Here is a 144,179-nt window from a genome sequence, read left to right as displayed (position 1 = left end):
ATGCATTGGTTTCTTTTAACATAGCTGCCCTGGGGAGAATTATCCTTAATTATCTGACTTTCGATTTTTTTTAAGAAATTCATATGCTGGATTGCAAATATGAAATACATATTCACTGAAATTATGATGTCATCACTCAAGAAGAACATAAAAGTTTCCTTCTTTTTTGTTTCCAAACACAAATGTTCAGAAATTCAAATAAAAGGGTAGGCTTCTTTATTACAGTTGTAAAAGTGCACCAGTCCAGCTTGGTCTGGGGGTTTAAAAGGTTCATGTACTTTTAAGTGTGTCCTCAAGTCACTTCCAGAAACAATGTGACTGTGTTGTGTGTTTGCAGAGCAAAAGCATCCCGGCTTTTCCTTCTCCACACCTCCAGGGCTCGGGAAGCGGGCCGAGTCCTACAGCACAAGCTTCCCTTTCAAGCTAGCTTCGTCCGTTCACTTGTCCGTTCCACTGCCGTCGCAGGTAGCTGACCTGATTACCTGGATTCCCTGACTTTGGCTGCAATGGTTGGGTCATTTATGTTTTGATCCACACTGGACCAGCCTCCATGTTCCAGTCTGTCCTCTGACACAAACACGTTATTTACGTAGCCCTCTAATGACTCCAGTGCTTCACAGTGAAATAATTAGAGCTGTTCTCCGCATTTCTTTATTCCTCTCATCCTAAAATACCCACCCTACGCAGTCCTAGTAGCCTGGGAAAATGGAATAGCTGCATTACCAAGTCTCAGAGGACTGACATGACTTGCAAATTGGTAAAAGAAACGAAACAACAAAAATTTAACTTAGTGTACGCCTTCAGTATCTGCGCTACAACACTTAACTTGTTAGTGTCCTTGGTGTTTGCAGGAAGGTGCTTATATTAATTTGTATTCCCCCAGGATCAGACCCTATGAGGAGGGTTTATTTGGGAGCTGATCTCAGGAAGTATTAATCAGGAAAGACAGATGCCAGACAAAGCAGGGCAGAAGCCAACAAAGGGTGCGTGGTTGAGTAAGTGCCTGCTTTAGGCAACTGTCCCGCTAGGGAAGGCTGGGAAACAAGACCTAGCCTAGCTAGGGAGCAAAGGTGTGTTATTAACCTCCAACTTCAAGGCAGTAACCTCTGGGCTTGTCTGACCTGCACTGCCTGGGGTCTGAAAGACCCCAGACCTGCAGCAATGGCACGTGCCAGTATGGTTAATGCTGAGCTGGTTGTGAGCAGAAATAAAATAAAGAGTGGATACCACTTTTCTTTACATAACAGGTGTGATGCTGAAACATTTTGTCATACTTTTAGCAAGACTGCTAGTTACACGGTAGTCATTTTTCAATTGCCTGCTATGGGTCAGGAAGCACTGTGCTAGGCAAGAATCCCAAGGTAAAGGTTTTTGTGATTCAAATGCCCATCCTTGTTTAGTTCTGTTGTTCTTGCTACACATGCATTCTCGTATTTTCGTTGTGCGTACAGCATCCCTTACCATTTCCTTCCAAGAAATAAAAGGGTTCTCAGGGGTGGCTATGACATCTTTTGCACCAAATACTCTTGCTCCCCTACCCTCCCATTCACGTCTATCAGTTCTCACAATCTCAGCAGCACAACTATGCTAGAAACTCAGCAGGATTTTAAAATTTTTTTTTATTTCCAAGGCCTGAATAAATGTGAAAGAAAATCTGGGTCAACTGTCTAGCATTTCTTCTCATGCTATGAAGAATTATGCAAATACGTAAAGGACCAGGGAATGAAAAACACTTGCATTTTATTAATTGGTAAAACATATAAAATGTACTTGTAAATTTGATATAACAGGTGGAAATGCTTCAAAACATATCCTACGATATCAAGCCAAGTGGAACAGTTTCTCTACCTCCTTGGAAACAAAAGTCATTTCCTTTTCAAAAGATCTCTCAGCATAAACCTGTTGCCTTAGAAGTAAACAGAGAGGCTGTGAAGTCAAATCTGCAGAGAGGAGTTAATTCTGCTCAGCTTACTGGAAAAGGGATGATGTTCGGCACTGAACGACAAGGGGAGAGAAAAGACATTTTGGATTTCATAGTAATTATAAAGTATTATGTCATTCTAAGCTTTCAAAGTACACATATCTCATTTTATCCTCATCAAACATTTCTCAACTAGGTAAGGTGCTACTTCCCTCTGTTTTCCAGATAGAAAATTTGATGAGTAGCGAAGATCTCCCTGACAGCCCTGAGAACAGGAACCGGAAGGTAGGGGATGATGAAGTTGGTGGTAGCTGCTATCACTTCTTGCACCTTCGTCAAACAAAACAACAAGCAAACAAACACAAACATTATGCCACAGTCCACTGAGTAATACACTCTGGAAAAAACCCTATCTGAGACTGAAAAAGTACAGAGTTCCCTTTTGACATATAAACAGAACGTAACAAGCCTATATGAAATAAATTCTCTCTTCCTTTTATATCTAGATTGGCAACTATCCTAGGAGCCTCTTCAGAGTAGGTGGATGTATACTTGGTCACTACAATATTAAACAGAGGTTTTAAATATGGGTTGGCATGGAGCAAAACACATGGTTGATTATTCTCTGCCTTATATTTTATTCTGTGGAACCAGCTCTTTGGTTTTAAACAGTTTAATATTTCAATTAAGTTTCAAGAATCAGTGGATGTATATATCACTATCGTCACTCTAACAGCTTTTACTAAATATGCATGATTTATTCAAATAATGTTTAGGAGATATAATTTATAAAGTATTCCTGTTCTGGAGATATTTGGCAATCTAATGGACTTGCTGAACTGAATCATGAAACAGGTCTCTAATCACAAATGGACAGTCAATATGTAACAACCTATTGACAGAAATTTGAGAATTTTTTTAGGATATAAGATTATACATCCATATAATTTACGGAAAATATCTCTTGCGACCTTTATTTGTGAGATATGGGAGGTCCAGAATCTAGAAGGGCTTTAAAATACTAAACGGAAGCATTATTTTAGTCAGTATAAATGCACCAAAACATTTCAGCAACCCACGTTAACAGCGTTATCACACTCAGAGAAAAACCTGTTCATGTAAAAATGTGCCCTATTTGCATGCAAGCCAAGATAAAACATGGATTCTTAATGAACATGACAATTTAAAATGACACATAAATCACTATTACTAGTTTTGAATATTTGGCATTTAAAAACAACAAAGTAAGTCTATAGTTTAAATCGGTAAAACCACAAATGACACATCAAGTCTTGGCACAAATATCTTTATTAGAGGAGCTGGTGAACACATACCAGAGGAACACCTGCTCAAGAGCACACTGGCACACGTCAGTTAGCTTCTAATGTTCACACAACTGAAGTAAAATGGTACGCGCTAGGCGCAGTGACAGGCTGAGTCTGGTGCTGGTAGCCGCATTAAATTATTACAGGGCAAAAAAAATGAGCAATTTTCTCTCCTCTCCTGAGGGACTCTTAGATTCTTCAGCATCTAGGCCAATTTTCCCAAAACTTCTTTTTAAAAATTTTTATATTTCCATATTTTAAATCTGGAAATCAATGCCAAGCAGGATTTATACATGTATGAATAGGGAGTATTTTAAAATGTTCACTGCCAAACTCAGTTCAAAAGCACATCAGGCTAATATTGTTGACAACAGTTGTTTTGTGAAGGATTAAGACCCTCTAATCACCCAGCCAGCGATGCTTATAACAGGATACGATCTTGGTCAGGATTTTAACCTAATGACAAATCCATGTTACTCCTAGTGGGTGCAGCATGAGAAGAGATACTCTTAATATACCTCAGGACTTTAGAACCCCAATTAAAAATATAAGAGCAGTTTTCATTGATCAAAGGGAAATGATGGTAAAGAAAATCTAAGGAACGGCAAGTGACCTGGACTTACACAAGTCTGAAAAGGAAGGATACTTTCTGTGAGGTGGACTAAATTGCTGTGCATCCATCAGATGCATAACTATCATCTGATAATTATCAATAAATCAATTCTCTTCTCAATAATTGATTGACAGAAAGGGGATCAGAGACCACTTTTCATAGAGAGTCCCAAATCAAGAAATTCCCTGTAACAGCATCTAAAAACTGGGCTAAACAGAGAACTGTTTTCTCTCCTGGCCTCACCAGGTCAAAAAAACAAATTAAATGCTTTCCATTAGAGAGGAATTTTGAGCTCTTCCTTTAGGGTCATCAAAGGACCAGAGTGCCTACCGCCCCCTCCATTGAGAGATCCAGCCTAGATTTAGATCCTAAAAACACTCGTAATCTTTCTACATTACAGGCATCTATTTTTGTTTAAAAGTTGTTATATTCAATCATTTAACATATTGATCACAGTCAACAATAGTCTGCCAATTTTTTAGGTAAGGTTATTTAAATCACAGTGAGTCATTTACTAAAAGATGGTTTGGGGATGGGGATATGGACTTCAAAATATTCCCTATAGTTTCTCTATAAAAAGTAGAGAACAAGCAGGCAAAATACATAGCAAGTTATCCTGAGAGGAGAATTAGTTTAGTAAGATCCCCACAGAAAGTGGCAAAAAGTAATGAATGGTACACCGGCTTTTCCATAAGTGAAGAGGAAAATCAGGACTTAATAAAGCCAAGATACTGTAGCATTTAGCAAGTTAATTACTCTGCTAGATCATTATATTGGGATATTGCTTGACTTAATTCACTACACTTTGAGGGACTGAAGGAGAAAGAAAAAAAAAAAACCAAACCTTAGACTAATAGAATAAAACTAGAACTGTCGTAATAGTTTAATAGTACATTTTTATGTCTGTCCTTTGTAGTATTTTTAAACATATATATTTGTGTGAACGAAACTTATGTTTTATCGCAAGTAATTTTTCCAGCTTTACTGAGGTTTGACATATAATATTGTATAAATTTGAGGTGTACAATGTGATGATTTGATACATCTACATACTGCAAAATGATAACAACAGTAGGGTTAGTTAACATCTCTGTCACCTTACATAATTCCCTTTATTGATGTGTAGTGAGAATATTTAAGATCTACTCTTTAAGCAATGGTCAAGTATATAATACAGTATTATTAACTATGGTCACCATGCTGTACATTACATCCCCAGAACGTATTCATCTAATAAATGGAAGTTTGCACCCTCTGACCTACAGCTCAACATTTCCCCGATCCCCTGCAGGCCCTAACAACCAGCATTCTACCTTGTTTTTGAGTTCAGCCTTTTTAGATTCCACATATAAGATCACACAGTACTTGTCTTTCTCTGTCTGACTTATTTCACTTAGCATAATGCCTTCAAGATCCATCTATGTTGTTACAAATGGTAGAATTTCCTTCTTTTTAAGGCTGAATAACATTCCATTGTATATTTTGGACACTGAGGTTGTTTCCATGTCTTGGCTATTGTCAATAATGCTGCAAAGAACATGGGGGTGCAGGTATCTCTTCAACAGCCTGTTTTCATTTCCTTTGGAGATATACCCAGAATTGGGATTGCTGGATCATATGGTAGTTTTGTTTTCAATTTGATCAAAATTTAAATTGAATTGAATTGAAGAATCTCCACACTGTTTTCCATAGTGGCTGCACCAATTTACATTCCCACCAACAGTGCATGAGGGTTCCTTTCTCTCCACATGCTCACCAATACTTGTTACCTCATGTTTTTAATAGCTATTAACAAGTGGGGAAAAATATCTCATTGTAGTCTTTATATACATTTACATTTATCACAAACAATTTTTAAATTAATACTGGCATTATATTTCTCTTATATATCTGTAATCCTTAAATTAGCCATGCTGAAACTGTTGCACTATCTTGAAAAAAAGTCATCACTACCCACATAGAATTAGTGAGTACTAATAATTTTTTCCAATCCTTTGTCCTTCAAACTTTCCACATCCTCATGTTTTAGATACTCATTTGAAAACAGTATATAGTTAAATGTTTAAATATAGTCCAACAATCTTTGAGATCATTTAATCAATTTACATTTTATGTCATTACAAAATATTGCTTATGACTTCACCATCTTATATTTTCTATTTGTCCTGGTTGCATTATTACAATTTCTCTCATCTTTTTGGTCTCTTTTAGACTGAATGTTCTTTCAATTAGAATTTCACTTTTCCCTCTATTACGATAAATTTTTCTATTCTCCTCAATTTACTCTAGAATTTATAGCACACATTCTCAATTTATCAATTGAGTCCCTCCTCCTCAGACAATTCCAGGACCAAAAGAACCAATCTAACTTCATTTAAGTTCCCCGTGATGCATGTGATTATCTTGTTGTTGTGTTATCTTAATTCTCCCCATTTGTTTAGTTTCATACTTATAAAGACAAATTCCACTTAGATTTACCAACACCTTCATCATCCTCTTTGATCTCTACTGTTTCCCTCACTTGTGCGTCACTTTCCTTATACACAGAGTAACTATCAATGCAGCTTTGCTGGTGATAAACCCAGTTTTTGTTTGGCTTTTTTTTTTTAATCTCAAAATTTAGTTTTATTCCATTTTTTGTTTAAGAATATTTCCACTAAGCACAAATTTATAGGTAAGCAGTTATTTTTATTCAATACATTGGATATAACATCTTACTGTCTTCCGGCTTCCATTGGTGTTCTGGATGTGGTTCTAAACCAACTGTTGAAAGGTATCTTTTTCCTCTATTATTATTTTTGCAATTTCATAATGTAGTGTCTAAGTATGGTCTACTTTTTTTTTTTTTTTAACTTACTTGGAACTCCTTAAACCTTTAGATCAAATTTTTCATCAGTTCTGGAAAACTTTCAGGCATCACCTTGTCAAATGTTGCTCCTGTCTCCTCCTTTCCTTCCTTCTAGAACTCCAAATAGATGCACATAAGGTCCACCCACTGTCCTTCTCCTGCCTCCTTTTGTATCTTCATCTTACTATCATCATTGTCTCTTCTACTCCATCTTCCACCTCGCTAAGTGCCTCTTCTTTTATGTCTAATTTACTGTCAGACTAATCCCAGTAAATTCTTAGTTTCAATTATTGTTGTTATTTTCAATTCGTAGTTTCAGGATGATTCTGTTTCAAAGCTGCTGTGTCACCTTTGCATAAATTTTCAAGTTTGCCTTTTTTCTATCAATGAAAATAATAAATACATATTGACTTTTAGTTAGTAAGGTATTATAGGTTGTGCCTGGTTAACTTAAATAACTTAGGTCCTGGTGGGCCTAATTTTTCTTTTTAACTATTCATTTGGGAATAATTTCAAAATTACAGGAAATTCCTGAGTAAAAGCAGTACATAGAACACTCATATAACCTTTTCTTGATTGGAATATTGTTAACATTTTGCCCCTCTGCTTTACCATTCTATAAATCACTAAATAAATGAATAAACAATTCTCTATATTTACTACGTATATAATTCTTTCTATATAAATATAATTCTTCTCTGAACCTTTTGAGATTAAATTGCAAATGTGACTATTCACTCATAAAATCTTTTGTGTTTAGTTTTTAAGATAAGGCTATTATTACTTTATACAACTATAAAAAAATTACCAATTTCAGTTAATATAACGTTGTTACAACACTGCGATGCACTGAATGTTTATGTCCCCCTCAAATTCACATGCTGAAAGCTAACGCCCAGTGTGATGGTACTTGGAGGTGGGGCCTCTGAGAGGTGACCAGGTCATGAGAGTAGAGCCCTCGTGAATGGGATTAGTGCCCTGATAAGAAGAGGCCGGAGAACTTGCTGGCTCTTTCCACCAAGCGTGGATACAGGAAGTTAGTGTCTGCAATCTGGAAGAGGCCTCTCACCAGAAGCTGGCCAGGCTGGCACTCTGATCCCAGACCCTCAGCCTCCAGAACTGTGAGAAGTGCATTTCTGTTGTTTAGAAGCCACCCGGTCTGTGGTACTTAGTTGTTAGCGGCTCAAACTGGCTAAGACAAACATTTTTATCTAGTTCTCCAACCAATGTCTTATTTTGTGAATTGATACAATGATGTCACTTTTTAGCACATTTTCCCCTCCAGTACAGAATTCAATATAGGATAATGTATAAGATTAGTTGTCATGTCTCTTTGGTCTCCTTTAATTTGGAACATTTCTACATCCTTTGTGTGTGTCTTTTATGACACTGACATATTTAAACAACACAGTCTTGCTCTCCTTCTTTTAAATAGAATGACCTCATTAAGGTTAATCTGTTGTTTCCCAATGACTAGATCCAAGTTATATATTCTCAACCACAACACTACATAAATGATACTGTCTCCTTCTAAGGACATCATATATGGAGGCACAGGATGACCATCTGGCCTGCACTGACAGAGTTAATTTGGATTACAATGTGTTTCTGGTTTAAACGTATACCGGCTATTATATATGAAAAATTATTTGCTAAAGCATTTCAAACCTAGAATGATGACATTTCCTCCAGAGAGGCTTTTCATTGTCTTCTGCCAGGCACTTGAGATACTAGCTAGTCTGACCCACTTTAATCTTATGTCAAGGCTTGTGGTTTTCCAGGCCACCCATGTAACATGGAGGTGGGTTCCAAGTTGTGCAAAGACAGGTTTGCTTCCAATAAACTTACTCCTAAGGTGCAGCTCTTTACAAGTCCAGCCCCAAATGGAGGATGGTTAGCTAGTAAATCCCCCTACAGAATTCCTGGATTACACTCAGACCTGCAAGACCACCAAAAGTGCAAGTCACCCCTTAGACATCCCTTCCTTCCTGAGGATAAAAACATTTTTGAGTGCTGAACTCACTTCTAGGGGTTCTTCCCTCTCCCAGATTTCAGCACTGTAATTCTGCATGACATTGTTGCTTTTAAGAAGGTTTTATTTTTCTTTTAAGTTCCATCCAACTTTTCTTGCTGCTCTTGGTGGAAAGGGTAGGTCAAATTAATGTGTGTATCGTGGTTGGAAGCAACGTGTAACAGAAAATGATCCAACCACTGTTACCTAATGGCCACTGGGCAATTTTCACATTCACCCAAATGACAATGAGGTTTGTTCTGTTACCTCAGACTCTAAAAATCTCTTCTCACATAAATTAACCCAAAAATAGAGTGGCAGCTTCCAAGAAATCCAGAAAATCTGAAATGTATTTGAAGTAAGTCAACTGGAGTAGATGTGACTACTTTTTGTCTCCCCATCAACCTTCCTCAGGGTCACAATCAGCCCTTATAAGGAGTTCCAGAAAAGCCATGTGTAGACATGTGGGTCAGCACTCACTTCTCCCAGTCACATTTATTAGATCACTTGACCTAACAGTGACTTTTCCCAGAGTTACCAAGAAAGAAACTCACTCCTTCCTTTCTGGCATCTTTAATTTAGAGACTGCTAGTTTGGGAGTGAAGGGATACAGAGGGAGGGTGAGGTTGGAAAAAGAGAAAGAAGTCACTGGAGAATGAATTCAAGCAGAAGGTAGCCAGAATACAAAGATGCTGGGTTAGAGAATCTCCCCCTACTATTCATTGAAACCTTTGATCTTCATCGATCCGAATTTACTCCTTGGATCGTTCAGTTACGCAAAGCCAATAAATTATCCTTAGCTGTTTTGAACTGGGTTTCTGTCTTTCAACAGATTAAAAAGTTTTAAAAGGTCTGTACACAATAAAATTACGTGTATAACTATTTGAGTATCTCTCCTCTCATCCAGGTCAGTGAGCAATAACCACATGTGAAGGAAAAGGCATGTAAGATGATAAATAGCACAGTAGGAATTAAATCTAAAGAGGAGAGAAGATGGAAATGCTAATTAGCACATTTAATTTTCATGTAGTCAAATTTTTTGGTGTTTTTATTATTGACAAGCTGCCTTAGGAAAAATACGACGCACGTACATGATGAGTGTAGAACAGCGCTCCCAAACGCGTCCACACAACTTGGTGTCCGCCGTTAAGCTTATGTATTGGGTAGCATCCAAAGTGAGACATTAGCAGACAAGATAAATCATTTTTGGAAGTGCCTGAACACAGCTGAGGAGTTTCTATTCCATGCCTCCAGGGCCACCATTACTTCTCAGTTGTGACTCTGAAAGAGCCTTCTAACTCATTTCCTAGCAGGCTCTTTTTTCCCTGTTGTCAGTTCCACACATAGCAGCCAGAAACACATCACCCCACCTTCCCAGTCAAAACCCTGCAAGCCTTAACACTTCCAACACACTCTGTAATCCTTCCTGCACGCCTACAAAAGGCTCATCCGCAGGTCCTGGCTACCTCTCCAACCTCATCTCCTCCCCTGTTCCTCACTCATTCCTTGCAGCAGCACTGGGCTGCGTGAGGTTTCTCTCACACACCAGGTCCACTCCTGCAGCGCCTCTGCCCGGGGGGGTTCTTCCCAAGACAGTCAAATGGTGTGGTCCTTCCTTTAACTCAGGTCTCTGTTCAAATATCACAACTTCTGAGACAGCTTTCTTAAACTGCCCTACCTAAAACACACCGCCCACTCCTCCATCAGTTTTTATGCCCTCCTCCACCTTGTTTTCATCCACAGCACTCACAGGGCCTGACATGCTATGTTATGTTACATTGTTTATCTATTATTTTTGTCTCTTCTCCCTCCTTGACTCTCAAACCTTCCCCTCTCCTATTGCCTGTTAACTCTTTCTCTCTCTTTTATAAATTATTTTTATTATTTCACCCTTCATTGTCAACTGAGCTCCTGGAAATACAATGTGCTTTGATAGACATAAGAGAATATGAATGCTAAGTACTTTCCAAACCAGTAGATGGCTGAGATTAGAAAACAGACCACAATTTTTATGGGGTAGGTCAGTGTAGTTATGGAGTTCCCCTAGAACTTCTAATCACATGTACCACATACACTGACTCTGCCACACACACACAAAAGTGGTTCGCAAATGCTAATACCAAAGAAGTGGATATATAATTTTAAGGTGCATAAACTCTAAGTTTCCAACTCTCCTATGTTCATGTATAATCTATTTCTTCACTCTCAGAAATTCTGAAATCTTGCTATTTATTTGGGATTTTACAGCACATTAGAACAGGATGTATGAAAAGTAACCAAAAAGAATGCAAAGCAAATGTGAGAAAAAGAAAAACTGAGTAACAGGGATTAATGCCAGATCTAACCTTTCTGCTCTGGAGCAACTAGCTTTAAATACAGACCAAGGTACATTTAATAGTCTTCTTCAATCATAAGCTAAGAGAAGTCAGCTTCTTGAAATAAACCATTAATATATTTAACGGAAAAAAATTCATGATTGTGATTCATGGCCTCTTCAATGTTAAGCCAGGTCCTGCTGAGTAAATTACTCTTGCAACTGGTAAAGTTGTAAACCTAAATATGACAATGAATATGACTTTAAAATAGTGAGGAAACAAGGCTTCAAGTATAAGTCCTCAGTCCAAACAGGAGTTCCTGTATACTGAAATCACTGCTTTAGATATTTGGGGTTATTTTTCAGGATTTTATATAGATGGAAAAAGATCAGCCATCATAAATACTTGTGATGCCTCTGATGACATAATATAGTTCTCACATCCTACCTGAGTTACAGGGGAAATTAAGTACAGGATGCTGTTCTCCCATCACCAGCTAAAAAAGGGAAATAAACTATGAACTTAAAATGGGCCTTTAAAAAATCTAAAAGTAGAAATGTACTCAGCTCTGCACCCCCATCCCCACCCTGCAGAAAAAGCTTTGATTAGAAGCCAAATATCTTGGTTTCATTTTTAAACTGATTACATGGAGGCAATCTTATTGGAGAGTTTTCCAAGTTTGATTTGAGAGTATCACTTCCTGCATTTCCCAATTTTAAATTGAAATGTGAAATAATAAAAGAGCATAGTAAATATATGACAGAGGATATGAATAATATAGACAGAAATTATAGCCACTGTCTGAGGAAGATGGCGTTGCTTTTCCAGTTATTAGACAACCCTGGGCCTGCTCCTTTCTAGTAATAAACATATAGATAAACATATACATATGCCTATACATGTGCATGTATAGATGGATGTATATTTGAAATTTTACCTCCTTTACTGAGTCTGTTCAGCAGAGGGGGGGAAGTTGAAAATTCATTCTACACCAAAAGCCAATGAACAAAAATAGTTCACTTTTTGTTTGAGGCTTTGGTGTTAGATTTTTGGCTCCATCAGAAGCTCATTTTTGAGTCTTGGGAATGTTGGCTAACCAACTATCTTGTCCTTAGTTTCACCATCCATAAAGTGAACGTATGAGTGACAACTACCTCCTAAGGTTTTGCTAAGTATTAAATTATATAATTCCTGTAAAAAAAATCAATTCTATATCTAACATGTAGTAATACTTCTAAATATATATTGTTTTATTATTATTTTAAAAGCTTAATGAGATAGGAACGATTGCTCTATTTGCTAAAAGGATATGTTAACTTCATTTTAAGATTTCATGATGTCATCCCTACTCCTAGTCATGGGATGAACATTTAACTATAAATGCAATTTTAAATGAGTTATGTTTGTAGAGCTTGAGAAGCTGCTGCTGGTCTTTTTACTGAAGACACCCACAAGGTTTTGAACTATCAACCGGTGGGGCGGGGGGGGGGGGGGACTCTGGAAGAGCTAAGAGTGAAATCTCTGAGTGTGACTAGTAGGAAAAGACAGAGAAGGGGTGGTCTTGGCAGTGATCTCCCTGCAGGGCACAGGGAGGGAGACAGAGGAGTTTCAGCACTACACAGGCAAAGCAGATGGATTCTTTAAGATTTGACCTCAGACAATAGTCCTGGCAGACCACTGGGGGCATGTCCAAAGCAAGCCCTTTAGACAGCTTTCCCACTGCCCTCCAGAGGTTTCAAGATGATCCCTTCTACTCACCGGTGCACTGTCTCAGAAATGAACATCTTTATTATGAAGACATTCAAAATCAGTTCACTTGACAGGAAAGATAAGTAGACAGAACGGTAAAATATAGTGCTTCAAACAAGAGATGACACTCGTCTCATTCCAGTCTCTTTGAAATTAACTGTGAGCTTAATACTTTGAAGATAATGTGATAATCAACTGGGCAAAGATAACAAGATAGGCTATGATATAAAATGCATTTCAATAAAGGGAGATAATGTCACTGCATTCATTTCCCAAGGAGTTAGTGGGGGAAAATGCATACTTCACTTCATTCCTTCCTGCCTCACTTCAAGTTAACAAGTTAACTCATACGTAAAAAGAGTATTTTTCTCATTATAGTTATTTTGCTTCTTCATAAAGATATGCATGTCTTCATAAAGATCACAGGAAACCTTAACAAGTGGCCATCTATTTCACGGGGTAAGTATGTTTATAGTATGATTTATGTGCTATATTATTAACTCACTCTTGAGTATATTTTAATGAAATATGTAGAATTTAATAAAAACTTAGTAGACAGTCTGATTTCGCTTAGAGTGTTTGAGAGAGAGAAAAATCTCAGCATGACAAGAGCTTAGTGAGCACAGGACAGGATGTTAGGAGGTTAAGTCTAAGAAGTAGCAAAGAGGCAAATTCAGGACTGCTCCAAATATTTGAATTTGTTCTTCCAAAAAGAAAAAAAAATCTATCACAGGAATGAGGGTGAAAGGAAACTGAGTGATTAAGATGTCTTTTGATATATGGAAGGGAGTGAGAGAGGACTTTTGAAGACAACACGCGTTGCACTGCAAACTCTAGGATGCACTCATCTGTATTAAAAAGATGAAAAATCTCACATCACTGAATAATAGCAAAGATGTTAGAACTATCAAAATTTCTAACTTATATTCAGTACAAAATATTAAAAAACAAAAGGGAAAATCTAGTGGTGTTTTCTTCATTTTTAAAATTTAAAATGTAAAACACTGTAGAAAACAGGAGATAAAAAAACACAGAAGGAAACACCTATCTTCCCATTATTCTATAACACATTTATAATTTTAGTTTACAGGTGTAGATTTTATCTATTTATAGTAGAACCTGCAAAAATTCTGTTCTCTGTTTTCCCCAAGAAACATTACAGCATATGCATTTTTGTTTTGTTATAATCCTCATATTTACTCCCAATGGCTGCATATTCTCCTCAAATGTGTGTGCCCAAGTGTATTACTGGATACTTGAGTTTCTTCTGATTTTTTCAGTTCACATAATATATCCATCAACATCTTCAAACATATGACCTTTTCCATATTCCATACTATTTCCTTAGGATAGATTCCCAGAAGTAATATTAATGGATCAGGCAGTATGAATATTTTTATAGTATCCCCCCTCTGCATATGCCAGATTGCTTTCCAAAAGGACTGTGCCAATTTTAATTGCAACAACCAGTTTCTGAAAGCACCAGATTCACTGCATCCTTGCCAACATGGGACATGATTATTTTTAATATTATCATTTAGTAAATGAATAATGAGTCCTCATATTGCTCATATAATTGATTTAGTCCAAGAGACCAAAGGATGGGAAAGGAGAATATCTGAAATCAAGGAACAATTTAACAAAAATCTCTTTATTCTAGTGCCTATCATTGTGGTCAAGATGACTAAGCAGATGCTGGAAGATCATCAAGTAAGATTAGTTCACAATAAATTGCATACACATGAGGCACACTGATAGGTAAGTGTAAAGCCGGTCAGGTGTCTCTAGGGAAATGTCATGAATCCGTCTCTGGTCCAGTTCAATTCAGCACTACTGATCATGCAACTGAAGACAAGGAAAGCAAGGTAATCATGTACGAATAAACAAATACACTTACATTTTCGAAGTAAACAGCATACACATTTTAATCTAGCGACTCCCCTTCCACGTCTTAAAGATTCTTGTACACACGAAATAATGTGCACAAGATTATTCACGACAGTACTGGTTGTGTTAGCCAAAAGATCTGAAAAATACAGTCGTTCATCAGGAGGGGACTGTGTAATAGTAACTAAATTACAGTACTTTCAACAAAATACCATGAAGTTTAAAAATGAATGAGGAAGGTATGTATCAACTTTGACAGTCTTTCCAAGATTGCCCAGTCTAAAAAGCAGAAAGCAAAACACACACACAGTCACACACACACACACACACACACACACACACACAATGTTAGCATTTGTATAAAAACTGGGGGAAGAAAAGCAACAAGTTAAAAGTTCATTGTTTGTATGTACTAGGCAACCTTTGAAAAGATACCAAGAAAGTATTAAGAGTGATCACCTATTTGGGGAAGATGAGTCCTGGGTATAGGAGGGAGGAGTATGGAAGGGAGAATTTTTACCATGTGTTTTTTGAACCATGTGTATATTATCCGTTCAAAAAGTATATACATCCCTACAAAAGAAAATAACAAAATGATCCTCTCCTATGCCCTGGAATGGTACTAGCCATTAGACTGCACATCTTCACCAACTACAAGGCAGCAATGGTTATTAGAGAGAATCAATGATCAACCAATTTTCTTTTTCTCTTCTGTGCCAGTCACTGCATTATTTGTTCAAGTACAATTCATGTGGTCATCAAAATCATCCCATACAGAGCTCAGCCAACATGCCAGAGTGAACTGCTACTTAAAAATGTATTACAATAGCAATGTCTTAATGCTTTTCAGAAAATCCCACCCATTTTTATATCCAGACCCTGGTTCTTCTTTAAAAATTATAATTTCTGAGCTGTAGGTATAAGTAAGAGGAAAATATTCAAAATAATCAGCTATATTTGCCTTCTGATTTATAAAAGGAGGCATGGTTTTCTGCTTTATTATACTTAAATTTTACAGTGTCTTTTATTTTATTTAATGAATAACTGCACCAGACTATAGTTTCCTTCCTAAGATATAAAGCACGTATTGTCTTGATTTAAGCACGAGCCAACGGGAATTAGCAGAGTAAATGGTGAAATACACACACGTCAATACTTGTAATTATTTTTATTCTTTGTTTAACTTTCTACGCTAGTAAGAATTCTTCATTTGCACCATAAAATGCAAATACTTTAAATCTTACTACACCAAGATACAGATTAAAAAGCAAACTCCAAGATGGCTCCTGAAGTTTTCCAAGTTGGAAACTAGCCAATTTCAATTGAGATATAGAAGCTAACTTAATGTGGAAAAAGGAATATTGTACAAATAGCTCCTTTCCTTCCAAAATTAAGTATATAAGTAGTCCAATGTTTTGCTTCCAAAATAATTACCTAGAAGCTCAAAGCCACTATCACATCTCCAATTATTCTTGTTTTTTAATATAGATTTTTGTATGATTATTAAAGTAGTGCCTGTTCCTGCCAAAAAATATTTTTATATGCTTAAACACAAAATCCCCATAATCCTACTACCGCAGAAACAAATGTTAATGTTTCACTTAAGCCTTTTGTATATGTGAATGTAAGCTCCTCCTTTACATTAAATTTTGTATTCTTTTTTCACTATTATTTCATCAGCATTTTCCAATGTTATTACCAAGCTTTCAAAATCATGATTTAATGGTATACACCTAATTTTATTATTCCTATATTACTGGCCAAATAAATTATTTTTACTCTCAAACTACAAAAAAATGGCATTTTAATAAAACTCAATGTTATTTCTGATTAATTACATGGAATTAATTTCTAGAATTGGTATTACTGAAACAAAGGCAACATTTTTAAGGCTTTTGATTCACACAGCAGATGCCTGTTGTTTCTACATGTCCAGCATGCGTCTGCCCTCCTCAGTTAACATTCCCATGATACTCCTTTGATTGTGGTCTTGATAGGATTGGCAATCAAGGTGCCCAGGGATCCACTGACGTAGGTGTGAATGGAGCTAGGTCATACTTTTCACTCTAGGAATTTGGGCCTGGAGCAAATTGACACATGGACAGAAAAGGATTGATGCTGACTCATCCCAGTGATGGTACCTGGCAAAGATTTCATCACTTTCTCCAATGATCTCTTGTAGCTATTGTTTTCTCTTTTTTTTTTTTTTTTTTGATTCTGTAAACTACAAAATGCCTTCCTTTTGTTGTGGATCTTATTCTTTAAGTTAGTCATGTTTAATTTCTGTAGCATGCAACAGCAGAATTCTGTGAACACCAACGAACAGCCTTACCAGAATTTTAGAGGTAATTGTGGCTCACCTCATCTTCACCTTCTCCATCAACTTTTATAAATGAATCAACCTTCACTTATAATCTCTGCTACTTTGATAAGCTAAAAAGTGCTTCCCCTACATTTTTTTAATTAGGTTAAAATTCTAGATGATTAATTGGCCTTATATATTTCTGGCTATAGTAGATTATCAATTTATTCCTTTGTCCATTTTTCTACTGGTATACTTGGAAATTTTTTAGTAGCCAATAGCAATGCCTATTGTCCCCAGTTATGTTCAAGACACTAGGGATAAAATGATGAATAAAATTATCAGCTTCTCTCTTTAAAAGGTTTTCAGTCCAGTGAAGTGAATGGATATCAACTGTGAATTGTAATATTCTGAGATAAGTCCTCTAGTGGGAGAAACCACTGAAAGGTTTTTGTAAAGAGTAGTATTAAACTGTTATCAGTAATTTGCATTGAAAATATTTCCTTGATTTACTCATAGCATTTTTGACTTAAAGTTGTTCAATTTTATAATGTCAAATCTTTATATTTTCCCAATGTTTGTGTTTAAAGTCTCCTTTTTCTTCTAAAGTGACTTAGAGTTTTTTTTTTTAATATTAAATTCATCTGACATTTGTTTTGAAATGCAGTATGAGACAGGGAGTGTACATTTTTCACAAAAAAATTACTCAATTTCCCCAGTACTATATATTGATTATTTTTTGTTTTCCCACAGATTTGTGATTACTGCATATTATGCCTTATTTATTTATCTTAGAGTTTGTGTCTGAGGTTATTTTAATTTCTTCTTCACGTCTGTTTGTAATTAATACAGTATATTAACAGGCAATCATTTTACTATCTTCAAATAGTTGGTAGTGCAACCCTGTCTCAATGTGTTTTTATTTAAACATTTTTTTGCTACTATAACTTATTTGCTATTCCATATGAACCTTAGAATCTCTAAGTTTTACAAAAATTTCTTTGGATTTTAATTTGAATTGTCTGTCATATGAATGTATATACACATAATACACATTCAGCATTCCTATTTTGGAAATGTCTCTACTTTTCTGCATTTACTGTAAGTAACCACTAGCAAAGGTCTGAGTTTTAATATCCTCTGAATCTTGGCTAACAAAAAGTAAGGAGAAAATTTCAAGCAGCTCCGAAATAACTCCTTACAATGTTTAACATATAAAATTATCTATCTGTCTATTTACAGAGAAGCAGACTGACAGAGGGAGAAAGACAGAAAGAAGGAATCAATAAAGATGCGGGGATGGGGAATGACTACTTTAGCTGCCTTGAAGAAATTTCAGGATTGACCTATTTTTTATTTTAGTCAGGAAGGTTAGAAACTAAAGATTATCTTTTACTTCACTGAATAAAGGGAATTAGATCAAAATAATCACTAAAATAACTTTACTGGTATAATTCATTATTTTTAGTTGTTACTTATTATAAAATATAGTACCTCTCCTGTCTGTAATTAGATGGCTGTGTTCACTCAGAGAAATCAATATGTGTTACACATATTCAGTTCATCTAACTCCTCAAAAACTGGAATTCAAGGAATTAGTAAGGCTATGGTTATTTTATAGGCATAGAGACTAAAGTTGTGATGGACTAGGGGGAGAAGTCACCAGCAAGGAAGGAGTCTAACTGTTAGTTCCTGCACCCTGTTCATGCAGCCACAGTGCATTTGTGTACATTTAGTGCAATTTTTCTTGTCTAGTAGCATTTGAATTTGCAACCAATTGTATACAAGTGAACTATACCTCTGGCAATTGCCTTTGATTGAGTGTCAAGGCCCTGGGGAAGTCATCCACAAATTTTGTTGTTCAGTGAGGCATTGATTCAGCCCTGATGTCATCTATATATGCCATGAAAACATTTCATAGTCAAAGACCAAACAAAATGCTAACTGTAATAACTCAGAACCAAGCGCAGAATATCAGTTATAAACCATCTCTTCAGTTACAAATTTGCATTCTAGGACAATGAAGTGTCTCTTCAAGCCACTGTGGGGGTTGTTTTCCGATAGAACCTAGCAATAGATTTTTTTTTCTCTATCTTTTGCCTTTCCTTGAGTAATGAGATACTAGTTCTTAAAAATCCTGTCCTTATCCATGAAGATTCCCTCTCTCTGCTGGGCTTTGTTTTGTTTTTGTCTTATGTTAACTTAGAGCAGTAGCTCTTAAGCTTTTCTTAACCACTTTTCCTTACTATGGAACATTCGAGAATGGAAAAAGCTTGCAAACAATTTTGGTATTTCCTGGAGTCCCTGAAGTTCACCTACTGATCACTTTGAAGCCCACAGACCTCTAGAATTAAGAAATCCTGTTTTAGAGATACTAGCAAATACTTTAAAGGAATTCTATAGACAAAATGACTGCATTAAATAGAAATATTTTACATACAAACATACCTCTAGCCCTATGAATCTTAGATGACATCTCTAAATGCCTCCCAACTTATTTTCTTGATCCCAACATAACATTAATGCAATGTACTGTCATTTCAGATAGTAAAATACTTAGAGGCACAAATTGGTAGTCATTTCTTCCTGTATCATTACAATGATTAACTTTCTGTAGTCAAGTTCTTCCTTACACACAGGGGAGTTAGGGCTAAGGACCTGGGTTCTTCGCATGTCTAAATACCCGCTTCCTGTTTAGCTGTCATCTAACTGTTTCATACTCAGCCAGGGCCAACTCTGTGTGTGAGGTATGGTAACTGTTGGCTGGTTTAGTTGCTTTTATAAAACACTGTTTCCCTGAAGTTTTGCTATTCGAGGCAGAAAGGAGAAAAGCTAGGGCAAAAAAAGTTATGGCTTAGGAAGGTGGTATATGCATTCTCGAATCTGGAAACATACTGAAACAGCATTACCAGAAGACCTTTCCCCATCTCCTAAAACCGGATTGTTAGAGCAGCAATCTTGAAAACATTTCTTGGAGGATGGAAATCGATTTAGAAATGACTATTAGCATTGGGTGCCCTGCACTAGTATCTGATCATAATAGAACTTGTGAATGAGTTGGCATTAGTTCGTTATGTGACATGGCTTCTTGGGAGCACAAGTTCAGTTTCCTCTAATATGAAAATACTGTTCACAAACCAATTTCTGAAAGGCAAGCTAAGGTCCATCCTTTAGATGAAGGTAAAACAAACAAAAACAATTATTTTGAGATACAAGCTAAAGACCCGGAAGAAATTAATGAAATGGAAAGCACAGAAAATGACCTGGAATCATAATTGCACACTGTTTTATGCCCAAGAGACTAGAACTTGGGAAAATATTGCAAGGTTTTAAGTGTAGTTGAACTGACTGGATAACCAAATCAATTCTGCATTAAAGATAAACTTATATTGAAATTTTTGAAGTGTTTTCGTTTGCATTTCTTATTAGATGATTGGATCGTGATGAGCCTTTTTTTTTTTTTTTGGATGCATAAACATTAGGAAAACTTTGACCTCAAACTCTAGGGTTTTAATCAACTTTCACAGAGGTACATGAATATGTCTATGTCTCTCATTGTGAAAGAAGTAGAATATTCTCATTACAATTATGCTTTTGGATCCTTTATTACTACTTCCAATTCATTCATCCCCTAAAAAACTGAGGTTCTGAGATTTGACTGTGGATAGTCATAAATGCCTTTTAAAATGTTAATTTGAATGAAATATGTTAAAGGATAACCTTCCCCACTCTAGTTCCTCTGAAAAACATTATTTGATTTTAAAGATTGTTTTAAAGGACAGATACCTCATCATTTTATTGCTTAATCATCTTTGAATCTCTCTTAACCTTTAACCCTCATCATATTCAGTGTTGTTTTCAGACATATAGCTTCAGAAGTACCATGCATCAGATTATCACCATGATTCCAGTGCAGTTCTTAGATTCATTTGACTACACTTGTGCGGGCGTGTGGGTAGGTCTGTATTAATCAGTGAGAAAATGAGATGGAAAGAGACTGAAACATGGAATAGAGGGTTTAGAAAAAATACGTTGGTAGGAGATAAACCTTCTATAAGTTACTCACTTACGTTTTTGTTTATGATCTGTTTTACCCAATAAAATAAGATTTATGAGGGCAAGGGTCTTTGTCCGATTTATTCTCTGATATAGTCAAAGCTACTAGCACAGTGTTTTGCACAAAGAACACAGTACAATTTGTTAAATTTCACTTGAATAAGCCACTATCATAATTAATTAGTAATAGATGACCTAAGAGGATGAGAATTTTGCCTTATGAAGTACATCCATCATTTAGGACAGGTTGGTGAATTTGTTTCAAATGCAGGAGTGGTAATATTCTTCCTGAAAGCCTTTCCAGTATATGTGTGTGTATGTGTATGTATGTGTATGTGTCTGTGTGTGAGGAAGACAGAGAAAGACAGGGATAGACAGAGAGAGACTGCAAATGAATTTCTGATTTACTGAACTGATTAAGGTTTTTAATTCCCTGAAACATGTTAGTTTTCAAAAAACAAAATTATTTCATTATTAATTAAATGAAAATAAATTACTATAAAATAAAATAAACATTACTATCTTAACAATGCAGAAAATAGTCATGACTATTTAATAAATTAAATATGTTTTATTTAATAAGATCATGGTATTTATTGCATCGCTATTCACAGTCAATGTGATCTTTTTAGAAAAGTTATGCAGTATTGAAATTAAAATCTGGTATAGGTCAAAAAGTAAATTTAGTGGCCTAGAGTCTTGACAAGTTGACATTTACTTGTGTTACTAAAAATCCATGTAGAAAATATGGCAGTCTGAGCTCACGGGCTACCCTGCAGCAAAACAAGTCAAAACTGAAGTGAATTTGCAGAACTGGCAGAACTTGAATTGCTTGTATAAACTAAGTGGCTTGCACTATTCCCTCCCCTAAGCCTGAGCGCCCCCTCCCACACACCCTGCATCATTTTTGCTCTCAGTCACGCATAGACAATGCTGCGTTATCCTAGTATTTCTTCTCATTGACACATTTCTCTGCACTGTATTACATCTCAGCTGGTGGCTTTGAATATATATTTAATTATCTGAAAAAAGTTCCTAAAATAAAAGCCCCTCCCAATAAAAACACCTTAAAATGAGTAAAAAGGCTCCGTTTCTGTTTAAAAACGTGTGGATTTACAGGATGTTACTTATTAGCAATGTGAAAAACCACATTTTTAGGCAAGTAGTTAAAATTTCCCTTAAAAGTTCCACTTTTATTATCAAATATTATTGGTAATTAGGTTTTAACTTAAGCTTATTTTTAAATTATTAATTAATAAATGCATAATACATTGTAAACCTATTCCCCCATATCCACTAATAGGGGAAAACAGTTTTTATCAGCTCAAAGCACTACATAAATGAAACACAAAACTAAAATCAACTACCTAATATGTTTAATAATCTTAATGAAGTCGTGGAAGTTACAACTAAATATTGCAATATTAAAATAATCATCTTGCAACAGGTAAATTTTGCATTGAAATGTAATAACCACAAGCTATAGTCTATTTAATTATATCAGAAAAATAGACTTTTAAACCAGATATGAGAACTATTAAGGGGAAAATAGTTACTACCAATTTTCTACTAACCCAAATGCAACATGTAAGTGTTCAACTAAAACAGTACTAAAAATTCCATTTACAGTTCAAGAATAAGTGATGAAAAAATGTGCAACCATTCTCCAACATAAAACGAACATCACTCCTAGTTTACCAGAAAGTTATTCACCTGCCTTGTAAGTATTTTGTATTACTAAACTGGGGGAAAATGCAACCTGTACAATTAAAAAAAAAAAAACTTGAAAAAAAAATGCTGACATTTTGGACAGCTCCATCCTAATTTTCCTACAGTATTTCTATTAGATGTCTTACTTTCATTTCTTCTGCTTTACCAAGTCAGAAATGAGCCCAACCAAAGTGATTTCTGTCGCTTGGGTTGGGTTTTATTTTTGTTGTGCTATACTGCGTTGTGTTTTGGGGTAAAAGATTCCTCCAGTGACAGAGATTAAGGAGCTAGATAACCGGGAAAGTGCCGTTCTAAGTTCAAGATCAGGCTCCCTATATTGAACCAAGTTTTATTTTGCCAAAGATGCTAGCTGGTAAGAAGACGGCTGCCCACTCCCATTCCCCGCTGCAATCCCACCGCCTCGGTAAAGGACCACCGCCTCTCCATCTGTGCCAGAGTAAGGACAGTTTGTTAATGCCTAAGTATTTCAAGAACTTTCCAAGCCGACTCCTAGGAGACAACGGGCCACATACAAAACAATCGCCAAGAGTAAGTTTGTGAGTCCTGAAGAGGGATGGAGAAACCACTGCACTGGGCTACGGAGATTCGTACTTAGCCCAGCAGCACCATCCATTTGCAGCAGCGCATAAAATCCTCCTTCTGCGGAAAGGTTTGCAGCGCGGGTAGAACTCCCAGGGGCTTTACAAAATAAAATAATTTAAATATAAAACTAAAACAGCGTAGGCATTGGAGGATGCTTGGTTACCCACGGTGGTTAACGTACTCTGGGTCTGGTTGCCCAGACCCCAACGGGCCGGAACTTTCTCGGAGGGCGGAGCCACCCGGCAGTCCGCAGCTGCCCTGGGCGCGCCAGGCCGGGTCCCGACCCGGGAAGGTACTGGGCCGAGGTAGCCGGGTGAGGCAGGGGCTCCACGTGAACGCGTACTCGAGCCCCTCAACCCGTTTCAGCCGCTGAGTTCGGTCTCTGGCACCCGTGTCCCACGCTGGCGCGGGCCAGGAGCAGCCTCCATCAGCCCCTCAAAGCGGGACCCTATCCATTCCCAAATCTGCGCTCCCAGAAAGTGTAGTGAGCTTCCTACGTGAGGCGTCAGGCACAAAACACAGTCGCCACTCTCCGAGCCTAGTCCTATTTCCCAAGCCTAATTCTACTCCCCTTTCTCTGTCCTCCTCTTATCCAGAGAGGCGGACCAACCGTTACTTTCCCCTCCCATCCGAAGTCCCCGGAGCAAAGTGGGACTTTGGGCAGCCTCGGTGAATGCGCCGGTCCCCTGGAGCGCTGGATCCACAGCTCCCTCTTTCCATTAAGGCAATAAAGTTCAATTTGCCCCGCTCTTAATGAGCCACGATAGAGTTCCCCGTGCGTTCCATGCGCTCTCCCTCCCGCTGAGCAAAGAGCTTCCTATTCACTCCATCCCGGTTTGGATCCCTGAAGGACGTCGGTTCACGCGACAGGGGACTCGCCGCGCTCCCAGCAAAGTGCCCCAAACCGCGCGCCCACACACGCATACACACGCACAATACCATTCCCGCGTTATCAAAGTCTTTCAACGCGTATGGGAGAAAACACAAGCAGGAGTGGCACCGGAGCGAACATCAGCCTACCCGTGCGTCCGGACTCGCTGTCCGGGTCCCAAACACCCTTGTCCGAATGACCCAAGCACAACAAGCCTCGTAAACCTCGCAGATAACCCCAGTGGTCCCGGAGGCGACGCGCGAACCGCCGGGCCGGACCTTACCAGTGGGGCGCGTGGTCTCCCGCCGCTCGGCTGGCCCGCTGGCCACAGGGACGCTGCAGCCGGGGTCCCGAAGATGCTGCTGCTCCGCTGCCGCTGCCCGGCTCCCCGGCGCCAGCATCACTTCTCCGCCGCCTCCACCTCCTCGCGCTCCTTTCTCTCAGCCGCCCCTCCCCGGTGGCCTCCTGCAAGACCGGCAGCGCCGGCGGCGCGGTGGGGTGGGCGGCCGCGGAGGCGGCGGCGGCCGCGCGAGCTCGCCCAGCTGCACGGGTTTGAGGAGCCGCGGCGGCAGCCGTAGCACACGAGCCCGGCTGCGCTTCCTCGGCGAAGGCTCTGGCCTCGTCGACTGACAACGCTCGGCAGCCAATCACTGCCTCTCCCCGTGCGGCGGGGGGAGACCAATCACAGCGGAAGGCCCAAGGTTTTCCTCCGCCTTTGCTCAGCAGGCTTGTTTCCGGGAGAGGTGGCGAGGCTGCCGGCGTTGGGATGGGGGAGGCGCGGGAGGTGCACGGCGTGGGGGCTCCTGGCTCGGGAGCTGTAGATGCGGCGAGACGGCAGAGCCCGCCAAGGTGGGCCTGGGGCGTTTTCTGACTGCCAGGAGCCCACGGCTCGGCAGAAAAGGGCGCCCCGGGGTGACTCTGTCCCCAGAGCCTCGGCCCAGAGGTTCAGCGTCTTGGCATCCCTGTGCAACGGTCGCGGGACCCGAATACGAACGGCATTGTAGAAGAACGAGTCCCTGGAGGTGGTCGCCGCCTTGAAGGAATCACGCGAACAGTCACCAGACAGCGCCCCCGTCCTTTCCCCTTTGGCAGCTTTGGCATCTGAAAAGAGTGGTACTTCTGAGCTTCCGAACCTCTCCTCGTAGTAACCAGCCCAGAAGTGTGCCCGAGCTATTAGAGGCACCTGGAGAAATGTTCGCAAAGTTGTAGGTAGAGTGGACTTTCCCTACCTTCCTTCCAAATAAACTTCTCCAGCTTCACCTCGTCTCAAAACACCTGAGGTAGCAATGAGATAGTTTAAATAGGCTACCCAGTTGGCTTGCCTTTCCCCCCACTTTGAAGAATCACTTCTGAATGTTAAAATAGGTGTTTGTGTGTGAGTGTTGTGTGCGCGCGTGCTTGACAAATACCAGGGAAGTGATGTTATTTAACAAGGAAAGGGAAAAAAGTGGCAAACTCTTTTCCCGCACCATTCTCTCCTCAAAATTGTAATGATCTTTCCTTGTGCAGCTTTTTAAGTCCCTTCAGTGCAAATACGTCTGAATAGTCCGGAGTTCTAATAAGTCTATAATCCGTGTTGCAGCTTTAAAAAAAAAAAAAGTAAGCTAAGTACTACGTGAAGACTAACAGGTGTGGGTCTTTCCTCAAACGGCCTTCTCTAATTTACAAGGTTGTTGTGAAGGTCAAAAATCAAGTGTATAAATCAGCTACATCCTTGTCTGACAAATAGTTGGAATTCAGTGTATGTTAGTTTTGCTGCTGCTATTTCTAATTATATTTAAGTGATATTTTTCTTTTTGCAATAATCACCTCTTTCTTCATTTACCTTTCTTCTAAAGTAAATAATATATAATTCCATATAACCTGTGATACCCAAAATAAACCCTGCCTAAATTTTATGAGCACTATAAGGAAAATGTGATTGCAGAGTAGACTTGAATGTTACCATCTGCTAGTACTATAGAATACGTATGCAAATCAGTACCATTCCTCCCAATTTTCTTATACCCTTTGGCCCCCTCTTCAGTGATTTGACCAGTCTAGCTTGGTAACTAGACCATCTCTGATTAAGGAACCATCTTGCAAATACAACAGGTGATACTTATTTTTAATGCTAAAAACAGGTATGTCCCACATCACTTTGAATTTTTAATCTAGAGAAAGTTTTTTTTGTTATTGTTTAGTTTTAGAATGATTTATTCATTATTTTTTGTAATTATTGTGTAACTTAAAGTCAACACCCTCATTAACTACATGAGGTGATCAGTAGAGGAATAGAGTTTAAGCCTGGAAGAGAAAGAAAAAAAAGTAAGTGTTATATTCAGACTTCAGGGAGGAGAAGGGAGTTGTTTTTTGCAGTAAGCAGAAATATTAAAAAGGATATCTTAAAACTGGAAAATGTAAATGCAATGGCAAGTTAGAAATATCTCTGAGAAAAGATAAGTTGAGAATGGTCATCAATCAAGACTAATCCTGACTAAAGCAAGCATGTAAAATATGAAAATGTTACCAAACTTTAGGATATTGTAAGCTACTTTAAAACTTTCAGAGATGTGCATACACAAATATCTACATAATTTTCCTAATGATTCCTTCATGCCCTGCCAAGTATACTATTGTCCAGTATCTTATAATTTTTTTCATATCTGGTATTTTGCAACATTTAATCCTGAAAATATATGGCTCCTATGTACCCTATTCCTTAGTGATTAAGATAATCAAATGGCTATCTTACAGAAGCAAAAAAGTTAAAGAAAATCAACAGCATCAATACAGATACAACAGTAATATCTCACGTCACTAGTGCACTTCAGCAGCTCTAAGCAAAACAAACCTGCACAATCAACAACCTACTAAGAGTGAAGACCATGAAATACTTATAATCAATGAAGATGGAAAATTAAGAAAAAAATTTTTAAGTAGCTGAAAAGGTTGCATGCTGATGCGAGGTTTTATGCATTTATGAATTTCACAGGATGTATTGGACAGAAAGTCCAGTGTTATTTAATTACAGGACTTTAATGAGCTAATTATATTTAATTAATAACTTCTTGATGTTTCCTATTTTTTTGCCTTATGTATGTCGGTTTTTCTCTCCATACAATGAGAGAACTCACCTTGTTAGTGGAGGAATAAATTTGCTTAGACACCACTTAAATCTATAACCACTTGCGTAATCTTGAACATATGTGAAATAATATCATATTAATTAATGCAAAAAGTCTATATCAAGAATAGAAACTGAATACTACATTGGAGTCAGTTCTGACAAAAGGTACAAGAGGCAGAGAACTGTATAAAAAGGAATAAAATCAGTCTAGTCTCAGCTCTGGTTATGACTGAGTAATCGTAGGTCACTCAAACTTCCATAGCATCCCTTATCTGTAAAACAGAGATTAAAAACAAGGTAAACCTGTAGCTGTTTTTCTCAGATGTGAGGATTAATTTATAATTGGAACTGCAAGCCACAATGCGCTTTTTGCAGAAAAGAGTTTCCAAAAAGGTAGAGCACTGGAATTTAATAATATTACCCTCTTCCAAATGTGACTTAGTTTAACTTTCACAATAGCCCTGTTCAGTTTGGATACATAATATCTATTTCTGAAGATAAACCTATTAAGTTCCAAAAAGGCTCTTTTACCGATCTTTCGATAAATTGACCATCAAACAAAAACACTTTTTTTGTTGATGCTGTCCCAAGAGAGTGTTTTTCCCGTGGTTCCTTCACTATGCATTTCCAGTATGGTTGAAATATACAAGTTTAAAGGCTGGCACCTTAATTTAAATGAAGGTCAACCCATTTCATTTATTTATTTATTTAATTTATTATTTTTCATTTTTTTTTAACATTTGTCACCCACACAGTTATTTTCTTTAATGTTGAGAACACTTAAGGTATAACCTTTCAGCATATTTCAAGTATACAATACTATCTATCATTACATAGCTGTATATTAGATCCCAAGAACTTAATCATTTTTCATAAGTGAAGTTTTTTTTAACATTTTTTATTGATTTATAATCATTTTACAATGTTGTGTCAAATTCCAGTGTTCAGCACAATTTTTCAGTCATTCATGGACATATACACACTCACTGTCACATTTTTTTCTCTCTATGAGTTATCATAACATTTTGTGTATATTTCCCTGTGCTATACAGTGTAATCTTGTTTATCTATTCTACAGTTTTGAAATCCCAGTCTATCCCTTCCCACCTTCCACCCCCCTGGCAACCACAAGTCTGTATTCTCTGTCTGTGAGTCTATTTCTGTCCTGTATTTATGCTTTGTTTTTGTTTGTTTGTTTGTTTTTGTTTTTGTTTTTTAGATTCCACATATGAGCGATCTCATATGGTATTTTTCTTTCTCTTTCTGGCTTACTTCACTTAGAATGACATTTTCCAGGAGCATCCATGTTGCTGCAAATGGCATTATTTTGTCGGTTTTTATGGCTGAGTAGTATTCCATTGTATAAATATACCACATCTTCTTTATTCAGTCACCTGTTGATGGACATTTAGGCTGTTTCCATGTTTTGGCTATTGTAAATAGTGCTGCTATGAACATTGGGGTGCAGGTGTCATCCTGAAGTAAATCCATTTCATTTAATATTGGATATCAGTGGCACCTAGAATAAAGCTATTTCCCCAAATAATGTAATTAGTTAACTTCAAAGGCATAAAACTTCTGTTTTCATAGTTCAAACGCTGAAACATCTGTAACAATAGGTATTACTTATGCTTATGTTAAAAGATTACCATATAAGTTTCTTGTGTTAAAAGATTAAAGAAAAATCAAGACAAGAAAACAAAACCACCAGAATGGAACTGGATTCTCTTTAGTTCATCAAAACCAGTATTTTTTTAGTACATACACTTTATACCAGAACCAGTGTTCTTTCTCTCTCCTTCTCTTTTGTGAGCACGCGCACACACAGGTGAATACAATAAAGTCCCTCATCAAAATTTTGTAGGGAACAAGACTCCAAACCAAGCAAATGTTCCCACTCCTAGCCCTGTACTATTCCTCCCTCACCATACTTTTCGAGATTTGGGAGTTGTCCATAGAGAGGGAATCGCTGAAACTAAGAGAAAGTAAAAGATATCCAAGGCCGAAGTGTAGGCAGAGCAACAAGCTAGGAGACCACTGAGACTTAAGAGGAAGTAAGGATGGTGGGGGGCTGGGCAGGGGGGGGACAAATGTAATCTGAAATCTAGGAAGACAATAAAAAGTAATTTGGTATCGTGGAATTCAAGGAAGGATAAGGATGTTAAAGGACAGGAAGGTGAATTATATCAACTCTTGACTATAAGTATTAATGAGACATCATGGATTAAGTGAGGACTTTGGTTTCTTTGAAAGAATAGTTATGGTAGTGATGGGGGTGAAAATACTTTGATACACAGAATGGGAAAATGATAGTTCAAGTGGGTATGTTTCTATTATATTAGAAAAGAGTTATATTATTCTAGGTTCAATGAAATGTCCTGAAATAAAGGTGGAGTCATGATTTATGCAGGAGGCTGTATGAATAACTGATCGACATAGTCTCACAAATTGTTAAATTAGTGACAGTCTTTATTGTTATTATTAAACAAAATGATGTGCAAAAATAGGCAATCCTTCAATGAGTGCGTATATTACAAAAACCAAAATCGAAGAAAAGATATTTGACTACTTTATAGATTACCTTCAACTTTTATAATTTAGAATTAGGTCATTTGCTTGAATAAGAGATCTCTTTTAATGTTTCTCTTTTTTTCCTGTAGCCTTAATCCCTAAAGAAAAGCTGCATATGGCAGTGGTCCAGCATGAAATAGAAAAGTGGAAAGGAGATGTGTGCATGTGTGTGTGTACTTGTGGGGTGGGGGGAAGGGTAGGCAGGTGAGGGAGGAGCAGTGGGGATGGGAAAAGAGGAGGAGTGGAGTGGAATTTTTTAGTTATTTGTGTAGCCATTTTCCATGGCTTCATTAATCGATACTTCTTTCAGAAGCCACTTAAAGCAGAGGACACTAAAAAATTAATTTTAAAAAATTAATGACTTCTGTTACCCCAACAGAATGCTATTTAAGTGCCTAGCAGAGTTCTAGGGGCCCAATAAATGTTTGATCAAGAAAAAATGAATTTATAAATATTGCATGGGTTTTTTTTTTTTTTTGGTGGGGGAAGGGCCAGGGCTGCTGCTAAAAACTGAAACCAGTGAATGACATTTAACGTACGTCTTGCAATTATGACTATTTTAAGTTTAGGTCAATAAAATCTTGACATGTAATTTTATTTTCCAGGGTTTCCCAGGATTGTTGGTTGGATCACACAATGGGATGCACTTTCCTCTGAGATGGAATCCTTATTTTCCTTTGGCTTCCCAACCCCCTACCCAGTCAGGCTTTTAACTCATTCTCCAGGTGTTTTAAGGTGATTAGGAAGTGTGCCTGGAGAATGATCCTACCTGCTTGGAGAACCATGCTAATAAAAGGTCAAAGCTGAGTTCCTAGGGACGGGAGCTGCTGAAGCTAATAGTGTGAATCATCATTAGCTTTTACTGATGCCAAGTCATGCAAGTCTGCGGAGTTCATACAGCAAGAGAAATTTGGATCAATAGGACTTTATGCTACCATGCAGCTTGATAATTACTTTCTAGAAATTAAGTTTGTAGAGCTTTTTTCTTCCTTAAAAAATTGTTCTCTGTTCTGAAAGCCTGCCTTAGTCTCTACCTGTAGTGCAAGATAAACCTGTAGTGTTTTCCTTTAGCAAACCCTTTTTTCTTGTTTGATGTTGCATTACTATGGAGGCTGGCTACATGCTTCCTTTATATTCAGTAACCTTTGGTGTCTATTTAACAGTGACCTGATATTTCATAACAGGATTGATTTTTTTTTTAATCCATTTCTCTGAGGTCTACAACACCAAGTCACAAGCATGTGCAGTACTTGGTTTGTAATCTGCTGGCATTCTGGCTGTTGACTTGGCAATGCTATGGGGTAGGTGGGCTGTGTTGTTTAGGTGCTAAGTGAAGCGTGCAAGCCATTGCTGCTGCTGTTTTATTGCGTGTTGACTGTACAGAGACCCAGTGAGCACTGTGGAACACTTTTACATTCACAGGGAAAAATATAATAGACTTGCACATCTCAGTGTTGAAGGCCTTAAATAAAAATAGCCAACAAAATATTTTATGCCCTTGCTATGTCAAGAATTTTTGAGGCTTTAAAATAAACCAGGGAGTTGAGAGCACGTGTTTATGAGCTTAAATAGCAGACAACGTTAGTTGCTTTGTTCGCAGTCTTGCCCATTTGCCTGTAGCTGCTAGTAGAAACTTTTAGATGTGGTTAGAGAAAGTGGAAGTAAATTTTTTAAAGTGGTAGAAAAACCTAGCTTTCTTATTAGCGTTAGTTTAATCTGGTTTCACGTTTCAGAATTTTCTTAAAATCTAACTTATATAAACTAGAATGTTAGAAATCTTACAGTCTACATCTTTACATCCCTGGCTTACAATCCTTTCTAAATTCTTACAACTCTATTCCCCTGTAGGTGATTTTTTCTCTCACAAAAGATGGGAATTCTTAACAGATTATGTGAATGTCTCCCCCAAAAAACCCTCATTATTTCACTTCATTTAATTTAAAAAACTTGCAATCATAATGTCTTCTATTTTTTGTATCCTTCAGTGTTTTGATTGAGATATTACGTGTATACACAGTGTTCAGTTTTTTCCTCAATTATACTCACCTGTTAGACCTATATAATACTTGACTTGAGTACTTCATTCTTTTGAGAAGCAATTCTGATTATTATCAAGCACTTTTCAATTGAGACATTAATTATAAATATTTATAACAACGGCATTGCAAAACATTAACTGCACAGGGTAAGATAAGTCAGATTCCCCACATGATACGTTCATAACATATGTACCAAGCTTTAGGTACTCTATACATACATTATATTCGAATTAATATGTGTCAGAAAGATAGGTGACAAGGTATTTTACTATGCTTGTATTTAAGCATCTCCCCCACCGCCTCCTGGATGGCCGACTCTCACAAAGCCACTGCCCTGTGGATTTTAAGTCTTTGGTGTAAATCTTCCTAAATTAACCCAGTGCTCAGCCACATGAAATCTCAGATACTTCCAACAGCACCCCAGGGTTACATCCCCTGGTCCAGTATACCAAAAATGTTCTAACTGTGCAATGCATTAGATGTTATGTAACATCTCAAGCAGTTGTAGCAACTTGGAAATCCCTTAACAGAACATTTAAATCAGGTACTTTAATGTAGCTAATTAGTGTCTTTTTAGTCTTTGAAAAAATTGTTGTTTTCTGGGAACTGAACAAGAGACCCTAGAATCCAAAAGCAACACATCGAATTTGAGCTGGAAGATAATTTCCAACAGCTGGTATTGGCACCAGACCATAGATCCTTTTTGCTGGGCTCTAGCCTCTGGGGGCAAGAACATCGTAATTTTCTAAAGAGTAATAGGATAATTGTGTGAAGCAAATTTCAAATCAGCCACAAGAAGAGAATAAAAGAAAGACCAAAAAATGTGCAAGTATTCTTTTTTGCTTGACTTTTAATGAGCAACTAATGAAAACTAACCACTAAGTCATTAATATGTAATATATGTTCATTGGAATGGCTACTATACAGCGACATAAACACAAGTGAGGTATATATTTTATGGGATTTTCTGGACACTAACTGAGAGATAATGGTACAAGATGAGTTTTGGTTTTGGTGACCAACTGAAAATATGTTTAAGAGAGGCATGGTTTGAGTTATTTTTGGAAAACTCAACCACAAAACCTCAATCATCCCATGCACATTTTTATTTACATCAAATGGGTAAAGCAGGAAAGTTTTAAAATGCTTTGCTTTCTAATCAACAGAATGGAGTAATTAAGATAGGGATTCTGAGCACAGACCAATCTGAGTTAAAATTCTAGATCTACCTCTTATGAGGTATGTGACCAAGCAAGTTACTTATAACTCAGTGCTTTAGTTTCCTCACATGTATAAAATTGGAATAATAATAATAATATCTAGTTCTCAGAAGGACTTTTAAATGAGATAATATGTTCTAAGTGCTTAGTTTAGTATCTGGAAGATAACTGCTCAATATATATTAGCTATGTAGATCATTTTCATTGCTTTTTCGTCAATATATTAGAGCAGGGGTAATCATAAACTTGAGGTGGTTGACTTGTCTCAACTTTAAAATATTCTTTTAAAGATCAGTCTAGTTTTCTGGGTTTTACTTATGCTTTTCCCACTAAAGCAGATGTCCTTCATCACTGATAGTAAATTTCAGGGGCCATGTGCACTTCCGCTTTTTTCTGGGAAATCTTTCCTAAAGTAGTTGTTGGGATAGCTACCCTACGATGGATAAGCCCCAATATAGCAACAGCTTAACACTGTAGAATTTATTGAATTTATTTCTCACTCATCCTTGTTTTATTGGTGTAGTAGAGAAACTACATGGCTGCTCATGGGTTTTCAGGCTATTTCATTGTAAGCACATGGCTTTCAAAATGATTCTGGGAACCAACATCCAGATAAAGATGGAATATGAGACAAGAGGGATTATTCAGGTGTGATATGTGTCATTTCCACTGACATTTCATTGGTAAAAACTCAATGACATGGCCATATCAACTGCAAGGGAGTCAGGGAATGCCAGTCTAACTGTGCATCAGGAGGAAAGATAAATGCTCCTAGTGAGCAGCTCGTCTGTTTCTACCACAGGCTACCCTTGGGAGTTTCATTTAACCCCCACTGTGGTCAGAAAAATAAACCGATTCCCAACTAGACACTGCCTCTGGCTCAAAACCGGGGTATTTGTGTGCTGCGCCTTTTTCTCCAGCAGAATCTGGTGTGCTTCCTCATAAACCATAAACAAAAAAACTGCTTTTCTACCCACTCCCATACCCAATAAACAATGGTAAACATGGTAGCAATAAAAATTGATCTTCTGAGGAATGAGAGTAATGGGAGGTGCCAGGGAGACACTGGCCCCTAGCAGTCAAGACAACTTTGTTGTGGGCTTTGTGAAAGCCCCAGTCTGGCTGAGGGAAAGTTCCTTAGTGAGGCCCTGATTCTAATTCTGGGAGGAACTTTCCTGTGCACATTTCTCTCTGGCTCTCTCCTACCTGCAGGAAGGATGCTCTCTTGTAAGTTTTTCCCCTTGATCCTATATGAAGCTATGATAAGGACTATGCTCTCCTTTTGCAGCCTGCTTGTTGCTGGTGCAGGTTTGGAAACTTGGTTTTTTACACTCTGAAGAGTTCGAGTTTGGTTGTTTTTAAAGCCTGGACTTCTGATGTCTTTGACGATATAATTCATTAAAAATTTAATAGGCCCCTATCCCATTCATTTCCGGATAGTACTGTATACTCATTTTCACATATCACATGTTCTTTCTTAGACACAGTTCTCAAGCCTAATTTATCTGTTTTTATCCTTGCCCTTCAATTCAATGGAAGCATCTTTGAGATCAACAGAAATGGGTGGGGTAGATACATTCTTAAATCAGCTCCTTGAGCCAAGCTGCTCAATGTATTTTTAAATTATCTTTCCTAATATGTGAAGACCAGAATTAATCAAATTTGTCAAAATTTTAAGTCAACATTATTTTGGTCTTTCACAATTCCTTTCCATTTCTGCTTGTAAAATTAATCAATTCTTGACTGGCCTTATCTCTATTTTTAGTACTTTGCTAAATTTAGCTATTAGCAAATCATGTACATTGTTACAACTGCATATTCCAACTTCTTCTTCTAGTTCTACAGAAAGGCTCAGTGGATATCTGGTATTACTCACTTTATTGCCAACAACATTTTTGCCAAACATTTTGCCTGCACATGGCATCATTCTACATCTTTCAAAGTCATAATATTAATTTTCTTACAGCCTACTGCCCAACTACTAAGCCAGTGTCTCAAATTTTAAGTTTTTGTTTTGTAGCATCACACTTCTGATACCAATTTATGTGTTAGTCAAGGTAACACCAGCTGCTATCACAGCTAAATCTAGAAATACTATTTTCTTAAATTAGTGGATGTTTATTTCTTGCTCACATAAAGTCCAATTAGGGGTAGGTAACACTGAATCCATTCAAGGATTCAGGCTGATAGACGGCCAGGGAAAGAAAGGAAGGAAGATTTATAGGTGATGTTTATGGGCCAGGCCTGGAAGTCATATGCAGTCATGCCCAGACTAACTGTAAAGTAGGCTGAGAAATGTAGTCTGTGTGTCCAGAAGGAAAGGGAAATGGGTTTGTTGAATCGGTTACTAGTTCCTCACCTGTTTTCTTCAGTTCTTACTGATCTTTCATTACACGAAGCGCAGCACCATAGGAGATTATTTTACGTCACACCGGGAGCTGTATTTGTGTCAGTTCTACCTCATCTCCCTTCCAAATGAGAAGTGTTTATAAAAAAATATAAAGCATGTACTTGGTTCTTATTTCTGTGTTGGTAGTTGAGAAAGCTTAGGCTTTTGAATCAGTTTTGAGTTCAAAAACCAGTTCCACCACAAATTAGCTGCGTGCCATCGGGTTACTGCACTTCCCAGATTATCCGTTTTCTTATTTACAAAGTGAAATAGTAAATAAATAAATAAGTAAATAAAATGAAATAGTAATAGCTACTTTGTAGAAAAATTGGGGGGACATTGAAGGATATAATTGCATAAGGTATCTTTTTTTCCTAGGTACATATTAAATACTAATTTGCTTGATTAACATTATGAGAATGGAAAGGCAGTTTCTGTGTATAATCTATAATGGAATAATAAATGCAAGCCTTTAATTCACAGTCTCTCCTTGTCCTGATTATTATCAATTGGGGTGAACCAAGGGACTCAAAAACCTATAATCTTGATCTTGCTTGTAAATTTTATCTTTTAAAGATAAAAGTGATTCAGTGATTCTGTGATTCAAATTCACGTCCAGGTTTTTTTCTCTGTGAAGTCCCATTCTTAGATTTTAAAGCCTTTTATATCACAAAGAACTAGGTTATACTTTTAGTGGCATAGCCAATGACATGTTGACATTCTGATTATCTTTATGCATCCACCTTGACAGTGCAACAGTGGTAGTAGCAGAACAGAAATTAAATTAAGAAGAGATAATCAGAAAAATACAGAGAATATATTGGAAGTTTTGTTTCAGATAACACCATCATTGATTCATAAAATCAAGATCATCTTTTTTGCACTAATTTTCTGCTTAATGAACTTAGAAAACATTTCTTTCTCACTTGTTTCTTTTCTCTGTCTGAAAGGGGTTTTTTTCTGCTTTTTGAAACAATAAGTGTATAATTACTAGGAAGGAATATGTTCAAAACAATTGTTAATGGAAACAGCAGGTCAAAAACAACAAGCTTGGTCCATGAAAGAGAAAAATTGATCTTGGACTTCATTAAGCTTAAAAATTACTCTGGGAAAGACCTAGTAAAGAGAATGGGAAAGAGAGGCCATACACTGGGAGAAAATATTTGTCAAACACATATCAGATAAAGAATGTGCATGCAAAATACATGATGAACTCTTAAAGCTCAACAATAAATTAACAATCCAATCTTAAAATGGACAAAAGTTCTGAACAGACATCTCACCAAAGAAGATATACAAATAGTAAATAAGCATACAGAAATATGCTCAAATCATATGTCACTAAGGAATTGTCAGTTAAAACAATAATGAGATGTCAATACACACATATTACAAATGGCTAAAATCCAAAAACCAACTGCTGGTGAAGAAGTGGAGCAACAGGAACTCTCTTTCATTGCTAGTGTGGATGTAAAATAGTGCAACCACTTTGGAAGACAGCTTGTTAGTTTCTAACAAAGCTACACATCACTATGCTTTCTTATAGGTGGTATAGTAAACACACACAAAATGTTTATGCCCACATAAAAATGTTGATAGCAACTTAATTCATTGTGACAAAAACTGAACGCAACCAAGATGTCTTTCAATAGGTAAATGGATAAACAAACTCTAGTAATCCATACAATGGAATATTATTCAGAGGGGAAAAGAAAAAGTAATGAACTATCAAGATACATAAAGACATGAATGAATCTTAAATGCATAATGCTAAGTGGAAAAAGCCAGTCAGCAACAGTTAATACTGTGTTATTCCATTTGTGTGAGATTCTAGAGAAGGCAAAACTATCGCGACATTAGACAGATTAGTGGTTGCCACGGGTTCAAGGTTGCAGCTGCTGAATAGGTGAGGCACAGGGGACTTTTTAGGGTGGTGAAACTATGCTGTGTGACATGACAATGGTGGATACATGACATGCATTTCTCAAAAATTGTAGAACTTTGTAGCAGAAAGAGTGAAATATATGAAACTAAAAAGAAATCATTTATGGGATTGGAGGATCCTAGGATGAACAGTATATAAATATATACCTAGAAATAGCAATAATTATGTCTTTTTTTAAAGTTTTTTTTAAATAGGGGGAGGTAATTAGGTTTGTTTATTTATTCATTAATTTTAATGGACGCACTGGGAATTGAACCAGGGCCTCATGCATGCTAGGCATGTGCTCCACCACTGAGCTATACCCTCCCCCCAGCAATGATTTTCTTATGATTATGAAATTACATTGACTTTTTAAAGAAAGTTATTTTAATTCTATTAAAATGGGAGGAATGGGCACCATTATAAAATTTCCAAATCTTGCTTAAGGCATTTCTTGGCTTACACAACTTCTACCACTCAAAATTCAGGCTTGTGGAGACTTCTGTAGCCCCATCGTCACTCCAGTATGACATGTTTTACACTTTCCTCACCAAGAACCACACACTCAAAGTCAGTTTCCACAATCAAGGCCACTGCACACCTCACTCATTTCTGTCCACACTGAATTTCAAAAATTGCAAAATGGGAAATGGTCTTCCTCCTATATGCTGCTGACTCTTACCACCTGGGGCCATTGCCACAGGTCTACCAAGTAAGTTCTTTCTAGGCTGCCAGCTTGCTTCTGCTGCCCAGCACAACAGCTGGTGCCAAGGTCACCCCTGCTTTCCCTGGTGCCTGAGCTGCTGGACATCTCCCTGCCCTGACCTGTCCTGACTGTCCAGCAGCTTCTGCCAGGGAGGTCCTCACTTCATCCCACATGTCCTCTTAGCTCATAGTGTATAGGATACCCTTGGTTTTTATTCTGTTTTACTCTTATTCCTTAAAAATGGTGGAGATTTTTGGATTGGAATGTTAGAATAAACGTCCACTATTACTGAGGGAGCTGTTACTCCAGAATCACTCCGCACAACTTTAAGACTAAAAGCTTTCTGGTGATTCTATCATTTTTGTATGTGTGTGAGTGTATTTTTAGAAGACTATCAAGAAAAAAATAATGTGCCTCATTGCTGCAACTACGTCCTCTTTCTTTTATTTGTTTGTTTTGTTGTGAAATAATTACTAATGTTTCCATCAACTTTCCCATCAATAAAATTTTAAAAAGGTGGTATGAAGGTGCAGGTGTCATTTTCTGGAATGTGAAAAGGGCAATCTACATAATGTTCTATTCTGTACCAAACATTTCTGGATAGATAAGTCTAGTCCAGTCGATGTCCTTAGGCTAGAAATCAAACTGGCAACCCACTGTGGACTGTTCTAGTCTTTAGACGTTTTCTCTGGCCACACAGCTTCTTAAAACAATTTGAAATGCTAGCCCTTAAAATTTGGGAGGTTCAATATAAAAATTCACATTTCTGGCTTATCCCTTTTTTTAAAGGTGATTATCCATCAGCACAGTGTCCACATTCTCCAAAGTAGCAATAGACTGGTACTGAGAAGAAACTGCCTCTTCTGATGAGTGAAGGTGAGTTTTTAGCCCATGGCCTACAAACCTTTCTCCCACTAAGAGCAGCGTGATGATAGCTAGCAAGTGTCACAAACATAGCCTTACCACCACAATTAACTTCATTAAAGAATAATGTGTAGTGTATCATCACTCTCACAATCCAGCATTACCCTTGTCCTAGCAGGAATCAATACAGCTCTTACTACCTTGGCCTCTCTCTGTATATTAATCATAACATAATGAGGTGAGAATGCGTATCATGTCAATAGCATGAAACCATCATTCACAGGAGGAAACGCCCTCATAACCCTCCACCTCCACCTCTTCTACTTCTATCGCTTAACCCCCAAGCTGTTTGGGGGACTATAAACTGTAAATACAGTTTAATAAAAACATTAGATTGTGAATTATTTAATGATAGAAACTCAAAACTTCTTATTTACCAAAGAAATATGCAAGAACTACTAATTCATGCCTCCACATATAACAACAAGGCTTTTTCAGCATTTTAAAGGGTAGAAGTCATCCATTGGTCTTAGGAACCAGAAGACTGGTGCAACTCCAAATGAAAGTAATAATTTTATTTACTTGTTTACACTAGTTACACTAATCACACTAATTTTACCAGTTATAATAACCACCTTTGACATCTACAAAAGCGACCTAGACCCATTTTGTGTAAAAAACATGATTTCATATGCCTTTATCACAAGCTTAATACCCACACTAATATTCATCGACTCAGGCCAAGAAATAATGATTTCAAACTGACCCAAGTTTGCCACAGGCCCCACTGCTCCCCTTTGTCCCTGTCATGGGAGGTGGGTGACAGTGACTATTTACGATTGTGCTTGTTTTCTGTACCCAGTCTGCCTGTCATATTTGAGTCCTGCTTGGCTTTATGGACATTTGTGCTCGCTACCCCTGACTGTGCATTTTTAGATCTGGAAGAGAGAGATGGCGGTGAACTATATGTCCAGTTTTTGTCCTCTGCCTCCTGGACTGCTCTGGCCTCAGTCTTAAACCCCAAATTTGAAAGGGATAGAAATGTGTTCAAGTTTCTGACTTTCATTCAAAATGAGCAATGTATTTAGGAAAGAGATCATGATGGGTCACCATCTAAATCACCTTTTTGTTTTTTTCTGCTATGAAATGTCTAGTGAGTCCAGGAATTTTTCCTATGTTTTACTCAACAGGAAAAGCTATAGAGCAGTGGAAAGAATACTAAATTTTTAGTTAGGAAACATGATATTGTTTTTTAAACCTGGTATTCACTAGCCATGTGCCTTCGGGCAAGTCACTCAACTCTCATGAACACATGCATAACTCATCTATAAAATGGATATAGTATCTCCCCTATCTCTTTCACAGGGTTGTTTTAACGTTTAAGTATGATTATGAGTGTGAAAATGCCTTAAAAAGCATGATGCTGTTAATGTAAGGGCTTGTTTTTAAATGCAAAATAACCTCTCTCAAATGTTAATAAGAGAATGAAATTCAGACATTGGTCTGTTTTATATTCTTTTGACTTTCCATGTTAGACAGAATAATGTTCCTCCAAAAGATATACGTATCTTCATCCTCAGACCCTGTGAATGTATTTACATGGTTAAAGGGACTTTTCAGATGAGATGAAGTTTAAGATACTGAGATGGTGTGATCGTCCTGGATTGCTACTATGCAGGCATGAGTCAAGGATTGTAGGAGGGCTCCCGAAAGATGGAAAAGGCAAGGAAACTGATTCTCTCCTAGAGCCACTGGAAGGAACACAATTCTGTTGATATCTTGATTTGGGGACTTCTGATCTTCAGAAATAAAAGATTATGCATCTGTATTGTTCTAAGTCACTAAGTTTGTGGTTGTTTGTTACAGTGTCAATAGGAAGCTAACACATACTCCTCATAGCATGCAGCCTTAACTTTACAGATGAAAGGGAATCACGCCACAAACAAGATCTCCTTTCTTGTGGTATTTGGAAATTTATTTCTACTGTCTTAATCCCAGGCCCACATGCCTTAGGTGCACTTATTTCAGAACTGATTTATTAATTCTTTATTGGATTATCCTACTCCAATTCTTAGAATCAACATCCTATTTCTGGCATTATTTCCCCTCTCCAATATCTTATCCAACTCTCTCCTCTTCTTGGTGTATCCAAATATTTCCTCAGATCTTACTTCTTATTTTGTCAGGGTAAACCCAGGATAGTAATCTTTAAAAGGCTTTGGGTTGCTCTTATTATTTGTGACTTATGTTACCCATTGAGCATGTATTTTCATGCTTCTGTTTTATTTGGTTGTGGTTATTTATCAGTTTGTCAGTATCAAATGTTATTTGTCTTAAATCCTGAGCTCATAGGTACTACACATAAAGTTCAATCATTTATTTCACACACTAAACATGCTGCCATGCTCATGCACAATTCTAATGTTTTCAATTCATCAGTCCTGATAGAGTCTAGGCAATTTCATTCATACCTGTATCCATTGTGTATGGATGAATCCCAATTTGATGCCTCTAGTTTTCTAGCTTTGATTTACCTTATACTTATCACTGAGATTACAGACAGGATAGACATTTTTCCAACCTCAAGATGTTTGACAATTTGTTATAATTTCATGCTCAAAGACAACAGGAAGTGGAGAGGACAGGCACCTACAGTCAGTGTAGGGTGGTAAGAATGTTTTCAAAATGAAGTGATGCTTGAATTGATCTTGAGAAACATATATGAGACATGAGTTAACCTAGTCAAAGCCAGAGAAAGGGCTTCCAGGGATGAAGGACAGCATGAGGGAGAGACAGACAGACAGAGAGACAAGACAGACGGACAAAGAGGCAGGAAAAGAAATTAAGGATAATCAACAGCTTGCTTAATTGGGTGCTGTCTGTGGCCATCCCATTCAATTAACACACCATAAAACACACACAAACATATAGACAAAAGGGCAGTGTTTATGGAGAACACACCAACTTGCTGTGTTGAAGGTCCTGGTGAAAGAACAAACAATGAGAAACAAAGAGCCAGGTCCCAGGAGGAAGGTCCAATCTCAAGAGGTAGAGACATAGCAGTAGGATTTACTCATACAAGGCAAATATAGATGCGGATAAAATGGCGTAGGAAGAATGTGTAACGACTGAAGGTGAGAAGGCTGAAAAGAAAAGTCCGGAGAATACACATTCAAGTGAGAGATAGAGGAGAAGCTGTTCATGAAGAAAACCTGAGAATGAACGCCTAGAGACTTCGAACAGAACCAGGAAAGATGTGTACCAGGGAAGCTAAGGTAGTTGGTGGCCTCACGAATGTTGGGGTCCACAGTGTCAGACACTGCAGAAAACAAGCGAATTGAACCTGCCCTGCTATTTCTGTGGCTACTTCCTTCCAAGTAACCAGCTTTGGGAAGAGTTTCCACAGTTTAAGGGACCAAGTCAGAGATCCCTGAAGGAAGGAAAGATCTTCAACACAAAAGAGGAGGTTTAAGCCAAAGACTACAAAAAAACACAAGGCTTCCAAATGTTAAGAGAAGAATGAAAAACACCAGGTCCAGGGAGGTCAATAGAGTAAATGAAAATACAATTACAGAGCCAGGAGGACAAGGAAGAGCACTTGTAGGACCTGGAAACAGAGCAGTGTTGAGGCTTAAAGGGCTAGAGCCAAAAGATTGAATGTAGTTCTTTTCTTTTTGGGGGTGGGGGTGGGGTGACGGCAGGTAATTAGGTTTATCTATCTATTTTTTTTAACAGAGGTACTGGGGATTGAACCCAGGACCTCGTGCAAGCTAAGCACACACTCTACCACTGAGCTATACCCTCCCCCTTAATATGGTTCTTAAGTTTCATAACAAGGGTGTCACTAGTAAGGGTTGGGTGATTCCAGTTTGTACTTGGTTGAGCTCTGTATGGAAAATGAGGAAGAATCAACTGCAACTAAAAATATGTGTTTTCAAGCAGCTTCATTGTGCAGGCGAGGAGATAAGTGTTGCTAAGGGAGGATGCACAGCCTAGAAAGTATTGTTTTCCTTTGTGGTAGAAGTGATCAGAACGTGGACAAAGGCCAGGTAGACGTTCTGGGAGATTGGAAGTATAACTGATAGAACAAGATCTCTGCAGAGGCAGGAGGATGAAATCCAGAAAAGAGGAGGGAAGTTTAACCATAAATCAGCTTCTGAAATTTTTGATATGGGGAAAAAGAGAGAAAAAGAGAAACTTTCATGTCCTTCATTATGCCCACGACAATGATAAAATTAATTAAATGTAAATGCCTAGTGTGAGAGCCTTGTCACATCACTTAGAGAAGTTAATGCACAATATATTTACACCTGTAGATACCATGAAGCATAGTTTTCAAAAATCGAAGCTCATTTAGTATGACAGATCAACAGTTTATTTTTAAAATCAGCATAGAAAAAGTCAACTCTATAATAAGTCTACTCTATAATAACTCTATAATATTCTATTTAGTGCATCCTAAATCACTTCTTTTATGGGGAAAATAACTCCTCTTCTGCAGGCGTAATTTATTCCTTTGTTTTCCCTAAATTCTTTCAACCTATTATTTGTAGTAGGTGCTAGTAATTTTATACCCGATAGAACTGAATTAACTTGTTAGTTAATATGTTTGAAGTGTATTTCAACAATTAGAATTCAAATAAGCTTAAGCTTTAGAAAACACCTGTGACTGATTAGGAATGGAAGCCAGGACTCTATAAATATAACTGCATTTTAATACTTGAAAAAAATTAATTTATACACACACACACATTATCTTTACTCTGCTCCATGCACTCCGGCTCTAAAAGACCACATTCTTATTCTCTTAACAAGAGCAGAGTGTGAATCTTCATTTGACATACATGAAGACCTAGCTGAAAGTAAAGAGACCTTACTTGCCAAAGTTTTCCCAGAGTTTTGCATCCATGAAGCTTAAATAGGCACCCAGTTTGAATAACTGCAAGAAAAAATGAAAGAATACACAAAACACAAAGAGAGAACTAGAGGACTAAATTAAATTGTCTTTGATCGTCAAATGCCAAGAGGGGTACCAGAAGGAGTCGGGCAGAACCACAGAGGTTGGTAACTTGTTCTGTGATCTGTGGGTTTGTCATCTGTCATGGCCTGCCTTCCAAAAGTGTGGGATTTCCCATAATCTGCTCCAGCAAAAAGGCAGAGGTCACAGATAACGCAAAGCAGTAAATAATGCCAAAGCCAAACCCAATCATTTTTGGATTTGGAATGCTTTCGCCCCTGCACATCTATCTAAAAACACTAATGATTGACTTTGGAAATTCTCCCCTTTTCCCTCAGAAATGGCTGTATCTTTGCCAACCCATTTGTAATGTTTATTCTCATTATTTTTCTGCCTTTTACCTTCTTGTAGTTTTAGCAGCAATACTCCAGTCTCTGGCAGGGTGTCTTGAAAAACTCCTGCAAGCGAGGCTGAGAATAATCACCAAGTCAGTCATACCCCAGGGCTCACACCTGGGTTCTCAGCTTGTTCCAAGCGAGCGATCCTCTGCTTTGGATCTTGGCCCTCAGAGCTGTCATTTTTGTTGACTCTCTCCTGACACTTCTCTCCCATTTGGGCAGCCTCCTAACCCTTCTGTGCTTGGGGGTCTGCTTTGAACTCTCGGGTCTTCCGAAGGCCCAAGTTTGATTGCAGTCCCCCAGCCTGCGTTCTTTCCTTCCTTAAGTTCTGAGATGTAACGTGCTTGCCTGCTGTTAATTCCCAAATCTCTGTGCTGCTGGCCTTTTGACAAATCCCTCAGCCCAGTGCTCAGCCTCCCAAAGGTTGCCTACATGTCTGCTTTGACTTACAGTCATTCATTCGTACATATCAAAAATATCTATGAGGCTTTCTACACCAAAGGCTATAAACCACACAAGCATGACTTTTAAAGAATACTACTTAGTATGAAGGTACTGAAAAATAGATGTGATTGGGTGTCAGAGTCTGTACTTCCTTTTGTCTCGTTATGGCAGAGGTTCGGGTACATGCAAGTTTTCATCTCCCTCCTGGGCCTCAAGTTGAATACATTTTCTTCCCAGGCTCCCTTGCAGGTAGGTGTGGCTATGTCGTTGAGTTCTGGACAATGAAATGCAGGGAAAGTTACGTGTCCCACTTCCAGGCCTGGCCCATAGAAACCTCCCACGTGAGCCTTATTCCCTCTTACCTTTCTGTCTGCCAGTTGAGGGGACTCCATGGCCTCAGAGGAGAGCAGAGACACAACACGGAAAGACGGAGTTCCTGAAGGACTTGATGGAGCAGAGTCTCTTCCTTACCAACTCACAGTGGATTGTAACAGAAGCAAGGATTGAAGTCTTCTTATCTTGTACCTCTGAGATTTCAGGGTTTAGCTGTTACACCTGGAATGCTACTGATGCTAATCAATGCATTCCTCTAGCTGCCTTCTTGGCTTTTGGGGTTTCAATCCTAGAATCTGAACCTATCTGTTTTCACCAGTCCTCACTCATGGAACCCCAGTTATAGTGCTGCACCCTTTACTGTTCCTTCATCTGTTTATTATCACCCTCGTTTAAATGAAACGCAAAAATGAAAACAAAAAGCAAAACATACTGTTAAGCTGTTTCCCTGGATAATATTCTCTTTTACCATTTCCCACATTTCTCTACTACCCAGATCTCCCCAATTAGTTTCAGGCATACTAATTTTTGGCCAGGGTTCCCATGTTCTCTCATAATTTACTGTGATCTGCCACTTTCTAGATGGGTGACCTTGGGAAAGTAGTTTCAACCTCTTCAAGACTTTGGTTCTTTACACAGAGATAATACTACTTTATCTCAGAAGTATGTTGTTAAGACTAAATGAACTTCAATCAGTTACCTCAGTTATAAAAGCGTAATACTAAAATATATGCCATATATTTTGCCTTAAGTAAGTATCAAATGGATATTGATCGATTTTTATTTTGAAAAACCTGAACTTTGGCAAAATGGAGGCATTCCACGTTAGTTTCTTCCCTCCTTTCGTCCTTTCTGATCTCTTTACTCTCTATAATTAGTTATATTTGGGGATGAAGACCTGAAGGCGCTTCTGCAACATGCTACCATTTGCTGCCCACAGGAACCTATGATATTCATTCATTCATTCATTCATTCATTCATTCATTCATCAGTCAAGTATTCACTGAGTACTCATAGTATGTTAGTATTAAGGGACACAGAGGCAGGACACCATAGCTAATGAAGAGAAAGCTAGAAAGTGGTGTGGGAGTAAGTGACTGCAAACCCTGAGGGCAGGACAAAGATGAAAAGGAAGACCATGGGGAAAGTCTTTAGCTAGATCTTGTAGAAGATTGGCATTGAAAGCAGAAGCAGCAGAAATCCATAATGTCATTATGCTCACAATTCCCTTCCTTCAGCCTTGGAATAAAAATATCAGAGGAAATTATTCTGTAAATGTGGCCATTATGTTTTACTTCTACTGATATTGAAGTTCATTCTTATCCCCTGAGGACACCAGTGGAGGTGGAAGGGAGGCAGTGGTCTGGGTAGGTTGGAGACGCCAGCCTGGAATTTAACATTTTCTGTAGGCAATCTCTTCATGAGTAATTGAAAGTGGGCTCTTTGAAATGCTAGTGATTTAATAACTTTCTTATGAATTAAAAATAGGCACATGCTCTTCCTTTTTTTTTTTTTTTTATAAAGTAGCCATTTAAACATCTGCCAGTGTTGGAAGTATTTCTATCTTAAATATTGCAGAACTTCGAAAATTAAAAGGTTTAGTATTTAGGGCAAATAGTTCCTGTCCTGTTTCACATAATCGAGGCTGAACTTTTAACGTCCTGACATTTCCTGGTACAGGGACAAATGCTGCCATGTTTTACAGCCACACGGAGAGTGAGGTAATCACTAGCAGCAGAGGCATTGATGTCTTTCTCTAAGTTATTCACAGTCTTCAGGTCCCACATGTGCTGATTCCTACCTGACATCTCCTCGCTGCCACATTCAATTGCTTTTGCTAATTTAATCGATTTAAAAAGAGCAGTTCTACTTTCTGCTTGCCTTTAAGGTAGGCGGGAGGATTGATGTATTTCCTTCACTTCCATTCCCTGAGGTTGATGATATTTTCAATAAGTAATCTGATTTTTTGTTCTCTGCTTTGCATTACAAATGTGTCTTTGGGATGTACAGGCATAGGGACCTGGCTGTACTCATGTAATGATACACATGTGTGTACAAACACAAATGCACATAGATACACACACAACATGCAAAGTGCATGTACATTATACATGTGTATCTTTGTTATATAGTTATAGGCACGTTACTGAGGCACACTTATATTTATGTGTATATGTGTGAACATTTAATGTATATACTTACACACAGTGAAGTGTTGATGGATGTGGAAAAGCTATAGTTAACAATAGGGGACTTTTTTAGTCAGCTAGGACTAGCTTCAGTCTGTGCCTCGGCATTCATAAGCATGACAACTCAGTTAACTCAGTCAAAAAACTTAACCTCCCTTATTCACAGATTATTCACCAGGAATAATAAAACTTTATCTCATGTCATACCCATGGAATACTTGTGAAGTTTAAATGAGATCAGGGACCACAGTGTTTGTCCTTGCTGTGAGCTTGGAACACAGCAAAAGATGAATGCTACCAGGTACTAATTTATATTATTTTTGTCTGGACATGTAGAGCCATTTTCCCTAATTAATAGCTATTGGTTCCCTGCCTATCTGTAATTTCTGGTTATATGATGATTAATTCAGATATTTTTTTTTTCAATTCTTGTTAAAAATCTTCCAAAACCAATGGACTCTGCAGGTTATCGAACTTCACGAAAATGATCAATGCACCAGATTTCTAAATATATTGCAATCATGAGATGAGTGTTCACGTAAAAACTAATAAATTATTTTTTCAGCCAAATCATGAGTAGGACCTTGATTGAACAATTGATGTTTCATTTGGTTCTAGAGCATTAGAACATTAGTGTGTGAGCATATACATACGTGCACACATAGATGTACATGCATGCATAGGTGATATATATATGTATAAACATATACAGCACAATTATATAAGATGGAAAATGCAAGAGAAAAAATAAAGCCAGAGAATAAAAATTAAATGCTTGATGGCAAAATCACAACAACACTTTCACAGAGACTGTCTGGATGGAGGAAAGGGTATGAGACTGTAAACAATTACTCCTTTTCACGCCCACGTGTCACAGTACTTATATGTGTGATTTGGGGCAACTCAGTGTCTTTAAATCTTGTTTTTCTCAAATGTAAACTGGAAATACTAAAATCTCTTTCATTTCTAACTTCCTGGGTTAGCTTGGGATAAATACTTAGTCTCTCTGAGCCCCAGTTTTCTTACATGTCAAGTGAGGTAAATGTTTATGTACAATAAAGGGTTTTTGTGAAGATGGAGTGAGATACATCATATTGACATGCTTTATAAATTACAAAGAGCTATATAAACTTCTATAGCTAGTAAAAAATAATAGAGGTATTATCACATGAATTCTTATACTTTAAATAATTGAAAGCATTGTTTCTTTAAAATTTCATCTTTAACACAATTTTATTTATATGTGGGTATATTTTTTGAAATGCGATCTCTAAATCAAAGACTTACCATCATTCCAACCTTGAAAGATCCAACTGAAATGTTCTATACAAGTTACTGTACAGAAAAAGTTAATTTCTAACATATGGGAAAATATACACTTTAAGGCTACTGTAATAAATATTAATACAGATTTCACATATATGTATGTGTGTAGTTATATGAATGAATTTGTCTGTCCTTAGGTACTGGATTAATTTTGTCAATCTTTAAGAAAATAAACTCTTTTCCTATAAAAATCTACCCAGCTCTATTTGTAATAATGAAACCTACCCATTTGGCCATTATTCTAGAAAAATACCCAATGGTGCCATTGACACTTAGCTATGCAATCTGAGAGGATAAGTGCAGTTCCCTTGGAAGTATTGCTTTTACATATTGTCAACATGGTCTGTGGCTGATACTTGCATATTATCCAAAAATCACTTCAGAAGTTATCCATATCTATTCCCATATGTTATTTTAAGACAGTGTGTATGGTAGCTCAAGTTTTAGATTTATATAGTGATTGGCTCTTTCAATTTTTTCAAAATTTATTAAATGCCCACCATATGCCAGACTTTTTGCTGGGACTTGAGGAAATGTGGAGAGTAAAATCCGACCCAGTCCTGTCTTTGTAAAGCTTCCAGTCAGCATGGGAGAGATGGAGTGGATGGCACTAACTGAATAATTTACAAAAACATGTAAAACTATAAACTAGTGCTAGGTTTGTGCTAGGAAGAAAAGATGAGAGAGTTATTTGAGTAGTAAAAATCAATTGGATTTGGTAAAAGATTTTAATTGTGAATGGATGGATGAAAGAAATAAAGAGTATAAAATTTGAGTCCTAGTATTTTGTTTAGTAACTTGATGGTTAGTACGGTCTGAGTTAGGAAATCGTGGAAGAGACCCAAGTTTGAGGCTGGAGGTGGAGAGTGTGTGATGCTCTGATTCGAACATGTGGGATTTAAGGTGCCACTGAAGTATCCAAGAGAAACTGTCAAACAGGCACTTATATATATATATGGTTCTAGCATTCAAAGGAGAGCTCAGGGAAGGTGATATAAATTTGTGAGTCATTGATATTGAGATAATTGAAGCCTTGGGAATGGGTAAAACTGCTAGGAATCATATAGATAAGGAAATAAAAGAGATTAGTAAAACATCTTGAGTAGCTGTGATATGGTTATAAGAATTATGTTAATGGATGTGCATTTGCTTACAAGTATTATAACTACATCAACCACAATAAATCAATCCAGGTATTAATGAAAAAGAGAAGAGTAAAATGCATATCTGAATATTGTAATTGGTAACAAATGTTATTCATTACGTAATAAATATTTATCCAAATAATCCCGTTATTAACTTGTAACAAACACATATTCAGAGTTGGTGATTTTGACAACGTCAAGACTGAATGTGTTGGCTTGCTAAAAGGAGGCGGAACAGGACTGAAAACTGCTGATATTGATAGTTTTGTAATTTGGACATTAACTATTAAACACACGCTCACATTCACATTCACACATACATACATGCACACTTACAGTATGAAACTGAGGGATTAAGTTTTTTAAAAGATTTTTAAAAGAACTAGGGTTTGGCATTTAATAAATTTTTTTCATTATTTGTTCTTAGACATTGCCAGCTTAATCATGTTTTATATATCTTCTCAGCTACAAAATCCTTGAAACTTTTATTGAACAATAAATATTTTAGGTTAGACAGAGTTTGGGAAATAATGAATTATTTTGGAATTGGGTTTTCAACTAATTTTTTTTAGGAAATTTCTATATGGGCAAATAAAGATGGTACAGAAACGTGTGTTCACCAGAAACAACATTTAACCAGCCTATCCCGCTCCTAAAGGAAAGTTAATGGGGATGAAAGGAACACCATGAAAATTAATAAATAAACATCTGCCACCATCTTACAAAAAACATGCAATAAATTAGAGGGTGGGTTTAGTAGTTGTCATTACCAATTATTGTCTCTGTGAAGCTTTTAAGTCTTCATTCATCAAAGATGATGCTAAGTTAAAATGGTAATGTGTAGGATAGGTCCAAGTGCAGCCAGATACCTCTTCTTTGTTCCCCAAAGAACCTTGTACTCCTAAGGGACCTGCTGGCAAGGTCACAAATCACAGTGCACACAATGCTTAGAGCACAGCCAGTACCTACATGCCTGTTCCCTCTGTATCAGGCACATGCGAACTTCCGCTGGAACTGCTTAGCTATGGTGTGTCAACGGCTCTTGGGAACACCCCCTGTTTCTGAGCTTCAGATTCCATGGGGCTAGGGTCAAGGTCCATCTATGGTGGCATGAAGTGAGTTGACACCGCCCACGTGGGCTATGGAGTGGATCCACCAGCCATGGGGGACCAATTCATTGTAAGGGACTGGGTCTTGCACCTCTCCTCTTGCTGTAAGTAAACACTATGCAACTAGAGCCTTGCAGTGTTCTCACTCTGACTTTTAGAATATAGATTTGCTTCGGCCATTAGAATGAGGCAGAAGTAAATGGTGTGCCAGTGTCTCCCCTTCATGTCTTTTACTTCTGCCATCGCCATTAGAAGGGTGTGCTCAGAATCATACACGCAGGAGAAGGATGAATCACCTAATGCAGAGCTGTCCAAGCTAAGCACAACCTAGAACACTGTTTCCAGCATGCTTGCTGATGCTTGAGAGAGGCCAGCCAAGATCAGCAGAAGTTGAGTTTGTGGAGAAACATCTGCATCAACTTTGAGGAAGAGTGTAAGTGTTAACCTTTAATAGGGAGGAATGGGCCACTTCTGTAGGCTCAGGCAATTCTGGGGAGTCTGAGGTTTCAACATTTTTGGTTGCACCAGGCAACTTATCTCCATCCCTGCTCTGGATTCCATTCTTTTCCAAACAAGTCCCCGACTTTGGCAAAACCTTTAAACCTTCCAGGGGCCTCAGCTACTCTTACAATTAAGCCACATTTAGCCTTTAATTGTTTATTGATGTTTTCAGCTTTTTGTTAATTTTCCCCCCAGGATTTAACAAGGGCCACTCAATTCCATTTTCATTGTAGGAATTGGTATTTGTCCACACTTCTCAAATATCTGATATATGGTACCAGCTATGCATTTGCTTCAATCAGTACAGCCACTCGAGTGCAACAATGCTGGGATTTTTAACAATTGCACTGCCATCTTGTGCCCACTGTCAGTCAGGCGGCAGATATTTCAGCTCCAAAATACCATCCCAGTGTCTGCTTTCTTGGGCCATGCAGCACCAGCTGGTCCAGGCTGGGTTCTCAAAGAAGTCAATTCTGAGACAGAGATTAATGTGGGAGTGGTTTATCAGAGCGCGCTCTTGGTACCAAGGGAAGGGAAGGGATGGAGAAGGAGGATTGAATGGAAAAAAAAGCTGATGTGATGCAGGCTTAGTGGAGGCCTTAGCCAGCCCTGAGGGAGGGCTGACACTGGAATGACCCTTCAGAGTTATGCCAAGTTGTCCTTTAATTGATCACTTATTGAATACACTCCATGTTGAGGATGGTGGTTTTCTTTAGCTAAAGCAATCCTGGCAGGGGCTGAAAGTTCAGGGCTTTCTATGGGCAGCACTTCCAGCGTCTGGGGAAGTAAATCGTCCATTCCCGATGTGGGGACCTTGGCTGTGTGTAACAGAGTCCACAACCACATACTTACACTGAAGTAAATTAGGAGTATGATGAAATGAAGACAGTGTAGCTTTCAAACCCCCAGATTTCCCACCTGTTTATTTACCATTATTTTGAAGTCTCCCAAATTAAGAGAACTCTTTGTGGTTATACATTTTCCTGGATCGGTTCCCTCTACATCCATAAGCATCAGCTGTAATTAGTTTTTCTTTTTTTTTGAATGGCTTTTTTTTTTTTCTGGTCTGAGAGCTTATATGGAAGATAGCCTGATTAATTATTATTTTTTTTTAAAATTACTCTACCAACACATACTAAGGATTCCATAATATTTGTGGAATGGCTGTTGACTGGGTGACACCACAGTGTGTATTTTTCAGGCTTTCTATCCATCAGTTTACTTTCTAGAAAAAGGTACTATATTAAAAGATAACGACCACACTGCAGACATTCTAAGTCTATTACTTTCCCTCTATCACTTCATTTGCATACAAACACCTAAAGTTTTTAAATGTCTCATAATATTTTAGAGGGAAAACATCCATGCTAAATGAGCCTTGTCAGGTAGCTTAAATTAGCCTTTCCAAAGGACTCCATCAAAGCTGAGACTGAATTACTTTTAAATTATATTTATCCAAAAATATTTCTTGTCTTCTGTTAGAGATCATTTCCAGGGACTGGGGACTTGGAACTTCTTCAGCACCTCTCATACACTCTCTTGGCTCTTATTTTGAAACTGAGTGTTATCTCCATGGCCTATTTCTTTGTTTCTTTTTTTTTCTCCTTCATGGCCTATTTCTGATCTCCATGTAAATTTGATTTTTCTAAAATAAGTTTTCATATTACTGTTAATACTTGCAGCTTTTAAGAATTCTGCATTAGATTTGGAAATCACCCTCCATGCTCAATAGCATTTCCAAAGAGAAAAAACATGCTGCGCTTGTCCTTCACTTCACCACCTGCGATTGTCTTTCTGTAAGTTCATCTTCTCAGCAAAGGGAAAACTTTTCTACTCCTCAACTGGATAGTAACTATTAAAACATGGCAGAGAAAGCATTCTTTTTCTATCTTCCAGTTCCTTGAAAATATTAATATACCATTAGAAATTACTCCAGAGATGTTTATAGAAAATTGTCTGTTTGGGGGGAAATGTGGCAGACTCACATGCTGGTTGCACATTAGGGACTAGGGGGTAGGTGTGCATTCTGCAGTTTCATTGCACTGTGGAAAAACCCCTGTCCCAATCCAAAGAATGTGCTGCTCAGAGTCCCAGATCTGTCACAAGGATTGATTGTGTGGCAGCTGCAAAAGTTAATTCAGCACCATTTTCTGAGTAACAGAACATTTTTGTAAGATTCATTGGAAGGCCCAGTCCTGAAAAAATAAGGCAAAACCTCTTGGAAGCTAAGCTCAGCCTCCTCTGGTAAAGCTTTTGGTCTCTCATGAGCCCATCCTGATTCCTTTGAAAGAGAATTATGTTCCTGGAAATATTGATTTCTATAGCATAAACCTATATATGACATAGTTCTGTAATATAAATCCCAAGTAAAAAATGATTGGAAAGTTGTTTCAGAATATTAATGTACATGTACTAAAAAAACCTGAAGGTGATATGTGATTACTATTGTTATGGACTGAATTGTGTCCCCTTTAAAAATTAATACATTGAAGTCCTAACCCCTGGTATCTCAGAATGTGAGTATATTTTGGGGTAGGGTCTTTAAAAGTGGTTATTACTGTACAATGAGGCACTAAGGTGAGCCCTAATCCAATAGGACTGGTGTCATTGTAAGAGGGAGAAATCTGGACACAGACCCATATAAAAGAAAGACCACGTACAGAGAGAGGATGACCGTCTATAAGCCAATTAGAGAAGCCTTAGAAGAAACCAACTTGCCAACTTGATCTTGGACTCCAGCCTCCAGAATTGTGAGAAAATAAATTTCTGTTGTTTAAGCCATTCAGTCTGTGGTACTTTGTTATGATAGTCCTAGAAAGCTAATAGCCTGCGTGCAACAATAAGAAAATGTACTGCATTTTGGAATTGTTTGTTTATCTACACTTAAGTTCTTAAAGCTTGCTATTTATTTAGCTGAAAGATTTTGTCATAGTTAAACTCATTATTGTGAACTTATATATATATATATATGTATATATAGTGGACTCATTACTAAATTAAACAACATTTGGGTTTCTTAAGCATATCCGAATTTTTTAAAACTCCTACATGCCATCCAAAGAAGGTGATGTTGTCAACAATTTTGAAATACACTATTTCTGATTAAGAAGATTTTAAAACAATACTTTATTGATTGAATGATCGGTAAACAGAAGAATAATTCTTATTTTTCTATTGTTTTCCCTTATGTGTATAATAACTTACTCCAATCCCAAATTTTAACATAATTGAACAGTGGGCTGGGCTACCAAGATTAAGCAGGCAGAATCCCAAGGGAGAATTTTTGTAAAGCAAGGCACTTTAGTAAAAGCACAACTGACATTAAAAACTATACATTAAGACATTATGTCCTAACCATTCATAAGTTATTTTTTTCTCTATGGGAACTTTTGTGTAATCTTAGCATAAGGGATTGTAGAAATGACGCTGTGTCATTGAGAATATACGAAGAGTAGTGTAGAAAGTGCAACAATTCAGTTTGAACAAAAATTTTGCTATTGTAGCCCCACAGCTTGCTATTTTCTTGGCAGACTTTCAGTGTTCAATTAAGTTGGGTAAAAATGCCCCCACAAATGTGTATGTTGAAGCTCTATCCCCCGGTGTGACTGTTTTTGGGGACAGGACCTTTAGAGATGTAATTGAGGTTACATGAGGTCATCAGGTGGGGCCCTGATCCAGGAGGACTAGTGTCTGCAGAGGAAGAGGAAGAGACATCAGGCATGTGCCGCACAGGGGAGAGGGCATGTGAGGACCCAGTGAGAGGACAGCTGTCTGCTGGGCAAGGAGCGAGGCCTCAAGAGAAATCACCCCTGCTGGCATCTAGATCGTGGAAACCAAGACTCCAGAAGTGTGAGAAAGTCGATTTCTATTGTTTAACCCACTCAGTCTGTGGGACCCTGTACGGCCATGTTGGCAAACTGATAATGCAGGTCTTAGATATCTGTTGAGAATGTACTAACAAGAGAGAATTGTATAAACTTTCTAAAAAGAACTCGTTTTCAACATTGCATTTCGGTTTCAAACTTGACAGAAAGGCAACGGGTTTGTGCTTATGGAAGAAAATATGGGATAAGGCCTGTTTCATATATGTACACTTTAAATCAATGCAAAGCAGCTCATTTATATTCATGTTATTTTTTTCCTCACAATCATCAAATGTACTTGAGGAAAGGCAAATTCGCAGGAAATCTGGAAGACAAATTTTCCAAAGACAATGTTTTCCTAACAGAAAAAATTAATATCCATTAAATATATAAGAAAAACTTGACAAACAAAATATAGTGATATAGTTTGTATGCCTATAAATTGCATACAGCAAGCAATTAAAAATTCAGTTTGCATAATTTATTTAAGTAACTTCTAAAACATTTCTGGTTCAGTTGATATCTGAGTATGGACTCCACATTGTTTTGGAAGAAAATTGATATTTTTAATTAAATGTTTATAGACATGTTCCATGCCATTTTATTGGTAGTTTATTGAAGAGCCAAAATAATCCTCACATCTTTAAAAAAGAGAACATAAAAGAGAAAGAATATTTTATATTTTCTAAGAATACTGTGGCTTTGGCTTCATATTGAATTTTTCCAGGAGAGAGAGAGAGAGTATGTGTGTGTGTATTAAATACTTGCCCCAAGACAGATACTTCCTAAATCATGGAAAACACATATACTTAGAATAACAATATATATGGAAAAAAGTAACACAAGTGCTTTAGTTTGCACCCCAGGTGGTTTAATTTTATTTCAGCATAAATTTTAGAGAAAATGTAAGAATTGTGATAAATATCAGCAATATAGAATGTCACCGATGTTGTTATTCGGCATGTTGAAAAACAGAGCAATATACTTAAGTGCCACTTGACAGGAAAACATAGTCATATTTTTCATCTCTTCATTCCAGTCAGAATAAAAGTAGATTCAAACCAATTATGAAAATCATCATAGTGCAATACAAGGAATATGCCATTATGACAGACACGAGATTTCTGATCATTACGTTTACATGTTCAACAAAAGGTTATCAAAATCCCCGAAGTCCTATTTCAGGACATTGGTATTTCTCAGTGCCTGAGTGAGGACTACAGGTGGCCAGAGATGTTTTACTCAGTGTCACTGTAGCACCTATTCCTTTTAATTTGCTCTTCCACAGTGAGTTGTTCAGACTGAATCTCCGCTCCGGGAAATGAAGGCTTAGTTGTAAATTCACTGCTGGGAGCATCAAAACTTTTTTCGTTAATGTGTGCCGCTCCTACTGTTTCACCATGCCAATGTCTGATGTCCTTCCCCAGTTCTCTTAAATACAAACATGGCATATTGTTAACTTGATCTACAGAATCTACTAAGTTTCGCTCAAAAACGTTCTCATTCTTCTTGGAAAAAGCAGTGATTTTCACAGTGTTAGAAAAGAAGAAGTGTAGATTTTTGTTATTCGAATGATATCTTTTGATGTTTAAGATACTTGGGTCAGAAGAGGGCGTTGAACTTTCCCCCTTTACTATGATCCCACCATTCAGGCCCGCCTTGGGGACAGACTGCACAGGACTGCCAGCAGTAGCTCTGTCAGTCTGTTTATCCAGAGCCATAGCTAGTACATTCCTTGAGTAAGTCTTTTCAGATTCAAATATACCAAGTAACTCTGAGATTCTAGAAGCATTTTCTAACTTTTCAACTTGATACTCATTTGCAGGGTAGTGTGCTTCACTTGACAGTGGCAATAGATTAGGGAATTCTAAAATAGATGTCTTCTGCCTGCAATTACTCAGGTATGAGACTGCTACATAATTGTTATTATTATTCTTATTCAAATTCTCTTTATGATTTTCCGGCACTGCCTCATCATCAGCGTTAGCAACCTGTAAAACTTCTGCACCATCAGGTTCATTAGTTTTTTCATTTTTCTTCTTCTCAGCACTCTGCACAACCACATTAATGTTGTCATTAAGATCCATTTCACTTTTCCTCTTTGTATCTTCAGCCTCATTCAGCTTATCTTGCACATTCTTATTTCCTTCCTTCTTCTCATCTCTTTTTGCTTCGTGCATTTCCATTACTTTGATTCCTGTAACATCCTCTTTCTGAGACATATGGATGGACTGCAGGTATGGCTGCAGGAAAGACATGTTATTCTGTTCTTGTAGTTTATTTTCCAGAGTTTTCATGTGTTCTATCAACGAGTCACTTTTAAATGCAGCAGATGTAGGGGTTGTCATTTCTGGCGGCCATTTAGGTTTACTCACTTTGAGCTCTCCCTCAAGGGGGAGTGTTTTCTTAGGCATCTCCCTGGAAGGGGGCCAAATGATTTTTAATTTTCCCCTCTCACCACATTTTCTCAAATCATCCCTTTGCCCTTCACTGTTATCAGCATCTAAATGCTTATTAAGCTCTCCAAGCATGGGGGTGTTTTCCGCACTGTTTTTACACATATTTGGTTCTTCATTAGGAGTAAAGTCAACTGAGCTGCTTTGAGTTTTGCAATTCCATCTATCTTTATGCTGTTTGTGTCCAAAACCCTCATCATAATTTCCTTTAGATTTGAAAAGTTGTTTAAAGTGAGGTTTACAATATATTTGTCCATGAAGTGATGCATAATTTCCCAAACTGCCAAAAACAAAAAAAAATTCTTTTAACATTCTATATATACACTGCAAATTCATAGGGAATTAGAGAATTAATTATTTCAAGAATGAGTCAGAGATTCAGTACGATTAACTTACTGGCAATAGGAATGTGCTTATTAATTGAACGTTTCTGTTAGATAATAGTTACCACTAATACCCTACATGATACTTGTCTTGCAGTATTTAGAATTTCATGCTGTACATCAGGTATTGGTTTAATAGGTATTAGAGTGTAATGCATATGTAGTTATAGATGGTGTAAAATGATAGGGCTAAATCTGTGCTAACTCAGTGATTTATGTGAGGGGTTGCAGTTTTCAATAAATCCTGATTAGCATACATGCAAAAATCACCTATTTGAACTTCTGTGTTAACTGAATTTTGAATGAATTGGAAAGCTTGCCTATGCAATTTTTTATCTGGTCTCATTGGAGAGATCAACAAATAGGGTGCCTGTTAAAATTAAAATCAAATTTAGTCAAAGGCAGCAGCAGCATTTTTAAATATCTCTGAATCTCCACCTAAAAGCAGATCAAAACTTAAAACCCATGGATAAAATTACAACAAAACTAAGTGACAAGGTATCCCCATCAACCTCAAAATATAAGGAGGTAAGGACAAACCAGCAACAGCCACAAGACTAGCATGATAGTTGCATCTATATGGGTGAGAGCAGAGGGAGCAAGGAAGGTGTCTGATGGACCTGAAAATATGAGACCACAAAATAGCCAACCAACACTTCCTGGAAAATGTCACATGCTAACCAGAGAACAGCAGCTGAAATTGGGAGAGGTTTTGCCCTTTCCAACAACCAGTGAGTGCAAAGGTCCTGTGGTAGGAAAGACTGAAGAGGCTAGAGAAGTCAAACTCAAAACTGACCCACTGAGATTCCCCTCTTAGAAAAAGACCTCCACACTGAGAAAAACAAATATGGGAGTAGAATCAGAATTCAGTTGGGTAGTGATGACAGAAATGGAAAAGAAGGCCCCAGTCAACACGAGGAAGAGGAACCAAGGCAGGAAATCCCCCAAATCAAGACATCATAGCTTTTGGAACAGTATACGAAAACTAGAAGAGGTAGTTCTGTGAAGTTGGGAAAACTATCTTGAATTTTGCTTCTTTCTAAGATTTGGGAAAACTAATTCTATATACAAGTGAGTAACAGAAAAGTATGAAAGCCAGATATCATGCAAAGTTATTAGAAGAATAAGGGTAAGGAGCATTATAACATCACTGGAGACAATGAAAACATGTTAGAAAAACATGTTTTCAAAATATCAAAATTTTAACCTACTATTTCAAAATGAGCTAAAAGACCTTAAGAAAATGATAAAAGACCTGAAACAACAGCATGAATTTTAATTAGGAAAAGTAATAAACAAAGTGTCAGATAGCAGGAAAAAAATAAAAGGAAAAATGCAGACATGTAAGCAATAAAAACTAAACTAAAAGAAATACAATAGCAAATTAACAGAAAGAATCTTAAGAGAAATAGGAAAATAAAAAGATGAAAATGTATAATCATAAATGGTAAAAGAGATAAGGATTTGAGAGATAATAAGAGTTCCCAAAGAAGAAATGAAGTAATGAAACAAATTAACTACTAAAAAAGATGTAATTTAAGGAAAGTTTTCTGACATAAAAAAGTATGAAATTACATATTGAAAGAACACAGTGGAAAACTGACACTATTGATCCAGAATGACCAACACCAAGGAGCAGTCTAATAAGATTACTAGACTTTTAATAAAAAGAAAAAAAATCTTTGTGTATCTAAAAAGGAAAAAAAAAGTGTATGATGCAAGGGAAAGAAAATTAGATTATCAGACATTTCAGACACTTCATACCAGAAGAAAACGAAATAATGGATTTAAGATACTCAATGAAAGAAAATGTAAGCCAAGGATTTTACTTTCAGCAAGATCGATCTTCCATTGTAAAGATCACAAATTGTTATTAGCATGAAAGGACTCTAGGAATATAGTTTCCATGAGCTTTCTGAGAAATCTACTTGAAAATAAGCTTGAACAACCAGAATTACCATAGAAACATCAACATAAAGATTGATGGTAAACATTAAATAATTACCTATAAACTAAGATGAAATGAAGGCAAAGAGGTGATAATATGGCATGCAATGGCTACGTAATATGACAGAAGACAAAGTACAACCGTTTTTACAAATGAGGTGTCGGTGATCAGGGGAGCAAATGCAATTTTTAATACTTTAATAATCAAATTAGCAGTGGCAATAGTTTTATCATTTCAAAACCGTTGTCCAAATGAATATGGGATATTCTAAATTTTTAAAATTTCCTTTGTCCTTGAAAACCAGAAATCCTGAAGTGGGAGAAAGGAGATATGGATGTAATAGAGAAGAAACTAGGCAAAAGCAATGCAATTTTGAATTCAATTTGGAAACATCATTGTGAATTCATGATACATTTTGTCTTTATATGTAAACATTTACAAGTTCTTAATACTAAAAAAAGCTTAGAAACAGTGACCAACCCAGTAGTAAGAGCATCAAGATTGTAGTCTTGAAATGTCATTTCTCACTAAAGAAAACTAAGGCTTAGAGAAATGACTGATTCCAGATCTGGGCCAGTAAATGTCCAAGATGAGCATGGAATATCTAGTCCTATCAGATAATGAAGAAGCTATCCAAGATTACTAAGGCCTTGCCAAAAAGACTCAGGAGACAACCTGAAGTGGCTTCTGCTGGCCAGGGATAGAATAATTTGAGTTTCTGTAATGATGATAATTGCATCTGATTAAAGACAATCAAATGTGTAAATCTATGAGTTTATAACGAATTTAAATATTTTAAAAGTGGTAACCTCTAGGCAATAAAAAATCATTACATTAAATTGTTAAATAAATAATTGATACATTGACAAAACTGGTAAATAAAGGGAAAGAATAACGTATTATTCTTCCTTTCCTCTACCAATTGTACTACTGTGTAACCAATAGTAGATGAGGGGAAGCATCTCCTGTAAAAATACTCTAACTAATAATGAAAAAGAAATAATGAACTAAAGAATATCAACATTTTGCAAACCTCAATTTAATGGATATACATATTAAGCTTCAATATCTATGATCATAAAACAAGAGAAGAGCAGACATAACGTGCTTAGTATATTCTTATCAACCCTCCCTATGTTCTTGCAAAAGGAATCAAATCTTAGTTTAAACTAGAATGTAGATTAAGCTGACACTTTGGCAAAAATACAGAGGGTAAAGGAGCACCTGATCTGCAATTCCAGACTGTGGGAAACTCTACAGTTCAATATCCTGAGTCCTTCAAAAAATAAACTGTAAAGAATGAAAGGAATAGATAGAAAGCCTATAGATTAAAAAGACTTAAAAGATACATCAAAGTTTTTTTTTTTAAAGAACAAAACTAAAGTACAGTATTTAAGAAAGCACATTTGGATAAATGAAACTATAAAAATGCAAGGGAGCAATTATTACAAAGGATACTATTTACTCACAGGGAAGAGACGGGTTGTGTTTGGGTAGGGCCGAGCAAAGAAGGAGTTTCTGGAATGGCTAGCAATGTTGTATTTCTTGACCTTGATAGTAGTTACAAAGTGTTCACTGTATAACAATTTATTGAGCCACACATTTGCTTTGCTTGGCTTTCTGTATTTGTGGGGTTTTCTACAGTGATTTTTTAAAATGTCAGTCATGAAATACAGATTTTTGAGTCCTTATTATACATCAGCCTTTACTTGGTGTTCGCAAGACAAACATTAACACATTTCCTACAGCCAGCGATAATTACTTTAGATGTGTTATGAATGAGGAAAGCACACAGGATGCTGTGATCCATATATGGAGGTTAAAGCAGGTCTCCTCAGAAGAATGAGTGGATATTAGCAGGACTGAGAGCTGAGGGAGAGGCAAGGGAAAAATCCAAGGAGCAGCAATAATATTTTGGGCCAGCCAGATGTGACATAGAAAAGTAATGATTCTGAGGAACTGAAAGAAATTGTCTTCATGAAAAATAATGTGCAAGGGTGGAAGGGGTGTTAGGAGAAGAGAAGGGACAGAACTTCCTTTTAAGTCATATGAAGATGCTAATTTTTTGGGGGGGAGGGTATAGCTCAGTGGTAGAGTATGTACTTAGCATGCACAAGGTCCTTGGGTTCAATCCCAGTATCAACATTAAAAAATAAACAAATAAACCGAATTACCTCCCCTCCCCTCAAAAGAAAGTAAAAACAAACAAACAAACAAAAACAAAGAAAAATAGATGCAAATGTTTTGGATCAAGGAAGCCATTATATGTTTTAAACAGGGTAGTGAGCTCAGATTTGCATTTCAGAAAGATGATCCTCCCCACATTACGAAGCATGGCATTGGGGCAGGTTGGTGGTTGTGGTGATGGTGGTGAGAAGAACTCTTGATTTTTCTTATTTATGTGGTCTCCATGTTTGGACAAAGGGATCCTTCTGGATTTAAGAAAGCAAAATATCAAAAGGAAAATGGTCACAGCCCTCCTGAGCAACACAGAACAGAACATGACCTCATCCCCTCTTGCTGTTGCCTTAACTGATGGCAGCAAGAGCTGGAGAATGCCATTTTTTGAGACATGCAATGTTATAAGTACTCTGTAGGCTCTGTGAATCTTTGTGCCCCAGAACACAAAAACATTTTACCTCAGCTTACTGTTGCAGTGGTGGCATCGGAAGCAGGACTTATGAAAACTCTGCTTGTCTGCTACTAGGCACTCCATTGGATAAACGGTCTTTTGACAAAGTATACATGTCTCTTTGTCTTGGAGTTGCAGCTTCTAAAATTAAAAATTTATAAAAGCTCATGCAATTCTGTCTTCAGTCACATTGTTTTACAAAACAAAGGATAACAAAACAAACGACAACAGCATGTTACCTGGCCATGCAGTTAAGTAGAAAGCTCTAAGACTAATGTTCTGAATGCTGCTCCTCTGAATGCAGGGCATCCTAACATCAAGGTTTGAGGCTCTGCTACCATCAACCTTACTCTGGTGTCTCTACTATTTCTACATTGTGAAAGTTGACTTTTATTATTTATTATTAGACATACATGATGTGTTCATGAATCTTACTACATTAAAAAGAATATACAGGAAACTCAGCCGTGAGGAGCCCTGAGAGCATGTATCATTCTATATAACTGAACTTTCCATATACGTGAAGGTTTACACCTAACTTGATCTAAAGTTTTTGTTTTGAAAGCATTCTGGAGAGATTTTTCTAAAATATGTACATATCTTTTTCAGATGATATTATATTTGTTTAAATATTTTCTTGATGACTTAGTGTCGACTCTATGACACCAATTCTCAACTTTAAGACAATGAGACTCCTAAATACATTGAAACGTTCAAGGCCATTTGTCCCCAATCTAAACAGCTTTAGATTTTAAGGCTTTGGAGATTCTTACATCAGTCTCTCAGAACCTTCCTACTCTTCCCTTGCTCTACCTACAGTCACTTGCTGCTGGGAATGCCACTAACCAGTGTTCGCGTAGTAGTTCAAACCCGGCCTGGAACTTTCACTGTAGCATTGTTTTGATCCTAACAATGACCCTGTGAGAATAACTAAGCTTTCATAGTAGTTATATACAAAAGCATACAGGCTTAATGTTCTTTATACAAATAAATACATACATGTTAATGCTTTCATGCTCAATTTGGGCTACTGAGAAATCTGGGAGACACATTTCTATATTTAATACAAGTTTCCTTGTGTTTTTTACATTTTTAGTTATCTTAACAGAAACTGAGCTTTTGAAATTAATTAGACAGCTTTGCTTAATTATGTAAGAAGCAAGTACATTAAGAAATCATATTAACCTGATAAACTAGACACATATGTTGCAAATATGATAGAGGCATAATTATTTTTTTCAGCAGTTTTAATTTTTAAGCTTGCTATTTCTTTCAGTCTGTCTAAAAGAATGCACTACCCTAATTATGTTAATTTTTTATTGTGAAGCCTCATCAATTATAAAAAGTAGAAAAATACAAAGAAATGAGCTGCTCTCTGGATTTTAAGAAATATGTACTAAGTTCATATGTTTTAAATATCCCTCTTTCCAAATACAGTCACATTTTCAAGTGTATTGTCCATGTTCATCTGTGAATAAGGCCAATTGAGCTATCATTTGGGGTTTTGAAAAGGTAAAAAAAAAATCACTTACAGGGAAAAAAATGAGGGACATTAGAGAAAGCTAATTCCATCCAACTCAGTAACAATAATTAATATAGAAAAGGTCTAATTCCATACCTACACTTTTGTGAGAGATTCCAATCAATAAAAATCCTTAAAGTACATGTGAAGACTGTAAATTGTTTCTTGGATTATTACCAGGCTGTACTGAATTCAAATGCAAACACCATTTAAGTCCGGCAGTTAAAAATATGTCAATAGTAGATCAAGGGATATTATCTAATATTGTCTTAAACATGTAGATAAAATACTTTAAATAAGAAATATTCATAATGTGCAAATAGCATACAATTACTAATAAGTATAGTGTTACATATAATAATTAATAATATCATAATAACAATTATTATTATACCTGCTGCTTTATCCAAAGCCTCATATACTTTGACAAATACAGGTCTCAGTAATCGATAGAGTAGTATTTGTTATTCTCACACAGTGTGGGTGAATCATATTGAATGTTTTTGTAAAGAGAACGTAATAAAAGCAAGCATTGTAAAAGAAAGGATATCAACAAGCAGGGAAAGCTGTTAGTTTTAGGTTACGCTGTTTATTTCTTTCCATGTACTCTTTCAACTGCAAGTGGTCTTAGTAATGGAACACGTGCCTTTAAATGGGTTAATGTTACTTCACATTTGGCAAGCTCATTTACCGTGTATAAATGCAGCTTCCTCTTGGAAGGTGGTTTTCATCTCAGTTGCCAAAGCATCTGAGGCTGCATATCCCAGGTTTTTAAAAACTCTCTCACTCTCCTGCCATGTCTCTTGAAAATTCCTCCTGAGTTCTTTAGGTGAGTCAGAAACATCTAAAATATGGCCAGCGATGACATCCTCATAGGTTGGTGGGGCATGCTTGAAGTCAAAGCCAGACCTTCCAGCTTCTGAGCTGTGTGACGAAGAGACTGTCATCTTCGACCCAACAACTTGACTCTCGAATGCATCCACACCTGAGAAATGTTCACCTAGAGACCTTGTTTCAGAGCTGCTGGGATGCTTCACAGGAATCGTTTCTTGCAGCTCTCTTGGATGGTTGCGAGAAAAGCTCGTAAAGCTACTATTTTCTAAAGACGTTAATCCAAATTCCTCCTTACAAAATGAGTGACTTTCTTGTTTTATATTATGGTTTGCCTCTCCATTTGCATAAACTCTTCTATTTGACTTTGCTTCAAAAACTGGACCCTCCTCAAATCCCCTGAACCATTTGTTTATTTCATTTTCATGGTCATTCATGAAATTCTCAGCCATCTGAACAGTCCGGTTGGCGGCTTCGTATCTCTGCGCGTGCTCTGACAGGCGGGGTCCATCGACTTTGCGGATGATTTCAACTGCATCAAAACTCTCGGTATCTGGCACTAAGCCCTTAGTGGAATTTACTCCGTCTTTGTGAACGTAAGTCGCCCTTTTCTCTACTTTCCTAACTTCCTCTTGAGCTTCCATTGAGTCTCTGAAGGAACCACTATCAACATGATTGACACTTATAGGTATTGTGATTGTAGGTGGAGAATCCCTACCTCGAGCCTCTATCTTAATTTGACGGCGAAGTGTGGCAGGAGATGTGATGATCTCAGACCTCTTCTCTACTATGGGGACCGGGGTTACTGACGAACATGGGACGGTCCCTCTGGATAACTTTGCAGTGGTGTCTTTGAGTTTGACAAGTTGCTCAGAGCCACTCCGGGGTGGAGACGGGGAGGCATTTGCTCCGTGAATTCTAGGTGGCTGTGGCACAGGCCTTGGTGACGGCTCAGCAAAGCTGTCCTTTTTAGGGGACTGAGAAAGCTCACCCTTAGTAGAGGTTTCTGTTCGCCGGGCGGTAGACTCGATTGTTATGAAAGTCGGTGATGGTGGGCGTGTTTTTAACGAGGCAAGAGAAACCTTGGTATCATCTAGTTTAATTTGCTGATGGGTTTTCACATGATGATGAGCAGTTTCTTCCTGATGAGTTGCTACTTGGTGATGCTCTGTTTTTTCTACAATTGTGCTTTCTTTTTGCTCAGTGTTTTTATTATAGTTGACATTAGCATCAGACACTTTGGATACTGTTTCATTAAGACTAGTAGCTTTATTTCTCTGCTTTCCTGCTTTGGAGGATATCATGGCTGTTTGAATTACATTTTCACAGGACACAAGCATATCCTCTGCCTGACTTTTAATGTGTGTTATTTCTTCTTTGATTTTTTCTACGTTATTCTCCATAGCAATGCGAACTCCATATTCTCTTTTTTCCTCACTTAATAGCCATGCTGGACTAACATTTAACAGCATCTGAAATGTTTTAAGGCCATTTTTGTCTGGATCCGCTTCAAACTGTTTTACCCTAGACAAAATCTGTTGTAGTTCTTCACGTTTTCTCAAGAATTCCAATATATTTACAGCACATTTTCCATCATCCTGCTGGGATTCTTTCACAGAGGAAACTGAAGATTTGTTCTGTGTAATCTCTTGCTTTGAATCTTTAGTACTAGAAAAGACTTGTTTCTGCTGTATGCCCTTGACGCCAAGACATTTTTCTTCCTGCAGATTATTATATGACTGGGGCAATTTTTTACGTTCAAATTGACTTTCAGAAGTCCCTATTTGTGTTTGCTGAAAATTCTGAGTCTGTGAATCAAGGTGTGTACCAGTAACCTTTTGTTCGACTATCTTCTGGGCTGATTTATTCAAATGTTCTTGTTTTGTTTCAACTGTTAGTCTCTCTCTCTTTGGACTGGTCATTGGTGGTCCTTGAATTGTTTCCTCACTTCCTGAAAGTTTCTCACTCTCAGATTCTCTAAATTCTCTTTTCTTCTCTTGAACTATATTGAGCTTACTTTCATGGCTTTCCCCTGTGGATTCCATAGGCAATTTTATTGTTACTCTTTTCTCTTTCTTAGGTAACTGGTGATACTTTTCAGTCACAGATTGTTTATGGCTGTATTCAGTGCTTGCTTCAGTTTTCTCAGTTTCCTGGTACTGTTGTTTGGTAGTGGTTTGAACATCAGCTTCAGATTGCTTTTTATGGCTTGCATAGCTGTGGTTTGTTTCATTTAACTTATGATCTAGTGTTGGAAGTGTGATGGTTTTAACTTTGAAAGTTGGGGAAACTGGTTTGCTTTGGGGCAGGTGCAATTGTTCCAGATACTTCTTCTGCTGTGTTTGCTGTGTACTACATTCTTGGTGACTCTGTTTTGTTTCACAAGCTGATTTAGACTGGATCATGTCCCTTGTGCTCTGTAAAACTTCCTTTTTCATGCTATCTTTGTCCTCTGAGGCTGCTGGAACATGTTGGAGCCTCTTGGCTGTGACTGTCACTGCTGATGTGGAAAGCTGGTTATCAGCACACACTCCTGGTACTTGAGAAAGACTTTGAGATACCAGGTTGGTTTGGGCTACAGTGACCTGTGAATCCATTCCATGTAGGGCACCCTCTTCCTTTGTTTTTTGTAACAGGACTTCCTTTCCAAACTCTGATACTTTTTTATTTTGGCTTTCTGTTTTGACTATGTTGTAGCAAGAACTCTCCTGTTTCTGTTTTTCAAGCTGTTCTCTTTGTTGTCTGTATTTTTCTTCAGCAATCATTAAAGGCGTCTTAAATTTTCTCATGTAAGGTTTTGGACTTTGCTGTCCCACATCTGCTGGAAATGAATGAGACTTGACGAGAGGCGCTACCAGTTTTGCCTTAGGCAGTGAAATTTCTGGAGCCATCTGGGACAGTGACCTTGTAGAGTCCATAGATAATTGTTTTCCTTTATCAAGACTTTTTCTCGATGTGTTCTGCTTTGTCTCTATGTGTTCACTGCTAGTTGCCATTATTACTCTTTTCTGATCCTTTGAGGGAGTAATTTTATATTCCAAATCTGGCAGGGAACTTTCCAATTCTTCTTTTGAGGAACTGTGATTCTTTTTATTATCTATCTGCTTGGAAAATTTGGGTTTGGGGAGTGTGGGAGGTGGCAAACGTCCTCTTGATTTTCCTGTTATGATTTTAGCTTGAGAGCTTGAGGCTTCTTCTTGGGAATGTTGTATGAATGCTCCACTGTGCTTTTCTTGAACAGAGGAGGAAAGGAGATGTGCTGGCTTTAGAGATGGAGTTAGAGGAGGAGGGGGTGGTGGAAACATGGATAGACATTCTCTTTCAGATTTCTCATCTTCTGGTGGTGGAGGAAGAGGGAGGCATGGAAAATTTTCAAATTCAGCCTTTATCTTCTCTGTGGACAGTGAGGGAGGAAATGCATTTTGTTCGGGCAACATCATCAAAGGAGGTGGAGGAGGAAGAGGAAATTCAATTTCTGACGATGCATTGGATGGTGGAGGAGGTGGTGGAGATGGAGGTGGAAGAGGGAACTCACTTTCTTTAGCATTATTTTCAGGGTTAAAGTTCATTGGATTAAAGGACATTTCCATTGCCATTTTTAAATCTGTGGAAGTATTTGTCTTCATTAGAAAGTCCTGGCTCCTCAGATGAATATCAGTCTGCTTTTTGTCAGTTGCCTTAAATTTATTGTGGCTTTTTTGGGAGACTTTCACTTCTGTTACATTTGACATATCTTGATTCACAGGCAAAGTCTGCTGCACTGGCTGAGGGTTCATGTTCTTTTTCTTTATATCTTTATTAGAACATTGCGTTTCTTGCTTTAACAAAGTCTGTTTCTTAAAGTCCCCTGAAACATCATATGCTTTTCCAGTCATCTTGTTGACTGGACCCTGGGTTAAACTGGGCTTAGAGCTTTGTGAATCTGTTGGTATGTTAGTGATGTTGGTATTTTTAGGACTCTTGACAGGGAAAGCCTCAATCTTCTTGTGGTCATTCCTTAGGTCGCAAGTTTGAGTCTGTTGCTTTCCAGTTGTTTTCTCAATAGATTGAAAAGAGTTAAAGACAGCATCCTTCTTTTGTTCTCTCACTGCCTCTGATTCCTTGGTTTTGGAATTTTCCCTAACTGACATTGTTGAAGCCAGTTGTCTGCTCACATGTTCATCCCTAAGATGTTGCTCTGTTGTGTTATCAGTCCAGATACCCATTCTGTCTCCTGATTCCAATACATTTTTAATAGCTTTGTGGGGTGAATTAGATAGCCTTCTAAGGTTTTTCTCAACAGCATTATTGTTTTGTTCACGATCTGCGACAATCTTTACAGTGCCTTTGGGGGCTTTTGAAAGATTAACCTCAGTTCTTTCTTCTGTGAAATTCCCATGACACGATTTGCCTGCAGTTTGATTGAGAATGTCTGTTCCCCCTTGCCACCTGGTCGCTGGCTCAAATGGTCCTGGTCTTGGCTGAAGAACACTTTTTTTGTCCCTCTCGACAGCTACCTGATGAATCTCTGTTTTCTCCTCTTTTTCAGATCCTCCCATCACAGACTTCACATCTTCTTTGATTATACTTTTTTTATCTACCTCTTTGAAAGCTCTTTGTGCTTCTTTCAGACTCCTTAATGATGCTTCAAGGTCATCTAGGATAAGCTCCTTTTTCAGGATTTCCGTCCTTGTGTTTGCTGTCTTTTCAAGGCATTCAATAGCTTTCTCAATATCCCCAGGGATGGCATCAGGCTGTTTAGATTCTTTCCATTTTTGGCTTGATTCTTTAAGTGACTTGAGTGTGGCCAGCATGTCACCTTTTAAAATTTCTTCCGTTTTAGCCACTGTTTTCTGACTTACGGCCTGGCTGAGGGAATTTAGGGTTGACTTCAAATCACCTCTTATAATTTCTTCTTTGGGTATCATGCAAGATGTACTCTGGGGTGCCGTCATAAAAACCTTAACTGTATTGTGCACATCTCCTGGGATGATGTCAGTTTCACTAACAGTACGTTCAACTTGAGATCGTCTTTTCTTTAATAACAATTTGGTGCCTTCTACATCACCACCAATTATTTCTTCCTCCTTTTCTTGTTTCATAGCTGTCAGTGTTTCATTTGACCCTGTCTGGAGTTGTTTGAGATAATCCAAAGCTCCAGTTTCTATGCATGTTGTGAAAAACTGAACATTTCCCCTCTCAGAGGCATCAATTTTAGCCCTTTCAGTTATTTTATTGTTTGATATGGAAGACAGCAAATTATGAATGGTACGTTTTACATCGCCCCCTATTACTTCTTCACGCTCAATTGTGTCACTAGTATTTTCATGGAGAAGACAATAGATAGTCATGTTAATATCTCCCCTTTCATCTTCCTGAATTAAAATGCCTTTCTTTACAGAGTTTTGCTCAGAGAACAAGTTTTTTATTGCTTGTTGTACATCACCACTCACTATCTCTTCTTTTTCAGCATGAAATTCTGTTGATCTGTTTAATAATTGAGTTTTGGTCAAATTAACATTTCCCTTCTCTTCTTCACTAACCAAAATCTCTCTTTTTGTACAGTCTTTTTTGGAAAGTAGGTTCACCATTATATTTCTGAGATCAACCCTGATAATCTCTTCTTTCTGTATCTCAGGAGATGCTTGATTCATTAGCTTGTATTTTGCCATCCGAACATCTCCAACTTCATCAGCTTCAATAATGATTCCAGGAGCCTCAATAACTTTTTGAGAGTAGAGTTCTTCTAAGGTTTCTTTAATGCTCTTGCCAATAATTTCCACCTTTTCTACCCTGTTTTCAGTAAATTTATGAAGGGGTGTAGTTTCAAAGAGCCATGTTGTTGTCTTGACATCAGAAGGAGGGATTTCTTCCTTGGTGATTTTTGTGATGCTTTCGTCTGCTTCGTTAATAGAATCCAAAGTTTGATTTTCAAAAAGCCATACTGCCTGCTTAACGTCCCCTTTCTGCATCTCTTCCTGGGTGACTGTTTTGATATTTTCATATTCTGACCTGTCTCCTCTCAGCTCATCTAGAGTATGAGTCTCAAATAGCCAAGTAGATGTTTTAACATTGCCCTTTTGTATTTCATTGACACTCACAGTTCTTACATAAGTATTCTTATCCAAATTTTCAGACTCAAAGAATTTTTTACTTGTCTTTACATCCCCACCTTGAATGTAGTCTACAGTGGGCACAATATCATGTGGTTCTTTTGAAATCTGATCCAGTGGCTGGGTTTCAAATCTGTATCTGACAGAACTAACATCTCCCTTCTGAATGGCTTCTTGTGTGACAGATTTAATAACATACACAGTCTCCGATTCATTAATTGAGTCTAATGGTTTTGTTTCAAAAAGCCACCTTGTCCCTCGTACATCTCCGTGAATTACTTCTTCCTTTTTAACTGTTGTCACTTCATGATAAAACCCTTCTCGATCTTGAATTGCATAGAGTGGCTGGGTTTCAAAGAGCATTCTGTAGCTTTTTACATCACCCTTTATTACTTCGTCAGTAATTGTTTTCTTGGTGCTGATAAAGTCAGATTCCTCTTTAATCTCATCTAAAGAAAAAGTCTCAAAAATAAAGCACCCCTTTCTTACATCTCCACCTTGTATATCTGTCACTGTCTTAACTAATTCACTGTCTTGGCTTTCTTTTATCATATCAATGGGTTGATTTTCAAAAAGCCACCTACAATTTAAAACATTGCCTTTCTGAATATCTTCAGCCTTTAGGGTTTTGATCTTTTTCAAAACTTCCTCTGAACTGGAACTAATAGAATCTAAGGACTGATTTTCAAATTTATGCCGCATGCCAGAGACATCCCCAGCTTGGATGCCCATTTCTACGGCCTTGATTTCCTTTCCTTCTTCTCCCTGTATGCTGTCCAAATTTTCTGTCTCAAAAAGAAAACATGCTGTTCGAACATCCCCACCATGGATTTCCTCTCGTTTTACAGTTTGCAGCTTGACTGTTGTTTCAGAGCCATCTCTTATGGCATCAAGTGGCTGAGTTTCAAAGAGCCAAGTACAGGCTTTGACGTCTCCCTTTTGAATTTCTTCACTGCCGGTCATTAATGAAACTTTTTCATACAGAGACTCCATTGGCTGGGTTTCAAAAAGCCATCTACAGGTTTTGACATCCCCTTTGACAATATCTGTACCTTGTTCAGTTTTACTTTCTATGTCTTCCAGGTTGCTAAAATATTTAATTGAATCAAGAGGTTGGGTTTCAAACAGCCATTTAGCAGATTTCACATTTCCAGTCTGTATTTCTTGAGCAGATATTCCTCTGATTATCTGAAACTTATGAATGCTTTCATCAAACTGGTCAATGGGCCTAGTTTCAAAAAGCCACCGACAGCTTCTTACATCCCCTCTCAGGATTTCTTCTTGCTGGACTGTCTTTACTTGATGGTATTTTCCAAGGGGATCTTGAATGGCATATAGTGGTGTTGTTTCAAAGAGGGATTTATTTAACTCAACAGCGCCCCTTGTGACCCCTTCCACTTCTATTTTGTGTGATGCATCAAATGTAATTAAATTGTTAGATTCAAAGATATGAGTGTAATTCCTTACATCTCCTCTGTCCACTTCTTCAAGTTTCACTGTTCGTATATACTCTTTCTTATCTTCTCTAATCTCTTCCAGAGGTTGGGTTTCGAAAATCCACTTTTGGTGTCTAACATCCCCCTTTTCTTCTTCAGAAGCAGTAATTTTTTGAAGTTTTCCTACATCTGGGCTATCTTTTAAAGCCTCTATTGGAAGGGTTTCAAAGACATGCTTCATAGTTTGTACATCACCCCCTATTATCTCTTCAGATCTTAGAGGGTCTGCAGCAGGAACTTCTTTTAGAATGTCTAATGGCTGTGTTTCAAACATCCAACACTTTCTAGAGACATCTGTACCTATGATTGTTTCCTTTTCAATGGTGACTTCTGACTCTTCATTGATTTTCTCCAAAGGTTGAGTTTCAAATAACCACTTTGCCCTACTCACTCCGCCTTTGACATTTTCTTCCATGGATATTCCTCGGACAACTTTAATTTCTGTGATCTCCTTGTTAATTGTGTCCAAGGGCTGTGTTTCAAACATCCAACGTGCTGTTCTCACATCTCCCTTTTCAACATCTTCTCTGTGAACAGTTTTAATTTCTAGCATTTGACCTAAACCATCTCTGATAACGTACAATGGTTGAGTTTCAAAACATTTTATGCTTCTCTTAACATTTCCCTTAATTTCTTTGAGCTCAGATCTGAGCTGCAGCAGGTGCACCTCATCTACTGAGTGAAGCTGTCCAAGTTGATCCAGATGTTGAGTTTCAAACATGTATCTCACAGTCTTGACATCCCCCCCAGTTATGTCCTTTATGGCAGTTACTGTTGATTCTTCTTGACTTTGATGCATTTTATTCAGTGAGTCTAATGGCTTTGTTTCAAACATCCAGCGGGCTGTGCGGACATCTCCTCTGGCTAGCTCAGGAATTTTCTCTGCATTTCCTTCAGTGCCAGAAGAATGATCCCCCAGTGTATCTATGGGTTGGGTTTCAAACATCCATGTGGTATATTTCACATCACCACCAGCAATGATTTCTTGATCAGCAATGCCCTTGGAGATGCTATCTTCATCTGGAGAGCCATTATTGATGGAATCTAATGGCTGATTCTCAAAGATCCATCTCATGGACTGCACCTCTCCCTTCAGAATTTCATCCCACTCCAAATGTTCTCTTTCTGAGTTCAGACCTTTTTGAGAAGCGTCATTCGTATGTTCAAAAACATACCGGGCTTGCTGCACATCTGCTGAAACTGAGCTCCCTGGGTTCACTTGACTAGAGACGATCTCAGAAACCTCACTGATATAATCTTTTTCTAAGTTTTTTCTTAACTCTGGATGGATGTGTTTATATAAACGGTTTAATTCATACAAATTTCTTTGCTTGGAATATAATTCTTTGGGGACTGGTGGTATTCTAGGAGGGCTGGGGAGTTCAGGGGACTGGGAAAATGCTGTCACATCTAGTGGAGCTTGAAGTATGTTGGGTGGGGGAGGAGGAAATTCTTCTGTCCTTCCCAAAGGAGCAGCATTAACTTGTATCAGAGCTGAGGAAGTGGAACTGTGGTCACTGTATCTCGTGGCTGATGTTTCCTTCCTCTGGCTGTGTGAAGTATAAGAAGTGGAAGAGGTACCCACAACTGATGATGGCTTTAAAGTCTCTTCATATTCACTTCCAATCTTTAAGGGAGAGAAAATCGAATCTTATAAAGTTGAGTTAGTGGCGGAGCCTTCCTAGGCATGGCCCTTCACCTGCCCACCTGCTGGGACATCTCCATTGGGAACCACAGGTGATATGCTCCATTTAGAGACCTACTTAGAAGCAATATTCAGTGTTTGTCACTATCTTTCCTATAATCCAGTTGCACTTTTAGAGTTAGATTCCCTATACATCAATGACTCAGGATTTTAAAATTTACACATAATCTTGATTATTTTTCTTCCTTTACTTAATGTGCTATGCAGAGTAATCTAGAGGGAAACAACAAAAGTCTTAAAGTACTTTTGAGGGTTGTTTAGTTTTCTTTGAAATTTTAAACAGAACAGAGTAAGTATATGACATTTTTAAAATTGGCTTTATTATTTTATCTAATGTTAGTTATTAAAGTTTAGTGCATACATAATTTTTCTCTTTCCTAATTTTCTCTAGTGAGAAAAGTTTTCATTCTTTTTACTGCTCTTCTCATATAGAACAATATTCTTATGGAACAGGTTAAGTACCGGTTCAGGATATATTGTTGTTTGAAAAACCACCTCAACATTCAGTTTGAAAATGCTATGTATTTACATCTGGCTTTATACCTAATATGTCTCTGTGTAGAGAAACCATCTTACCTTAATCTGCTTGGCTGGGGTTGTCTCTTTGTCAGAATAAAGGACCTTTTCCTGGGCAGATTTTTCAAATTGCTCTTTTAAAAACTTAGTTGAAACCTTTGGAATCTCTTCCTCCTCAGGTGTATCTATGACTACAATCAGAAAAGAACACCAGGGATGTTATGTAGCTAATAAACATGACGTTTGAGAAGGCATTATAATGCTATGGGGAAACTTCTCATAATGTATGTTAAGTACAAATATTCAGGATACAGATGTATACATATGGCAAAATTTCATTATGTAAGTTAGTCTGTCAAGAAATACAGGAAGAAAAATGGTGGCATATATGATGAAACTTGTTTATTTTAATTGTATATATTTTCCAAATTTTCTACAAGCATGTTTTACTCTTATGCTCAGGAAAAAAATAATAAAAGTTAGAAAACAATAAAAAGAACAGCAGAAGAACAGAAAAGGAAGATCGACTTTCTTAAACAAAACTCAAGTAAAACCAAATTCAGATACTGTCAAGTAATGTTTGGGTCACCGTTGGCTTAAATGTTCCCTTTTAGCTCTTCAGGACAGCAAAACTTCTCATTCATCTTTTATAGGCAAAACACCTTGTACTCAATAACAGAAACTTGCATAGAGTTGTCTGTAGTCTAATCTCATATCTGCAGGTTGGGGAATTTGACTTAAAAGTGCTTAAATCTGTTAGTAAAAGTAACACACTCTAAATAGCTTTTATGTTCTCAGGGAGCCTGATCAACATCAAGTTTGATTCTAGATCCCTGAGGCAAAAAGCATTTCGGAGGTGGCTGGCTTACCACTTTTTAGGCTTTGAGGATGAATACATCATAGGGCTGAAGGGCAGTGAACTCTTTTAGAAGCTTATTGCATCTCATACCACAGGCAAACCTAAGTATAATTGTAAATAGAAGTACTACTACCCATTCCCTTTTGGGATCGTGAGTCATAGTTACTAACTTAGTGGGAAGGACTGTGCTTCGGAAATCCTCCCTTCAAACACAGAAACATCAATAGGAAAAAGGTATGCTGGGGTCAACTCTACCCCATGTTCTTACCTGTTTCTTGAACGTATTGATGGAGCTGAGAAGCTTGATTTATTTCCTTGGTGTGCTTTCCAAGATGAGAGACCTGTGTTTAAAGATAATTTAAAATAAGTAATTCTTTTTAAGAATTTAGTTATTTCAGGATTGCACACATATTCTTCCTTTCACAGTGATTTTTCATCTGACTTCAGTGCACATTGAGAAATGCTAATTAAACCTCAATCATTTATTTTAATGCATGAGCTCATGCTATAGCAGAACACATATGAATTGATACTGTGAATGAAAAATACTGCAAACCATATCAGTAAACAAAGAATGCTGAAGTCATCAAGTCATCAGCCACTGCTGCCACCCACCACAGTGAAGACAAGCCTGCAGCCCAGCCTCTGCAGCCACTCACAATGGTGCACTCTGAGGGGACTCAGAATAATAAAGGACAAGATACTGGCCCTAGAGAGCTAGATGCTTGTCAAAGGAATGAATTCAATGGGCCCAAATGTTTGCTTCCTCCCATACATAGAAAAGCACTAAATTCTCTAAGTTGAGATGTCTGTTTTTCTTTGGATAACTAGTAATCTTTTATTGTTCCAACTACCTGGTCTTTGTTGTAAAGCTCCTATATATTCTAGCTCCTCTCCTACCTCTTTGGAGCAGTCCCTCAGAGTGATCTGAGAGGCTATCATTCTGGCTCAAGTCCTCCTACCAAGTAAAACATAACTCTCAAGTTTTAGGCTGCACATTTGTTTCAGTCGACAATACCTAAAGTGCACTTGTATTTTTAGGGTGCTCATTTTATTTTTCAAAGAACATCAACTCCACAGTGGGAAAAGAGACATTGATGTGTACGGATATTAAATACATAAAGGACAATAAAAGCAATTGCTTATAACAAGGTCAGAATTATCTTTATCTTTATCTGTTATCTTTCTAAGTAGTTACCATTTCTGTTCCAACAACATCAATTTTTTGTGCTTTGGAAGTTTCTTGTTCATTTCTTTCCATTTCCTGGCTGCTTCTTGAAATGTCGACCTGGCTGCTACAGATTACCTCCTGAAAATGAATGAATGAATGAGCGAATGAATGAATAGACAATGCCTTAAGAAAGGTCTGGAATTTTTAACTTTTTTTTAATTAATGGAATTTCAATGATAGAGTCTTCTGAAAAATAAATTAAATTTCCTCAGTGTATTAGTTTGGTTGTTGTAACAGATTACCACAAATTTAGCATCTTACAGTACTGTAGGTCAGAAGCCTGGAATGGGCCTCACCCTGAATGGGTGTTGGCAGATGTCAGAAGGTATATGTTCCTTTGCCAGCTCTAGGGGAGACTCCATTCCCTTGCTGCTTGAAGTTCTAGAGGCTGGTCATTTTCATTGGCTCATGGCCTCCCTCCTCTATCAAGCTGAGCTTTCTCTCACTCTGACATTTTCTGGTTCTCTGTTCTGATCACCTCTTTCACTTTTAAGGACACTTCTGATTACATTGGACTAATCCAGAGAATCCAGGATTATCTCCCTGTCTAAAGGTCAGTGAATTAGCAGCAGTAATTTCATCTGCAACTTGAATTCTTTGCCACGTAACAACGTATTCCTAAATCCTGAGGTTTAGAACATGGACACCTCCAGGAGCCGTTATTCTGCCTACTGCCCTTAGTAAGCAGCAAACGTTAATTAGGCATCTTGTACTCAGTATGACAGAGATGAATCTCAGATAGCAAGTGAAAATCCTTGCTGAAATGTATTTTGTTGTTTGTGAGTCAGATTTTTGTTTTACAGAAAGATATTTCCCTCTTCAAGTTGGGCATCTAGTTTGATGACACATCCAGAGTTCAATGGAAGAATATAATCATTAAATATAACCAATATAAACAAGCCACATTATGCTAGTGTGTATTTCTCCATCTTCACATAGGGAGTTACTTTTTATTTTGGTTAAGTTAGCACAGGAGATTCTGGCTGAATTAGAAGGTTGAAGCTCCTGTTAATTTCAGTGATCCAGCCCTGCTGTTACTATGGCTGTGCTCTGACACAAGTATATGGTTGATTGATTAACTGATCTGATGCAGTAGCTGGCATACTGCCAAAAATCTTAACATCAGAAAATAAGGATACAGACAGATGATTCTCCAAGAACACAGGTATTTAAACTCCTCTGAAGTTGGGAGTCCACTTTGCTCTTGATGTCTACATGACTAACAAATACTGTTTTTGAGATGGGATTTTTTAAAAAGTTGTCCTATTAGGGAATAGTCAAGTGAGTAAAGGTGCATTATTATTATTATTGATCAAATAGGAGCATTAAAGTTTTTTTTTTTTTAACGTGGAGTTAAATAGTGCTAAGCTATCAAACTCTACTCCTCTAAACCAAGAATAAATTCAAAATTAACTCATGAGATCTTGACTTCTGATTCTTATGTTTTTGCTAGTGGACTTGTAGTGTCTAGCATTTTCCCCCTAAGGGTATTTGGTATACAGAGTTAAAGTTCTGATTAACCACGTGGCAGTTAGACATTTGCTTAGAGATAATATAGTATGATCTGATCTTATCACACTTTTCTAGGAAGGAGAATTAAGTAAAAGTTGATACCCTCCCCAAAGTCCTACAGAGAATTGAAACCAAAATATAAGTTTGCCATTTAAAATGTAAATTATATTTCATTGACTGTGTTAATTAACTAGATGGAAGGAATCCTTTCACAATGTATATGCATATGAAATATCACAATGTACACTTTAAATAGTCCATAATTTTTTTAATTGAACCTCAATAAAGTTGAAAAAAATGTAGATTATATTTCATTAAATTGAAGACAAGGTAATTTTTTCCTAAGCAGAATGGGTTTCTAGCCCTAGTCAGTTATCCATATATATCAAATCATATTTATTAACATGCTTGACATGCAGTTTGTGCTAAGGAAAGTTTACTTAATGAATGAATGATTAAAATAGCAAACTTCCATTAATAAATTAACTTCATTCAACCCTCTATTTGCCTGAGAATGTCCTAAAAGTGAGGACAGAACAATAAGCAAAATGTGCCCCTTACTTTCTTAAGAGGGAGTATAGAAAATAAATAATCCATATGCTTTCCTTTGAATGCAAAGAATCCTAATTCCATATAATAAGAAACTTTGCATAATTCAGTTTTACTTCAGGATATCAATAACATTAGGCTGAGGGGAACAGTAACAGTCACTGAAAACCACAGATAGAAAAAATACACAGGTACAGAAAACAACTCTTTCCATTACAACTGTATGACTGTGGCAAGTCTATAGGAATATAATGAGAATATTCTATGGCTTTCTAATGACACATTGAGAAGTAAGAAGTATTGCTTAGACTGACAGTGAAAGAGTAGGGGACAGTGGGAAACTGACCAGTACCCAGATCCTTATTGAAGGGCACTCTCATCATTACTGTAGAATCACGTCTACCTGGAGGCCCAAATGACAAGCTATGGCCCAGAGACCAGCTTCTTTGACCCACTCAATGTTTTTTTAAAGTTTTAAAAATGTTAACATCTACAAAAGTCAAGATTTCTGCCTACTTTTGAAAATTTTGAAGATCTGTCAACACTGGGTTCACATTCCAACAACCAGTGGCTTGCTGGAACAAAGTCATGGCCAATCATTCCAGTTGGGACATATACTTTTCAGTTGGTCACTGTTTCCATTACTTACTAATATTTAACATCAAGTTGACCCTCTTTAAAAAACCTGCCTGGAACCATAGAAATTTGTTTCTGATACTTGCTGCTAATTGTCAGGCTGAAAGAACAGAGTTAGTAACGTGGATTTGTATGTTGAGAAAGACAAATGCAAAATATTGGGATGAGAAAAACAGTAAATAAACTTATTTTGACACATATTTTAAAATAATCATTTTTGGGGGCAAACATTTTATACTTAATGTGTATCTACTTGGGTAAAAATAATCCACGTCTATCATCTCTAAGTATATTTTCTTGTGGGAGATGGCACAACATAAACAGTACAAGGGTACATAAATTTAGTTTAGACTTGTAAAGTTCGTACTTCAGCACTTACGTACTAGTACTAAATAGAACCGTAATTGCTACACTAGTTTGGTATATCAGTGTCAACGCATAATTTTACTGCCCCCTGTTTTCTGCAATTCTCATAAAGTCTGTCTTAAAATATTCCAAGATCTTGTTTCCATTATTTATTGTGTTTCACATTTTGCAACTGGTTTAGTTGGATTTTAAATCTGACTTTCATTCTTCCCAATTGCTGGTGTCTATAGGGTGTAGGGTTAGATAAAACTCTGGATCATCATAATGCTCAGGAAAGAAAAATCAAATCACACAAATAAAATGTAATGAAGAATTCTGGCCAGAACACCACACATAAATTCACAAGAAACAATTCATGACATTGGTACTTAGAAATTAAATTCAAATATGGATCAGGCTGCAAGAAGAAAAATGCAGTTTCATTCATAAGTAGATTAACCAAAGTCAGGAATGGGAGATTTGTACTCACTCTCTCCTTTATACTAGGTGTGCCATAACCTTTGTTAAGTTACTAAATCACACTTAAACTTAAAAAAAAAATCTTATTCATCTATTAAAAGAAAGAAACACAGAGGATACACGTGCTCTAATTTTGGACTCTAAGGGAGAAAATGTGACACAGTCACAAAACAATGTTATAACGTTTGTGTAGCTCACACCAATCTGATGCCAGCTCATAGGTTAGCCAAGTATATCACAAAAGTCTATCACTGATGTGCACGTCTCCTAAGGAGATTCCTCCAGCACAGGAAAGAGTTCACATTCTGCCTACCCAACCTGCCATTGTTACTATCACTACAGGAAGAAAACAGTGTACATTTCTACGAATAAAAATGCAAACTCATTCTAGCAGAATGAGTAAGGAAAGAAAAGGACAGGCTTTTTTTTTTATAGTGATCCACTATTATTGTGACTCTGAGAATTGTACCCAATAGAAAAAACATGGTAAAAGACTGGCAGGATAGCAGATGATAGCTGCCTCACTAGAGTGGAAAAAACAGTTCATGCTCAATGCCAGCAATTTAGCAATTTTACCCATCACTAACCTCATTTTTAATGAAACTAGAAAGGGTTATGATATATTAATATTATTTGCATTTTTGTCAAACAGACAAAAACAATGCCAAAATGTGCTATTTATGTTGGCAAAAATGTAGACTGAGCCAAGGTTTGAAAGAATAATCAGTTCTTTCTTTTAAGTGATAACTATACAGATTTATGATTGATATATTGTGTTTGTCTAGATTTGGAAATGTTCAAATGTAGACATGTTTTCTTTCACCCTGAGTTCTCTCTCTTTATTTTAAAAAAAATTTACTTTAAATTTTTACAGTATAAAAATTGACATTCCCAGGTTATGAGTTTCACAGTAGGCTTTTCCAAATTCACTATACACTTTAGTCTTGGCTCAAAAATTATTTTCTCTTTGAAGCCTTTCCTGACCTTTCCACGCACAGCTAACTATTCCTGCTACTTTTATTGTATTCCTCTATTGTCATACATATCTCTATTACCTGCTGATCACATTTCACAGTCATATTTGATAATATGACCCTCTCCTTTAACTGAACACATGCATCCTCAAATCTCAACATTTAGCTTGTTGGTAGAGAGTAGATGCCCCCCAAAACATCAAGGAGTGAATGCATAGGCAAATAGTCACTCTTTTTTCTAGGAGTGTGAAAATTTTTTGATTTTATACAAATCTAGTTTAAAAATTAAGATTCTATTTTTTCCCTCATGATCCAATGATTTTGTTGTTTGGTATTCTGGCTGACCATCTTTGATACAGAGCATTTCCTAATTGGTAGGTGGCATTACTGAAGCTGATGTGTATAACAACAACATGTCAATTGCTGACAACGTGTGCTCAGAAGAGGCCTCATGATAACACTGCAAGTGATCAGAACATCTAGGAAGAACGTGGGTAGTGCTGTGGTGTTGTAAAGAGTAGTTGGCATCATGAGAGGGAGGACAAGCCTATATCAAGAAACCAAAAAGTACACAAAGGCAACAAACACATACAAAAAGGTAAAGAACCTTTCAAGATCGAAACATTTATTTTCAAGTGGTCTTTTCATAAAAGGATCTTCACAGTGCTAAACAAACTAGTTTGTATATTCTTTTTTTAGTGAATTGTTTTTATTGACTGAGTGGATGAATCTGATGTGCTGCCAAGTGTCATGTACAGATAGCAGTAGAATGCGTTGGGTAGAATTACTGTGACATTCAAAAATTAAGTTGAGATATTTATGATAATAATGAAAGACAATCATTTACTCTTATTTTGACTATCCAAGGGAAAGAAGGATCAAGGCAAATGTAAGTTGTGATTCTTCGTATAATTCAATATATTTAGAAGTGAAGCTTCCAGTTTTACTTGGTTCAGTAGCAGTCCTGCCTAAGGCTGTGAGTGTGACCTAGTTGGACTGTTGGATCCTAAGACTGATGATGCAAAATATCCAGAAAAAAATTAGGGTAATGACTTTTCCCTTCAAATCACTGCATCCCTAAATGTGAGTGATCTTATATAGCTTCACCTATACATATATTTATTATTCAGTCAACAGCTACTGAGCACCAACTCTCTCTATAGCATTTTGCTAGGCATTGTCAGTATTGTTTTAGTGAAAGTTTTATCTACCTATCTACCTCCCTACCTATCAAGCATCTGTCTATTCATCTATCTCTATATCTGTACAATATATAAAATATATACATATATGTTTCATGAAATAAAAATGGCTCTTGAAATTCTCTTGAGAGAAATTTGTAATGTATACACATGCATGAATTATGCAGGTTTGTTGTATAAATCTCTGAGAGAAGTGCAATCATTCAATTAATTTCAACTCTTTCTTGACTCAAAGCAATTATGCTTTGGTCATATTTAGCTATAAAGAGCAAAACTTATCATTTTTAATACAAAATACTCAATTGAAAAGCAGGAATATTTGGCTTCAAAAAGAGGTTTCTGAATAAGTAATGCCATCTTTAACAGCTAAAACTCTGTCCTCTTCTTTCCTCAAAGTGTTATATATAGAGCCATACCCCAGCATCCAAAAATGCTGAAGATTCATAAGAACATATAAAAGATGCACTCTCAGTTGGGTTAAAAAACAAGATAGGTAAAAACACTCAATTTTCAGTAAAAGTTGCTTTCTAGAACTTTTATGTAGATATATGTTACATATGTATATATACACACATATATGCATGTATACAATATTTCAACCTAACATAGATGTAAGGCATCTTAAAACCAAAGAGGTACTAGGATACAAATAATCATAAAAATATAATAAAAGGGGCTAAAACTCAAGAAGCAGTGAAACTGAAAATAAAAAGCTTGCAAAAAGAATGAAAATATTTTTAAAGAAAAAGAAAACTGGGGTAACATGTATTTTATGTTATATATTTAGTGTTAATTAATGCAAACCAAAATGAGAAACAGAAGAATTCCACCTCTTCATTACTACCCCTTCCCACCAATGCCAATTGATTTGTAAGCCCTGCCAATTCTATCTTTATTGAGTCAATGCCCTTTTTACCCTAAAACTTCTGACCCATTTAAGTCTTTTAATTAACCTGCTATTCCAGTAGTCTCCCAATTTGCCTTCTTCCATCTAGCCTTGACCCCCTTTATATCAACCCTATACAGCCAGAAAAATCTTTCTTAAATGCACATCTATTCGTCTTACACCCCTGTTTGTTTCTTCAATGGTTTTTAGTTAGAATAAAGTAAAAATTCTTGATTATGGCATATAATTTTTTCTGTTATCTGGCCTTTGCTTACATCTGTAGCATCATGCCTCAATTATGCCCCACTATGTTCACAAACACATCATGCTATTTTACCTTTTGTATAAGTTGTTCCTTTTTACCTCAAATGTAATTCTATATTTATGAAAAATTATTTCCAGTCTCAGCTGAAGCATTCTTCACTCTTAGGTCCCTCCTGGACCATCCTTCATCCAGAGTCAAGTTCATCACAACCTTCTTGTGTCTCAACAAACCTCATTTATATTTTCTATCATAGAATCTATCATATTTCACTTGAAATTATTTGTTACAGTCTTTCTCTCTCATAGAGTGAGCTTCTTGAAGGTAAAACAATATCATACTCATCACTGAATCTTTTGTGCTTGACCTGTGATGAGGGCTTAATGGTTATCAGCTGAATAAAAAAATATAAGAAACAGACTCTGGAGTCAGCCTTCCTGGATTAAGATCACATTTGCTTCCTTTCTTTGGGCAAGTTACTTAGTTCTTCCATAAGTCCATTTCTTGTCAAGAAAAAAAAAGGGGGGGAGGCGGAGAGGAAATAATAATAGTGCCTGTCTCAGGAGGTTATTGTGAGGAAGTCAGTTAACATATGTGAAAGCCTGGCTCATAAGTGGAACATTAGTATTTGCTATTTTTACTTAACAAATATTCATTGCATATTTTCCCTATGTCACTGTGTCAGCTATTTTCTTAGTAACTCAGGATGCACAGCAAACAGGTAAAAAAAAAAGATTGAATGAAAGTAGATTGTGGATATGTCAATGAATTTTGCCATATATTTTTTCATTATGGAAGTAAGCCCAGAAACTAAAGAAAAAGCAAGTTTAATATGTAAATTTTTTTCCACCAGAGCAGTAATGGATTTGGGGGTTTATTCAAAGGGAAAGAAGCAAGATAGTGCTTATGCATATTACGACCCTTCTAAATCCTTCTGGTCCCTAAGACATGGACATTTCTATAAAGACATGGCCAGAGAGTGGCTTTCTGATTACCTATCCAGATTTTCTCTGGTTCCTCTTTCATGAACTGACACCCAGTGAAGAGTCAGTGAACAGTGATTTAATCTTCTGCTACACAATTCTTCTCACACACTTAACTCTTTCCTAAAAGGCTCTTGTGTGACTCTCACCTAGACTATAATTAAGAACATTAAGATTGGTAATGTACATATCCTTTTATCAGTCACAGCTCCTAATTTCAAGCATCAGACTCTAACCGATTTAAACAGGAAAGGTAATTTGTTAAAGAGACATAGCAGAAATGCATTTTGTGGACTCACCAGGATTCCAGAGAATAAGACTTGGAGGTTTTGTGGCCAGTAATACTTTTGAATCATGCTGCAGAACCTCCCTTGCTGCTGACACTGGACCCACCCACTGCTGAAGCCATCAATATTATAATGATATTGCTTCTAGAATGGCTACTTCTTGAAATTTGATGTCACTAATCTCCTGCCACCAGCCATCACCAAAATGGATTCTGCATTGTCCCTGCTTCTCATGCCATTTTATTACTTCTTTATGCAAAGCCTGAGCTGGAGGTGTCTGATTGGTGCAGTCTAGTTCACAAGCCTGGGTCCTAGGTCCAGGAGAGTAAGTGCTTGGTATTTGCAGCTTCTCCTAGTGGAAGCTGGCTCTGCCTCCTCAGGTGGTGGCATCCTCAAGTACAGAAGGAGGTTCAGATGTCCAGAAGAATGAAAAATGTACATTACCTCTCCTAAGAAAGTATTATTTATAAACACTGAGGTCTTATTAACCAAACAGAAATCAGTTAAAAACACAAGGAAAGGGATGCTGCTCGTTTTTGACAACAGATAACATAGTAGAAATCACCATTCGTGTCTTATGATGAAATTAATCTGGGCTTATTTCTTGGCAATATGTATATTCCACGCGGCATTACAAGTTCCTGTAGGAAGACTTGAAGACAGTACAATTTGCCTGCTAAAAGGGTCATGAAGAGGTCCCATCATACAACCTGCCTCCTTCTTTCACTGTCCCTCTGAGTCTTTTTGGACAACAGTCTTGTTCACTGGGAGGAATACATTTGAAATCCTTATATAAAATCCAAACAGAAGAAAGAAGCACAATAAAACAGATTTGGACCTGATGTAAGCATTTCAAGTTTATCTGTGCAAGCAAGGCATTTCAGGTAATGGTTAATTATGGCTACAGTTAATTATTCTGATTGCTTGGGCTTTCTTCAAAATGAGGAGAACACAAGAAAAATAAAAGTGTAATTTCTTGTAATTTCCCTGGTCCACTGGTCAATATATCTAATAGTAACATGGGGAATGGAAAGAGACTGAAGTGGAGACAGGAATGTTGGGTTATGGGCTGGAGTTTCTCATTAATTTAAGGAGAAGTCAGGTAAGTAAATCACAACTGAAACTTAGAATCCTCATTTGTAATCTGCTGGGATAGAGACTAGGGAAGCACTGAAGGAGACAGAAAAGAGTTACTACTGATTGAGTGGTGTACGTGTCAGGAAATGTACAAGGCCCTTTATACTTTATAACATCTAATTTCTTTAGAATTCTACCATTTTTAAATTCTACATGTTGATTGCACATGGACTTAATCAGTAAAAGGAGTTGAAGGGAAAATGCTGTGCAAGATGTGAAAATTCCAAACATATACCATGAATACAGTGATGAACAAGAATTCCATCAGCCAGCTGTTTTGAATCAATGTTGTTAACACCTAAAAGCAGTAAGTGATGTGCTCAACGTGCACTTAACGGTGTACCAAAGTGCATTTAAAGTAGGGACAAGAAAGATAGTCATTATTTTCAAGTAGCTGAATATGTTGAAGAACTGCACTGAAATGCCTTCAAAGAATCCAAAAATCAATAATCACATGCAGTAATTTTTATTGCATATTAACTTTTAAAGAATCATTTCACCAGAATACCCTTTTCACTAATGTATCAGGTAACTACATAATTTTCTTTATTTATTTTAGGGTTGGTGATTCAGTGAAACATTTCTATCAATAAAATATTGGTCACCAAGTGCAAAGTTTCAAGAAATATAAAAATCAATGTCAGAATTAGAGGGGTCTCAAAATTGAAAAGAGGTTCTTACAAAAAAGGACAAAGAAATATTTGCTTTAAGTAGATGCTTAAATAGTATCATTTTATCTAAAAATATACATCAATAACTAATAAAACTTGAGTGATTTAATGCCTATAGATTTAGAGAAACAAATCAGATGAAATGACACTAAATGACATACTCTTTGATCTGTACTAGATTTCCTCCCAATTGTGCTTATCAATTCCAGTGCACTGGAAAGGACAGAACTGTAGATTCACGACTGAAGATCAAGTTAGTTCCATAAGGATGAGTCAGAGCAGATGAGATTCAAACAGGCTTTGATAAGGAGTGATAGTCTTTAAAACTTACTTCAAGTATAGTGGTCTATGTATGACATAGTAAAAGAGAAATATTTGATCACATATCTCAAAATTATAAGAGAGATTATACTGAGCTTGGGTGCCAAACACAGAACCTACAGTCGTTATACTTAAGTAATTTAACCTGCATTTTGTGTAAAATGATATTGCCTGTCTCATCAGTTTTTTTTATAGGAGGAAATCAACATATTTGCATTTGATTCTGATATAGAAAAAGTAGTTCTGAATGTGTCTATAATTCTTTATATTTTTTTCACACTCCTGCTTCCCCACAAATTATTGCTTTTCTTCTTTCTCTATTTTCTGTACCCAGACTTGATGGTACACTTTCTCATTATCATAATCCCCTCTCTAGTAATGAAATGCCTGGAAAAAAATAAATATGGGAAGGAAAAGGAATTGAGAGGAAAAAAAGAAAAGTTTTTTGATCCTCCAAAAGAAAAGAAACAAAATATGATCTGGGGGGACTTTGTTGATGTTTTTAGAATAATGATATGAAATGTTTATGATAAAAGGCTCACAAACAGAACCGCAGCCTCAAGTACTAACTTCACTGAAGCTCGCTAAATCCTCCTCAAACATTTCCATACACCATCCAGTGTGATGAAGTGCAGCATCGAAGGAAGGAATTTCAAATGCCCTGGCGGGATGTCTCCAGAAAGCCCTGATATTTACCCAAGAATAAGGAAGATGGACTGTGCACTTGGCTCCCCCTGTTGGTGTCCATCAAGTGGCTGGTACATGATGTGCCCTGTCCTGATGAAGCTGGAAACGAAGGAGCCTCTCAAAGATTTGTTTCTTACCATAATGGGTAGATCAGTCAGGATAGAGAGGGATAAAGAAAAGGCATAAGAACAGGCTGTTAGAAGGAGATGTAATCTTACTCAGGGTTCCAAGATGTTGAGATTTGCAAAGAAGCTGGAAAAAATGAAGAATTTCCTAAACATATTTCTGCAATAAAATGGTACTAAGGACAGAATGCCTCTTTCTTTGCTCAGGACTTGTGTTCTTCCAGTTTCTTTTTTTTAGCATGATAATTCATTTGCAGTTATGCAAACTAATAAATAAACGAACATCCAAAAGAACAGACAAGCTTGACTCAATCCAATCATTTTCGGAGACCCATGAGGATGGGTTTATTTTGAGAAATATCAGACCCAGAAGCAGCAGAAAAAGCTAATAATATCCTCTGATGTCAAGTGCTTACAGAAAACACCCATTTTCATAAGGGTAACTATGTGGAAAAAACATTTTGCAGATTTTACTAAGTTCTGCAAACATCATGATTTGGTAATACTAATGGTGTCTTTTGTTGTTGTAATTTTCCTTGCTCCTCACAAACTAGCAAACTCTCAGAACCTAAAATTCTGTATCTTGCCATTCTGTTTTAAAATTTAACAAGAAAATAAATTTAGTTAGTATATTATAATATTTTGTCTATGTATCTGAGAATTTGACAAAGAGCACATTTATATTTCAAAACTAACAGGAGACTTCAGATTGATGAAGGGGCTATACAAATGTACTTTTTCTACTCCAACTTCTCTAAATAGCTACTCCCTCCCATAAGAGAAGAGATAAAATTTGATTATGTCGAAATATCTGTGTTTTACATCTTTATCAACATCAAAAACTTTCTGAGATCACCCACTGAAGCCCTGAGAACATGAAACACTGTGCTGTGACTTTGTGTCTTTGGGGAAAGGGTCCAGGTGACACTCTCAACCACACCAGGTCCGGTGATAAGAACAATACCATTCCTTTTTTCCTAAAGCAATCCCAATTCCTTTTATTTTAAAGGAGTGAGGGGTACATTTGTAAGTGCACTTGTGTTCTGTAAAGGAAACTGAACCTGGGTTCTATAAGAACAAATAGGTTTATGGAGATAGAAAACTTACAGTACCATTAAGAAGAGGCACTATGGTAGTAATACTCCAATAACTGGGGAAATGTTGCTCCTACAAATTTTATTTTGGAGCACAAATAAGATGAATTGCAGAAAGAAAGGCAACCCATTCAAGATTTTTTTGGAAGCACTGAATCTGAGTTTGCAACTCAGTCTTCCTTACGACTGTCTGTACTATCCACTGAGGCCCTGACTGCCTGAGAAACAATGCCAGGGCTGCCTTCATATGGTAATGTCTCTAAACCCTCCAAGCCACAGGCAGATTAGTTTGTTTGCTTATTTTTAGCACAGTAAAGGAATCCAGGCAGAATGTATGTACTGGATGGATGACACTGTTTCATCAAGAAGACAGTTTCCACAAAAGACCCAGGAAAATGCTTTGCTAATATCTGCACACTGTGGGGTTGCAATGCGTTTCCCTTTATAAGGATGCACTGGGATGGCCTACAGTGCTGCCCCAGGGGAGAGAGGAGTGAATCTCTCTACATCAGCATATACCAGCAGACGCTGCAAAAGAAGCTGAAATTGGAAGTTGCAAAGGGACCATGACTGAGACTTCATGGTCACGCCTCAGCAGACAGTTAGCAATTACCATCAAATTCATCTGGGGACAGCAGAAGTTGAGAGTTACAGTGCGGGGCTCTAAAGTAATGTGATTAATGCCAGTAGATCACAGAGGACGGTCTCACTGTGCTTTATGTGCACACCTGGTATCCCAGGGGGAGTCTACATATTAGTTGCCTAAGGAGCCAAACGTCTATGAGCATGTGACTACATGATTTCATAAGGTTTATCACTTTATAATCAAGTCTGATGTCTTTCAGAAATTATTTGTACAGAAATGTCAAAGGTACAAACCCAAGAAACATTAAGTATACAGATTGTATAATCCTATGAAATTAAAGTTTTCAATGAAAGATGGCAATATTAATAAGTTAAACAGTTAAATCTGTTTTAATTCATTATTAGCATATCTGTGTAGCCTAAGGTAATAAATCATTTTTAGTTTATTTTTATTTTAATTGGTTTATTTTAAACGTTTTGATATATCTTTCTTGAGTTCATTTCTATCATTCCATTACTTAGTTTTTTTTAATATTCAAATATCTTTGTAAATCTGCAAAAAAACCCCACTACTTTAATACTGCCTGCCATTAACAAAGTAGTTAGTTGGGCTTGGGAGAACCAGTAAATTGATTGTTTGGCTGATTGACATTTATTATATTCACCATGATTTCATTAAGCCCTTGCTTTCTCGGTTCTCTGCAGTCCTTGTTCTATTCTTTGACTGCAGTAGGCATCTCAGGAGAAATGTCGATAGAAACAGAAGGGCCTGGCTTCAGTGTGAGGAATGAGGCAGAGGAGAAGCCTCAGATGAGAAACTAAATGGGGAGTGGTCATCTCTGGGATAACAAATCCTGGCTCAGGTTTGCCCTGCCATGTTCATTCCTGCACGTTAGAATCCTCTGTGGAGCTATAAAATCCCCTGATCCCTGACCACAAGCCAGAATAATGCAATCAGAATTACTTGGGCTGTCCACGGAGTTCCAGTGTACCACCAGAGTCGAGGGCTACCTTCCTGAGGGCCTGGGTGACTTAGGTGACAAGAGCTCCCACTGAGATTTCATGTCCCTGCCTAACAGGGGGAGCATTTCAATTCCAAATCCTAATCCAGACAGAGAAAAGGTAGGAGGAGACATGTCGGGGGCTCTGAAAAGGTCTTGCTTCAGGTCTTGAGTGATGTGGAAACTGGCAGACAGAGGCTGAAACCCACTACCACTACATTCCTGTATCCCAACCCAGGGAAACCTGAGGTAGAGTCATGTAGTAGGGGCTTCATAAGGACTATGGGGTGCATTTCCAGACAAACTAGGCCCATGCAGGCCTTATGCAAGCAAGGGAAGAATCAGTGGTTTGTTGGGGCAGGTAGAAGAGGGCTTTCTTTCCTTTCATCATGAGAAATACATTTTCACAATTTAGTTTGTGTTTTCGCTTTTGTTTTCCTCATAGTTGGGAAAAGCAGTACTAAACACAGTTAACTGACTTCACATCTTGAGCAAGGATTTTTTTTTTTAACCAAATATAATTATTTTCCATTCAGTTTCTGTAGAAAAAAGTATGGGGTTCTGCCAAGACCTACAGAACTATAGGAAGGTGGATACGGGGAAGAAGACAGGAGACACAGACTGAGTAGCAGGAGGTCTCCAGTTGCAAAGTATGTACAGGGCTGTTAATTTGAAACCAATCTTTAACTACCTAATGAGCTCCTGGGAAATGATTCTGTCTCTTGGGGCAAAGATCCAAAAAGAAAGGCAAGGTGTGAGGCACAGAACAGTGCCATCCTTCTTTGTCACTTTACATATGCATAAAATGTTTATGAATTGCATTCTACTTTGGGAATAATTACCACTGTATTATGCTTTAGTGGCAGTACTACTAATGACAATAGCAGGTGCTTAGTGAACAGCTAATGTCCACCAGGCGTTCTAGTAAGAGTTTTACATGAACCATCTCATTTTATTCTTAACACATGCCTGTTACTTCATCCTTGCTTTACAGAAGAGGTTAGGTGGTTAACTCAGGGGACTATAAACCTGGCTGTCTTGACTGTGGAGCCAGCAAGCCTAACCATTACTTGAAACTGCCTCATTTGGGGTGGGGTTACTTTGTGCTATAGTAATCATTTTAAAACCATGTATACAACTAAAAGACAACACAAGACACTTTTGGCTGCACCCTTGTGTGCTGATAGAGATCTAGATTAGGCTGGGGTTGTTAATTAGAACCTACGCCCTTGAAAAATTATGTATGTGGCAGAAAGCTAAAGGCAGATTTAAAACATTTATATGAGAAATGCTTTGCCATGTGGACATTTAGCTGCTAAAATATGTTTAGTTTGCTAGAAAATAATTACAGGTCACCTTTAAAGAGTCTAAAACACACAGATGTCAGATCATGTCTGTCACAAACTGTCAAAAACGTTTTGTATCAACCTAAAATTGTCCAGAGATTGTTCCAAATCCACACAGTCTTCTAAAGTGCTCATGTTTACATGAGGATTTCTGCAACAGCAGATGTATGTGGAAAGATACATGCTGTCTTGCAGCTCCCTACTGGTCCACATCACACTTGGTGGCAGGGAGCAAAGGTCAGGAATACTTTAGTTTCTTGACGTAGAGTCAGTGCCCCATTTTCACGTGAAAGCAATTACCTATTTACCAGACTTTTAGAGCTCCACCTGCTCCTCCCTACTTAAGTGACTTAAAAAGAAAAAAAATAAGCAACTCCAGAAAAAAGGAAGCTTCCGGGATGCCACAATTAATACACAAAGAGCTACTCAGTACTGCGTAGATACTAGATAAAGAAAACGAAGAAGAAATAAGCATGAGAGGATGAAAATCAAACCCTGAATGTAAGAATATGGTACAAAGAAGGAACGTCTTAAGGCTGCTAATGGGTCCGAGGTTTGTTTGTTGGAGGAATGGAAATGTTCTAAAATTAGATTGTGGTGATTGCACAATTTTGGGAAATATATCAAATAGCCATTGAATTGTACACTTAAAATGGGTGAATTTTATGGTATGCAAATTATCTCAATAAAGCTGTAAAAAAAAGAAGAAAAAGAGGAAGAAATCCTTAAACAACAACAACAAAAAACAATCCAGAAACCATAGAATGGGCAAGTGAAAATGAACTCTGAAAGGAGATAATGGCAGTTTCATACCCAAAACACAGTTATCCTAATACCTCCTCCGGCATACATCAAGAAACCCTTTCAAGGATGGGGCATGAGTTACTGAAAATGTCTTTCCCAAATGGGGCCTGTTATAGTGAGTGGATTAAAAATATCCCTTGTTAAGTGGTCCTTTCCATTCTAGCATTAAGAACCTACTGATTTTCACTGGAATAGAACACAGAACTCAATCTTAAGACAAAAATCAGAAACAGTGCTTATGTGATATTTCTAACCTAAATATCATTAGAACATAGGCTGAATGGCTTCTCATCCTTTCAAGAGGGTTGGATTTCATTCATATCTCCAGGAATCAGCAATGGGTGTTTTGAAAAGCAGAATCTAAATGGGTGATATTAAAAAAGGTTACTGTTAGCTACTAGAGTCACCTAATAAAGTTTTCCCCACCACATGCTTCTAAGAAGCTGCACCCTCTCCCCACACCTCCTTCCTCCAGGGGCCCTGGTTTTTCAGAGCGGCTTCTTTTTCTGATTTACATAAGGAGACTCCACAGGCTAGCAGTGAGCTGCTGACTGGTAGACAGGCAGAAACATAAAGATGGCAAGTCTAGGACACATAAACAGGACATAATTCCATGTTTAAATGTCTAGCATAAATGAATGTTCCTATATCTTGTACCTCCTTTTTTCCCTCTAGGTATAAAATAATCAATCAGCAGACAGAGTAACCTTTAACCTCGGAGACAGCTTAATTTTCAAAATCTGTTTAGTTCCATTGTTGATCTCCCAGACAAACTGTTTCCAAATAGCTAATTGCCCTGAAACATCTGACTTCAATACATTAGGAAGGAAAAAGACAGATTGGACTTAATTATTGTACCTTATGAAATTATTACTAATGGTGACATTAAATATCATCAGAAATCTAGACAAATGTTCTTTCTTATAACTCTAATTAAACTTGATTTCCAAGTTAATACTAGTTTTTATATGTCAGGAAAAGAAATATTTTTCTGGCCAGGGGCAGACTTAGCAGAGAGATAAATCTCAAGTATTTTCAACTAGCAAAGAAACCAAAAACACTGCTAGAGCCGACAACAGTTTAGGTGAGACAGAATTAACTGTCTGTGTACCATTAAATGTTTTATCCTCAATCTCTGCTGATAAAAGACGTGATTCTAAGAATGCATTTAGATAGCTTTAAAAGTTTAAGTGAATATCTAAGGCACGATTTTTCTACGTCTTCCTCTCAGTAACCAAACTTGACATGTATTTCAAAGTTCTGTTTAGGATTATAAGTTTATCATTTGATTTTCTAAGATACAGATGGCTTTTTTCTTTCCTTTTCTCACAGACTTCTGCATACAGTTCAATAATGGTATTTACTAGTTTATTCCTGCACATATTTCCTTTATATTTTATTTATACTGCACTGCATTATGACTTAGATTTAGTCATTCCTCATGGAATTTCGGGGTATTATTAGTACGTCTAAAGGTAGATAATGAAAATGAAGTTCAGAGAGGTCACTGCAGGCCCAGAGTCATGCAGACTTTTAGTGCATAGGTTTTCGTTTTTTTTTTTTTTTAACTACTCTCACACACTTTAGTATTTCCTGTTCATAGAGCAGGAACTACAGCTTATAATAATAAACTAGATTTGCAAGGAGCTTCTAGTGAATATGTATTTGTTGATTTGGTTATCTTTGTTTTTACCCAACATCCATTCATCCTTTGTTTATAAGGGTATGCTGAGAACTTCCACTTAGGTAAACAGGGATAGAGGCCTCAGCCAATCAGCATCCTCTGGCTACAGCAATTTAGTTTTAAGAGGAGAATGTATATTCCATTCAGAGCCAATTAAATGCGGTAAGGCTTTTTCCTGGGACTTCTGGGAAAAAAAGATTCTTACTCTTTCTCTGCATCTTTTTTACTCCTTTCTGGGGAAAACCTGGGTGAGAATGGGACCAGCTCAGAGGAAGTGAGGCTGAGAGGCAAAAAAAAAGAAAAAATATGATCAAGGAGAAACTCAGTTTTTTAAGCAAAGACTTGTGAAGTGCTTACAATGGGCCAGGCACAGTCTTAAGCACTGTACAGAAACAGCCCATTTAATCCTTTTAACAAGCCTATGAAGTGGGTGTTATTGTAATCTTGACTTTATAATTGAGGCCGCTGATGCACAGGGAAGTTAAGAAACTTGCTTAATGTCACACAGCTAATAAGTGAAGGAGCAGGGATTTGGACCCAAGTGATCTTGCTCCATCCCAGTGCTCTTAGCCATTGTGCTAGAGATATACTTTGAGCCCTTAATTACAATGATGGTAAGGCAATACATGCTTAACAATGGGTTCTCAAAAACAAAACAAAACAACAAAAAAAAAAACACAGGAAAGAGGGAAGGAAGAGAAAAAAAGAAGGAAGGAAGAAAGGAAGGAAATACATTTCTGATTTGCTGCATTTAGCATATCCCCTTGTCATAATTATCCTTAATGTGGCTGATTTCAATCTTTTAACATGACATTATCCAGTTCCAAATTCTTACAAATTTAAGAATCGAAGAGTTGGTACAAGCCAGTAGCTCTAGTACACCCTGGAGCTTACATTCAAACCTTCCTTCCACAAGGCTGCATTTTTATGAATCTGTAATGTTCCCTCTGGTTTAAGACACTTGTGGTTGTGTTTTCGGTCTTTTGCCATATTAAAGAGTCCTAATTTATACCAAGTTTCACAGATGATGAAATCCTTTCACCGAAATTGCTGTTTGTCATATTTGACCACCACAATCACTTCCTGAGGCTGACAAGTCATTCATCAGTTTCCCTAACTTAACTCAACAGAAACTGAGACTTGAGGAGGTTATAAATTTGGACTATATAGTACCGGCTACATAATTTGCCAGACCCAGTGTTAAACGAAAATGTAGGGTCCCTTGTTCTAAAATTTTTAGGAATTTCAAGATGATAGCAGAGAATGAAACTAAGTGCAGGGCCCTTCTAAGCATGGGGCCCTGTGCAACTGCCCGGCCACATACCCAGGAAAGTAGCCTTGAGTCTATGTCACCCAGCTGGTAAGTGACAGAGGTGGTGTGTGAACTCAGACCTACAAGTCCTATAGGGTTTACACCCTATCACATTTCTTCTCTGCAAAATAAAGGATCTGTAAATACTTTACCTATACTTCTGTGTAAGAGTTATTTAAATTATTAATGATAACTCTATATTGTATTGTTGATCAATTTCAAGCAAACACACACATTGATTCACTTAGACTCCTTTGTTGCAAAAGCTATATATTAGATCACAAGTATATCCAATCCTAATTTATTTACATGACATTTAGGCAAAATTAAAAGAAATCTTACTGTTAAATTACTGAGCTATCTATATTGCACATTTTGTACTTTTCAGACAAAGCCGGAAAAAGAAAACAAATACTATTTCACATGTCACATTTTTAATCACTGTCTGATATGCCTCCCCCTACCATACACAATCACTTGCCTTAATTTTTAAAACTTAGGCAACTCTAGATATTCTAGGGATTTTTCTGAAAAACAAAAAAACAAAAAAACCCACTTTTCTCTTCTGCTACAAAATTTCAGAAATACCCTGATTACTTTCTTCCTCATTGAAAACATGGTCCTAAGTACAGCTGTTTACAGTGCAATTACTATTTTTCAAAGTGCCAGGCTCAGTCTAATGAGTTTTATTACTTAGATTTTCACATTCAAAAATCATTACTACCCATGACAATATTTGGTGATATATGATAATGGTGTAATGAAATGGGAAAAAAACTTATATAAGATAGCATTTAGGAGTTGCATTATGAAGTTTTATATAACATCTGCGTTCTACTGCTCAATTTTTGATGATTTTAAAGAAAACAGAAAACTCACCACAATAAGCAGCTGAATAATGCTTCCAATTTAATTTATACAAACAACCTGAATAGTTTATCATGAAAGATAACCGAAAGGTAGAGGCTCAATATTTACATTGTTCTCAACATTTCTATTTACCTGTCGACTAACTGAGGCTATTTAATTTTAATTCATGTATGAGACATTTGAAGCTGAGAGGGAAAATATTCCAGTATGATTCCTTTAAAAACATGGCAAAATGCTCCAAATAAGTAAATCAATACACTGATATACTTTAAAGATGATTTTCTAAAACATTTTAAAATTACCATTCTTGTTAATGAGTAGTGAAAGTAAATAAACCGCTAAGAGGGCAGGGGTGTGTGTTTTATGTTAGCACCGAAATGAGAGCATTGCAACCAGATGTGATTTATCCTTTACCGACAGTAGTGTTACCTGCTCAGATCTGTTCTGGTGCTGGTATTGGTGCTGGGAAAAAGTATCATAGGAAGAAGCAATTTTGTCCTTCTCAAATTGTTTCTTCACTCTGGCCAGACCACCAGGCACTGTGCACATTTCTGACTCCTCCATCATCTAAGACAAATCAAGGAAAAGGAAAATTCAGCTTTACATCTACTCACAATGGGATTCTCAAGCTATTTGTTTAAAAATAGTTGACAATTATTAATGGGTGGCATGAAAAAGATATTAACACACATGATTATTTCGGTAGGTCCTTATTACTGAAAACCTTAATAAAAATAATCTCTCCATGTTGTTTTCTCATGTATCAGTCTTTTGATATAAAGTCAGGAGGATCTTCAAAATACTGAGCTAATTTTCCTTATCCAATAGATTTTGATGTCTGGAGATTAGACCTATTAGAATGTATTTATCTCATAATACACAGACTAGCAGAAATTAGAATAATGGTTTCAATTTAATCCACAATAAAGTTGTCAATAATATTCCAAATGTCTATATAGGTACCACACATTATTAAGAATATTAAAAACATTTGACTCATTCCAAAATGTATTTAAGTTGTTAAGGATTAACAAAATAGCTTTGGAGCTATTTTTTGGGAGTACTATTTTTAACAATATGCAAAAATAGTAATATTAGTAAAAATAACAATGATTTAATAAACAGTGCTTAGTGATTTTCTATGTGTTTACATATATTTTGTCACTTGATGTTTCTCCATATTTTGTGAGATATGGACAATCATCATCCTCATTTTAAAATGCGGAATCGAGGTTTGGGGAATTAAGTCAGCTTGTTAAGTTCTCACAGCTAGGCTGTGAGTGTAGGAACTGGAATTTAAACCCATATCTGTCTGACTTTTTTTTTTTTAATTAAAAAAAACTTACTGAAGTATAGTCAGTTTACAATGTTGTGTCAGTTTCTGGTGTACACCATAATGTTTCTGTCATACATATATATACAAATATTCCTTTTCATATTCTTTTTCCTTACAGGTTACTATAAGATATTGAATATAGTTCCCTGTGCTATACAGTAGAGACTTGTTGTGTATCTATTTTATGTATAGTAGTTAGTATCTGCAAATCTCGAACTCCCAACTTACTCCTTCCCAACCCTTTCTCCCTCTGGTAACCATAAGTTTGTTTTCTATGTCAGGGAGTCTGCTTCTGTTTTGTAAATAAGTTCATTTGCGTCTTTTTTTTTTTTTTTTAGATTCCACATATGCATGATATCATATGGTATTTTTCTTATCTGTCTGTCTTAATCACAGCTGTCTGTCTTATCACTAGCTCTAAAAAATAGGCAGAAAAACAGCTACTCCAGGATTGGCATACCCTAGGACTCAGCTCTCAACATAAGTATGAGAGAATCAGGAGGGTCTAAATTTAGAAGGGTTCTGGACCAACATTGGTGTTTTGCAAATGAGAAAACCTAATCAGTAGGTATCATTTTGAACAACCTGAACAACTTGGAGGAGTCTCGTCAGACGTTATGCTCCTGTGGGAAGTGCAGTAACTCGAAGGCTTTGATTTTGATGATTTAGCACACTCCCTAGCCCAGCAGGCACTCAAGCCCAGATGGGATGACGACTGTCAAGCAAACAGGCCCCAGGCCAACCTACTTTCCTCCAGGAAGCTTCCAGGTCCACATGAAACTGGGAGGAGACTCAGTGACACCTCATACACAGGAGGTCTCCTGAGGTCTGACCCAGTCCTGACATTACCCTGGAAGCCTTGAGACCTGAAGGTAACTGCATGCCCGTGAGCTGAGGTTCTTATACCCTGAACTGTGGACTCATGGGATCCTCAAACCTTTACCCAAGTATATAGTTTCTCAAACGAATACTAAAAATGCAACTACCATATTGGGGTTTTCCATACTTAAAAATATTGGAGATGGAATTAATATTCAGGATTATCTGAATTACTAGCAAATACTCAAGTGATTGCTTTTTCAAGTTCATAACCTTTCCCCAATTACAGGGACTGTCAAATATTTAAGTATATGCACGTTGGCTCTGTGGGAAGAGAGGATATATTCTATCAGATTCTGCAACGACTTCAGATATATGTCCTGGTCAATTATTGTTGTTTGATACATGTGAAAGTCATAAGAAAGTATGGCATCTGTCTTGAAATTTAAGATGAAGAAAGGGAAGGGTGAATTAAGGCTACAATATTTCTTTTACCTCTTCTGCCATTTAATTTACATAAATGGCCTTTTTAATTAATCACATATAGATAAAATATAAATATTAAATTTAGAAATTAAGGCAAATTTTGTTAAGAACCCTATTCTTTCCAACAACTATAAACAATGTCCAAATCATGTGCAAAATAATCTGGTAAGCGTCATTAATTATGCTAATGAATACTTTCCCAGTATGTGCATTTGCACAAAAATACCAGTTCCTGTACTGAACAAGTTGCCTCATCTCCTAAATAAATTTGAAAAACAGCTATATCCATTCCTTTCCTTTAGCACTGTGCTTTGGAATCAAATCATATTACACATGCAAAAACACACACAGTGGATTATTTTTACTACTAGTGTGACCAATACCCCAGTACTCCTGGTATTATTATTATACTGTTGACTCTGCTCACCTACCTAAGGGAGAAAGTCTTTTGAGCTGTCGTTTAGTGGTGGTGAGAAGGTTTCCTTAATCAGCTCAGCTTGTAAATGAAGTTTCGCACATGTAAGATGGGAGGACTTACTTAAGGAGCAGCTGGTGGCAATATACCTTAAATTGCTTTGTGTTGAACATTTTAAAATGTTTATCCTTATTCTATTTTCTTATTCTTGGACTCAGAAATAAGATTTGGAATCTAATGGGTGTACAAATAATGATTATTTTATTAACAATTTAATTTAAATACCTTACACAGAAACTACCTAATGTTATTTTAATAATACATGCAGTTAAATACCTAACACTTAAACCTAGATAAATATATTACGTACAAAATCATCCACTTCCTTTGCAAAGAACTGTTCTTGTGTTCTAGGGCATAACAGAAACAAGATAACTTGGGGAGTTGAACAGATAGTGATTCTAATCCCACCTCTCACACTTAAAATCTTAGGCTAAAGTTCCTGAACCTCAGTTTTCTTTCTTCTAAATTGAGACTAGCAATATATTTCTCACAGATTTCTTGCAAGTGTTAAAAAGATAAAGGAAATAAAATTGCACAGCGTAGAATCTGTTCTTAGTTGGTTGCTTAACAAATGTTACATCCCCCTTATCCTCTAGGGGGCTCTGCAGGTCACTGCCTTTTCATAGGCAAGTCTGTTTTTGTTTGTTTGTTTGTTTGTTTTTTTAGATTCAACAAAATGCCATATGGCTGAGTCTAGGACAAAGAAAAACTGATCACAGTTAGCTATCTCAATGTGATAGAAATAGAAAATATTATAATCAGTTTGGGGCCGAATCAGTGACTATCAAATTTTGCACAGAAAATAATTGGTTTAATTGTGTTGACAGAAATTTGGTTATAAGTGGTTTCCATGATTTTTTGATAGAACAAACATTTGATGCAACTCCAAATAAGGCAGTTATTTTGCTTTACTCTCTATATTTACCAGGATTTCTCTGAGATGATATAAGTGCTCGTTTTTCTCACACTATTAGCTTAGGACCAAACCAAATAGTAGAGCTTTTTTTTTTTTTTTTTTTGCTGAAGATGTTTTCTTGTATCAGAGGAGGCAGGTGAATATAGTTAAAAGAGTACTGGATTCAAGAGCTTAGGATTTAGTCTGGCTTTGTCACTGTCTAATTGCATGATCTCTCATAAATCACTTCCTCTCAGTTTGTTTTGTCTGTAAATGGGCAGGAAAGAGAAGAATTATTAAATTACCTATGTGTAGAATTTCTTCAGAATAGAATTAACATGAAAAATTTTTGTATTAAATAGTGGAATAATTTAGTTTCCTTATGTGCCCAATGTAAACATTCTCCATTTAGCACATTATAAATACAAATCATGTTTTATACAAATTTGTTTTATGGTATATTATTCTAATGCCTGGGAAGATAAAAGCCTTCCTAAATAAAAGATTGTTTACCAAATAACCAGTCTTTGACTAGGTATTTTCAAAATCAGCTCATTTCCCCAAGAATCATTTCTCCAATTCTGAACACTAATTTGTAGTAAAGTTCCTCAGTGGTCCAGCAGGGGGTGCTATGTAAGAAGACTGGCAGGAGGCGCTGGAGGGAGACTGTTGTGGATGTGCTCTAGCTACTTAAGTCATTCCTGTACCTTCATTCAAAATCTCTGCTGCATCTAAAATATATTTTAATGACTGTGAAAACTTAAATGTCATCTAGAATTGCAATATTGTTAATGAGTTTGGCACAGTCTTGTCTCTGAATAATTTGTAAAGGAAAATGTTCAGTTATTTTAGAATGCTACCCTTCTTGGCTCTTCCCTCTCCCTCTCTCTTTCTCTTTTGTTTAAAAGAACAACTTTGCTAATTTGGAGATTATAATTATAAAAGAATATCCCTACATTCCATTAAGCTACAAAGCTGCTACTAATAAAATGACTTATCATATCCTGTGGCTTGAAGGCCACAGAATATGGAACCCAACAAATTCTTTTCAATGTGACTTTATTATGCGTTGGCTCTAAAAATCGGTGGTCTTACTGAATCTCGCTGTTTCCTATAATCATAATTGGTTTAGCAGAGTGCCTACATTGCTAATCTCCCTCATTTCTATGTTGATTAAGCTACTCCTAATGGATTTAGTGCATACAGAGAAACGAGAAAAGCAAAAGAAATTATACTGCCAGTGAATTCAAATGAACGATACACAAGACCAAGGAGGGCGGCATGCAGACCCACATGATTAAAATTTAAAATTAATTCCCAACCTTTCCGAGGAGGAGAGCTATATGTTAAATGATAATGATGGCAATAATAACACATTTATTCAGTGCCTTATAGCTTACACATAAATTATCTCTTTGACTCTTCACGGAGACCCTCTGCAGTAGATGGTTATTCCCATTTTTCAGTTAAGGAGACTGAAGTTCAGAGAGGGGTTAAGGCAGTAGCCCAAGTTCACACAACTATAAGTAACAGAGCTGAAGCTTAAGTTCAGATCTTCTGAATCTGATATACACTGTTTGTGTGTGTGTGTTTTCTACTTTATCCCACTGTCCAGTAGTGTTCTTAATAGCAATGTAAGAAAGGCGTAGAAAGGCAGACAAACAGAACCACCAGGAGCAGCTTACGTTGGCAGAGAAGCTGCGGCAGTCACCCCTGGAAACAGCTGCCTGGTACCTCGCCATCCTCTCCTTCAAGGACACCACCTCTTGGAGGTCCGAGACACCCTTGCTCCGTGAGGCACTGTCTTCCGCAAATCCACTCGCAGGCTTACTAGGGCCAGCAGTCACTGAAAACAAATATAGCATGCTCAGATATGTTTCAGGCTTTGAAAAGAAAATAGCATACCCTTAGAAACAGTGAAGGCATTTAAAAAATGTGGTCTCAGAAAACAGACTGCAACATTTCACGGTATTTTCCGTGTGTCATGGTCACCCTCTTCTCTTTAAGCTTTCAAGCCAAGCTACATAGTGCCTATGTAGGGGCATATGTTTATGCAAACCTCAAAAGAAAATACTGTCCCCACGCCTACTCCTGTAATTATTCTGATAAACAATAGGTACTTCTTAAGAGATACATAATGTTCATAATGAACATTCCTGAAGCACTATGTGTTGGATTTGTGCTAAATGCTATAAAAACATTATCTCATTTACCTCTCTAACAACCTCATGAAGCAGGTGCTATTATTTTCTAAAATTTATAGATAAGAAAACAGAGAGTCCTAGAAGTTAAAAAACTTTCCCATGATCACACAATTAGCAGGTGGCAGATTTGGTGGTTTGACTAAATCTTAAGCAAGTCTAAAAATTGCTCTTTGCCTCTCTCTCTCCCCTTCGACCCTCAAAGAGATAGATCTAGCTAAAATATGTGAATGCTATGAGAATTAGACTAGGCTTTTTGTCTTTTATTTATAAAGGTATGTGTTACATAAGAAAGAAATAATAGTACCATTAAAAGAAAGCTTTGTCGGTCATTCCAGATAGTCTGATATTTTCCCATGTAAGCCATCTGCCTGACAAAAATACAGGGTACTAGAAATTATATATTCATAAGCAAAGCGAAAGACTGCATGATCACAGAACAGTTGTTAGAAACAGAAAAGTCTTAGAGATCCTATAGTCTCACCTGGTCTAACCAGCTCCTTTTAGGCATAAGGAAATACATCGAAATGTTTCTTTATGTGAAAGGAACATAAGCAGCCTCCCTGGTTCAAATGATTCTCTCATTATTTAGTATACGTGCCGGAGCTGGTCTCAAAACTAGTTTTTCTTCTTTACTCTAGTATTCCTTGCTGTTATTCCTCTGCTTGTTGGTTTACTACCCACTCGTAAAGAATTTTTAATTCCAAAACCATTTCAAGGGCTCTTTCTGGGACCAATCAATGTAAGGTAGGGGTGTGTGTGTGTGTGTGTGTGTGTGTGTGTGTGTGTGTGTGTAACACAGTCATACATCCCCTGTCTTTCACCTTAGGGCTGATAGGTTTGGAGACTCACAGGGTAGCCATCTTTGGTGTATTTTGTTACTTGAATTGGTTTGATTTAATTATTATGAACCAAGGCCCAAATGATCCCAGGTAACAGTCCACCACTCTGTTCCCTCCCTGCCCTGTTTTTTGTACCTCTTCACTCCGCCCCAACATTGAACCAGCACATTAAATTGTTTGCTTTTTTCTATTGGTTTCTTCAAGGTTTATGTACACAACAGCAGTTGAGAATAACTTCCGTGACCCAGGAAAAATTAAAAATCATTTGTATTTTGACTCCTTGAGTACTTAGTTTTCCATAGAGACTTCTTATTCAATTAAAATTTTCATTTGTTTTAATTAAAATTGTAAATATATATTTCAAAAGTTAATATTTATTTTTATATTTTGTTTCACATGGTATCAAAAAGAAACAAGATAAAAAGGAAGACATTGCAACATATGAATGCTGTGATTGTACAACCTGATACATTCACAATAAATGTCAGTTATTTTTAAAAATTCAGCTGTCTTCCAAAACCTCGTATCCACACAAAAGTAATTCCTCCAGTTCGTTCTGATAAAAAGAGATTCCCCGAAATTACTGAAACTATTACATGCTGACGAATATATATCTTTCTTTTTCTCTGTGGATTATCTGCACAGATAAATTCTGTATATGTTCAGCTGTAGTCTTCTTACTTTGTTGTAAATGGTCACTATATAAATGTTATTGAACATGAACACTAAAGTTTTTCCACATTAAGATATAAATTTCATTTTGCCCATTATTCATAAAAGGTGTCCTTCTATTAATCTTAACAAAAAGTTAGCAGTTTATTTTGCAAAACTTTACAGACAGTATTTACTTTCCAAATATTTCAAGTTTTATGATTTTTCATCCTACTGGGAAATGCCTTAGATTAATAGTCAGGAAATCAGTTGCCTGAGTATTAAGAGATTTGGATTCTATTGCCTTGGGGCTTTTTATTCTGATTAGAAAAGACATTACATCTTTAATCTTTCTCTCTTTCTCTCTCTTTTTCTATTATCTCTCTCCCTCTCTTTTTCCCATCAGTAAGTTTGCCTACAAAGGTAGGGTTGTGGAGTGGAAAACTTACCTTGAATTAACAAACTGTGTCCATATTGTTTCCTAACTTCCTAAGTCAGTGTCTTTCAATTTCTTCATCTGAAAAACAGGGTGATACTTCCTGCCCAGTGTACTAGAAGGCAGCACACCTGTCTGCTCCTATCTTGATGCTGATAACACCTGATGTAAATTTGTAAGGTTGATAAGACAGCCCATTTCTTAGCAATGCTAAGAAAGATAGGGATGTGGGTCACCTGACCTTGTCACCTATTTCAGAAGACTTGGATGCAACTGAGATTGGAGAACAGTGTGAAATGAGTTTAGGGTAACTTTAAAGAAAACGGTAACACAGAAGAACAAATTGGGTGTAAGACTCAAGGGTGTATTGTTCAACGTGGGGAATATATTCATATTTTTAAATAACTATAAGTGGAAAGGAACCTTTAAAAATTGTACAAAATTTTTTTAAAAAGCTAATAATTTACTGAAAAAAAGATGCCACTGTCATAAAATACCTGTGGAAAGTAGGGAATAACAGAACCTCTAACTGTAAAAGAGACAGTGAACGAACATGCTATAAGGCTAAAGTGGTCTGTGAGAAAGAGGAAGGGAAAAGTGAAATTTGCAGATGACTATTTCTGTTAGAAAGCATTATAAATATTAACATCACAAAACCATTGCACTAGAAGTTACTTGTCTCTGGGCTTTAGAGGTAATTTTTTGTGCATATGAGTAAATGAAAAAATTTAAAAGTTCAGTGAATTCTCCCAAATTTCCAGAGTTAATGACATAGCTGGGCCTCAAATCCATTGCACCTTAAATACAGAATGTTTTATTTGCTGGTAAGAAAATAATTGCTTAACTGTACAAAATATTAATTCTTTGTATAATAGAATAAATCATGTAAAGCAGAAAGAGTGTGAAGGGAAGCACTTTTAAAGAAAATAAACCACAAATAAATACAAGCTGTTACCAAGAAGACTATTAGAAGCCAAGGAGAAGAATATTTTCTAAAAGAATTCTGAGGTTCTTAGGAAAAATATTTATATTATCATTTTTTGTAATATAAGAAGTTATGTACTACAGACAGATCCAATTTATGTCCACTTTCTATTTTTCTTAAATCATGAGAATTTATGTCATTCAGGATCTATTTTCATGAGCCCCAAACATGTGCTTTTCTTCTGCAGTTTTTAAAAAGGAAGAAACTGACTCAAGCAATCAAATTTACCCAGGTTACAAAATTCTTTATGCCTTTCTGAATTTCACTTTCTACTGAGAGTCCTTTTTTAAAGCATCTTTTAAAAAACAAAGTAGTACAATATAAGGTAGAATAACCTTTCTTTCTTGAGCAACTATCCATCTGCCTGTAGTCAGTCATAGAAGAGATTCATAGTCAGCCTTTTGTGTTTCCTTGGAGGCAATCAAATAATAGCTTTAAGATGTCAGATAAAGAAAACGATGAGGAATAGTCAATGTAATTAAAATATTTTGGCATTTTCTCCTAATTTCACAATTTCTGTTATCAGTGGAAGAATTCTTAGAAATATGCACAGACTAATATCAGAAGGCATTTCAAAAGGGTCACTGAGACCTTTGTTAGGAACCATTCTCCTAACTAGCTGTTCAGGAAATTTCAAAGATGGAATTCAGTGGTTTATAAAAATGGGATGTTCCTACAGCATTAAGAAATGACAAATCTATCCTCTTTTCCCATTGAACAAATAATTGTCTAAAAATCTGAAATAACAAGTTATAAATCTAACCCCAACATCTTTTTAGAGTAATGATTTGGAAATGAAGGTTAATGACTTGATACATCGAGCTAGGATCAGTGCATTGCTCAAAAATACTGTCAAAGTCAGAAAAATGCTTATTCAGAAAATACCTAAAGTGTCAGGATTCACAAGACCAAATGCTTTATTATGATCTTATTCCTAAAGCAAGACTCCATGTCAGCACATTTTCTAAATTTAAATATATCTTCTTATTGTCAAAATATGAGAGGCACATTCCCAACATGTAGTCGCAGATAAAGTTTTATGGAAAGGATGACTGTGTAAAAATGCAATGGATGTTACTGGATGAAAGACAGATATTGAACACCAGGTACTTTAAAATAGGCTTACACAAGACTGTGTAAATTTTTGTGAGTCACCTCATTTCTTGTTCCCTTTGCCAACCCAGTATAGATTACGTGAACGTCTATAGAATAAGAAAAATACTTTGACCTCTTTATTCATTAAGAGACCACTTGCTAATGTCTGGATTGTGAAGCTGATATTTTCTGTTTGATTTACAGCAGAGGTATAATCAGAGGTGTGACTGATTTACTAGCTGAGGTGAAGTCAGAAGAAAGGAATGTTATCAGAAGGGAGAAAAGAACTAAGGGTATTAAAGTCTTTTTAGAAGAATTAAAATACACATTGAAGGCAATTAATAGAGTAAAATATGCTGCAGAACAGAAAGCCAATAACATATCGACAACAATGTGAAAGATGATGACAGAGACAGAGAACAGACAGCAAAATTCAAACTACAATATAATAGCATTTCAATGGGATGATGGGAGAGTGGGAACAACAAATGAGATACAATAGAAGAAAAATTTACTGAAAATAAAATTTGGGAATAGATTTAAAATATTTACCATAATCCAGGAATAAATTTCATTTTAAAACCCCAAGATATCTGCAAATCCTGGTAAAACATTTCAGATTCAAGGAAAAAGAAAAGCTCTACAATTATCCAGATACATGAAGAGTTTCTGTGATAAAGAAACAAAACTCAGGCATCCTGAGATATCTTTATGACACTGAACACTAAAAGGAATTAGGGAACTGATTACCAGTTACCGAAATTTTAGTTTTGTGAACTGGAAGTCTACACGAATCCAAGTTGGTACTCATGTGAGAAGTCAACAAAATGTCAAACACAGTCCATGAACAAAAGTCAGCCAAAAAGAAAACAAAGGTCCTTAACATATAATACCTAACCAAGAAGGTAGGAATAAAACCAAATGTGATAGTTGTGAAAATAAACATGGGTCAAACTTCACACTAAAAGACAAAGACAAATAAATCCAACCGTATGCCACCTGCAAGACACAAAACTTGAAAAGAAAATACCGGGCAAGAAATCACCAGGCAAAAATAAGTGAAGAGATGTTATCAGGACTTTATTTCTTTCATGCAAAGCAGCATTAAAGACAAAAATATGTTAAATGAAATAGAAGGCTACTCTGTAGACAGATGATGCCACCCCACGAGGGAGCTGTACCAACTAGGGGCCCCTCCACGCTGGCTAGCACAGTACAGAAACATACACAGATCATCTGTAACAAGAGGAAGGAGAATTTTATGGGAATGTAATTGCTGTGGATGACTTTAACCTCCTTCCATCTTTGACATATGAAATTTCAAAAATAAATTATTTGAATTATATAATTAATAAAGTTTATCTTAATATACTTATTACATTATATGAAACAAATATTATCTACAATATGCATGAGACACATTCATTTTGTTCCAGAGCTTTCAGTCTGGTTGGAAAGAGAGACAGTCAATTATAACCGAAGGAGTTAATGGGTTTGCACCAGGTGAGTTGGAAGCCTACAGGGGAGAACCTAATCCCCTGGGGTGTGTCGATGAGACAGGTGTTGGGAAGGCATCCTGAGAAGTGGAACATCTGCGCTGACACATGAAGGAGTTGGATGTGTGACTATGTGGAAGAGAGAAAGATGCAGAAAGGGGAGGAAACAGCCACATGCCAACAAATCATGTTGGGAAAATTCGGTAATGATTTTGAGGAAAATATTTAAGATTTCCTCACCATACTGTATATTACATATGAAGTATTAGATGGACTAAAGGGTTAAATGATTTTTAGAATGATGAAAAATCCTTAGAGAAATGTAAGTAATTTACAAAATGACTTCAGTTGGACTTCTTAAGCATAAATATTCAAAGTGGAGAAAATCAAAAAAAGTATAAGGCAAAAGAAAAACAGAAGAGGGACAATTATAATAAATAGGCTACAGTGTTAATTTTCTGTAAAGAACACTGACAGGTTGGAAAAAGAAACTAACGTTAGTGAAAAAATGTATAAGGGATTCAAAAGAATGATTTACAACTAAAAAAAAAAAAGATAGCAAGTATGTATAAAGTGCTTTCTGCATGTCAGACAGTCTATGTAATGCTCTCAACCACACTGTGAGGTAGAGACTATATTTATTTTTAATCTCCATTTTACAGATAAGGAAACAGAGACACAGAAAGATTGTAAAACTTCCTCAAGGTCAGATGGCTGGTGAGCTTCAGAGCTGGAGGGAAGCCAGACAGTCTGGCTCCAGGTTGTGTGACTTAGTACAATTCTATGCTACAACTTAAGAAGTACAGGTATCGAGAAACCAAAAGACAAACCCAGACAATCACCTTCCCAAGTAAACAGATGAAGAAAAATTCAAACAACGAAGAGATGCCTTTTTTGTTGTTAACTGACTCATTGCATCTGCAATAAAAATATATACAATAAACCAATAGTCCTAGATAGCCAATCCAGTGTATAATTATGACTCAAAAGAAATTCTAAAGTTTAATAGTAATTTGAACCCTTGAGCAGAAAAATGAGAATTTAATGTTTTTTTTCCTTGGAAATTTTCTACACTTAGTTGAAGAAGATTTTATTCAGTCCAGACAAAAAGCCAGGCAGAAAATAAGCTGGTCTGTCACATGGAAACCCACAGAACTGACGCAGACACCCATACCAGCTTCAAGGAGGCAAACACCCTTTTGGTGACACATTAATAGCCTCACGCTTATGTTCTGGACGTATTATAAAGAAGTCAACTGCCTGGTGCTCAGAAAAACTGATTTAGAACTAAATTGGAAGTGATGAACTGAATTCTGTCAAATGTAAATATATGATCTATAACCCAGCTTGGATTTGTGTACAGGATTTCATACCAATGGACAGACCATAGACTCAGAGCCATTAGCATGAATAAATTTTCTATAATTCTTAATATTTGCATATCCCTCAGCTAATAGTAAAATTCATCTCTTTTAAACATTCAGAATGCTACTGCCAAGTCAAATTTGTAATCAATTTGAGTTTTATCTATTTTACGCTCATTTGAATATTATAAAACCAAGAAGTAGATGGAGAATAAAGTGAAAGAGCAAGTGTATAGCACAATCTTGATTAATTTACAGTTCTTAAAAAACATGGAGAAGAAGGGCAAAGAGCAACGAGTGAAAGTGTATCCCCTGACAGCACAAAGGCTGTATTGCCCATCCTGCCAGCACCTGAACGGTGAATCAGATGATACGTTTTAAACTAACCTCCCAATGGTACCATTCCCCCCAAATGCATTGTGTTGTTGTGTGTACTCTTGTCACCTCCCCCAAAGTCCATCCATTCATCTGATTACCATGTTTTATACTTTAACAAAAACAGATCACCTCAACTGTTGGTGCTTACAATTGTTTGCAGTGCTTTGTTACAGCAGCAATAGGAAACCATCACAAGCATCCACTGTACACATACATATACCTGACCGAGTCACAGATCGCTACACGGTAGACTCTTAAGTCATAGTTTGGTTCCAGCTCCTCCAGATCTCACAGATTTATATAAACAAACCACTCTGTGATGGAAACATCTTTGAGTTTCTTCATGCTTGAAAGAATAAATGTCCACCTACTCGGCTTAAATGTCTATTTAGATTCTAATCTCTCTGGGGAACAGAACTGCCATTTCTAATTGTAATAACTTCTTCTCGTATAGACTTGTTTTCTGTTGTCTGCAGCCCCTATCATCTCACAGGAAGAGTTCCTGGTACGAGAGCAGTAATAAATGAATAGAATTTAGATAGAAATTAAATAACCATTAGTATGTTACTAGCGCTAGCTTGGGCATATTTGAAAATTTAATCTTATTGCTACTAAATATTCTTAATTAATTGCATAGTTTAGTTAAAGAATTGGCTAGTTTAAAAAATCAATAATTGAATAAAATGACTTAAATTTCTTTGAAATAGTCAAATAAAGTAAAACTATTAAGTGCCTATAGATGATGCATATTTTTACAACATAAATCTCTTATTAGATTTTCCCCTAGCACAAAAAGACTTGTATTAAAACAGTGATAACTGTCTGTTAATGAGTATCAACTATGTGCTAATCATTTTACATGTATTCTTATACATCTACTTTACATCTAATTCTTAAACAACCATGTCTTTGGGTGGTATTTCCATTTTAATGATGATTAAAGTAACACGGAAAAGATAAAATCATATAGGAAGTGGCTGAGTCTGGAATTAAATTCATGTACATCTGAATACAAGGCTATTTGACTCTACACAGTCTTCTACGTAAATATTTTTCATTAAAATATAGCATTTTATTATAAAGTAAATTTTTAATTAACGGTATGAATCCTACTTTCTGCTTCCTAAATATCTATACACAAATCCTTTCCAGACATTTATTTCAGTGTATCTAAGGATAAATCAGGGGGAAGCCAATAAGTTGAATTTCTATGGTGCTAAGTATATCCTTTTTTGTCTTTATAAGCTTGAGTTTAGAATTAGAAATCAAAGCAAATTCCTCAGTTATATTTCTTCGGTCACTATAGAAAACAAACTTGAGAAGGGGTTAGGTATTGATCCAAGCGAGCAGGGAAAGGGACCAGCTTTACTATAAGGGAAAGAAAATGCAGCGCAAGGTCCACTTCTCTCATTTTCTATTGATCTGCTTTGCCTCAGGGCATGGGGGTGGTGTCATGCTCCCATCAAAGTTTCTGCGTGTCTAAATCTGCATCCCAGGTATACAATAAGGACATTTGATAAACTCTCTTCTTAAGGCTTTAGTCATACATTCAGTTAACATCTACTGCCCATCCACTGTGACCAAGCACGGTGCCCAGGGCTGGGCATGATTTAATCACCATATATTCGGTCCTTTTCTACTTGAAAGAAAAATACCAGAGACGGCCTCAAGAAATACAGTATTCTAAGAAGTGTTGATCTGGCTTTATCTCTTAAAACAGAAATACAACAGGTTGCATCGTTTCAATATGCTGACTTATGAACAAAAAAAGTTCCCAGATGGCTGGCCCTGCCAAGGAAGATGGCTTGTCTGAAGACACACCAAATGGCGCCCTCCTTAGGTGGAGACTCCTTGGAGGCACACATGCCACATTCCTGCCTCCAAAATCACATTCATTCATATGAAGATGAAATTGAATTAAAATGGATCAAGCCCAATCAGATTTGATGGGACTGAAAAGTCAATTATAGGTATTCTCATAGTGGCTCAATTTCTGTTCAGATTTTCCCTACTTAACCTAAGCAGGGAGTAGCTCCCTCTGCTGTGCTCTTTAAACATTTGAAAACTACATTTCTATTTATATTACTTACTACTTTTCAGTGTATCTTTGAATCTCTCTGCCCTCCCCACTACTCTCCCCTTCTGCCTACATGCAAGTCCCCCCAGCACAGGGACAAGTTAAGCTCATTTCGAAAACCTGTTTTACACCAGGTTCTATTTGGTTTGATCTTGCAGGAGGCAGACCCACAGGAAGATTAACCATCCACTGTGGACCCAGAAAGCCCGGTATTTATTCTATCTCTGACACTTACTTTTGACTGTAAGCAAACTGCTTAACTTCTTGAAGCCTCTTTCCTCTTACCCTTATCCTGAGAATGATTCTAGAACCACATGATTGCCTGAAGGAGGAGGAGACCTTAAGGAGTTTTACAAAGTAATTTGCACATAATAAATAATAAATGCTCATTATCTGCCAGTCACTTTAGGCGCTATTATATATCCTACGTATTATTATCCAGATAATCTTAGATGATACAAATCTGAGAATAATAAAAAGTTGTAACACTTTCCCAGATCTCAAAGCTAGCAAGTAGGAAGAACAGGACTTGGCTCTGGTCCCTATGAATCTAAAGGCTGTCAGGATATTCCATTCCTCTTTATAAGTCAAGTATCCACCATGTTGCTTGAAACAAGGAGAACACAATAAATCATGAAAGAAGAGATAAGTACAGGTAGAGATTGGGGCAAAGAAAGTGGCATAGTCCTGCTCCTATGGCCACAGGAATGGAGAAAATACATGAAAGAGAAGAGTATCAATGTACAGGATATCCAAAGTGCTCGTTTATCTGTGATGAGGCACTGGCCAGTGAGCCGTCAACTTTTCACAGCAAGCAAGAGAGCATCCCCTGAAAATGTAAAGTTCACAAAAAACGTCCTGGTGTATCACGCTGCAGGGACAGATCTGCTCCTTTTATCCCTGCAAATGGTTCCTCATGTTTTCCCCTGCTCTCTGTTTTTTAGGTAAAATCGTGAAACCATCACTTAAAGTTATTCACATTTTTCATTTTCCTATGGGGCCTGTGAGCAGTGGGCTTGGCACAGTGAACCCTGGCCTGGACCAGTCAGGAAGTAATAACTGGGTCCCTCCCTAAGTCTCTGCTGCCCTTGGCGCTGCCTTCCAAAGGCAAAGAGAAGGATCCTGAATTCCTCCCTTATGATCCATTCCACTGGTGTTTTACTAAGTACCTCTGCATTGCTAGGTACCTTTGCTAAGTACTTTGAGTAAGTAGCTTTATTTAGGTGTTTGATAACCGCTGAATAAAGAGCTGTTTTTACATTTGGTTAGTTTGAATATAGGTATTCTTTCTATTTAATCTGAGTATTCCTTCTATTTAAATTGATTTTCATCCCTTTTTTTCTAAAGTCTCTGTTCCCGAAAAGCCCAAAGTTGGTATCTTTCTACATTATTCATCTCTCCCTGAGTTGTTCCCTCTTTGATGTAACTTCTTTTTCTCCCGTTATTTCCTAATATGCTCCTTTTTCTATTCATACTGCATACTAGCTCAGAATTTGTCTTTCCCTAAAACGATCTGCTTTTCTTGCAGTCTTTGTGAAATCCCATATGAAGCTAGTCCATGTATGCTGAACTGTTTTGTTTAGTTCTAGGTGTACTGTTCGTACCTAATATATCAAAAATAAGCAACAGTAACATAATGCGAATGAGCCTTTAATCATTCGCAGCTCTGAAAATCACCTTCCTGGCATGCCCATCTTTGAACTGTTTGAGCATAGGCAGGGTAGGAACGTTACCAACTTACTATTATCTTAAATAATTTCTGTGCTAGCTGCATTCGGGAAAAGCCAGAGGTTTCCAGATCTGTTTTTAGGAATTCCCCGATTCTTCACCCTCTTTCCAGCTTTCACCTCTCTGTTCAGGTTAGCATCTGAGATTTACTTTGACAAAGGATATTAAAAGACAGCCCAAATCATTAAATTTTGACTCTCACTGACTTAGACAATTGATGGTGTCACAGCTTTTCTCCTACTAATCATCCTTTTCCTTTGAATAATAAAATGTATTTAATTCAATTCGCCTTTTGTCTTAGAGAAGTTCAGTTTCTGAATTTACTCAAACTCTTTTCAATGACCTTAAGCCTCTGTTTAAAATGCTTTCTCTGCCTAAGTCCACAAACAACAGTGTATTTTGATATGCTTTTCTTTTGAACTTAATGGCTGATAGACTTGATCAAAGAAAGGAAACCACACTCATTCCACATACTTTCTTTACTGAACAGTCTTTGGAAAGCTAAGCAATCAAGAGAAAAATAAAAATGCTTAAAGAATGCAACATTCTGCTTGCTGAATAAAAGTAAATTCACTCTTTCAGAGAAGTGATATACTTAGAAAAATTCTACCTAAAAGAAATAAACACTATCCAAACGATGTGATCTTTAGTCAGGTAAATGTTTCTTGGTTAGGAAGAGCAAGCTTCGAATGTTAAGCGGAAACGTTAAGAATCCATGGAGAGTTTTTCTTACCAAAGCTATAAGTTCTTCTAATATGCTCTAAAAAGAAAGGTAATCAGAACTTGTTCACAAACTTGATGTTTGTACTGTCACAACTACTTTCTGATTATTGTCGCCCATAATCACAGGGGACATTAGATGATGTTGTATACACGTTGATTAGTCTTTTGAATTTAGAACAAGGATGTTTATAAATGAAAGCTATAATAATTTTAATATATCAAAACTTGGAATCAGTCAGGTGCTAGGTTACTCTTCCTGTCACCATTAACATGCCCTAAATACCCTCTGCATACAAATGCAGACTGTAGTTTCAAAAGAAAGAGATGATGTCAGTTTCCTAATGATACGCTGGTACTAAGAACAGTCCAAAGAGTGGAAGTAATTTAATAGTCTTCCCTGCTTAAGATACACATGGAATACATAGTTAGTCAGTCTCATCATCCTTTAATTTATTTATAGTTACTTATCTTTAAAATTTTGGCATTGGCATTTGTTTCACTTCCCTTGAATTCCAAACCTAATCCTATGAGAGCGCCGTCAGAGGAGGAACTCAGTTTATGCTGCTTACTTCATTCCTGTTTTTAAAGGGCGAAGTGTAAAAATCAGCCTTTAAATGTTACTCAGATTGAAACTTGCTCTTTTCCCTACACATTAAGGCAGTCACATCTGTGAACAACAAAGAATTTAATTAAAACTTGCCAACAAAATTACCCTAGACCAATGATATTTAAACTTAAGTGAAGTAGAAGGTGAGAAGAAAAAAGTTGAAGGGAATGAAATATAAAAAGCAATTAAAAATTACATTTAATATACTTTGTAAAATTCCATATAAAGCTAGGCTCTCCCAACTTTAAAATAAAATCACTTTCCAGGACCACTCCTTTTAGGTACCAAAAGCCTCAGGCAGATGGACAAAGTTACTTCAACTTAGTGTGAACTCCCACTGCATTAGAACAACGTACTGAATGGGAAATCATACTGTAAAGTTAAGCCTCTCTTTGTTTGTTTTTGAAGATTATTTTAAAAATTTTAGACACTACTACAACTGCAGGTTGGAACTACCCAGGAAGTCATCAGTTTCTGTCTCTTAAGTTTTCTAGTAGCCTGAATAACCATCTTCACCATGATTTCAGTCAAAGTATCTCTTAGCTTCATCAGTTTACAACATGGTGACACCTACATTGTGAATATGAAAGGCTTGGCCATCACGAAGTGGCCAGAAATGCTCCCTGTGGGTCCTCGTGTGGGGTAGGAGAAATATAATGCACTTCTAAGGATAACATGCTTGTGCTTCCCCTAACAATAAGTGGCAGAGCCTTTCCTAACACTTTCACAGAACTGGTTATTACATTTTTATTATCACCTAGAACTAAAATTCCTAAATTGCCGAGAAGCAAACTGACAGTTGAGGTAAAAATGACCAACTTCACAGGTATTTAACATCATGACTTATACACAGTGGATGCCCATTAAACATTTGTTGAATGAGTTTACCTTGAAATAATACCGCAAAACTCAATGCCCATCTTTTCATGGCTCCTGTTGATAGCCTGTGTTAAGGTCTCTCTCCTATTTCTTTCTAAAGAGTAGAAAACAAGTTCCAAATTCTGTAGCAAAAGTTATTTAAGCAGAGTCACAATGTGAACATTGGGATTAGAGCTTCCAGGTGGGAGCAAAAATAAACGTCTTGTCTGTGAACCTGTGAGTCTCCCACAACAAAATCTACCTCATCACCGAAAATGCTCAGCAGGACACCACATGAGCAGGTGAAAATTAGAACTGCACAAAAAGTGTTTGTTTGGAAAGTGAAGCCAGTCAACTTTGGGCTCTCTGCCAAGTTTAATTTCTGCCAGAAATTCTCCTGTTATTACGAAGCTGCAGAAAGAAATTCAAGAAGTGTTATAGCTAAAAAATTCCAAATACATTCACGTCTCCATCACGGTTCTACCCAGAAGAAAATAACTAACCTCCCCAGCCCACTAAGCCAAATACAGGACTACAGACAGAACATGCAAACACACACACACACACACACACACACACACACACACACACACTTTTCCTTGGAAGACCATTGAATCACAGGTAGTATCCTATTTGTTTTATCAGATCTAAGAGGAAGGCCTTAGTAGGTTTTCAGAGTGTCCCAGGGCAGTTCTGAGCTGGAAACCTGCCAAGGAAAACAGATGTGGCAGAAAGCCCTAGGTCCCATTCACCAGCAGTGCAGGGCCCTAGGAAAATGTCATAAACTTCACCAAGCCTAACGCTCACCATTACAAGAAGTATCTTACAAGAGGGAAACAAAAATGCTGATGCCTTGTAGCACTGTCTGCATTATTCTTTATAAAATCTCAAAACTGAGTATGGAGTTGGTGAGTAGCTTAGACCAGACAGAAATAACACTCATTTATCACTACCAGTCTCCTGAAACACACACACACACACACACACACACACACACGCACACTTCTTGATACCAAACCATGTATATTCTTCAGGGCTCTATCCCAGTCTTCTGTTTTGTTTTACCACCCACACTCCATCAGTTCTCAGTTTCATCCATATTATATCAATGTACGTCTCTAGTAACTACTTAAGTCCTAATCTTACCTTGCCAAACCTTTTAAAATTCAACATGGCTTTAAAAAAATATTACCCACAAACTTGTTACCATTCCCAAATTTTCCAATTATATATTAGAATTGAGCACATCTGGGATTGTCAGGAATAATGGTGAATGTGATGAACAGTCATTAAAAATGAATAAAATTATTATTGGGTATTAGCTTATGTACAAAACCATGAACCTTTAAATATATATATTTAAATAAATATAAGAATATATATATACACATATATATGTGTGTGTGTATACACACACACACACACACACACACACACACACACATAAACAGCAGCCCGGGAATGGGAGCAAAAATATCAGATTATAGGGAAAATGCTGAACTGGCTTTTGGTGAGATAGAGTCAGCTTAAGAACGTGGAGACAAATGACACAGGATCCATGGAAGCTCTACTGTTGCAGCTGACAACTAGGCCCAGGCTGAGTGGGCAGTAGGTCTAGCATGGTTCCTTTAAGCTCTTAGACCCATCCCTGAAGCCTAGAGTCAGGAGTCCTTAACACCGGGCCACCAACAGTCCTGAACTGTTCTTGGCCTTAGTTTGAAATGCGTGCACTAGTCTATCCTAAGCTCTACTCTGTCTTGTTCCTAGTTCCCCTTACTTCTGACCTTGTGATTTATTTTCCTATTTACAGCTTAGCTTCATCCCTCAAACCTGGTGCACTGCACCATTTCACTGGCTCATAAAATTTTGCTTTTTCTTCCACTCTGGGATTCTCCTTTGCCTTTTCTGCTTTAGATTCTCCTGATAAACAGTCTAGTCCCCACAGCCTCATCTTACAATGCCTCCCTCCTGAGTGACAGTTTTCCTTCCATCTTTACTCAGACACTGTGAGTGGATCCAAGATACAGAAAGATGAGGCAAAGGCAGAGGGGCTGATGGGGAGGATGCGTTGGGGATGGGAAGACTTTGCTGTGGGTCAAGATCAGTTTTAGGTGAAAAGAAAGAAAACTGTGATCTAAAAGAGTATTTTGAGAGTCTAAAAACTAAGTCAAAGTATGACAAGGTCCAATATGTGGCCATGAGCTGCTCCATCGGAAGGGAGACAGAGCCATTAGTGTTGAGTGGTTGAAGAGTTCAGTTTCTGGAAGTAATGTGTTGTTGACATCATCAAGGATAACCAGAAGATTATTAGTTTCAAGCGTTGGGATGATTATAATAGAAAAAGGGTACTTAATAGCTTCCTACAACTCCAGAGGGGACAGAAATTTAATTTTAGTTCAAGATAGCATCTCTGAATTGTAAGGATGCCTTTAACAACAAAACAACCTATTAAATCAGGTAGATAATTTTCTCTCTTAAAGAGTTTTTATTTACTGTGGTGTTATTTTGAGAGTTCAGCACCTAGAATAACTTGATACTTTATATTTTTATCTAAGATGACTTGCTACTTTATATTCTAATCTGGCTCTCTGGAAAGAGATGAAGGTTATTATACTATATTAGCACCATATATTAAATAATAATAGCAATGGTAATAATATCAAAAGCTTATATAGTACTTATATGTGCCAGGCACTAGGGTTTTAGTCATTTTACAAATATGAATTTACTTAATCGTTAAAACAACTCTATGGGATAGATTCTGTTAGTGTCTCTATTGTCAGATGAGCAAATAGGTACAGGGATGGGTTAAACATTTTGCCCAAGATCAACCAGCTGGTTGAGTGTAAGAGCCAGAATTCACACCCAGGCAGTCTGGTCTGGTTCCAAAGTCTGTGTTCAACTAATTAGGGTTTACTTGATAGCATTTTCTGGTTTCCCAGTAAAATGTTATGTGAGGTTCCTTTGGAATCTCTTCCGGCCCTAGAAGATGATGCTTTTGTGATTTTGATAAACTGAGGACGCTTCACATATCTTAAGGATAGCAACAGCTCTAGGGTTAAGGAATAAATTACAAAGGTCTTTAATAGAAATGAGATTTTTAAAAAGGAAGGAGAAAGGGAAAGAGAACATAACGCATCATTTTGAAATTTTGAAATCTTTCTAATTTCAAAAATTATTCAAAAAGTTTCTAATTTCAAAATGTAAAGGTGGTATCAATAATGAACTTTTATATATCAACGCTTGGAACTTCTTTTATATAACTATCTATGGGAGAATAATCCTGTAGAAAATTATTATTATTGTTGTTGTTGTTGTTGCTGTTATACAGATGTAACTTGGTGCTTTCTCAATACAAATGTTTACAGAACTGTGTCAGGCTCTTTATACAGTGCTACACAAAAGTTAAAAAGAGGTGTCATTACAGATGATATTGTGGTTATTGGTTGCCATTTGAGGACTACTCATCTTTCTTTGAACATCTAAATGGACTTTGAGAATATGAAAGAAATGGAGAACAACACGGAGGTATAGGTAACACTGTGCTTTACCGAAAATAATGTATACATATACATATACATTTATGTGTGTGTGTGTGTGTATGAGCATAAGGGAGCACAAATTAAAAGAAATAGTAATGACATAGTCGAGAAGCTGGGGCCAGTTGGGTTGAAATGGTGAATTAAATGAAAAGAGGTGAAAATTGAAGTTTGAGGTAATTTATTGCTTCTATTTAAAGAGTGGACTGTTAGAAACTATAAAGAGTAGTTTTGAGTTGACAATCATAACAGCTGGACAAGATCTTTGGAGGAAGATAAAAAGACTGCAACCTAAATACAAACATATGCTTTCCTTTCAAATTTCATTTCTCTGATATTTTACAGAGTTAAATTTGGGGCTGTTGTCCAGCTCTGGATGATGAATGGATGCTGAATCCTGAAATTATTCTCATTCCAGAATGAGTCAGTGACTGAAGCACACATGTACTAATACAGTTACATTCCTAAAAATAAATGTTTTTGAGTCCTCTGGGACTAAGAGCGCGAGCAGAGTTTCTACTGAAGAAGTCAGGGCTCTAATGAGGTTCTGCTCCCACTCTGAGTGCCCTGGGATGGCACAGAGGACAGAAGGGGCTGGTGGAGCTGCTGGCTGCCACCAGTTGCTCTTCCTGTGGCACCTGTAACTCGAGGCCCTGTGTTCCAGCTGGAAACTGGGCTGGGCTTCACCCTAGTGCTTCACCCTAGTAGCCAAAAGCGGACTTCCACCCTATACAGTACCCAGGGAGAAGAGCTCGGGAATCAACAGAAGCAGAAGCAGTGAATTTTAAACAAAGCTTATAGTTGGAATTGACTACTCTTAAATACTGTGAACAAAATCACTTTTTTTTTTTTAAAGTAGATTGAACCCAGAGCCCTATGCATGCCGAGAATGTACTCTACCACTGAGCTATACCCTCCTAGCCCCCTGACAAACTCACTTTCTTCTTGTCCCTTTCCCAAAACTTTCCAACTTGACAATAAGACCCTTGTGTCCACAATCAAAAATTCTCACTTACAAAACAGATAAAAGGTGATCAGATTCTTCACTGTTTCCCTGGAGCACTTATTTACTAGTTACTCATGAAGTCTAATTACTTGACAAAAAGGCTTAGTGGTTAGATAAGTATAAAGCTGAATTCTTATTATGACAGTACTGACTAAAAACAAACAAGCCAAAAAATCAACAACAGAGATAGTGATAAAGCACCTATGAATTTATAATGCAAATCACTGCGGGAAATGTGACTCTACTCATCAAAATTTAATATACCTAGTTTTTAAAAATGCAGTTACTTTATAATGTGAGATCTGCCTACATTTTATTTCAATGCAGTTAAGTTCCTATGAATTAAATAAAATAATTATTATTTGAATATTATTTTATATTCAGTTCATAGCTGTTAAACTTTACATGAAAAGCATTGAGAACGTGCTTTGAAACCCTTTATGATGCTGGACTTCACTTTTAAAATAAATAGTGATATAATTTTTTTTTTAGGTTTTCTATGTTGGTAACTACCAAGTTAATGCATTTAGAAATACACATGCTGATATATTCAGATTTGGAGGAAATATGCTATTGGATCTTTGACAAACAGAAATTTCCCAAAATAAATTCTTTCAGTATTATATTTATTTTGTCATATGTATGCCTGGAGCATTTTGGCAATTATTTACTTTTGAACAGTCAGACATATCTGAAGTATTTAGCTCACCAGGCAACAGGATATATCCTGCATACAATTAGAAAAATATAGAAAACAAAAGCCTACTTGAAGGTCTGCCAAAAAAGAGTAGTGAAAAATGATGAGTCCAATGACAAGACTGATGGTGCGGAGGGGCGGGGGTAAGGGGAGGAAGAGCTCAGCTTGTACTGAAGATGAGCAAACTTAAATGCTTAGTAGAGTTAAAAAAAGAAACCAATCACCATTTTCTGAGTTTTAGATGAATATGTGAATCAGGTCTCCTTTTCCATAATTTATCTTAATTTTAAGAGAAACATGAAATGCAAAATAAAAAGCAAAAAACCCCAAAAAACCAAAATACAAACCACCCTACTGCTAGGGAAAAGTCTTTATCAAGGTGTACCTCAAAAACTATTCCAAGTCACAGGGTGGAGTGGGGTTGGGGTATGTTCTGGCACAAAGCTTTGCAGAATGACATATAGCACTGAGATGTAAGTCAAGAGAGTCGGTTTCTAGTTCTCTTTGTTTAAATCTTGTAAGAGTGACTAGTTAATGTTCTGTGCCTCAGCTTTCTTATCTAGAACTTAAAAGTGTTAAATCAAACAGACACTGAGGTTCTTTGTGTTATCTATGTAATAAATTCCTTTTATCCTTCGTGACATTTTAAGAAGTACAGCCACTCTACCAGGAATTTGGATTACCTATTGCACTGCTCACTGGCAGATTATTTTCATGCCATCATTCAGGCCAAGTCCCAAGAGTCATTAAATATAGTCACACTGTCATTTGTTGTATCCAAACTGATACAAATAATTCATCGAATTTGCTGATTTTCAACTTTTTTAAAGAAACAAAACCTTTCCTTTTTCTTTGGCTGCCTGGTTGGGATTGTTCTTTGTGCTGTTCCTGATTATATTGTACAAATAGAAAAATATCCATGGTAGTTAAAACTGCAAGAGAAGGATTCCAATGATTAGGGATGTAAGTAGTATGAAATTTTTACTCTGGAGTTTATAGGTAGTATTTCATATAAGGAGAAGTAACACTGTGGATATATGTGGCATAATAAAAAATAAAATTTGGTCTTTGTCCTTGTTTCCTGAACAGAGCCCCTAAAACCCTGGGAATCTCCTGAGTGATGATGTCTTTGGTACGCAAGCTAACAAGATAACTCCTGGCCTCATGTGTGGGTAAGGGTGTCGGGGGAAGAGACAGCTTCAGGATGGGGGCTAGTCGCCAGAAAAACCAACCAAGGGGTTAGAGAGTTAGAACATTCAGGCCCCCTTCCCACCTCTGAAAAGCAGAGAGGGGTTAGAGATTCAGTCCTATTACCAATGGCCAGTGACCCAGCCAATCATCCTACATAATGAAATCTTGATAAAAATTCTAAACAACAGGATTTAGTGAGCTTCCAGGTTGATGAACATGCTGATGGGTGGTGAGTCCAAGAGAGCTTGCAAGCTCTGTGCCACACACCTCCTTCTTAGTCTATGCATCCTTTCTACTTGTCTGCTCCTGAGTTGTAACCTGGGTTAGCAGCTGAAGGGGAGGCAATCTGTAGGTTCTGCTCTAACTCTGAAAGTTAGTGTGAGAATTGAACTGAATTGCTCTACACACAGTTGGTGTCAGAGAATTGGAGAATTGGTTGGTGTCAGAAAACACCACCCATTTGGTGTCAGGAACAAAACAATACAACATATCAATATCACAAAACAAAATCCAAACAAAACAATACAACATATCAATATCACACAGTCACATAAAGACTATGTACCTATATTGAATACATCAGTTTTCTTAAAAAAAAAAAGTTATGCTTGAATCAGAAAAGTCTGAAGTTACCCACACTCTGCAAGGGATGAACCTGTAATTTGAATGAGCAAGTATTTGTTTCAGAAGCAGGAAAAAACAAATTGCAAATTAATTAAATTTAAAAGTGTAACTTGAAGGCTTTCAAAAGAGGGGGTGGGAAGCAAATAAAAAGGACAACGGAATGTCAGTTAAGTTCTGTGCCCCACAGATTGTTCAATCAGAAATCTTGGAATTCTACTGCCAGTCACTTATTAGGTGTCTGCCCTGGTCTATAAATTACTGAAACCAGACATGACTCCTCGCTAACAGACAAGTCTTACAAAACTCTCTTACGGCCCACAGTTGTGTGTGTGCATGAGAGAGAGAGAGAGAGCGCAGGAGAGACAAGAGACGAAACCTCAGCTCCCAGTACCAGGGTCACCAAGGGAGTCCAACCCCAAACTGCCTCATCATAAGTAACATTCTACCAAACGAATAGAAATACTGATGTGCAGAAGTTTTTCAATTGTGGTAAATGTGAGAGGCAGAATACTGGAAATGACTGAATAGTAGACAGCTATGAATGGTAAACAGTAGTGAATTAATTAACAATAGTGAATTAATTATCTAGGAACTTTGTGTGCTTTTAAACCAAAAGTAAACTTGAGGAAAGACACCCAACCCTTTCTTCTTCTGTAATCACAGAAGACCTGACGTCCAACTGACATTTTTACATGAACATTTTCACATGAACATTTTCTGAAGCCCTCTGTGATTATTTAATAATGTATATTTTTATTTTTCAGGTAGTTGAGGGAAGTTATACCTTTAAGATGTCCAACACTGCATGCAGAAATATTTACTCCAAACTCCAGTCTACATTTTCCCCAAATGGCTGGCGCTTTGCCACATTGAAGACATCCGAAATGCCGACTGACTTTTAAAAATGGATCTTTAAAAATAAAAGGGTCGGGGAGGGTATAGCTCAGTGGTTGAGTGCATGCTTAGCATGCATGAGGTCCTGGGTTCAATCTCTAGTACCTCCATTAATAAAATAAATAAAAATAAACCTTATTACCTCCTTCCTAAAATGAAAAATAAATAAGTAAATAAATTAAAAAAAAATGGAGCTAGTCGTTTGTTTACATATTAATAGCCAAAAGGTAACGTATTCAAAGATTAGGCAGAGTAGTAGAGAAATATTTAAGCATAGAATTCAAGACTTTCTCATTTCTGATTCAATATTTTTGCCACTCAATGGTAATACCTTCTAAAGCTCAGAACAGGTGCTCTTTTATATTAAAATTCACAGCTCTGAATGTAGCTGAGGTAAATATTTTACTTTCCTTTGGCACCCAGCACATAAAATTTTAAAATAATTCAAATAACCTCCAGCTCGTCAGTGACCAAATAGAGCGCTGGTAAAAATAAAATATCTTTCAGTTCAGCACCAGCTGGCTAAATTTAAACCCTGTATTATGTAATCTTAAAGTGTCCTTGCTTTTAGTTGGTGTCTTAAGAGATTCTGTTACACTATCTCTCCCAAATCACTTCAGTCACTAATATCTAAACATTTAAGGCACAACAGGACCAAATTAAGGTGTTCACGGGCAACTGAAGACAGAAAAAATTCATTTGAAACAGTATATAGGGCATGCGATTTTTGAAGTAAAATCTCAGTCTTCTCTCTTTAAGTTTAGAGTTACTATAATTAGGGCTGGCAGATTCAACTGACAGTCCTTTTCTTGATTCTGCAAAACATGTAAGAACCTGATTCTTTAATCCTTACTCCAGTAATACTCCCAGAGGAGAGGAGACTGTGGCTAGGGCAAGAAGCACAAAATCAAACTAAGGCTGGAGAAAGAATGCATTTCACACATTTCTCTGAGCAAGCTGCAACAGTTGAAAATATTTTAAACTCTTTCTTTCCCTCAGCAGATTTTAAGAAATATAGCTTAGGGTTTTAAACATACTCACTGTATACATGATCAATTTATGCTCATAGAAGATACACTAAATTTTTTTATTTTCCATTTTAGCTATAAATTGAAGTATAATTTTTCACTCATGACTGTTTATCAAGTTTGGCTCATTATTCTTCAATCCTAAACATGAAAAACGCTAACTATTCTGGAAAGAGACTAATAAATGAAGCCCTAAGTTTACTAATATGAAGTCATGCTAAATATTGTCATAAAACAAAAACTGACTGAACATTTGCCTTGATAACAAATACAATTTGACCTATGGTCTTCACTGATCTTAAGCAAGGAACAAGAACATATTACAACTCTGGAAGCAGACACTTATCAGTGACTACATAACACATACCTTTTGTAATATTTAGAATTAACCCCAAGTTCGTGGAAATGTCATATATCTTTACAGGTCTTCACAGAGAAGTTTCCTCCCTTGTTTCCTGTACAGCGAATTTCCCAGTCCCCTGAAAGCAATGGGTGGAGTGGAGGCCAGCTCCACTGAAGGGTCTATCAAGCAAGTAGATGGGACGGCTGAATTTATTTTAGCCCTGTGTCTAAAGGATGCAACTATCTATTTTTAGGAACTGAGCTCTGTATAGGTGGGGCCTGAGTCAACTACTCTTTTCAGAAGTGTGTCTCTGAGGACACTCAGCCTCCTTGTGCCCTCTGTAATGTATGCACGGCACAACACATGTGCAGTCAATCAAACTCCCTTCCGCAGCCACAACCAGTAAGCCAACTCTCAACTTCTCAACAAAGCCTAAAAAATAACCAGCACCGATGAGGAAAAGGAAGTATAAAAGCCCTTGACTTCCTTGCATTTGTTTTAATAATGTCACTCTTTTAAGAGTCAATGATATGAAAATAAAGCACACAGAAAATGTTCCAATTTATTCTCGTGGAATTTGGGTTCTCAGGAAGCGGAATCATTCCTTTTATTTACAAAACATTCTCAGGCATGGAAATTATTAGTTTGCTTTTTGAGGCTTCACATATAAAGCAAAGCACTATTATGATATTTATATAAGTAAAGAAAGTACTCTTTTGATTAAAACAGTGAGGGAGGAAGGAGTGACAGGCATTCTAGAGAAAATGAAGGGCACACCTACCATAGGATGCCTGCCTATTAGTATTAGTTTAAAACCACTTGGCGGGAGGAACAGCTGGCAAGGGCAAGGAGTCACCTCACATACTCCTGAGAGAATCACATTAAGTGTCCTTTGCTGCCACCCTACTTACTCAGCATACTCTGCCGAACTGACCCGGAAGGAAGCAGGAGAACTCCCCTAGAACTGCCACTTAGCTCCATAATGTCAACATCTAGTACATTCTATGTAAATACGAAGTAACTAGCCTACCCTGTCTTTCCCTTCTTCTATTATTTTCCGAGTGTGGAGTTAAGTGTGCATATGAATGGCCTCACAGCAAGCTGGAAAATAGGAAGAGAAAATTACCCTTTGACTTAAGGAAAGCACCTGACTTACATACTGTTTATTTCATACAAATGTTACAAATAAGCTGTTTATCATACTATTTACTAATGAAGACCAGAATAGACATTTTTTTCCATATACAATATTGATTCCTGTTAAAAGTTAGGAAGTGATAATCCCGCTGATTGACTCGAAGAAGATCTTCTAAAATGGTGTTCTTGTATACTCCACAAGATTTTTCAGAGCCAAGAGCCAATATAGTCTAAGTATTTTAGAATTGTGCTGTCCAGTGTGGTAGCTACTAGACACATTTGACCATTTACATTTAAATGATTGAAACTGAATAAAATTAAAAGTTCAGTTCCTCAGTGGCACTAGTCACATTTCAAGTACTCAACTTCTACACGTGGCTAGTAGCTATGCATCTGATAGGGCGGTGATGGAACGTTTCCGTTATTGCAGAAAACTCTATAGACCAATGCTGATTTGGAGCATAGGATTTTCAACACAGCTTTGACACTAACGAAACTCTGTGACCTGGCAAATTTCATACGTTGTCCTATGCTTCACTTTAAGTATCTACAACTAAATAGGACTAAGTTTACCTACCTACTTTAAACGGTGGTTGTGAAGATTAAATAGCATATATATAGAATACTCATTACAGTCTAAATCTGGGACAAAATATCTGAAAATTATTATTTTGCCTTACTACATGCTTAAGAAAATGGCACTAGATGTAAAATCACAAGAGTTCAATTCAGATTATGAGGAGATTGATCCTACGATGTAAATGTAGTCAATTTTACTCTTATATTTGCGTATAGATACTAATGATGCTTATGGTGGTTTTAGTCTTTCAAAATATTGTTAATTACTCAAAGATATGACTTGTGGCTTCTTCATTTTCTCTCCTTATCCAAAACTACCCACTTTCTCATTCCATTGTAGTGACAGGTTTCTTCACTTGTTTCTCTTAAGTTTCACTCAAGATAACCTTCAAATTTTCTGGTTTTGACCTTTCAGGAAAGAAGTATATTTGATTTAAATACATATACATAGATAAGATTTTTTTCATATTTTTCTCATTATAAATATTCTAATGTTTATAATCATCCCAAAACTCAACAGTTATACATTATTAAAAGAAAAAAATAATGGATAGGAAACAAATCCTTGTTGAAACATTTTATCATAGTTGGTAGTGGATTAAGAGCAATAAATGTTAGATCTAATTGTAGCATGCATAAATTAACCTAAGATGAAGCAAAAATTTTCAGTCATGGAGTTAATTAGCCATCATACAATTTGGTTTATTCATTTTAGTCACAAAGACAGTGAAAATATCAGCACCTAGATTCTTACCATTTGTTATTTCAGCTGTTTCAGACACTGATCTTCATTCTCCATTTAATAGCAATCTAACTAATTACTATGAAATTACTCTGAAAGCAAGATGGATGGATGGGTGGATAGAAGGATGGAAGAACAGGGTAGATGGATGACAGCTAGACAGACAGGTAGAAAGAGCCATAAGATTATTCCTTGTATCAAAAATTGTAGAAAGTTTAAGTGGAAAATTCTGTTCCCTATCGAATTCATAAACGTGCTTTAAATTAGCTTCACAGTGCCTAGATACCTCTACCTATTAAAACCTGTGTTGCACTCAACTAGAACACACATAAGACTGCAGCTTTTAGTGAGATGGAGTAATTAGCATCAGACCAATGCTCCCACTGAGAACAATTAGAAAAGCTGAATCAATTACAAAAATAATGTATGTAAGGCATCAAGGATCAGCCAAACAATAAGGACCAGAAGGTGTACAATTCAAGAAATGCAAGAACGTTTTATGTGAGCTAAGGATCTGAAGCTGTCCCTAGAGGTTATTTTTCAATTCTGGATGCAGAGAGAGGCTGGAAATCCAGGCTCAACCCAGGAAGAGCACTGCTGCTTGGGGACAAAAGAAAGCAAAACTTTTGGCAGTTACATGGGACTGGAGTAACAGAATTGAAGAGTAGTTGGACCTCAAATTCAGTTTTCTCCCCAAGATATTTGCTAAGTTTCAAAATTTCACAGGATGGCAGGCTACAGTCATAAGCCCAAACACAGAAAAATAAAGTGGAATAGCCCACATTTTCATCTACTTGGGAGACAAAGATCTACTAGGAGGACGTGTAACAACTGAAAGTCCTCAGAGGAAAGGGAAATTGACTGAAATAATCTGCAATAACTGCTTTGTCCCTGGAGGTACTTGATAGTGTGGACTTAGCTAGAGGCTGAGTGAGGATCCTGTCTTGGCCTCTAGAAGATGGGAGACAGATGAAACAGCAAAGATTTGGAGACTTGATCAGGCTTGGGGTGATAAAATCAGTGACTTGTGTAGACCCAGACATAGCCAGTCTCCCCCTCAAGACAGCTGCCAAATTCTGAAGCTTCACAAAATGTGAGGCTACATATCTAGGCTAAAGACCTCTGAAAAGTAGAGCAGACATAGGATCTGACAGATTCTCAATAAAACCCTAAATTAAAGTGGTCAGCCTCTCTCCTTGCTCCACTCTGTCTGTCTAGCAGAGGAAAGGCTGAACCTCTCTGATGGAAGTATATCATCTGGAGATTTTTACCTTGGCTTTTGAAAACACACAATGCTTGACTTACAATTGAAAAAAAAATATTAGGTACGTGAAGAGGCAGAACATTGTCACTAGCAATCAAGAGAGAAAAAAAAAAAAGAGAAGAAAAGCAGATGTAGATGTTTGAATTAGCAGATAAGGACTTTATAATAATCATGATGTATATGTTAAAGGAAATATAGGAAATAACATAGAAAGCATATAAAAGATGGAGAATTTCACAATAAAATTAAAATCACAAAATAATAATGAAATGGGCAGTCCAGTATTGAAACATATAATATCAGAAATTGAGAACTCAAGGGATAGTTCAACAGCAGACTGGAGACAGCAAAAGACAAGATTAGTACTCTGGAAGACAGATGAATACAAAATAAAAAGCTTTGGTTTGGATATTTTACATTGAATATAAAAAATGTTCACAGGATTTTCTGTAGCAATATAACATTGTTGAGCCATATAGCTACAGTCCATTAAAGTAAAGTCTTTTTTGCATATGTTACTGACAAGCTATATCTATATTCTCTTGTATTTGTTTAGTTTATGCCTAAGTGAATGGCAATAGTACCATCCCATTATTCCAGCTTGCTTCTGCCATTGAGCATAGTGGTTCCCTCCACAAGTTGCAGTCTATGTCTTATCTAAGTCAATGATACAGAATATTTAACAGAACAGAGCCACTAACATATATAAAGTCATACTCCTGCTAAAGACCTCCTTCTGAGGGGAAAATAATGTATGAGTTTAGGTCCACTTATGTATCTACATTTCTTGATAACTTGAAAAAAATGTATCCGATTAGAGGATTTCAAAATTCTACGTGCTTTTTACTAGGTCATCAGTAATTTTGAATTTATTCCCTTTTCTACTTTTGCTGGTAACATTTGGTGGTGGAAGCCTATTTTCCTTGACATAAAGGATAGACACCATTTAGGATTTCATTTGGTTTATTTTTTTCTTGTTCATTAATATTAAAACTTTCTAAGAAACACAGTGAATCTTTCTTCTTCCTCTAATTTTCCCTTAATAATAAATCTATACTTTATTAAAGAATCGTGCAAAGGTGATTTATATTTATTTTCTTTTATTCTCACAGCAACTCTAAGACTTTGGTGTTATCACCATTTCATAGAAGGAAATTGATGATGAGTGAAGTTAAGTAACTTCTCCAAAGACAAGAGTTGAGATCAAAATCAAAAATGATGAGTGAAGTTAAGTAACTTCTCCAAAGACAAAAATCAGCATAAGTGGGAACTGGACTCAATTCTGTGGATTTCATGTGTTCAGATTATTTGGGATATATTATTTATCCTGACCTTAATCTAAAAATTCTATCAAATCACTGTTACGTATGATGGATGATGTGCTTTGAGAGGGAGTACCTCTTTCCTACGTTAATAAATTCTGTGGTTAAGGCACAGTGCAGGCAGGCCTGAAAAAGAAGTAGGCTCTGGCAAGGCCCTTTTGCGCACAGCAGCCAAGTGAACTATCAGTAGACACTCCAGAAACAAGAAGAGTAGATGAGTGGGGGCTTTAAAGCTGGGACAACTATACTTCACTCACCTGATATATAATCCTTGGACCTATGGGGCCAGTCTAAGATTCTGAGAATTAAAGAGCTTGAATATATAAATTATCAAATTCTACATTATTATCTAGTTGAGTACTAGTCCACCAATTAGGGTTTAACAATCTGCTTTGAACTATTGGTGGCATGACCCATACAGTCGTCATGCAAGCAAGATTAGGGTATTAGTAACTAAACTGTAGCTGGATTTAATTAACTGTAATTTTCATCTGCTCAAGTTTAATTCCATTAAAATTACGCCATGATACTAAGGAAGCATGAATAAGGCCTTAAGGCATATATGACTCACATTTAAATTTTATCTCATAGTCTTATGAAGGATGATCATGTAATTTATCATGCAAAACAAAATGCTTTGGAGAGTGAAAGGAACACTATTAATAATTATGTTAACACAACAGTACAATCTGAAACAGTCCAGGGCAAACAGGGATGTGGAATCACCTGACCATTAAGCCAAAGGTAGACCCTCTTGATTCACCATGCAGTCCACATGCAGGGAGATTTCTAGTGCCCCGGCTCCCAATATAAAAAATAAAAAGAAAAAAGTTCTTTACTAGTTACTTCAGTGTGTGACTCATCCCTACCTTTGAAATATCACTTGGATTAAACATGTTCTTTATAGCAAACACTGGAATGAATTAAAGAACTCTAGGGAATCTATGAGATTTGATCCAGAAAGGAAAAGCAGCACAAAATAGCATAGATTGCTAATAATGAGAGAGAGTATTAATGTGATTTTATGTCTGTGTAAGAGAGAAGAAGAAGAACACAAAGAAGAAAATGAGGAAGAGACAAGGAGGAGGAAGAGGAAGAGGAGAAAATAAGCTGAAGTCTGTACAGAATTTCCAGTAGTGGTTATCACTGAGAGCTACAAACATGAATCACAGTTTGGATGATACATTGCATAGAGAACCCTCTGAGTCAGAAGGGGACACATAATTTTCCCAAATAAGAGGGAGAGACTTAGACTCACTCCATAGTCTCATGTTAGTATGACCAAAATTTGGTGATCTTCCTTCAATACTATGTGCAGTACCTTCTGGACCAAACCCAAGCTATAGTCCTGACCCCTTTCAGTATCCATCAGTCCATGCACCACATCTTTCAGAACAGAAGGGAGAAGATGGAATGGGTCGTTAGGTTCCTAAGGAAGCACTTTAGAGAATAGATGGTGGAACTTTGTATAATTTTCATGCTTTGCACCATACAAAAGCAAGATTACACATTTTATGTGACAATTCTAAGTTAATATTGCAAAGTGTGGGGTAGAAGTTTCAACCCCTATTCAGCAAATTTGGATAGGACCAAAAATTAAAGATTTTAGATGTGGTTCAAAGGGAAAAAGGGAAAATTATGGGAGCCAAGTGTTCAGTGATGGCAGAATAAGAAAAATTCACCCACCCTATCTGAAGGAAATGCTAAGCTTAAATCATTCTCAACACAATGCAAATAAAGTAAATAAGTCAATATGTCATAAAGAGGCACTGCTGGGAGGAAGGAAAGGGGCATTGACTTGATGAGGCCAAGAGACACCATAGCTTTTAAAATCAATTTATTTTGAAATAGCTGAACATTTACACTTACGTTCTTAATGTGTTCAAAAAGATTCAGGAGGAGAAACCTCTACATAACCATAATAGGTGTTATTTAGGAGAGAATAGAATTAAGTGAAAAAATGGAAAATGCAACAGCTAAAATAAGCTGCAAGAAAATGTAAAATTCAATAGAAAAATTAAAAAAGCATTTGAGATAGTAGAGAGCACATATAAAAAAAAATTAATTCAATCAGTGAAGCAAGGAAAGATTTGAGAAATTTTTCCATAATGCAGGAGAAAAATCAAAGAGACGAAAATGACCTAGATAATGATGGATATGAAGGATAGAGATGTGATCAAAGAAACATAACTGTTTCAGAGGAAGAAAGAGAAAAATAGCAAGGACATAAATAATTAAATTTAAAAGAAAAGAAAAAGTTTTCAAGCTGAAGAGAGATCTGAGAGGACAAAACCAAAGGCTCATCAAGACACCTGGATATGCCCTTATAAATTTTTGAATTTTAAAGATTAAAAAAATAATGAATAAGGAAAAAGACAAGCTGGTTGCTCAGAGTTCCTCACTAAGATGTAATGTACTATGCTAGAGTGGAATGAGGTGTTTTGCTTTTGTTTGTTTTTACCATAGACATAGATTTAAATGAAGAATTCTCTTTTTTTATGTATGAGGTACATAGAGACATATTTTTCAACATATAAAAAAATTTCTCAGGTAAAGAAAATGGTTAATATATCCTCAACAGGGAAGCAAATAAAATGTATCTGCAAGCCTACAAAAAATGATTCAAAATTAAGAATAAAAGAATGAGTAATTTATTGCATAAAAGACATTATTTGAATTAAAACCAAACAAATATTGTATATACAGTTATAAAATTGAATGTAAATGCGAAAAAGCTTCGAAAAACTGCATATGGAAAATAACACATTTTTACCATTCATGATATTTATCTTAATAATCATTCAGGGCTCTACTCACAGATTAAAATAAATTCTGTGACATTAAATGTCAAGAGTAGAGAAAAGCAGGGGAAATAAAATCAAGTTTGTGTTTTTTTGAAGTTTGATGAATTTATTCAATCACTCACTCATGCACTCTTTCATTGAATGTTTGTCATCAAATATTTATGGGAGCACCTCTATATCAAGTGCTGTGCTAGGTACAGTGTTTATAGAATGAAAAAAAAAATACTGTATAAAGTGGATAAGTTTATGAAGGGGAAGAAATCAGTGGCACGAAAAGGAAAACCCTTTAATTTGAGCGATCAAGATAAGCACCTTAAGGTGTTGACTAAATTTTAAATTTCATCAGAAAAATAAATACAAAAAGAAAAAAAGTGAGGTAAAGAACTCAGTAAACTAATATGGCACACTAGTGCCTCCAAAATTACAATTTACAAAGCTACATTAATTCAAATGCAGTGAAATTATTATTGAAATCAACATTCCCCTTAGTGGAATAAAAATAGCCATTCTGAATCAAACAACAGTGCTTAGTAAATGTAACAAAATGGAATTAGCTTTCTAGAGTATGGAAACTCAACTAAATAATTGGAAAAAAAAATATTTCAAAGGCTCACCTTATACTTTACTCCAAATTATATTCCAAGCTAATAAAATACATGTCTAAATGCAATAAATAACCATAAGAAATAGAGGCATGTATTTTTTTTTCAAAGTCATATATAGTCAGCATTTCACATAGTACAAGAGAGTAGGCATAAAATAAAACCTTTCTCCTAGCCCAGACATTCAGACCTTTTTCATATGGGCAACAGACTGATGTGAAAATTTTCATGTATCCTGAAATGTTCCCTGTATATAAAAGGACACATATATGAGTGGTAATATATGTATAAAACACAGTTTTATTTTTTATACAAATGGGAGGATTATATACCCAATGGTCCACATTTGCTTTATTTTTTAGTGAACAATGATGCAAATCTATTTCCATCTCCAAAGCAAATAAAGTAAATCATAATTGTAGATAAAAAAATTTTTAAGTAACTTATCATTCCAGTAACTGAAGAAACATACTTGACAACATTCAATACCTATTAATGATTGAAAACTTTCAACAAATTAAGAATGAAAAGAAACTTCCTAAATTTCATAAACAGCATGTACGTAGAATCCTATAGCCAGCATCACACTTAATGATATGAGTATGTCTCCTCTCATCCCTTCCACTCAGCATCACAGTAGACTGCCTTGCCAGTGTAATATGGCATGAAAAAGAAATATGAAACATAACTATTAGGAAGGAAGAAGTACAACTATCATTAATTAGATAGCATTACTATATATTTAAAAATCTTCAAGGTAGTAAGGCCATTTTAACAATATTAATTCTTCTAATCCAACAGCATGAGATATCTTTCCATTTCTTTATATCATTCTCAATTTCCTTTATCAGTGTTTTATAGTTTTCAGCATATAAGTCTTTCATCTCCTTGGTCAGGTTTATTCCTAAGTATTTTTTGATGCAATTTTAAAGGGATTGTTTTTTCACTTTCCTTTTCCGATATTTCATTGTTAGTGTAAAGAAATGCAACAGATTTCTGTATGTTAATCTAGTATCCTGCTACCTTGCTGCTCTTGGATTGGAAGAATTAATATTGTTAAAATGGCCATACTACCCAAAGAAATCTACAGATTTAATGTGATCCCTATCAAATTATCCAGGACATTTTTCACAGAACTAGAACAAACACTCCTAAAATTTATATGGAATCACAAAAGAGCCAGAATTGCCAAAGCAATACAAAGAAAAAGAACAAAGCTAGAGGCATAACCCTCCTAGGCTTCAGACAATACTGCAAAGCAACAGTAATCAAAAACATGTGGCATTGGCACAAAAACAGACATATGGATCAATGGAACAGAATAGAGAGCCCAGAAATAAACCCACACACCTATGGTCAATCAATCTTCAACAAAGGAGGTAAGAATATACAATGGAGAAAAGACAGTCTCTTCAGCAAGTGGTATTGGGAAAGCCTGACAACCTCTTGTAAATGAATGAATTTAGAACACTCCTTCACACCATACACAAAAATAAACTTAAAATGGCTTAAAGACTTAAACATAAGACAGGACATCATAAATCTCCTAGAAAGGAACATAGGCAAAACATTCTCTGACATAAATCATACAAATGTTTTCCTAGATGAGTCTTCCAAGGCAATAGAAATAAAAGCAAAAATAAACAAATGGGACCTAATCAAACTTATAAGCTTTCGCAAAGCAAAGGAAACCATAAATAAAGTGAAAAGACAACCTATGGAATGGGAGAAAATATTTGCAAATGATGTGACTGACAAGAGCTTAATTTCCAGAATATACAAACAGCTGATAAAACTCAATAATAAAAATCAAACAACCCAATCAAAAAATGGGCAGAAGACCTAAACAAACATTTCTCCAGTGAACAGATGGGCAATCGAAAAAATGAAAAAATGCTAAATATTGCTAATTATCAGATAAATGCAAATAAAAACTAGAATGAGGTATCACCTCACACCAGTCAGAATGGCCATCATTAAAAAGTTCACAAACAATAAATGCTGGAGAGGGTGTGGAGAAAATGGACTCCTACACTGTTGGTGGGAATGTAAATTGGTGCAGCCACTATGGAAAATTGTATGCAGATGACTTACAAAGCTGAAAATAAAGTTACCATATGATCTAGCAATCCCACTCCTGGGCATATATCCAGAGGGATCTCTAATTTGAAAATATACATGCACCCCAATGTTCATAGCAGCACTATATACAACAGACAAGAAATTAAGCAACCTAAATGTCCATCGACAGATGATTGGATATAGACGTGGGGGTGTGTGTGTTTGTGTGCATAAAAAATGGAATATATATGGATATATGGAGTGTGTGTATGTATGTGCATATATATATAATATATACTATATATATATAAAATGGAATACTACTCACCCATAAAATGAATAAAATACTGCCACTTGCAGCAACATGGATGGACCTAGAGATTATCATACTAAGTGAAGTAAATCAGACAGAAAGGTAAATATTATATGATATCACTTATATGCAAAATCTAAAATATGATACAAATGAACTTATTTACAAAACAGAAACAGACTCACAGATATAGAAATTGTATGGTTACCAAAGGGGGTTGGAGGAGGGATAAATTAGAAGTTTGGGATTAGCAGACACAAACAATATATATAGAATAGAAAAACAACAAGGTCCTACTGCATAGCACAGAGAACTACATTCAGTATCTTGTAATAATCTATAATGAAAAAGCATATTGAAAAGAATATATATGTATAACTGAATCAGTACGCTGTACGCCAGGAACTAACACAACATTGTAAACTATACTTCAATTGAAAAAAACAAAAAAACAAAAACAAAAACAAAAAGTTAAAAAACCCTTCAAAAATTACTATAACACAATCAAATACCACCAGACATCTAGTAGAATGTGGAATACCACTACACAGCTAGTAGACCACCAGTTCCCAAAATGTATATTTCCATATGCTTATTTACATGTACCTCCATTGAGAAAATAGCTAGGAGGAAACACTTGTTTCACTGTGGGTAGGAATATCAGTAATTTTTATTTTTTAAATTTGCTCTGTCTATATCTCCCAATGGAAAATTACATATTTACAACAAGAACAAAACTATAAACTCCATTAAAAATTTTTTTCATGTAAGAAATATGCTGTCATTTTCCACTGGACAATATACATCTATAAGTGGAAGAATTTTTTGTAGCCAGATATATTTTATGTCTTATTTTCTGTTGCCTATATACATTAGAAACTAGTTTGCTTGTAAAATTATTTATAAATAATCTCTTCCCCCTCCAAACATGCACATATCATTCTACTGTTTTCTAGCATTGCAGAGGTTGAAGAAAAACTTGGTAAAGCTTGACTTTTGTTGCTTTGTATACAGCTGATTTTCTTCCCAGGACACTTAAGGACTTTTATTCTTTATCCTAGATATTTAAGATTTTTTTAATGGAAGAAGGAACTCAAAAATACATGATAATAACAATAGTGGTCTACAAATGAGCATTATGTATGTGCCACTTACATGCCACACACATTGCAGATATCCAATATAATCTTCAATAAGAAACATATAAAATAAATTCTGGGTTTTGTTTTTGTTTGTTTTTAAATGAAGAAACAGAGATACAGAGAGGTTAAATATTTTTCCCAACATGTTTTCCCGAAATTCTAACCATCAAAAATTGGATCCAAACAGTTTGGTGCCAAATCCAATGCATTCAATCACCAGGTTGTAAGTTTTACTCTTTATCATAATGGGCAAAATATTTAATCTCAAAATTATTTATCTTAGAAACAATTAAGTGAAATACAGTTTTAAATGACTTCATCCATGCTATAAGAATAAAATATGTATCTCCATGGTGAGTTGTGACAAATATGATATAATTCATCTAAATGTTCTTGGTATACCAATGTGTCATTTATCATTTTATTCTTCTAAGCTCCAAATCTACCCTCTGTGGCTCTGCTTGCGATAGTAGAACATTTCTGCTTTGCCAGCTGGCAAGATGCTAAGCTTCATCAGTAGAGGACCCTGGAGGGATCCTGGAAGAGAAATAGTCCTTGGTTTCTGTGCATCCTCTCTCCTGGCAGGCTCCTGTGATGCTCTGTGGCCAGCAGCATGTGGCATCTCTCCATGGTACCTTCCTCAGCATCCCAGAAGGTGATTTCCCAGTCAGCTTCCCAATGCAGCCCCTCAGTGGGACACAGTAGTGCTCTCTCCAGTGACGTCTGGATTCCAGCCTTAGAAGGCAGGGAACTATTTCCATATTTGTTTCTTCCTGGTGCTCTGTGTTATCCCTAGAGGTCGTAGCTGCTCTCTGTATGGGCTATTTCTGTATTACTTACAGTTTCTTTAATCCTTTGTATCCAGCCCCGAGTGGCTCTTATCTCCTGTTATATAGTTAATGAGTCCTTGTTTTAAACTTTCCCAGTTGAAATTACTGTATGTTTCTTGTCTCCTGATTGAAATCTTACTGAAAGAAACTGTACTGTACGATAAAAAATAAATGGCTATTTTTGTGGTTGACTCATATGTATTTGTAGTTATCTCTGAATCTCCCAGCCTTAAAATTTCCCAATTTCAATAATCTCATCTATATGCTGAGAATAATAACACCCACCTCAAAAGTGAAGAAGTAGATGACACAACTGTTTGTAAAAATGCCTTACATATTGTGAAAGCACAATAGAGACAGAAGTTATTATTACCGCATGGTAAACTCTGCAAGGGCAGGGCCATTTCTGTCCTGCTGTTCCTGGATACCCAGTGCCCTTCACAAGGCTTTGTACACTGGGGTACTCCGTAAATTTTGGTTTGGTGAACAGATGCATGAACACATCTCTATTACTCCACTTCATGTTTGAGTCCATTTGAACTGAATTTCAAAAACGTCAGATAAATAAACCTAGTGCTTTCAACTTTGCAAAAGGTAAATATTATACAATAAAAATATACTTAATATCCTTCAACTGCATCTCAGAATCTTCTAGAATTTTGCGTTAAACACATTTGTCATTACAAATGAGACAGAAAATATGGTGAAAACTATACAGTCTCAGAGGCTAAAACTGTGGTTCACTGCTTAACTGGTGGTTTTCAGGTGCATCTTGTCAGGATATTGGCTCTTTGTAATCTGATAAGACACACATAATTGACTAAGGTTCTTCTTTTGTTATCTTTAAGCAAATTCTAGAGTCTGATGGCAAACTGTTTATGTTACATTTCAGCATAACTCGAACACTGTTTAAGGCGTTTATTACATGGATAAGTAACTTCACATTTTATACCCTTTATTTTCAGGGAGAAGAGAAACAACTTCCATAGATTTTTTTTTTTCACTCTTAATAGTCTCTCCTACAATATTTTCACCAGAAAGTCTAGACAGATATCAAGCTAAAATATGTCATGATGGCCAAGATGAAGCTGTACAATTTTTTCTTCTTGCATTCGGACCTGGGTTTGTATCCGCATACACAGTTTGTTCCTCCTATTGCAACAATTTTCATAATGATCTCCAGCAGCCTCGTGAGAGAAGTTCATTTTTTTAAGAGCATGGAACTAATAACATTTCACAAGCTGCTTTGATTGTAGGGGGGAAATGTAAGGGAAGGATTGTGAATTCCTAGTACTTCTAAAACTAATGAAAAATCAGTTATTTTTAGTAGATTGCCCTCTGTGTGTGTGTGTGTGTGTAGTTTTTCTAAAAAAATGGAGACAAAGGATCGTCTCTGAGCTATTTTACTTGTATATGTATACAGTATAATATATGTGTAAGCTTCTTTCCTTTGCTTCATATAAATGAAGAACAATATCTGTATAAAGTAGATCCTGACTTTGTGACATAGGAATATTCCATTGAACATACTAGGATCAAATGTTATCCCAAGCAAGGATGAAGAATTAAGTCAAAAGAACATTCAAAACTTCCATCTGTTTTATGAAATACAGAATAAATAGACAAAGAAATGGATGAATGAGTGTATGAAAGTCAAGAATATCTGAGGAACAGATTCACCAATACAAAACTAGGATCACTAGGCTCTCTCATGAATCTACCACTTTTTTCAAGAATGCCATTTGGATGTCATAAACTACTTTATGTGTCCATTGAGAATGCTTGTTTCCATGCCTTTATTGCACTCAATGCATTTTTGTGTTGTTGTTGTAAATAACAAAGCATAGTAAAGATTTCTAAGCAACATTTGATTTGTTTATATTGGGAATTGAGAAAATGTGTAAGGATGATTTAGCATGGGCATTTTTCAGATTGTGAATTGAAAAAAAAAAGCATAAGCAAGATGAAAGTAAAAATCTAAAAAAAAATGTGCAATAGGGCTTGGAAGAGGAAAATCATGAATAGTCAGTTTCATTATTTTTGAAGTTTCAGACACCTGTCTGTTTCCTCATTCATTTTTATTGACTAACTAAAGAGTCATTTATATTTGGCTTCAATTGTCATTTTAGGTTGATAGGTCAGTTTCTCTTACTCTTCAAGCCTCAATCATTTGAGAAATATTTTCTATTGACAGGTCATATAAACATGAATATGGCAGATACCATTTTTTCAGAACTTATCAATTAAATGTATGCCTCAGAAGTACAAACTACAACCAATCACCTTGTCAAAAACTGGAAAATCATGTATTCACACAAATAACATTCCTTGAATGTCTACTAGGCTCTCAGTATGCAAGTACAATTTGCTTTGTATTGATGAACTTACAATTGTTTCGATGCAAAGAGAGATGCTTGAAAATAATTCACCTTAATTATAAATATATCTTATAGAAGCTTTACAGAAAGTACTTTCCCTAGCTGTCAAATGAAATCTTTTTAAAATTTCTATTAAAACCAGTGCCGTTTTGAGTGCTATTCAATGCAATAAGTTATTTTCATATGCTATTCCAGGTAATGTCAACAACATGCCTAAGAGATAGCTATTATTAACTTTACTATTTTAATGAGTAGGAAACTAAAGCCTAGAGCAGTTAACTTTCTCAAGGTTGAACAATTTTAAGTGGCACAAAAAGGATTTAACATGGACTTGCCTGTCACCAAAGTGCATGTCAACTATCTTATCACAAGTCTATATATGAAAGGGCATATTCTCATATGCTCACATTATAACTATGTTCAATGATTTTTAGTATTCCAAAATTCATTCCTTCATTTATTCATTCAACAATTATTTTCAACATATCCTCCACACAAGGCACATACTGCTATGTAATTGTGAATAACATGGACAAATAAACCATAACACGTTGTAGATCATGCCAGGATTATCATACAGATAAATGTGGAGGTTGCCTATGCAGTTGGGGGAGGGGGTGCATTTGAGGGAGCATCTGAAGAAGATATTATGGGATCATTTTGTCTGTTATTCTAACGCCAAGTAGCTCAGAACACCACATTCTCTTACTGAAATAGCTGTTCACATATTTAGAGCTGAAGTTTCTATTATACTGTTTATCTTGTCCTGATTAGCTATGATTTGACTTATCTTCTTGCTCCTCAGGTCCAGGTGAAGTTGGGCATAGAAGATATATCAAATCTATTGCTGTGAGGAAGTAAATGATTATGTATATATAAATGAAGACTGTAAGAAAACATAAGCAATGACACCCAGCTGGTCTAAAAAAAACTAAGCTTAACCTGAGTGGAACGAAACTACGTGGTTGGAACATTCCTCTCACAGAAGAACCGTTAGCCCTAAAGGCTTACTTCAGGAGTTCGCTGATTTAAAAATCTAACAGGAAAAGAGTTAATTATCACCTCTACAATCATTTGACAGCCTACTTACTGACACACAAATAGTTCAGAAAATATCTTGTCAGTCTCAAGAGCTAATTCTTTTGAAATCTAGTTAGAAATTGAATTTTAAAGATTATGTTTAAATGGTTCCTTTGTCCCCAGTAATTCCAGAGCAACCTTATATACCTGGTTTTCTTTCTTTACTGTCACAGTTTGTCATTACCTATTTTGTTATTGGTTTATAGACTTACTGTCTACCTTCTCCATCAGAGTTAAGATTATATGGGCAGGAATCATTTTTGTTCACCATGGTATATACCTGGTGCCTGGTATTCAGTAGATATTCCATGAATTTGTTGCTTGACTAAATGAATAGTGATTTTTATAGCTCTATTAGCATTTATCTCAATATATTTGTATCCATACCTGTCTTCTCAAAACTGTGAGCTCCTTGAGGGTAAGATTATAATTTTAATTTATATTTGTGTCTTCAGAGCCTGGTCTGTAAGAGATGCCCAACCATAATTTGTTAAATGAATTAATTCAATCCAGATGTTGTAAGACTGCTCCACTCATACAAGCAACTCCAACATATAATTTCCTTGAATGACTATCATGGGAGAGAGGGAGGATCCAAGGAAGCACTTGAAAATATTTTTCCCTATTTCTCTGGTCTGAAAAGAATTTTTGCTAATCTAAATTTTACAGTACTTTTTATTTGCGCCCTTATACCTTACATTATTAGTTATCTGCATGCTGACTGGCCCATACCCTAAACTCAAAACTTTGATCCCACGCTAGCCCAACTCCTGCTTGTCTCCAGACAGAAGAGAGATCTTGGTACTGATGAGCTGCTAAAATTCAGTGGTATTTCCTTTAGCAAACAAAAATTCAAGATAATACAGTTTAACCAAACTAGACCAGAGTGCAAAGAAATCACTTGGGAAGTTTATTAAAGTGCACTGATATTCAAAGTCTAAATCAAAGAGATTAAGCTACATTTTGCTTTAAGCTGTAGGTTGCACTGAGAAATGGCATTTTAATAATCATGCTAGCAAGGTGATTTGAGAAACTTTGGGCCAGGTCATAAGACTTAAAAGTTCACAGAGGATGTTTTATGCATCCTTGCATTGTCAGCGTCTATGCCTAACACGAAAATTGGTGTTAACATCCTCCCTTAACGTGTAGATGCCTATGCTTCCCAGAGAATCTGTTTCTTCATGTTCTGTCTCCTTTTGTTAACCTTTTTCTGCCCCAGAATTCATTTCCTATTATTTCTTATACTGTGCTATATGGCCAGGCCTCGATAGGAATTCAGCCTATTGGTTTATATTTAATAAGAATCTTCTGTATGCCATTAACAACTTCCAATATCACTTAAGATAACTGAATTGGTTATTAAGAGCCAGTTGAAATGCAAATTTAAGCAATGTCCTATAGCCATTGGGACACAATACAGATTGCTTGGTGATAAATGAACAGACATTGAATTCATTCCTTTGCAAACCTGTAAAAGAATCTAGACTTTGTTCTTCAAATAATGCAGTGTCATAAACTGAGCTGTGTCCTAAAATAGATTTTATTTTGTTATAGGATTTTATGTTAACTTCTCCTAAAATACTTTATTCACTAATATTTGTTAAACTTTCAAATCTCTAAAAAAACTTCCACCAAAGAGAAAAGGAATAGAAACAACAGTAATCTTTTAAAAAATGTGGAATCACATAAACAACAAAGGCCAGTTCCATTGCCCAAATAGCCATATTTTCATATAATAGCTTTTCGTTTATATTGCTATTATAAAATTTAAACCTAACTTTTTATAGCTCTTCTACAATTCTTAAGCATATAGATATGCCACTCACAGTACTATGAAGATGTTAACTTAATCAATATTTTTCAAATTATACTAGTAATACATGAAAAATACTTTCTTGCTGTAAAACATTAAAAAAGAACAGCAACTTAACAATACATCTTAGAAAGCTTTCTATGTCAGTACCAACTAAATTATCTCATTCTTACCAATTCTATGTAACATTTCATGGTATCACTGGACCTTAATTTATTTAATCATTTCCCTACTAATAAGCATATAAGTTATATCCAGTTTTTCTCTAATAGAATCAATACTGCAATAAATGTCCTCCATCATTGATGATTGTAGTTATATGCAGTATTTGTTTTAAATAAATAGAAAAAAGTTGGTAAGGGAATTTTTGGTTGAGATTTTGAGTTTTAATTAACATTGTTAAATTGTCTCTCCAAGAGATCATACCATTTCTGTATTACTACCAATAACGTGTGAGAGGGTCTATTTCTTTACACATCCTACAAATGCAAATTGTTACAAATTTTTTTTCATTCTGATGGAAAATATTATCCCTAGTTATTATGTTAATTTTTATTTTCCCCAATTATTAGTAGGGCTGTTTACATTTTCATATGATTATTATCCACTATAG

General features: G+C 36.6%; 2 protein-coding genes across 9 annotated transcripts in view; both read right to left on the bottom strand.

Annotated features, from left to right (window-relative positions):
• B3GALT1 (beta-1,3-galactosyltransferase 1) overlaps positions 1-25,501 on the bottom strand; it is a 490,600-nt gene extending 465,099 nt beyond the window's left edge. For 2 of the 3 annotated variants that reach the window (XR_012507014.1, XM_074363835.1), the window contains exon 1: positions 24,495-25,495. The gene's annotated coding sequence lies outside the window, so the exon portion shown is untranslated. Of the gene's footprint in view, positions 1-24,494 lie in introns of all 3 variants that reach the window. The other variant, XM_074363837.1, reaches the window with a different exon arrangement.
• A 30,646-nt stretch (positions 25,502-56,147) lies between these two features.
• On the bottom strand, positions 56,148-125,689 carry XIRP2 (xin actin binding repeat containing 2). Of its 6 annotated transcripts, XR_012507013.1 has the most exons (10): positions 125,524-125,689; positions 102,422-102,582; positions 97,152-97,289; positions 76,937-77,047; positions 76,007-76,079; positions 74,940-75,070; positions 64,931-74,285; positions 62,725-62,858; positions 58,458-58,507; positions 57,904-58,034 (listed from the first exon to the last, which is right to left on the bottom strand). XR_012507013.1 is itself a non-coding variant. In XM_010971411.3 (9 exons), the coding sequence occupies exons 2-8, from the start codon at positions 102,476-102,478 to the stop codon at positions 62,764-62,766; spliced, it is 9,960 nt and encodes a 3,319-aa protein (XP_010969713.2). In that variant the 5' UTR covers positions 102,479-102,582; positions 125,524-125,689; the 3' UTR covers positions 57,904-58,034; positions 62,725-62,763. The 6 variants fall into 6 exon arrangements, 5 of the variants coding, with proteins under 5 accessions (XP_074219933.1, XP_010969713.2, XP_045363564.2 ...); XM_010971411.3 differs by lacking the exon at positions 58,458-58,507; XM_074363830.1 differs by lacking the exons at positions 57,904-58,034; positions 58,458-58,507 and adding an exon at positions 59,392-62,517.
• Positions 125,690-144,179: the final 18,490 nt, after the last annotated feature.

The sequence above is a fragment of the Camelus bactrianus genome, chromosome 5 (assembly GCF_048773025.1).
Source record: "Camelus bactrianus isolate YW-2024 breed Bactrian camel chromosome 5, ASM4877302v1, whole genome shotgun sequence".
NCBI lineage: Eukaryota > Metazoa > Chordata > Mammalia > Artiodactyla > Camelidae > Camelus > Camelus bactrianus.
Note: the sequence above shows the minus strand (reverse complement) of the source record. Positions and strands in the feature narration are given on the sequence as shown.

Coding starts and splice junctions, on each gene's coding strand:
- XIRP2 (XM_010971411.3), bottom strand. CDS start 102,478: ATGGCGAGGTACCAGGCAGCTGTTTCCAGGGGTGACTGCCGCAGCTTC. Junction 77,048..97,151: donor ACCAGAACAGATCTGAGCAG/GTAACACTACTG, acceptor ATTCATTTTCAG/GAGGTAATCTGTAGCAGCCA. Junction 75,071..76,006: donor TCAATACGTTCAAGAAACAG/GTAAGAACATGG, acceptor TTCTGATTGTAG/TCATAGATACACCTGAGGAG.